The sequence below is a fragment of the Oncorhynchus gorbuscha genome, linkage group LG08, assembly GCF_021184085.1.
Source record: "Oncorhynchus gorbuscha isolate QuinsamMale2020 ecotype Even-year linkage group LG08, OgorEven_v1.0, whole genome shotgun sequence".
Classification (NCBI taxonomy): domain Eukaryota; kingdom Metazoa; phylum Chordata; class Actinopteri; order Salmoniformes; family Salmonidae; genus Oncorhynchus; species Oncorhynchus gorbuscha.
In genome coordinates, this window is record NC_060180.1 from 7452533 (window position 1) to 7574704 (window position 122172).

General features: G+C 42.4%; 4 protein-coding genes across 5 annotated transcripts; all 4 read left to right on the forward strand.

The window, feature by feature from the left end:
* The first annotated feature begins 11086 nt into the window (after window positions 1-11086).
* On the forward strand, window positions 11087-31097 carry LOC124040726 (monocarboxylate transporter 12-B-like). The gene is made up of 7 exons (XM_046357811.1): window positions 11087-11213; window positions 14754-15072; window positions 17659-17762; window positions 28654-28797; window positions 28950-29964; window positions 30169-30428; window positions 30614-31097. The coding sequence occupies exons 2-7, from the start codon at window positions 14954-14956 to the stop codon at window positions 30820-30822; spliced, it is 1851 nt and encodes a 616-aa protein (XP_046213767.1). The 5' UTR covers window positions 11087-11213; window positions 14754-14953; the 3' UTR covers window positions 30823-31097.
* An 11653-nt stretch (window positions 31098-42750) lies between these two features.
* nphp1 (nephronophthisis 1) lies at window positions 42751-77019 on the forward strand. The gene is made up of 20 exons (XM_046358370.1): window positions 42751-42945; window positions 43075-43139; window positions 43256-43319; window positions 43481-43611; window positions 43891-44095; window positions 44201-44302; window positions 44399-44472; window positions 44699-44735; window positions 44850-44934; window positions 48085-48179; window positions 63120-63248; window positions 63442-63516; window positions 63651-63761; window positions 63945-64027; window positions 64476-64552; window positions 64698-64800; window positions 64898-65010; window positions 75819-75892; window positions 76067-76111; window positions 76365-77019. Exons 1-20 carry the CDS (start codon window positions 42880-42882, stop codon window positions 76608-76610), a joined length of 1980 nt encoding a protein of 659 aa, XP_046214326.1. The 5' UTR covers window positions 42751-42879; the 3' UTR covers window positions 76611-77019.
* Window positions 77020-89578: 12559 nt separating this feature from the next.
* LOC124040727 (myelin and lymphocyte protein-like) lies at window positions 89579-93522 on the forward strand. Of its 2 annotated transcripts, none has more exons than XM_046357813.1 (4): window positions 89579-89774; window positions 92586-92750; window positions 92993-93124; window positions 93239-93522. In XM_046357813.1, exons 1-4 carry the CDS (start codon window positions 89670-89672, stop codon window positions 93314-93316), a joined length of 480 nt encoding a protein of 159 aa, XP_046213769.1. In that variant the 5' UTR covers window positions 89579-89669; the 3' UTR covers window positions 93317-93522. The 2 variants fall into 2 exon arrangements, with proteins under 2 accessions (XP_046213769.1, XP_046213770.1); XM_046357814.1 differs by lacking the exon at window positions 89579-89774 and adding an exon at window positions 91266-91527 and having other exon boundaries at window positions 93239-93520.
* An 11415-nt stretch (window positions 93523-104937) lies between these two features.
* Window positions 104938-107268, forward strand: LOC124040728 (myelin and lymphocyte protein-like). Its single transcript, XM_046357815.1, has 4 exons — window positions 104938-105131; window positions 106350-106514; window positions 106765-106896; window positions 107011-107268. Exons 1-4 carry the CDS (start codon window positions 105045-105047, stop codon window positions 107086-107088), a joined length of 462 nt encoding a protein of 153 aa, XP_046213771.1. The 5' UTR covers window positions 104938-105044; the 3' UTR covers window positions 107089-107268.
* Window positions 107269-122172: the final 14904 nt, after the last annotated feature.

Consider the following 122172-nt stretch of genomic DNA (forward strand, 5'->3'; position numbering starts at 1 on the left):
TACACTTACATTTCAAATATCAGGGCAATTGACTCCCATCACTCGTGGGAATGGCCTATATGGATAGGGCTAAATTGAGATATTTCTTACAGAAGAAATACGGAAAGCAAAGGCATAACCATGGTAGCAAGGGAGATTATGGGAGATTATGTGAAAATGATTAGACTAAAGGTGAGGACACAACTGAATCCAAACATTACACGGTTGATTTTATGTGCATTTTACATTTACTGTAACTTTTGCAGCATTTGTTGATAACGAAGTCAGAAACACTCTGGATGCATTCAGTAACATGATAAGAATATTGTTTGAAAATGTGAGGTAGGTGCAATATAAGACAACAAAATTATAGGGTTTTGAGTGAGAGGTCTAACTGGTGTTTCCATGTGGCCACACACCTGTCCAAAATGTGCAAAGTCATTTCAAATCAAATCAAACTTTATTTGGGGCCTCCCGGGTGTCGCAGTGGTCTTAGGTACTGCATCAGAGCCTGGGTTCGAGCCAGGAGGTCCATGGGGCAACGCACAATTTGTTTGGCCGGTAGGGATATCCTTGTCTCATCGCACACTAGCGACTCCTGTGGCGGGCCGGGTGCAGTGCACGCTAACCAGGTCGCCAGGTGTTTCCTCCGACACATTGGTGTGGCTTGCTTCCGGGTTGGATGCGCGCTGTGTTAAGAAGCAGTGCGGCTTGTGTTTTGGAGGACGCATGGCTTTCGCCTTTTGTCTCTCCCGAGCCCGTACAGGAGTTGTAGCGATGAGACAAGATAGTAACTACTAACATTTGGATACCTCGAATTTGGATACCTCGAAAGGGGGGTAAAATTCAACAACAACAAAAAACTTTATTTGCCACATGCGCCGAATACAACAAGTGTAGACTTTACTGTGAAATGCTGAATACAACAAGTGTAGACTTTACTGTGAAATGCTGAATACAACAAGTGTAGACTTTACTGTGAAATGCTGAATACAACAAGTGTAGACTTTACTGTGAAATGCTGAATACAACAAGTGTAGACTTTACTGTGAAATGCTGAATACAACAAGTGTAGACTTTACTGTGAAATGCTGAATACAACAAGTGTAGACTTTACCATGAAATGCTTACTTACAAACCCTTAACCAACAGTTTAGACTTCACCGTGAAATGCTGAATACAACAAGTGTAGACTTTACCATGAAATGCTGAATACAACAAATGTAGACTTTACCGTGAAATGCTGAATACAACAAATGTAGACTTTACCGTGAAATGCTGACTTACAAGCCCTTAACCAACAGTGTAGACTTTACCGTGAAATGCTTTACTTACAAGCCCTTAACCAACAGTGTAGACTTTACCGTGAAATGCTTTACTTACAAGCCCTTAACCAACAGTGTAGACTTTACCGTGAAATGCTTTACTTACAAGCCCTTAACCAAAAGTGTAGTCTTTACCGTGAAATGCTTTACTTACAAGCCCTTAACCAACAGTGTAGACTTTACCGTGAAATGATTTACTTACAAGCCCTTAACCAACAGTGTAGACTTTACCGTGAAATGCTTTACTTACAAGCCCTTAACCAACAGTGTAGACTTTACCGTGAAATGCTTTACTTACAAGCCCTTAACCAACAGTGTAGACTTTACTGTGAAATGCTTTACTTACAAGCCCTTAACCAACAGTGTAGACTTTACCGTGAAATGCTTTACTTACAAGCCCTTAACCAACAGTGTAGACTTTACCGTGAAATGCTTTACTTACAAGCCCTTAACCAACAGTGTAGACTTTACCGTGAAATGCTTTACTTACAAGCCCTTAACCAACAGTGTAGACTTTACCGTGAAATGCTTTACTTACAAGCCCTTAACCAACAGTGTAGACTTTACCGTGAAATGCTTTACTTACAAGCCCTTAACCAAAAGTGTAGACTTTACCGTGAAATGCTTTACTTACAAGCCCTTAACCAACAGTGTAGACTTTACCGTGAAATGATTTACTTACAAGCCCTTAACCAACAGTGTAGACTTTACCGTGAAATGCTTTACTTACAAGCCCTTAACCAACAGTGTAGACTTTACCGTGAAATGCTTTACTTACAAGCCCTTAACCAACAGTGTAGACTTTACCGTGAAATGCTTTACTTACAAGCCCTTAACCAACAGTGTAGACTTTACCGTGAAATGCTTTACTTACAAGCCCTTAACCAACAGTGTAGACTTTACCGTGAAATGCTTTACTTACAAGCCCTTAACCAACAGCGCAGTCAAGAAAAAAATATTTACCAGGTAGGCTAAAATAAAAAGTAATAATAAAAAGCAACACAATAAGAATAACAATAAAGAGGCTATATACAGGGGGCACCGGCACTGAGTCAGTGTGCCGGGGTACAGGCTAGTTGAGGTAATCTGTACAAGTAGGTGGGGGCGAAGTGACTATGCATAAGTAACAAACAAACAGTGAGTAGCAGCAGTGTACAAAAGGGGAGGGGGGGTGTCAATGTAAATTGTCCTGTGGCGATTTTTATGAATTGTTCAGCAGTCTAATGGCTTGGGGGTAGAAGCTGTTAGGAGCATTTGGTCCTAGACTTGGCGCTCTGGAATCGCTTACCGTGCGGTAGCAGAGAAACTAGTCTATAACTTGGGTGACTGGAGTCTCTGACAAAAGCCCATATTAGGTCCTGGATGGCAGGAAGCTTGGCCCCAGTGATGTACTTGGCCATTCGCACTACCCTCTGTAGCGCCTTACGGTCAGATGCCGAGCAGTTGCCATACCATACCATACCAGTGATGCAACCGGTCAGGATACTCTCAATGGTGCAGCTGTAGAACCTTTTGAGGATCTGTGGGCCCATGCCAAATCTTTTCAGTCTTCTGAGGGGGAAAAGGTTTTGTCGTGTTATCTTCACGACTGTCTTGGTATGTTTGGACCATGATAGTTTGTTGGTGATGTGGACACCAAGGAACTTGAAACTCTCAAACCACTCCACTACAGCTAGTCGATGTTAATGGGGGCATGTTCGGCCTACCTTTTCCTATAGTACATGATGAACACCTTTGCCTTGCTCACATTGAGGGAGAGGTTGTTGACCTGGCACCACGCTGCCAGTTCTCTGACCTCCTCCCTATAGGCCATCTCATCGTTGTCGGGGATCAGGCATACCACTGTTGTGTCGTCAGCAAACTTAATGATGGTGTTGGAGTCGTGTTTGGCCACGTAGTCGTGGGTGAACATGGAATACAGGAGGAGACTAAGTATACACCCCCGAGGGGCCCCAGTGTTAAGGATCAGCGTGGCAGACATGTTGTTGCCTACTCTTACCAACTGGGGGCGGCCCGTCAGGAAGTCCTGGATCCAGTTGCAGAGGGAGGTGTTTTGTCCAAGAGTCCTAAGCCTAGTGATGAGCTTCGTAGGCATTATGGTGTTGAATGCTGAGCTGTAGTCAATGAACAGCATTCTCACATAGGTGTTCCTTTTGTCCAGGTGAGAAAGGGCAGTGTGGAATGCGATTGAGATTGCGTCATCTGTGGATCTGTTGGGCCGGCATGCGAATTGGAGTGAGTCTAGGGTGTCCGGGAGGATGCGGTTGATGTGAGCCATGACCAGCCTTTCAAAGCACTTCATGGCTACCGATGTGAGTGCCATGGGGCATTAATCATTTAGGCAGGTTACCTTCGCTTCCTTGGGCACAGGGACTATGGTGGTCTGCTTGAAACATGTAGGTATTACAGACTCGGTCAGGGAGAGGTTGAAAATGTCAGTGAAGATACTTGACAGTTGGTCCGCACATGTTTTGAGTACACTGGTAATCCGTCTGGCCCAACGGCTTTGTGAATGTTGACCTGTTTAAAGGTTTTGTTTACATCGGCTACAGAGAGCGTTATCACACAGTCATCCAGAACTGCTGGGGCTCTCGTGCATGCTTCAGTGTTGCTTGCCTCGAAGCGAGCATAAAAGGCATTTAGCTCGTCTGGTAGGTTTGCGTCACTGGGCAGCTCACGTCTGGGTTTCCCTTTGTAGTCCGTAATAGTTTTAAAATCCTACCACATCCGAGCATCAGAGCCGGTGTAGTAGGATTCAATCTTAATCCTGTATTGACACTTTGCTTGTTTGATGGTTCGTCTGAGAGCATTGTGGGATTTCTTATAAGTGTTCGGATTAGTCTCCCACTCCTTGAAAGCAGCAGCTTTAGCTCGATGCGGATGTTGCCTGTAATCCATGGCTGCTGGTTAAGATATATACGTACAGTCACTGTGGGGATGACGTCATCAATGCACTTATTGATGAAGCCGATGACTGAGGTGGTGTATTCCTCAATGCCATTGGATGAATCCCGGAACCTATTCCAGTTTGTGCTAGCAAAACAGTCCTGTAGTGTAGCATCCGCGTCATCTGACCACTTCCGTATTGAGCGAGTCACTGGCACTTCCTGATTTAGTTTTTGCTTGTAAGCAGAAATCAGGAGGATATAATTGTGGTCAGATTTGCCAAATGGAGAGCGGGGGAGAGCTTTGTATATATATATATATATATATATTTTAAAGATTGTTTTTGCCCTGGTTGCACATGTGACATGCTGGTAAGAATTTGGTAAAACTAAGTTTGCCTGCATTAAAGTCCCCGGGCACTAGGAGCGCCGCTTCTGAATGAGCATTTTCTTCTTTGCTTATGGCCTTATAGAGTTGGTTGAGAGCTTCGCTTTGTGGTGGTAAATAGATGGCTACGAATAATACAGATGAGATGTCATGTTCTGACCTTAGTTCCTTTTTATTTTATTTTGTTTTAGTATGGTCAGGGCGTGAGTTGGGTGGGTTGTCTATGTTAGTTTTTCTATGATTTTCTATTTCTGTGTTTGGCCTGATATGGTTCTCAATCAGAGGCAGCTGTCAATCGTTGTCCCTGATTGAGAACCATATTTAGGTAGCCTGTTTTCCTTTGTGTTTTGTGGGTGGTTATTTTCAGTCTTTGTGTGTCTGCACCAGATAGAACTGTTTCGATTGTCACTTTGTTGTTTTGTATTTTTGAAGTGTTCAGTTTTCCATTAAAAAGATTAACACTAACCACGCTGCACTTTGGTCCTCTCCTTCTTCCACCTCTGAATGCCGTTACATTAGAACTCTCTTGGTAGATAGTGTTGTCGACAGCTTATCATAAGGTACTTTACCTCAGGCGACCAATACCTCGAGACTTCTTTAATATTAGACATTGCGCACCAGCTGTTATTGACAAAAAGACACACACCCCAACCCTGGTCTTACCAATTTCAATGCACTTTTATGACTCAAAGAAGACTTCAACGATAAGAGAGCACAGTAGTTTTCATTGGATCACAACCCTGCATCCCCGCCTTTACACAATTACTGTTATTGTTTATGCTATCAAAAAAGGGCCATTATAAATCACAACCGGGGTCAGGTGAGCATCATTTGAAAGGTTGTTCTATTGCCAACATGACTAGCTATGTTATAAAATCTTACAGTGTCAGGTTTTCACATTGCAATTCAGAGAAACAGATCGTAATTTTGGTGCGCATAGAAAGGAGTCATGAGTGCATTCAGATTTGTGGTCTGCTTCAAATTTTCTTCACAAATCAACCAACATAGGCTTATTCTGTTCAGGATAAGCCAGGGTATAACGCCATGTCATATTGTAACTGTACACCAAACATAGTGATCATAAATGTTGACACTGTCTATGACATGAGTTTTATGATATGGAATATGAAGTGCACATTTGGATTTATGGGTATTTGCCTTGCTTTCTATGACATCACAGCGGTATTTATTATAATCCTCAACATCTCATCTTTCAAAATACATTGAAAATACAAAATACATTGAGTCTGTCACGCCCTGACCTTAGAGATCCTTTTTATTCTCTATGTTTGGTTTGGTCAGGGTGTGACTCGGGTGGGAAAGTCTATGTTTTCAATTTCTTTATTTTTGGCTGTGTGTGGTTCCCAATCAGAGACAGTTGTCTATCGTTGTCTCTGATTGGGGATCACATATAAGTTGTCATTTTCCTTTTGGATTTTGTGGGATCTTGTTTTCTATTTAGTGTTTCTGCCTGACAGAACTGTGTGCGCTCTTTTTCACTTTTGTTTGAGTGTTTTTTGAATAAAAGAATCATGAACACTTTCCACGCTGCGCTTTGCTCCACTCTTCCTACCACCAACGAGAGCCGTTACAGAGTCCCTGTAATTTACAGCAATTCCCTAACTCAGGCAACAAAAACAGCAAAAGTTGCCAAATTAGCGGGAGGGATGGTGACAGCTTCCCAGTGTCCAAATCTGCCATTTTCAACCCGTATACAGGTTCGAGTGTAAAGGGCTACCAACAATAGTGAAGTACAAAACTATATAAATAGGCATATCATATATGGTAGCAGTACTAGGGGCATCCTTGTGTTTTTAGAGTGTGCTTAGGGGAGTACTAAGATTTCATTAGATATTACATAAGGGGTTTGTTTCCATATACCATGGAATCCAGACACTTGTCATCTCCCGTCTGGACTACTGCAACTCGCTGTTGACTGGGCTCCTCGCTGGTGGCATCAAACCCCCTTATCCAGAACGCCGCAGCCCGCCTGGTGTTCAACCTTCCCAAGTTCTCCCATGTCAACCCCCTTCTCCACACACTGCACTGGTTTCCAGTAAAAGTTTGCATCCACTACAAGACCATGGTACTTGCCTACGGAGCAGCAAGTGGGACTGCCCCTCCCTACCTTTAGGCTGTGCTCAAACCCTACACCCTAAACTTTGCCTGTACACTATGCCTGATCCAAGATGACGTAGCAGTCAGACGTCTTTGTCTTGTCTCGTCCCATATGTATATATCTTTTTCTTCGTGTTCTTTTTAATATTTTTCCTAAAAGTTAACTTCAAAATACTCTCCTGCAACCCACCTCACCCAATGTGGTGTGGATCTGTTTTTTGTTTTTTTCTGAAGAATTTCTATTTACCTCCGAACTGGAATACCTGAACTGAAGCTAGCTAGCTAACTAGCTACCAGCTATCAGTCAGCTAACCACTGCTAGCGGTCATCAGCTAACCTTTAGCTCGGAAAGCTCTCGCCAGTTCATACAACGCGTTTCAAACCAGAGCATACCGGCCCTATTTTTCTCTCCATATCCCCGAATTCCTACCACAAACCTTTTCATCTGGATCATCACAGCTAGCTAACCGCAACCCGGGTTGACTACTCCTGGCTAAAGTTTCTGTCCCAGAGCTTAGCACCAACTAGCCTGGGCCTAGCCCATGCTAGACCCATCTCCCGGCCTCTTCCTGGGCTACAATATCCGGACCCCTTCTACTGCCGGTACGGGCACAGAACCCCGCCGATCCCTTACGACTGGAATACCGACATAATCTGCCCGAGGATTCCAACAAGCCACTCAGGCGCGACGTCCGCTAAAGGCCTGTTCTGCTAACCTTCTAGGCCTGCTAGCTACCTAGAGCTACTTGGAACCCTACTAATTCCACGACTGGTCTATCAACGTCACCACACGAAGAGGAAAAAACAGACTTACCCCCATCGCAACGTCCCCCATAGGCTAACTTGCTAGCCCCGGTCTGCTAACTGCTAGCTTGCCTGCCCCGTTCTGCTAAGTGCTAGCTTGTCTGCTAACTGCTAGCCCATACAAACTGCTTGCTTGCTAATCCGGTCTGCTAACTGCTAGCTTGTTTAGCCCCGGCCTACTAACTGTTAACATGTTAGCATCGGCTTGCTAACTGTCTGAATCGCCGTGTCCCCAGTCAGCCCAACTACTCACTGGACCCATATGTTCACTTGGCTATGCATGCCTCTCTCTAATATCAATATGCCTCGACCATTACTGTCCTGGTTAATGATTACTGCCTTATTTCACTGTAGAGCCTCTAGCCCTGCTCAATATGCCTTAACCAACCATGTTGTTCCACCTCCTACATATGCGATGACATCACCTGGTTTAAACGTCTCTCGAGACTATATCTCTTTCATCATTAGTCAATGCCTAGGTTTACCACCAACGTACTCACATCCTATCTTACCTTTGTCTGTACACTATGCCTTGAATCTATGCTATTGGCCCAGAAACTTGCTCCTTTTACTCTCTGTTCCGAACATGCTAGACGGCCAGTTCGTATAGCATTTAGCCGTACCCTTATCCTACTTCTTCTCTGTTCCTCTGGTGATGTAGAGGCTAATCCAGGTCCTGCAGTGCCTAGCTCCACTCCCACTCCCCAGGTGCTCTCATTTGTTGACTTCTGTAACCGTAAAAGCCTTGGTTTCATGCATGTTAACATTAGAAGCCTACTCCCTAAGTTTGTTTTACTCACTGCTTTAGCACACTCTGCCAAGCCGTATGTCTTAGCCGTGTCTGAATCCTGGCTTAGGAAAACCACCAAAAACCCTGAAATCTCCATTGCTAACTATAACATTTTCTGCCAAGATAGAACTGCCAAAGGGGGCGGTGTTCTACTGCAAAGATAGCCTGCAATCAACTGCAAAGATAGCCTGCAGAGTTCTGTATTACTATCCAAGTCTGTACCCAAACCATTTGAGCTCCTACTTCTAAAAATGCTCCTTTCCAGAAAAAAGTATCTCACTGATGCCACTTGCTATAGACCTCCCTCTGCACCCAGCTGTTCCCTCGATACCAGATGTGAATTGATTGCCCCCCATCTATCTTCTGAGCTCGTGCTACTAGGTGACCTAAACTGGGACATGCTTAACACCCAGGCCAGGGTGTGACATGGGGTTATTGTATTGTCGTATTGGGGGTTTTGTAGGCATTGGGATTGTGGTTGATTAGGGGTGTGTCTAGTATAGGCTTGGCTGCCTGAGGCGGTTCTCAATCAGAGTCAAGTGACTCTTGTTGTCTCTGATGGGGAACCGTATTTAGGTAGCCTGGGTTTCACTTTGTATTTCGTGGGTGAATGTTCCTGTCTCTGTGTAGTTTCACCAGATAGGCTGTAATTAGGTTTCACGTTCCGTTTTGTTGTTTTGTATTTGTATCAGTTATTTCATGTACCGCGATTCATTCATTAAAGACATGAGTAACCACCACGCTGCATTTCGGTCCGACTCTCTTTCGACAAACGAAGAACGCTGTTACAGTATGCTTGTCATCGGCAAGGACTAGGGAGTTTTTCAGGATAAAAAATAAACATAAGAGCGTCTGCTAAAGAACTAAAATGTAAATGTAAATGTAATGTAACAAATTATTCAGGAGATTTGATTTTTTGTACAATTTTGGCAGTTGAGTTTGAATAGCCCTTCAAGGTTAAACAAATATGTAAAGTATACACCAACCAATGGACTACCAATTCCCAAGAAAGCCAAGTAGGGCAGTAGTGACATTGCAAGTACAGAGAATATTTGAATGCTGTCATTGACATTTTGCTCTTGTTGTTGGTTACAACTTTAGTCTTATTGTTGCTCTGTTACTTTGTGGAACTGAGTGTTCCAAGGCCATGCACAGATAACATTTAGGATCCGATGACTGGTATACAGTGGATTCAGAAAGTATTCAGACCCCTTGATTTTTTCCCACATTTTGTTACGTTACAGCCTTATTCTAAAATGTATGATTTTTCATAATGTCCTCATCAATCTACACACAATACCCCATAATAACAAAGCGAAAACTGGTTTTTTGAAATGTTTGCAAATGAATTGAAAATAAAAAACAGAAATAACTTATTTACATAAGTATTCAGACCCTTTTCTATGAGACTCGTAATTGAGCTCAGGTGCATCCTGTTTCCAATGATCATCCTTGAGATGTTTTTACAACTTGATTGGAGTCCGCCTATGACAAAGTCAATTGATTGGACATGATTTGGAAAGGCACACACCTGGCTATATATCATCCCACAGTTGATGAAAACCTGCTCCAGAGTGCTCAGGACCTCAAACTGGGGCAAAGATTCACCTTCCAACAGGACAACAACCCTGTGCACACAGCCAAGACAATGCAAGAGTGACTTCGGGACACGTCTCTGAATGTCCCTGAGTGGCCCAGTCAAAACCCGGACTCGAACCCAATCGAACATCTCTGGAGAGACCTGAACACAGCTGTGCAGCGTTGCTCCCCATCCAACCTGACAGAGCTTGAGAGGATCTGCAGAGAAGAATGGGAAGAGTTGGAACTCCCCAAACACAGGTGTGCCAAGCTTGTAGCATCATATAAAAAAAGAATAGAGACTGTAATCGCTGCCAAGGGTGCTTCAACAAAGTACTGAGTAAAGGGTTTGAATACTTATGTAAATGTGATATTAAAGTTTTTTATTTTGAATATATTTGCAAAATGTTCTAAAAAACGTTTTTTTCTTTGTCATTATGTGGTATTGTGTGTAGATTGATGAGGAAAAGAAAGCTATTTAATACATTTTAAATTAAGGCTGTAACATAAGAAAATGTGGAAAAAGTCAAGGGGTCTGAGTACTTTCCGAATGCATTGAACAAAAATATAAATTCAATATGCAACAATTTCAAAGATTTTTACTAAGTTACAGTTCACATAAGGAAATCAGTAAATTGAAATGAATTCATTAGGCCCTAATCTATGGATTTCACATGACTGGGCAGGGGTGCAGCCCACCCCACAAAATGGCCTTATTACAGACAGAAATACGCCTCATCTAGGCCACTTGTGCGTGGTACAACGATGATACATGTTCATCATTGGTTCAACAGGCTGAAAGTTGTAGACTATGGGGTTGTTTCACGTATACAGATCAATGGAGAATCTTCATTGAAAGTGAGACACCTATGCCTGTCCTTTTTGAGAGGAATGGTAATTTCGAGGATATAAAGCATGAAAATGAATTTATAAAATAACTCAGTGTTGTGGACACTAAAAATAAACACTAAAATATATATGGTGGGAGGGTGAGGGATAATTCCCCTTAGTCAACAAGTAGAAAAGAAGAGTTTCACATGCGACCATGTGTTTCTGGGAGCAGAAGTGGAGGGTGTACACAGTTTATGTGCATAATGGCTTAATTCCAGGGTGGGTGGGAAGCTTGTAGTTAGGAGAAGGGTTCGGTCACTCCCCCTTGATGCTGCGTATGCAAATCACTTGGTTTTCCGGAGTTCCTTGAACTCTAAGTCGCAGAATGATGGGGACCGCCGGGCACAAAAGGCACTATAAATACGTGGAAAATAATAGGATACCTCACTCGTGAGTATATTCAGCGTAATGCGCGGAAGAGGCTAGCGACGATACTGTTAATCGTGGGTGTTGATGTAAGTATTGTTAGGCTGTCTAATTTTGTTAGGTCATAGTTGTACAGTATACATTGTGACTTGCAGAACTACTTCGCATATACAACTCGTAACTGCATTTCTTTTGATGTGTTATAGCCTATTCCCCGTCATCCTTTTTTAATATGGAAAGGTCAATGGTTATTTTAATGCAACGCGGATGATTTTATGGACCCTGTTCAATAAATGTAAAACATTTTGGGATATGTAAACGTGCAAACCGAGTTGACGTTGTGTTTGTCTGAAGGGTTTCTTAGATGGCAATATGTTCTGAATTTAGGCTACTTTTGTTTTTTTGCTCAATTGTGTTCGGTAAGTAATAACATTTCCAATATAGCTTTTAGAACATGTATTCAATATTTAAATTGGCTGCTTTTCATAGGAAGAACATGCAGCCTCCTTTGTTGTAGTGGTTTATGACGCGTCTGTATGTCCCTTCCCTTGAAAGAGGCTGTGTGAATCACATAGCCCCAGGTGAGAAGCGATTCCAGAGGGATGGTGCTGAACTATTATCTGATGCAGCCCTCTGATGGAGCCCAAAGACTAAGAAAAACAATTATACTAAGAAACGCTATTTACAGTAGGTCTTGTGATTTGCTTGTCTCTGAGATAAGCAACATAACTTGCATCTACAGAATATTCATATTACTAATGAACAAATATGATTGAAATCCCCCAAAACGATGGTATATCTGTCCCACCTCCATGTTTCGGGCATGCCAGAATCCATGGGGGTGGGATTGTTATTAGTGCCAGTGGAGAGAAATGTTGTGCTACCAAAAAGAGTTCAACTGGTTTGATCTGGTCAGTCAGGAAGCCATCCCCCATAGGTTGAGTGGCTTGAAAAGTGGCAGTGTGGTGCCAGCAAACTGCATGGTGACTACTGAGTCACATGGAGAAACCACCAGCAAACAAAGGGGCTCCCTTGGATGGTAATAGTCCACTGTTTACTGGACTCTTCACACTCTCTCTCTTCTCTTTCTCTATCTACACTCACATTACATTTAGCAGACACTCTTACCCAGAGCGTCATACAGTTGCATTCATCTTAAGGTAGCTAAGCAAGACAACCACATATCAAAGTCACAGTAAGGGCATTTCTATGTAAAAAGCCCAATGCACTTACATGTGAAGTTCATCATTTCTCAAAAATATTGACACTCTTAAAGCATATCTAATTTTTTCAACCATTTTCTATAGTAGAACAATTTGAATAAGCAAAGGATTTGGTCTTGTTTGGTGGTGGAGCTCATTAGAATAATAGACAGTGTGTAGAATAATTATCCACTTCACTTACTGTAGTTCTATAACCAACATATCTTTTTTCTAACTCAAGGTGTCATATCATAGCTGACACCCCATTATTTCTGTAGACGTGTTTGAATCTTAAAATGTGGTCACATAAAGAACCAAGGTAGTTTTTACCGTCTTTCTGTCACCACACTTAACCTCTGCACTGTTCTTCTTCTTTCTGTTACCACACTTAACCTCTGCACTGTTCTTCTTCTTTCTGTTACCACACTTAACCTCTGCACTGTTCTTCTTCTTTCTGTTACCACACTTAACCTCTGCACTGTTCTTCTTCTTTCTGTTACCACACACTGTAACCTCTGCACTGTTCTTCTTCTTTCTGTTACCACACTTAACCTCTGCACTGTTCTTCTTCTTTCTGTTACCACACTTAACCTCTGCACTGTTCTTCTTCTTTCTGTTACCACACTTAACCTCTGCACTGTTCTTCTTCTTTCTGTTACCACACTTAACCTCTGCACTGTTCTTCTTCTTTCTGTTACCACACTTAACCTCTGCACTGTTCTTCGAGTTCATCTGTTTTTGTCAAATTTTCAGTGGAAATTGTTCGAAGTAGTAATGGTTTGTTTACATTTGAAATCAATGTTTTTTGTTTGGCATACATTATAAAGTGAATAAGTGGAGTCTCTGCGTCATTCTGTTACCGTGGAATTACCCAGAAGTAAAACCTACTCAATAAATTCACCAGTCAGCCGCTAGTAAGATAAGACACGTGTTTCAGTGTCAAAAATGTTTGACCATTAAAAATCCTATTTTCCCGCTATCAATAACTTTAACCCCCAAAACCCTAACCCCCAAAACCCCAAACCTAACCCCCAAAACCCTAACCTCCAAAACCCTAACCTCCCCCAAACCTAACCCCCAAAACCCTAACCTCCAAAACCCTAACCTCCCCCCAAACCCTAACCCCCAAAACCCCAAACCTAACCCCCAAAACCCTAACCTCCAAAACCCTAACCCCCCCCAAACCCTAACCCCCAAAACCCCAAACCTAACCCCCAAAACCCTAACCTCCAAAACCCTAACCCTTATGCTTCAAATAGCATTTGAACAAATTCAGGACGATTTGAACAAGTTATTGTTTTCCTACCTTTTCAGGAAAATCAGGTGAAGTGTTAGGACATATGGGGTCCTGATAATGTAGGAATACAAGTACACACACACACACAATGAATGGATCCCGCCCCCCTATCTCTCCACCTCTCTCTTTAAGAATGTAAATGCTGTGCAAATGTAGGAATTGGAATTTAAAGAGCACATGAGGATTAACAGATTGACCACTCAGGTGGTCATAATGAGACATTCAACATGTCCTCCCGCAGTTATCTAGCCAGCTATCTGACCACATCCCCGGGATGGTCTTGAACTTGACCTGATTAGTTTGGTCCCCATTTGTAGCTTATATGACTCCTACTTCTCATCATCCTTATCAATGTGAATGTAAACATGACTGTACAATTCTCACCACATATGGGTGTTGTTCGGGATGTTCCTAAGTGGCAGGGCCAGAGTGGCTAGTTTAGTGGGTCCCTGTTTGACCCACCCTCGTAGTCTGAACAGCGTGCTACAGCTAGGGAGGAGGGAAACGTGACATAGACATGTTTTTCCCCCTCCTTCAAATAACGGGGAGTTGTGTTGTTTTCAGCTACAATGTGTTGGAGCATATGATAGTCCCTCTCTCAGTGTCACACCAGAGCGCAGCACTGGAGAAAGGAGAATCCTGGCCTTTGTTTGGTTTTGTACGCTGCGTCTCCGTGCAAGGTTCCGCATCAACAACACGTCTTTTCTTCGCCCTACTGTGATCTCTAGTGGTCCATTGGGGTAGCCTTTTGTTTGGACAGTATTTGTTCATCTGTCCACTAAAGATACCGATGAAGCTGTTGCAAGAACATGAAGATGTTGATGGTCAATTGAATTAGAGACCGAGACCTTAAAGTGATTCATTCCAAATGCCTTGGCCTTGTTTTGAGGCTGTATGTGATATAGTTAATGTTCATGTTTGTGGTCGAAATGGGTCATATCATTCCTATACAAAATTGTTTATCAAACATGTATCCATTTTTTGTTATTGTGACCTTACATCTGGCAGCAAATTTTCACCATAGAAACACCAACTGTATTGTAATAGTAAGTAACTACTAGGATGTGATATCAGACAGTTTTTTAAAACATTGTAAATGTCCTCTTGTGTTCTACACTGCCTTACCATAGACAGCTGCTCCCACGCCTGGTGTGGCAGAGAATAAAATAAGGGGTCAACAGAGACAAGCCCTGGAGTTGTGTGGAGTGTGGCTGGGTTTGGTGATCTTCTTGGAGGACGCATATTACCGTAACACAGAACAGCACAGGAGCCCAGGACCAGAGGGGAAGGTAGCAAAAGAGACCATCAGCACGGCGGTGGCACAGAAGGAATGACACCAGAGGGAAAAATTCCCAGAGGGGCACCGGTAGCCCCTCCTGATGGAGGCTGGGGATGGATGGTTGTGGCCGGCTGCTTCCTAGTCACCATCTGCACCCGTGCCGTCACTAGGTGAGCCTTTGGAGCTGTGTGTGTGTGTGTGTGTGTGTGTCAGAGGGACTATAGTCCTCAAATCAAATGTTATTGGTCACATTCAGATATTTACAGATGTTATTGGTCACATACAGATATTTACAGATGTTATTGGTCACATACAGATATTTACAGATGTTATTGGTCACATACAGATATTTACAGATGTTATTGGTCACATACAGATATTTACAGATGTTATTGGTCACATACAGATATTTACAGATGTTATTGGTCACATTCAGATATTTACAGATGTTATTGGTCACATACAGATATTTAGCAGATGTTATTGCGGGTGTAGTGAAATGTTTGTTTTCCTAGCTCCAACAGTGCAGTATAATCTAACAATTCACAACAATACACACAAATCTACAAGTAAAATAAGAAATATATAATATTAGGACGAGCAATGTCAGAATGGCATTGACTACAATACAGTAGAATATAATATAAACAAATGAAAAGAGTAAAACAGTCTGCAAACATTATTAAAGTGACCAGTGATTCCACGTCTATGTACACAGGAGGGCAGCAGCCTCGAAGGTGCAGGGATGAGTAACCGGGTGGAATTTGGGGAATTGGGTGACACAAGGAGATTGAACTGAACCTTTCATAACTCCTCATTTGACATGTTTGTGACATCGTAGAGTCTCTGGATGTGTTTGCCCTTATTGTCTCTTTGCAGAGTATTTGCAAGGTATGTGTTTTGTTCTGACAGCTGCTAGGCTCCCATGGTGAGGATTATTTTGTGTGAAGATAGCTTTGGGATATTACAACGGGCGGTTGTCGTTGTATGCAATATAAAGTGAAATGGAATCAGACATCGTGTTAATGCTGTGTTATCCCTTTATCTGTTCCTGTCAGGTGGCATCATGTTTCTGTATGGTCAGTGTGATCTAACTCTCTGTTTTGGGAACCAGCAAGGTTGTGATGAGCCAGCGATTCCTTTAGCCTTTTGTCAGCTCGGGTTAAAAGCTTTGAAATCAGACACCGGGATACATAGTCAACGCAGGTTTGGTACCTATTGTGTGTTCCTGTTAGTTATTGTTGAGTCCCTAGTGAGAAAAAAATAGTTTATGCATACAAATGCCACTTTTCATGTAAGTGAAGAAGTTACAAGGACTTTATGTATGTATTTCGTGTCACACACTTTGTAAGAAATCAGCCTGGCTAGTAAGATGCTCTGGTTTAAGTTTGATTCCTCTGGTACTTGGTAGGTTGGTGAATGCTGCGCTCCTTCTCATCTAGTAAGATGCTCTGGTTTAAGTTTGGTTCCTCTGGTACTTGGTAGGTTGGTGAATGCTGCGCTACTTTGCATTGGACTGTTCCTCCTTCTCTGGGTAGCGAGAGAGAGAGAGAGAATTAAAATTCCACTCTCCACATGTGTTTTGGTCACATGCCATAAGCCTTTGCCATGTAAAAAAAACCTTACATAATTTTTAAACGCTCAGCATGAACAAACTACAGTCAGCTTAGGTTATTGGTTATTGGGTACCGTGCTGCTGAATGGAAACGACTGTAACTTAAATGTAAATGTAACTCAAACAATTCCTCAACTCTATTCCTCAACTCTTCCTCAACTCGATTCCTCAACTCTCAATTACTCAACTATATTAATAAAATCTATTCCTGAACTATATTAATCAAATCTATTCCTCAACTATATTAATCAAATCTATTCCTCAACTATATTAATCAAATCTATTCCTCAACTCATCCCATATTTAGTGTTTTGATTTAATCGAGTTTTTCTTTAGGGATTCATGTCAGTGCACTTAAATTCAGTCACTGGTCTTAATCTATAAATTGTATCGACAAAGCTCATTATTGTGGCATACACTGAGGATACAAAACATTAAGAACACCTGCTATTTCTATGACAGACTGACTTGGTGAATTAAGGTGAAAGCTATGATCCCTTATTGATGTCACTTGTTAAATCCACTTCAATCAGTGTAGATGAAGGGGAGGAGACAGGTTAAATAATAATTGTTAAGCGTTGAGACAATTCAAATCAAATTGTATTTGTCACATACACATGTTTAGGGTGAATGGGCAAGACTAAACATTTAAGTACCTTTGAACAGGCTATGGTAGTAGGTGCCAGGCGCACCGGTTTGAATCTGTCAAGAACTGCAACACTGCTGGGATTTTCCCGCTCAACCGTTTCCCATGTGTTTCAAGAATGGTCCACCAGCCAAAGGACACCCAACCAACGTGACACAACTGTGGGAAGCAATGGCGTCAACATGGGTCAACATCCCTGTGGAACGATTTTGACACCTTGTAGAGTCCATGCCCTGACAAATTGAGGCTGTTCTGAGGGCAAAAGGTTCTCAATATTAGGAAGGTGTTCCTAATGTTTTTTACACTCAGTGTACACACTATGTCCATATCAAATAAACCAGTCCAGTCCTATACCTTCCTAATATACCCTGAAGAACAGTTTGCCAGTGCAATGTTAGCAGACGCTCTAGATAAGAGCGTCTGCTAAATGACTTAAATGTAAATGTAAATGTAAATGTTGAAACTTACACTGTTCTTTCTCCTTTCTATTTTTAGATGTGTGTCAATCTTCTTTGTGGAGTTCCAGATGCACTTTGGTCGGGACTACTCTGGCACGGCCTGGATCCACTCGCTAGTCGACTGCACCACCTTCCTCTTTGGTGAGAGTCAGCCATGACTAGATGATTTCCTTACCAGCAATTTGAACACCTTGAATGTCCCTTTTTTATTCAATGAAACTGTATTTATGTATTTATTATCTGGGTGTGATTAATTCTCAAGCTATTTATAATTATCTCTGGGGCCTGAGGAAATTCTACCTCCACAGATTCTGCTATAAAAGGAGCAGAAACAGATTCACAAGCATACAATCACAGATTAAGTGTACTAACTTTATACTCACAATAAATTAAAAAGCAATATATGCCCCTAATAATTCTGATTGGGAGGTAGCGCATTATGATAAGAAACTTGTCTGGCCGAACTTATGCCTTTCCTAATCAGGAAAGGGCAAATCTTGATAAGTCTGTGTAACACAGAAACCCGGACCCAGTTCTCCTTGCATGAACATTATGCTGTGATTAGGACTGCACAAGGAGACTCCAAATAACTCATTTCTGAAGAAAAAAATGATCGTTTTCTTTCCGACGTACTTGACAATGTATTATAAAATGTGTGGTTTGCTTCACCGGAGTCTCTTATATGTCACATGAACATTTCAAGTGAGGACACTTCCCCCCAAATTAATATCATTCTTTGAAAATGTACTCAGGCGTCTCTGGACATATTATGAGCATTTTGCATGCATTGCATCTCAGACATGCACATTTTGACAAATACTAGACTTTGGGAGGAGCAGATTACCGTTTTTACAGGCTGGTGAAATCAGCAATTTTCATGTGTAATTACAAATATCGGCCACCAGGTAGTGCCAAAAGTGTTTATTAGGATCTCTTTCAGCCCAATTCTGATATTTTTTTCCCACTAATTAATCCTTTGACCAATTACATCAGATCTTTACACGTCAGATATTTTTCAGCTGATCTTATTGGCCCAAAAAACAATTTGTGAAAAATATCAGAATTGGCCTGAGTTCTTAAAAATAGTGGTTTCTTTTAATGTATTGTTCATATACAGACAATTTACCAGGTGTTTAAATACATTGTGACATAAGACATTGTGACATATATAAGACATCGGGCTTTATAAGGGTGAAAAGGAAAACAAACCGATTCACAAGCACTAAACCACACACTAATTCAGATTAGTAAACAGCAAACAGTGCATTCGGAAAGTATTTAGACCCCTTGACTATTTCTACATTTTGTTACGTTACAGCCTTATTCTAAAATTGATGAAATAGTTTCCCCCCTCATCAATCTACACAAAATACTCCACAATGACCAAGCAAAAACAGTTAAAAAAAAATCATTTTTGCAAATGTATTAAAAATAAAAATGTAAACATCACATTTACACAAGTATTCAGACACTTTACTCAGTACTTTCTTGAAGCACCGTTGGCAGCGATTACAGCCTCAAGTCTTCTTTTGACGCTACAAGCTTGCCACACCTGTATTTGGGGAGTTTCTCCCATTCATCTCTGCAGATCCTCTCAAGCTCTGTCAGGTTGGATGGGGAGCGTTGCTGCACAGCTATTTTCAGGTCTCTCCAGAGATGTTTGATCGGGTTCAAGTCTGGGCTCTGGCTGGGCCACTCAATGACATTCAGAGACTTGTCCCGAAGCCACTCCTGCATTGTCTTGGCTGTGTGCTTAGGGTCGTTGTCCTGTTGGAAGGTGAACCATTGCCCCAGTCTGAGTTCCTGAGTGCTCTGGAGCAGGTTTTCATCAAGGATCTCTCTGTACTTTGCCCCGTTTATCTTTCCCTCGATCCTGACTAGTCTCCCAGTCCCAGCAGCTGAAAAACATCCCCACAGCATGATGCTTCACCGTAGGGATGGTGCCAGGTTTCCTCCAGACGTGGCGCTTGGCATTAAGGCCAAAGAGTTGAATCTTGGTTTCATCAGACCAGAGACTCTTGTTTCTCATGGTCCGCGTCCTTTAGGTGCGCTTTGGCAAACTCCAAGCGGGCTGTCGTGCTTTTTACTGAGGAGTGGTTTCTGTCTGGCCACTCTGCCACAAAGGCCTGATTGGTGGAATGCGGCAGAGATGGTTGTCCTTCTGGAAGGTTCTCCCTTCTCCACAGAGGAACTCTGAAGCTCTGCCAGAGTGACCATCAGGTTCTTGGTTACCTCCTTGACCAAGACCCTTCTCACCCAACTGTTCATTTTGGCCGGGTGGCCAGCTTTAGGAAGAGTCTTCTTCCATTTTAAGAATGATGGAGGCCACTGTGTTCTTGGGGACCTTCAATGCTGCAGACATCATGTCCAATCAATGAAATTTACCACAGGCGGACTCCAATCAAGTTATAGAAACATCTCTAGGATGATCAATGGAAATAGGATGCACCTGAGCTCAATTTCGAGTCTCATAGCAAACGGTCTGAATACTTCTGTAAATGTGATATTTTGTTTTTTTAATTTGCAAAAATGTCTAAACTGTGTTTTCTTCATCATTATGGGATATGGGATATTGTGTGTAGATTGATGAGGAAAATGGTTTGTTTAATCCATTTTTAGAATAAGGCCGTAACATAACAAAATGTGGAAAAATGGAAGGGTTTGAATACACTGTATATGCCCAATAACCTCAAAAGAACATGTGCCCTTAATAAGTAAGATTAGAAGATGGAGCATTAGGATAAGAGAGTTGTCTACCCAAGCCTTTGCCTTTCCTAATCATGACATGGCAATCTTGATACACCTGCTGTAACTTTTCAAAAAGAAATGACATAATCTGGAACATTGACATGATGATCAGATGATTACATGAAACGATTTGACCAGCAGTCTTCACCTAATTTTAGTACCCCTAAGCTATTGTAAAAGTTGTGTGAGGACTGTCTGGGCACATGCAGTGCAGTCTGGGCAATCCCCAGGAGTGACTTTGGAATCATGGGGATACGTGGCAGTCGGTGCTGTGATACACTGACACATTCAACACCGGCTTGCACTCTCTTGCTAGTAGCTATCTGATCTAGGGTGTAATCAATTGTCCAACAGTTGCAAATCTGAGTTTCTGGGCAAATTCAGGTATGGTTATCCCCTTTTCGTTCCATTGGTTTCCATTTAAGAAACATTTTTCAACAGAATCAGCGGAATGAATACACCCCTGATCACACTCAAAGACTTCATTTTCATAGCAGCCACATAAAAACAGCATGATCACTTTGCTCGTTGTGTGTATATATAATTCCTTCTCACAACTATCTATGCACTCTCCTCTCACCTTTTCCCTTCGCCTGTGAACTTCAGTGCACAACACATCAGCTGTCAGTGACCAGGCAAAAAACATTCCCAAGTCTACCCATATCATGACTTCTAACCGCTGCACACAGCCTACATTGTCATAGTCAACATAGCTACTAGAACTAATGCGTTAGTAACTCCACTACACTTATCCCGTGTGGCTCAATTGGTAGAGCATGGTTCTTGCAACACCAGGGTTATGGGTTTGATTCCCACAGGGGACCAGTATGGAAAGAAACGTATGAAAATGTCACTGCTGTAAGTTGCTCTGAATAAGATTGTCTACTAAAATGTAAAACAATCATGCATTGCAGTTTAGTAGTTACACTGGCAGGCCCTGGTGGCAATAAATGAATAAATGCTTACCTTGACTTGGAAGAGTTCCAGTGTTGGATAGACAGCTAGCTAACATAGCATCCATCTCTGTTTGAGTAAGCTAAACTAGCTAGCTTAGTGAACATGTAAAAAAATACAATTAAATATCTGTCTTTTCATTTGTTCAACTATTGTCTTTCTCTCTCTTTGAGTCAACTTCTCACCACATTGTATGTGCTGCAGTGCTAGCTAGCTGTAGCTTATTCTTTCAGTACTAGATTCATACTCTGATCCTTTGATTGGGTGGACAACATGTCAGTTCATGCTGCAAGAGCTCTGATAAGTTGGAGGACGTCCTCCGGAAGTTGTCATAATTACTGTGTAAGTCTCATGAGCCTCCTAGGTTTTGTATGTACTGTATGTACCCAGAGGAGGACAGAAGCTAGCGCTCTTCCGGCTGCACCATAGTGTTACCCTACAGAGTGTGGTTGAGGCTACTGTAGACCATTGCAAACCAGTGTGTTTTAATCAATTATTTGGTGACATGAAAATATAAAGTTTTATCGAAAAAGGATACATTTTTTAAATGTTTCACTATTTGTATTTCTTTTTAATTCACTGAGGAGGATGGTCCTCCCCTTTCTCCTATGAGGAGCCTCCACTGATGGGGATTCCACAGCCCATTTGAAACAGCTGTTGTTGATAAGATACAGTGGGGCAAAAAAATATTTATTCAGCCACCAATTGTGCAAGTTCTCATACTCATACTTAAAAATATGAGAGAGGCCTGTAATTTTCATCATAGGTACACTTCAACTATGACAGACAAAATAAGAAGAAAAAAATCCAGAAAATCACGTTTTAGGATTTTTTAAATGAATTTATTTGAAAATTATGGTGGAAAATAAGTATTTGGTCACCTACAAACAAGCAAGATTTCTGGCTCTCGCAGACCTGTAACTTCTTCTTTAAGAGGCTCCTCTGTCCTCCACTCGGTACCTATATTAATGGCACCTGTTTGAACTTGTTATCAGTATAAAAGACACCTGTCCACAACCTCAAACAGTCACACTCCAAACTCCACTATGGCCAAGACCAAAGAGATGTCAAAGGACACCAGAAACAAAATTGTAGACCTGCACCAGGCTGGGAAGACTGAATCTGCAATAGGTAAGCAGCTTGGTTTGAAGAAATCAACTGTGGGAGCAATTATTAGGAAATGGAAGACATACAAGACCACTGATAATCTCCCTCGATCTGGGGCTCCACGCAAGATCTCACCCCGTGGGGTCAAAATGTTCACAAGAACGGTGAGCAAAATTCCCAGAACCACACGGTGGGACCTAGTGAATAACCTACAGAGAGCTAGGACCAAAGTAACAAAGCCTACCATCAGTAACACACTACGCCGCCAGGGACTCAAATCCTGCAGTGCCAGACGTATCCCCCTGCTTAAGCCAGTACATGTCCAGGCCCGTCTGAAGTTTGCTAGAAAGCATTTGGATGATCCAGAAGAAGATTGGGAGAATTGTCAGGACCCGGTTACGAACCCGGGTCTCCGGAGTGAGAAACAGTCACTTAACCAACTGAGCCACGAATAGTCGGCAGAACCCAGAAGATGAGGCAGACACAGCAGTACTTGAGACAGTGTATTTAATGAAGTAAAAAAGTGAAGTCCTTCAGGAAAACATGTAACTCCACAACCTCAAAAGGAATTCCACAAGAACAAAGGTAATCCTCCAAGACAAAAAGGTAAATCCACAAGGTGGTAGGTATAGCATAAAAAGCCTCAAAAGATACTCAAAAATAAATAAACAAGAACAAAAACAGAATTCCACAAGCGAGTCCACCGGGATCAACAAGAGTACACAGAATACTAGGGTTGGGTGCTAACATACAAACACAGAGCAAATAACTGAGGAAAACTAAGGGTTTAAATCAATCAGGGGAAATGAGGCACAGGTGCAAATAATAATGGGGATCAAGGGAAAACAAAAAGGTCAAAAAGCACAATGGGGGCATCTAGTGACCAAAAACCGGAACAACCCTGGCCAAATCCTGACAGAACCCCCCCCCCCCTAGGAACGGCTCCTGACGTTCCTACAAGCTCTCAGGGTGGAGGGCCCTGAACTGACGAATGAGGTCAGGGTCCTGTATGTCTTTGGCAGGAACCCAGGAGCGCTCCTCTGGACCGTAGCCTTCCCAGTCCACCAGATACTGCCAGGACCGCTGCACCCGGCGGGAATCCAGTATCCGATGGACGGTATAAGCCGGCTGGCCTCCAATGACACGAGGCGGAGGGGGAGGTCTGTCTGCCGGGACAAGGGGAGAAAAAACAACAGGTTTTAATAAGGAAATGTGAAACGTGGGATTAATCTTAAGGGATCTGGGTAAGTGTAGGCGATAAGAAACTGGGTTAACTCTCCTGGCAACCTTAAAGGGACCGATGTATTTTTGGGACAGCTTGCGAGACTCCACCTGTAGTGGTAAGTCTCTTGTGGAGAGCCAGACTCTCTGGCCGGGGTGAAGGGTAGGCCCGGGACGGCGACGTCTGTTGGCTTGTTGTTGGTACCTCTGTGAGGAACGCATAAGATTAAGACGGGTCTTCCTCCACATAAGCCGACAGCGTCTGACGAACTTCAAGGCTGAAGGCACTCTGACTTCTGCCTCCTGGTCCGGGAACAATGGAGGGGCATAGCCAAACTGACACTCGTGCGGGGACATACCAGTGGAGGAGGAGCGCAAGGTGTTGTGCGTGTATTCGGCCCAAAAAATGAACGACGACCACCTATGGTACCGTTTGTTACGATTCATACATCGGAGGGTGGTTTCCAGCTCTTGATTCATCCTCTCTGTTTGGCCGTTGGACTCCGGATGGTACCCTGAAGATAGACTGGCAGAAGCCCCCATGAGTTGGCAGAAGGCCTTCCAAAACCTTGAGGTGAACTGGGGACCTCTGTCAGAAACCATATCTTGAGGAATGCCGAAGACTCGGAACACATGATTAATTAACAACTCAGCCGTTTCCTTGGCAAAAGGTAACTTAGAGGGACGAACCTGGCTGCCTTTGAAAACCTGTCGATTATGACTAGGATAGTAGTATTGCCATGGGATGGAGGAAGGCCAGTAATAAAGTCCAACGAGATATGGGACCAGGGTCTGTGGGGAACAAGTAAAGGGTGAAGGAGTCCTTGAGGGCGGAGGTGAGAAGATTTGCCCTGGCAGCACACGGGGCAGGCATTGACGAAAGTGGCAACGTCTTCTCTTATGGTAGGCCAACAGAACTTACGCTGGATGAACTCCAAGGTGCGACCTACGCCCGGGTGACAGGTGAGGCGAGAGGAGTGCCCCCACAGAAGGACCTGAGTCCTCACTGCCTTGGGGACAAACAACCGATTGGCAGGACCTCCTTTCGGGTCCGGTTTGATAGCTTGAGCTCGTCTCACGGTATCCTCAACTTGCCACGAGATCGGAGCCACGATCTTAGCAGCAGGAAGGACAGGCATGTCCGTGTCATCTCGAATGGCAGGAGCGTAGACTCGGGACAGGGCATCCGGTTTGAGATTCTTCGACCCGGGCCGATAGGTGAGGATAAACTGGAATTGATTGAAGAAAAGAGACCATCTAGCTTGTCTAGAGTTCAACCGCTTCGTCTGCTGGATATACTCCAGATTTTTGTGGTCCGTAAGCACTTGAAACGGGTGAGAAGCCCCCTCGAGCCAGTGTCTCCATTCCTTCAATGCCATCTTAACCGCTAGGAGTTCACGGTCCCCCACATCGTAGTTCCTCTCAGCCGTGGTAAGCTGGTGTGAGAAGAAAGCGCACGGATGAAGCTTCTTGTCTTCACCCCTTTGAGACAGGACAGCTCCAACACCAACCTCTGAGGCGTCCACCTCCACCACAAACGGTTCATCCGTAGTCGGTAGTATCAGGATGGGAGCAGAGAGGACGCGCTGCTTGAGTCCTTGGAAGGCCGTCTCAGCTTCTCTTCCCCACAAAAACCTTGCATTGCCACCCTTGGTTAAAGCTGTGAGAGGGGCTGCCACCAAGCTGAAGTTCTTGATGAACTTGCGGTAAAAGTTTGTGAAGCCCAGGAAACGCTGAACTTCCTTAACGGATTTGGGGGTGGGCCAATCCACTACCGCCCTACCTTGCTGGGGTCCATTTGGACCGGGTTCCACTACAAATCCCAGGAATTGTACTCGGGATGAATGGAATTCACATTTTTCCGGCTTAACGTACAGATGGCTGTCTAGGAGGCGTTTGAGTACTTGTCTGACATGCTTAGTGTGTTCTTGAAGAGAGCTCGAAAAGATGAGGATGTCATCCAAGTAAACGAACACAAATATGTTAAGCATATCCCTAAGCACATCGTTTATGAGCGCTTGGAACACCGCTGGGGCGTTGGTCAGGCCGAAGGGCATCACCAAGTATTCATAGTGACCAGTAGGCGTGTTGAAAGCGGTCTTCCACTCGTCACCAGGTCTGATCCGCACAAGATGGTATGCGTTCCGCAGGTCAAGCTTAGTGAAAACAACTGCTTCCTGGAGCAGCTCGAAGGCTCTGACCATAAGGGGTAGCGGGTAACGGTTACGGACGGTTATGGCATTGAGTCCCCGGTAGTCGATGCAAGGACGTAATCCACCGTCTTTCTTGGCCACAAAGAAAAACCCTGCTCCCGCCGGGGAGGTGGATGGACGCATGAGGCCTGCTTCCAGAGCGTCCTTGATGTAGGTATCCATAGCAGCTCGTTCGGGTGGAGATAGGGAAAAGATCCGACCCCTGGGGGGGCAAGTGCCCGGAAACAGTTCGATGGGGCAATCATAAGGTCTATGGGGTGGTAGCATGGTGGCCCTCTGTTTGCTAAATACCAGTTTGAGGTCATGGTAACACTCGGGAACTCGGGTCAGGTCGATGGATTCTAAAGACTCGGGAGTAGAACTCGGGGAATTCGGGAAAATACAAGTAGCTTGGCACGTAGGACCCAACTGCTTGATAGTGCCCACAGACCAGTCGATGTGAGGGTTATGGCTGTGAAGCCAGGGGTATCCAAGGACGAGAGGGAACTCGGAACAGGAGATGAAATGAAAGTTCATCAATTCCTGGTGTTGTGAAACTGAAATTCGCAAGGAGGTAGTGACATGAGTGACAAGTCCAGATCCCAAAGGGCTTCCATCCAATGTAGTAACCCTCATGGGGTCACTTAGAGGTTCAGAGGGAACGCCATTCTCCTTCGCCCAGACACCATCCATGAAGTTACCTGCGGCTCCAGAGTCTACCAAGGCTTGAAGGTGAAGCTTGTGGTTGTCAGGAAAGGGTGACTGGAATGATCAGACGGGAGTTGGACAGATGGGAGGAGGTTATGTTTCCCGTTACAGTTCCCCCCGGTCTGTACGGGACAGAGCGTTTCCCTGGAGCCCGGGACACGTGGAACGGAAATGGCCCGGTTTGCCGCAATATAGACAGCGTCGCTCACTCATCCGGCGGTCTCTCTCAGCCTGGGAGATGCGTCCAATCTGCATGGGTTCTGGTGGAGCCAGCGAGGATAAAGGTGGGGACTCGGAGCTGGGACTGATAGGGGCTAGAGGTCTACGGTTGAGTTCTCTCTCTCTCAGACACTGGTCAATGCGTGAGGCCAACTTGATCAGGGACTCGAGATTGTCCGGTGGTTCCCGAGTGGCCAGTTCATCTTGGATAGTGTCGGAAAGGCCTTTCAGAAAGCACACCGTGAGCGACTCGCTGCTGCCACCGTGCGGAACTGGATGGCATAGTCCGTCACGCTGCGCCGACCTTGGTGGAGAGTCAGGAGCTGTTTGGCTGAGTCAGGACCACTGCTTGGGCCTTGAAACACTCGTTTGAATTCCTCAGCAAAGGCAGAGTAGCTGGCACAGCAGGAACTATGGGCATCCCACACAGCAGTAGCCCAGGCCAGGGCTTTTTCCGACAGCAGGGTGATGATATATGCGGTCTTAGACCGGTCGGTGGGGAACGACGAGGGTTGCAGCTCGAAGGAGAGAGAACATTGGGTGAGAAACCCTTTACAAGCACTTGGATCACCTGAGAACGAGGACGACTGATCCGTGTAAAGGAAAGAATGAATGTATCGTGAGATTTTGAGTGAAAACCTCCTTCCATCAGCAAGGGCATTGAAGATGAAACGTGGCTGGGTCTTTCAGCATGACAATGATCCCAAACACACCGCCCAGGCAACGAAGGAGTGGCTTCGTAAGAAGCATTTCAAGGTCCTGGAGTGGCCTAGCCAGTCTCCAGATCTCAACCCCATAGAAAATTTGGAGGGAGGGAGTTGAAAGTCCGTGTTGCCCAGCAACAGCCCCAAAACATCACTGCTCTAGAGGAGATCTGCATGGAGGAATGGGCCAAAATACCAGCAACAGTGTGTGAAAACCTTGTGAAGAGTTACAGAAAAGTTTGACCTCTGTCATTGCCAACAAAGGGTAAATAACAAAGTATTGAGATACACTTTTGTTATTGACCAAATACTTATTTTCCACCATAATTTGCAAATAAATTCATTAAAAATCCTACAATGTGATTTTCTGGATTTCTTTCCTCATTTTGTCTGTCATAGTTGAAGTGTACCTATGATGACAATTACAGGCCTCTCTCATCTTTTTAAGTGGGAGAACTTGCACAATTGGTGTCTGACTAAATACTTTTTTGCCCCACTGTATATAGGGAAAGATAATAAGTTTTAATAATAAGTTATAATAAATAGTTTTTATTCATATTGAGACTAAAGTCTCTTTTGAAAATTAGCTGTGCACAATACAAAAATGAACACATCAATAGGCAATTATAGAAAACATAAATATACACATTAAATACACATTAAGATACAAAACACAGTCAATTAAAACAAACACATTCTTCATTATAAAAATCCTCTCTCAGCTGTATGACTTGCCCTAGGGACATCAAAGTATCCAATCGAAAGCTAGTTTGTTTGTTTTGCCACTTCGGTTAGTTTGAACAGGGTGGTATCCATCCGGACGCACTTTTTTTAAAACTGATATTCAAGGGTTTACATCAAATAATTAAACTTTGCCCCGATTTATCATTATCCTGGACTTACATAACATCTGTGCCAGAGTTTGTTAGACTTTTACAAGCAGCTGTTTAATGAGCAATTCAGTTTCACTGTACTGGCTGTGTGTTCTTAGACCTGCATGGCTTAATCTTTGAGTCAAACATTTACTACTGACCTGCTCTGAACTTTCATGTCAATAACACACTCGATGTGTATTACAGTGGATTGAGTCTCAGCTACATCCAATCCAAGCGATAAGACTGTCACCTTTTCCTCTTGATGTGAGGATGATAACTTTGTCTATGTATTGTTTTTTTCCAGCTCCTCTTGGCAGCTTCATCGGGAACCGCCTGTCCACCCAAGCCACTGTGATCATGGGAGGCATCCTGTCCTCTGCCGGCCTGATCCTCAGCTCCTTTGCCACCAGTCTGGAGTACCTCTACCTCACCCTGGGTGTCCTCACAGGTACGCCCCTGTCTCTCAATGTGGATGTCATCACATTGTTTTTAGGACTTTGGCACAAGAGGGAACTGTTGCATTATGGATACTTGTGTTGACTCTAATGACAGAATGCAACTGTAGCTGTCATGACTCCATCCCCAACTCTCTCCTCGTAGGGTTGGGATTTGCCCTCAGCTACACTCCAGCGGTGGCCATGGTTGGATCCTATTTCAACGAGAGGAAAGCACTGGCCTATGGGATGGCAATGTCTGGGACTGGGATTGGGACCTTCATCCTGGCCCCTGCTGTGCATCTCCTGATTGAACATTACTCCTGGAGGGGGGCCTTGCTGATTCTGGGAGGGTTTGTGTCCAACCTGTGTGTCTGCGGGGCCCTTATGAGGCCCCTGGTGCCTAAAGGTAGAGGACAGAGGTGGCACAAGACAGCAGAGCTTGAGAATGGGTATGCCATCCCACCGGTGGATGCCAAGCTAGCAGAAGGGAAGGTAATGGACACAACACTTCCAGGCTTAAAGCCGTTGGACCCCAATACAGAGGTTGTGAATGTAACAGATGTTAAGCTTGAAACTGATAAACTTGCAGAAATTAAACTCACTGAAATGAAACTAGCAGAGGCACTCCTTGCGAATGTACAACTAGCTGACTCGAGGCTGGCAGACATGACAATAGTAGAGGGCATGGTTGTGAATGTGAATAGCGCGCTAACAGAGAAAATGCTTGAAGAGATCAAGCTAGCGGATCAAAATCTAGCTAACGGGAAGCTGAAGGACATTAAACTAATGGAGAACCTTGTCATCAGTAGCCAGCTCGCTGATGTTAAGCCTGTAGACACAAAGGTTGCTGATGCAAAACTAGCGGAGTTAGTAGATGCCAAGGTTCAGGCTGGCCTGGCTGCCCCTGGGCCAACTGGTCCTCTGGCAGGGCCTAAGCTGGGAGGGTGCCTCTGTCTTCAGTCAATGGAGGAGTTTAGCTTCCTGCTGATGCCTGACTTCATGCTGCTGTCCGTGTCCTTCCTGTTCCTGGCGTACGGCTGCAGTGTGCCCTTTGCCTACCTGGTGCCTTACGCCCTCAGTGTGGGCGTGGAGCACCAGCAGGCTGCCTTCCTCATGTCCATCCTGGGGGTCACCGGAATCGTAGGAAACATCACGTTCAGCTGGCTCACTGACAGGAAGTATGTCACATATACAGAATCGTTTGCACCCCCCCCCCCCACACACACACACATTTTCAATAGCATCACCCAAATAGACTATCATGATGCTTTCAAAACTATGGTATTGGGCCTGTCACACACTGCATGGCCACATTCTCTAGTGTTGTAACATACTTCCTGCTGTAACATTCTGCCAGCTAAGTCTGCGTTCCCCTCTTGTAGGTGTGTGAAGAAGTACCGGAAAGTGAGCTTCATGTTTGCTGTGGGTATGGAGGGTCTCTCCTGCCTCCTGATTCCTCTGCTACGTTCCTTCACCCTGCTGGTGCCTTTCTCCATGCTCTATGGCTATTTTGATGGTGCCTACTCTGCCCTCATACCAGTGGTGACGTCTGACATGGTGGGCTCATCGTACCTATCCTCAGCCCTGGGTGTGGTCAACTTCTTACATGCCATACCCTACCTGGTTAGCCCACCAATAGGAGGTGAGGATGAGGAGAGAACAACTCAATATTAACACACATAGTGCATGTACATACACCATTTTCAAATTGCACATCTTGATTCTGTATATCATGATTCCATCGTTCTCAGTATGTTATAGTCTGGACTCTGTTGGTATGAAACTTCCCGTTGAAATTCCCAGCCTAACTCTTTCTCTTGGTTTCAGGCTGGTTGGTGGACTGGACTGGTGACTATACTGCAGCATTCTTCCTCAGTGGATTCTCTCTTATCCTCAGCTCACTCTTTCTGGCTACTGTCATGCTGATCCAACGATGCTGGGGACCACAAACATTCTCCACCAGCGATGCCGATTCAACGTTCACCTCCTTGAAGAATGGCCAGTGTACAAGGCAGCACATGATGAACCAAAGCTAGCAGGGACCGTCCCTGCATGTTGAGACATTTTTGTAAGCATTTTTTATTGAGTGAGTGGATGATACTGTAATACCAAAGTGTGTTGTTCCTTAATGGAAGCAAAGCAATAATGTTCCAGGAACAACAAAATGCAGTTATTCCTCTCAACGTGAACTTGTGAAAATCCTATAACACCACAAATTCTGTGTTGATTACCAGTCAGGAAAAGTTACCCTATTTGGTTTTGTTTTTAAATAAAAGTTTATTAAGAATTGGTGGCTCTGTAGAATAACATATCACTTAGTACCAGTGTTTGTTTATTATTTTGAAGATGATGACTACATTAAACATGCAATATAACACCAAAGTTATGCAATAATAACATATACATTTGTGTATAACATTAAATAGATTGCGCTAAAATTCACTGAAGAGAAGCTATTTGCACTGGGCATTTCCATGTAAAAGGACCCGTGAGCACCACCACGAGGAAAGCATAGGAGCATGTCAAATGAAAGCTAAGCGTCTATAAAGTAAGGCATATTTACGTTTTCAACCATTTTCCATCCTAAAAATCAGCAACGGCTTTGATTTCTGGTCAGATGGAAAAAGTCTAAAATGGTCTTTGAAATACTGTGCATCAAAACCCAAAATTTGAACCAATCATAGACATCTATGTTTCACAAGTTTGGATAGCACAGCACAGTACAGTACAGTGAAGCACAGTAGAGTACAGTACAGTGAAGCACAGTAGAGTACAGTACAGAAAAGTATAGTTCAGTACCATAGAGTACACTATAGTATACTATAGAGTAGACTATAGTGTAATGTATTGAACTGTACTCTACTGTGCTGTTCTGTGATGTCCAAACTTGTGAAGCATAGATGTCAGTGATTGGTTCAGATTTGGTCTGGTCCAGACCAACCAAATGTTGTCTTGTTTGCGGGCGGAGCTCATTAGAATAATAGCCAGTGTTTAGAATAATACCCAAATATGGAAAATAAGGATATTGCATAATTATTCCTTTGTGTACCTATTCAGGATACATCACCATGAACAGAATGACACTCATATCCATACTTAAGCATTTCTGTGTTGTACAGATCAGGGACTCATGCTGTAATTCCATTACCATAATTCCGTTACCAGATGTAAATCCACTTCACTTCAATAACCAAAATATTTTTTCCCCAAGCTCAAGGTGTCATGTCAGAGATATTTAACAGTTTGGGGAAAACTGAGGGAGATTTTTAAACTTTAAAATCAGTGGATCTTCGGCATACATTCTAATGCAAAAACTCTGAGTCAAAGCGTAATTCCTTTATGGTGGAATTGCTCTACTGTGACTGGACACATCACTTTGTAGTGTTGTTCACAAAGTGCGTTATAAACCCACACTGTGAAATATGGACTTGTGTTTCACATATACTAATACTACGATGTCACTCAAGACCAAACAGAGCCACGGATGTTCAAAAGGTGGCTTCCCCCCCCAAAAAACAAGTGATCAATGATTCCTTCACCTGAGAAGAATGTGTTTTTTTTTTTTGCACATTAATGCCTACAGGGACAAAAACACCATGAATGCCTACATTTCCTATGTGTTTATCTTCACCTTTTCTAATGACATATATTTATCAATTGATAAACATGAATATGATGCCTTGTTGGGTTGCCGTCAAGCAGCACGGTCAATATTTGTACTATCGGAGAGAGTTATAATGACAGTCGGAGAGAGTTATAATGACAGTCGTAGAGTGTTATAATGACAGTCGTAGAGAGTTATAATGACAGTCGTAGAGAGTTATAATGACAGTCGTAGAGAGTTATAATGACAGTCGTAGAGAGTTATAATGACAGTCGTTATAACAGTTATAATGACAGTCGTAGAGAGTTATAATGACAGTCGTAGAGAGTTATAATGACAGTCTTAGAGAGTTATAATGACAGTCGTAGAGAGTTATAATGACAGTCGTAGAGAGTTATAATGACAGTCGTAGAGAGTTATAATGACAGTCTTAGAGAGTTATAATGACAGTCGTAGAGAGTTATAATGACAGTCTTAGAGAGTTATAATGACAGTCTTAGAGAGTTATAATGACAGTCGTAGAGAGTTATAATGACAGTCGTAGAGAGTTATAATGACAGTCGTAGAGAGTTATAATGACAGTCGTAGAGAGTTATAATGACAGTCGTAGAGAGTTATAATGACAGTCGTAGAGAGTTATAATGACAGTCGTAGAGAGTTATAATGACAGTCGTAGAGAGTTATAATGACAGTTATATAATGACAGTCGTTATAATGAGAGTTATAATGACAGTCTTAGAGAGAGTTATAATGACAGTCTTAGAGAGTTATAATGACAGTCTTTTATAATGACAGTCGAGAGAGTTATAATGACAGTCTTAGAGAGTTATAATGACAGTCTTAGAGAGTTATAATGACAGTCTTAGAGAGTTATAATGACAGTCGTAGAGAGTTATAATGACAGTCGTAGAGAGTTATAATGACAGTCGTAGAGAGTTATAATGACAGTCGTTTATAATGACAGTCGTTAGTTATAATGACAGTCTTAGAGAGTTATAATGACAGTCTTAGAGAGTTATAATGACAGTCTTAGAGAGTTATAATGACAGTCGTTATAATGAGAGAGTTATAATGACAGTCGTAGAGAGTTATAATGACAGTCGTTAGAGAGTTATAATGACAGTCTTAGAGAGTTATAATGACAGTCTTAGAGAGTTATAATGACAGTCTTAGAGAGTTATAATGACAGTTATAATGACAGTCTTAGAGAGTTATAATGACAGTCGTAGAGAGTTATAATGACAGTCTTAGAGAGTTATAATGACAGTCGTAGAGAGTTATAATGACAGTCGTTAGAGAGTTATAATGACAGTCTTAGAGAGTTATAATGACAGTCGTATTATAATGACAGTCTTAGAGAGTTATAATGACAGTCGTAGAGAGTTATAATGACAGTCGTTAGAGAGTTATAATGACAGTCGTAGAGAGTTATAATGACAGTCGTAGAGAGTTATAATGACAGTCGTAGAGAGTTATAATGACAGTCTTAGAGAGTTATAATGACAGTCGTAGAGTTATAATGACAGTCTTTATAATGACAGTCTTAGAGAGTTATAATGACAGTCTTTATAATGACAGTCGTAGTTATAATGACAGTCTTAGAGAGTTATAATGACAGTCGTAGAGAGTTATAATGACAGTCGTAGAGAGTTATAATGACAGTCGTAGAGAGTTATAATGACAGTCTTATAATGACAGTCGTTAGAGAGTTATAATGACAGTCGTAGAGAGTTATAATGACAGTCGTAGAGAGTTATAATGACAGTCGTAGAGAGTTATAATGACAGTCTTAGAGAGTTATAATGACAGTCTTAGAGAGTTATAATGACAGTCTTAGAGAGTTATAATGACAGTCGTAGAGAGTTATAATGACAGTCGTAGAGAGTTATAATGACAGTCGTTATAATGAGAGTTATAATGACAGTCGTTAGAGAGTTATAATGACAGTCGTAGAGAGTTATAATGACAGTCGTTAGAGAGTTATAATGACAGTCTTTGAGAGTTATAATGACAGTCAGTTATAATGACAGTAGAGAGTTATAATGACAGTCGTAGAGAGTTATAATGACAGTCGTGAGAGTTATAATGACAGTCTATTTGAGAGTTATAATGACAGTCTTAGAGAGTTATAATGACAGTCGTTAGAGAGTTATAATGACAGTCTTAGAGTTATAATGACAGTCGTATTATAATGACAGTCGTAGAGAGTTATAATGACAGTCTTAGAGAGTTATAATGACAGTCGTAGAGAGTTATAATGACAGTCGGAGAGTTATAATGATATTTAACATATTAAAGACTATTCTTAGATTATAGAGTTATAATGACAGTGTAGAGATGAATGACAGTCTTAGAGAGTTAAACTTGCTAACTAGTCTAGTCATGTATTATAATGACAGTCGTAGAGAGTTATAATGACAGTCGTTAGAGAGTTATAATGACAGTCTTAGAGAGTTATAATGACAGTCTTAGAGAGTTATAATGACAGTCTTAGAGAGTTATAATGACAGTCGTAGAGAGTTATAATGACAGTCGTAGAGAGTTATAATGACAGTCTTAGAGAGTTATAATGACAGTCGTAGAGAGTTATAATGACAGTCGTAGAGAGTTATAATGACAGTCTTGAGTCTTCCTCTGAAAGTTCAGAACTCTTTTCTACTTTTAAATTGTTTAAACATGTTATTTTGTTAAACGCACATCTATTAGTTCCTTTTCTGATGATGTGGTGTTGAGATAAAGCAAATTGATGTTCATTTGGGGAACTGTCTCATTTGTCATGTGTCCTATTTCTAATAATAACCCCACTCCAGCACAGACGTCTGTCCAGTATCCTTAATACTGACATCTGACTAATATTCAACTTTAAGACTATTTGTATTTTATATTTAACTAGGCAAGTCAGTTAAGAACATATTCTTATATACAATGACAGCCTACCCCAGACAACACTGGGAGCCACACTACGGGACTCCCAATCATAGCAAGATGTGATGCAGCCTGGATTCAAACCAGGGACTGTAGTGACACCTCTTGCATTGAGATACTGTTCCTTTGACCACTGCGCCACTCGGGAGCTCTGGAAAATACGGCCATAGATGACAGAGAGACAAAATAAACTTGCTATACTAGTCTAAGCATGTCATGTGTGACACCTTGCATAGATGTACTGTTTCTGCTAAATATAAAACGGTATTGTTTACTGCCCTGTCCACATTCCACATTACAAAAAGCAATATATCCATCTAGTGGTGTTCATCTAACATAACAGTCTATATGTTACGTCTCTCGTCAGAATGAGGAACGGACCAAAGTGCAGCGTGGTTAGTGTTCATGATTTTGATTTATCAAAACACATGAACAAAATAACAACGTGAAAGACGAACAGTTCTGGAAGGTAAATAAACTATGCAGAAAACAACTACCCACAAAACACAGGTGGGGAAAAAGGCTGCCTAAGTATGATTCCCAATCAGAGACATCGATAGACAGCTGCCTCTGATTGGGAACCACACCCGGCTAAGGACAAAGAAATAGAAAACATAGAAATAAATAAACTAGAATGCTCACCCTAGTCACACCGTGGCCTAACCAAAATAGAGAATAATAACCTCTCTGTGGCCAGGGCGTGACACTATATTAACCATTGTTGACAAATTGTAGATGATGAGTATTGATTTTCTGGGTACTTACAGGTACTTCGGTCACCAGTTGAACAGTGTTTCCTCTGACACATTGGTGCGGCTGGCTTCCGGCTTAAGTGGACGGGTGTTAAGGAGCACAGTTTGGCGTGTCATGTTTCAGAGGACACATGACTCGACATTCACCTCTCCCGAGCCCATTGGGGAGTTGCAGTGATGAGACAAGATCGTAATTGGATATAACGAAAGTGGGGAGAAATCAATAAATAAAAGTGACAATTGGGTACTTTTTCCAGCACTGCTTATTTGAGTTGTCTTGTTGTGTGTATGGATTGGCTTGGATTGGCTTGCTCGAGTTTATGTGTGTATTTATGTGGGTGCGAGAGCGTGTGTTTGTCAGGTCGGTGCGAGAGTGGCTGTTTGTCAGGTCGGTGTGAGAGAGGATGTTTGTCAGGTCGGTGTGAGAGAGGGTGTTTGTCAGGTTGGTGTGAGAAAGGGTGTTTGTCAGGTCGGTGTGAGAGAGGGTGTTTGTCAGGTCGGTGTGAGAGCGGGTGTTTGTCAGGTTTGTATGAGAGAGGGTGTTTGTCAGGTTGGTGTGAGAGCGGGTGTTTGTCAGGTCGGTGTGAGAGCGGTTGTTTGTCAGGTCGGTGTGAGAGAGGGTGTTTTTCAGGTCGGTGTGAGAGCGGGTGTTTGTCAGGTTGTTGTGAGAGCGAGTGTTTGTCAGGTTGGTGTGAGAGCGAGTGTTTGTCAGGTTGGTGTGAGAGCGAGTGTTTGTCAGGTTGGTGTGAGAGCGAGTGTTTGTCAGGTTGGTGTGAGAGCGAGTGTTTGTCAGGTCGGGTGTTTGTCAGGTCGGTGTGAGAGTCGGTGTTTGTCAGGTTGGTATGAGAGCAGGTGTTTGTCAGGTCGGTGTGAGAGAGGGTGTTTGTCAGGTCGGTGTGAGTATCAGTGTTTGTCAGGTCGGTGTGAGAGTCGGTGTTTGTCAGCTTGGTATGAGAGCAGGTGTTTGTCAGGTCGGGGGGAGAGCGGGTGTTTGTCAGGTCGGTGTGAGAGTCGGTGTTTGTCAGGTTGGTATGAGAGCAGGTGTTTGTCAGGTCGGTGTGAGAGAGGGTGTTTGTCAGGTCGGTGTGAGTATCAGTGTTTGTCAGGTCGGTGTGAGAGTCGGTGTTTGTCAGCTTGGTATGAGAGCAGGTGTTTGTCAGGTCGGGGGGAGAGCGGGTGTTTGTCAGGTCGGTGTGAGAGTGTGTGTTTGTCAGGTTTGTGTGAGAGTGTGTGTTTGTCAGGTTTGTGTGAGAGTGGGTGTTTGTCAGGTCGGTGTGAGAGTGGGTGTTTGTCAGGTTTGTGTGAGAGTGGGTGTTTGTCAGGTTTGTGTGAGAGTGGGTGTTTGTCAGGTCGGTGTGAGAGTGGGTGTTTGTCAGGTTTGTGTGAGAGTGGGTGTTTGTCAGGTCGGTGTGAGAGTCGGTGTTTGTCAGGTCAGTGTGAGAGTCGGTGTTTGTCAGGTCGGGTGTTTGTCAGATTGGTGTGAGAGCGAGTGTTTGTCAGGTCGGCGTGAGAGTGGGTGTTTGTCAGGTCGGTGTGAGAGAGGGTGTTTGTCAGGTCGGTGTGAGAGCGGGTGTTTGTCAGGTTGTTGTGAGAGCGAGTGTTTGTCAGGTTGGTGTGAGAGCGAGTGTTTGTCAGGTTGGTGTGAGAGCGAGTGTTTGTCAGGTTGGTGTGAGAGCGAGTGTTTGTCAGGTTGGTGTGAGAGCGAGTGTTTGTCAGGTCGGGTGTTTGTCAGGTTGGTGTGAGAGCGAGTGTTTGTCAGGTTGGTGTGCGAGCGAGTGTTTGTCAGGTCGGTTGTTTGTCAGGTCGGTGTGAGTATCAGTGTTTGTCAGGTCGGTGTGAGAGTCGGTGTTTGTCAGGTTGGTATGAGAGCAGGTGTTTGTCAGGTCGGTGTGAGAGAGGGTTTTTGTCAGGTCGGTGTGAGTATCGGTGTTTGTCAGGTCGGTGTGAGAGTCGGTGTTTGTCGGGTTGGTATGAGAGCAGGTGTTTGTCAGGTCGGTGTGAGAGCGGGTGTTTGTCAGGTCGGTGTGAGTATCGGTGTTTGTCAGGTCGGTGTGAGAGTCGGTGTTTGTCAGGTTGGTATGAGAGCAGGTGATTGTCAGGTCGGTGTGAGAGCGGGTGTTTGTCAGGTCGGTGTGAGTATCGGTGTTTGTCAGGTCGGTGTGAGAGTCGGTGTTTGTCAGGTTGGTATGAGAGCAGGTGTTTGTCAGGTCGGTGTGAGTATCGGTGTTTGTCAGGTCGGTGTAAGAGTCGGTGTTTGTCAGGTCGGTGTGAGAGCGGGTGTTTGTCAGGTCGGTGTGAGTATCGGTGTTTGTCAGGTCGGTGTGAGAGTCGGTGTTTGTCAGGTTGGTATGAGAGCAGGTGTTTGTCAGGTTGGTGTAGGTTTGGCAGTTGGGTTTGGCTCAGGGTATTGCCTTGAGTTGACTTGATGTGATGTGTGTGCGTCAGGTGGTGGATGTTTGAGTGTGTGTCATGGTGCTTGTCTGGGTTAGTGTGTTGCTGTGTTTGTGTTAGACTGTTGGCTTGGATGGCCTGCATTGTCCTGGTGCATTTCTGTGTGATTGGAGACTTTCTAGTCACCAGTTGAAGTTGTTGTAGCTGAGAGAGGTGACTAAGGATGAGCATTTTTAAGGCAAGAGGGAAGTCAATGTGAGTAAGAGGATAAAATATATTAGTTTTAGGATATCCTCCTTGGCAGCTTTTGTCCGTGGGGAACATCTTCTCCTCCTTGGCAGCTTTTGTCCGTGGGGAACATCTTCTCCTCCTTAGCAGCTTTTGTCCGTGGGGAACATCTTCTCCTCCTTAGCAGCTTTTGTCCGTGGGGAACATCTTCTCCTCCTTGGCAGCTTTTGTCCGTGGGGAACATCTTCTCCTCCTTGGCAGCTTTTGTCCGTGGGGAACATCTTCTCCTCCTTGGCAGCTTTTGTCCTTGGGGAACATCTTCTCCTCCTTGGCAGCTTTTGTCCGTCGGGAACATCGTCTCCTCCTTGGCAGCTTTTGTCCGTGGGGAACATCTTCTCCTCCTTGGCAGCTTTTGTCCGTGGGGAACATCTTCTCCTCCTTGGCAGCTTTTGTCCGTGGGGAACATCTTCTCCTCCTTGGCAGCTTTTGTCCGTGGGGAACATCTTCTCCTCCTTGGCAGCTTTTGTCCGTGGGGAACATCTTCTCCTCCTTGGCAGCATTCCTGTCTCTCCCGTTCTCTCTTCTTCTTCTTCTTCTTACTCGCTCCCTTCTTTGCCGCCCCAAATAGACGGTCGGGGGTGTGGGAGGGGGGGCCCTGCATTTCCTTCACAATGTTGAAGGGGTATCTGGGTATCTGATCACTGCCACTCTGCTTCTCCACTTTCTTGAATGGAGGGACCATGGACACGCCCACAAACCCTCTCTGACTCGGGTACTTCTCATAAGGAAGAATGATCCAGGAAGCAGAAACGCAAACTATCGAGATGACCTCACTGCAGTTCACAGACAACCTCACCGCAGTTCACAGACGAACTCACCGCAGTTCACAGACGACCTCACCGCAGTTCAGACGACCTCACCGCAGTTCATAGACGAAGCATACTACTTTTACTTTATTGTTATGTTATCCCACCGTAATACCAGTTACTACCAGAAAAGGTGCCACTATACCTGTTGATATAACATGGCATGCAGTATAATCAACGTGATAGAAGGCTGTTCAAGGCTCACTGATAACCCTAGCAGTGACAAAGAATGACATAATGAGCATAGACGTGTTGAATGTAGTTCATTTTGCAAACACTCTGAGGTCCTTGATATAGAAGGATACACACATCGCTGTAGCAGCTTGGCTATCAGCTGGGAGGGAGGGAGGTAGAGCCATGGTATATAACACCTTCACTGCCATCCACCTCTGGCTCTTTACAGCAGGGCTCTCCAACTACTGTCCTAGAGATACTGAGTGTTCCAATCCAGCATTAACACACCTGATTCAGGTAATTGTGATCCAGTTTGAAGACCATTATTTAGTGATTATTTGACCTGCAAACATTGTCTGTACACCTAGTAGCCCTTCAGGACCTGAGTTATGAGGTCCAACCCAAACAGATTGGATAACGTTCCTGCGGAAATACATCTCTGTGCATTAGGCCTATTTCTATAGGGTCACGTAATCAGGAAGCAGCGAATGATAACCGGTGAATTCCAATATGTGAAACAACACAGATTTGTATTTTTATGTTGTTCCCCTCTGGAATGAAATTCCAGAAAACGTTTAATGGTTGCCTGGTATTAATGAATGAACAGTGGCAGAGAAAAGCACAGAGAATGTAACCACTAATGCATCTGACTGTTGAAGATTCAATGTGTCAATATTTTCAATGTATCTGTCACAAAAAAATACATTATTATTAGTATTGTAGTTTCATTTCTCAGAACCAAGAGATACAGCCATGCAGTCATGAACATTCACTCTGCATTTCCTTCACTCCCTCTCCTGAAAGAAGGTAGAGTTAATATTCATGACTAGCTTTATCTCTTGATTCAGAGAAATTCAAACTAAAGCTATAGTACTCCATATATACAAAAGTATGTGGACACCCCTTTAAATTTGTGGTTTCGGCTATTTCAGCCACACCCGTTGCTAACAGGTGTATAAAATCGAGAACACAGCCATGCAATCTCCATAGACAAACATTTGCAGTAGAAGGGGCCATACTGAAGAGCTCAGTGACTTTCAACATGGCACCGTCATAGGATGCCACCTTTCCAACAAGTCAGTTTGTCAAATTTCTGCCCTGTTAGAGCTGCCTCAGTCAACTATAAGTGCTATTATTGTGAAGTGGAAACGTCTAGGAGCAACAACGGCTTAACCTTGAAGTGGTAGGCCACACAAGCTCACAGAACGTGGCGGCCGTGTGCTGAAGTGCATAGCACGTAAAAATCGTCTTTCCTTGGTTGCAACACTCACTACTGAGTTCCAAACTGTCTCTGGAAGCAACATCCACACAATACCTGTTCGTTGGGAGCTTCATGAAATGGGTTTCCATGACCGAGCAGCCGCACACAAGCCTAAGATCACCATGCGCAATGCCAAGCGTCGGCTGGATTGGTGTAAAGCTCACCACCATTGGACTCTGGAAACGCGTTCTCTGGAGTGATGAATCACTCTTCACCGTCTGGCAGTCCGACGGACTAATCTGGGTTTGGCGGATGCCAGGAGAACGCTACCTGCCCCGAATGCATAGTGTAAAGTTTGGTGGAGGAGGAATAATGCTGTGGGGCTGTTTTTCATGGTTCGGGCTAGGCCCCTTAGTTCCAGTGAAGGGAAATCTCTTGTTCCTGGTTCGAGCCCAGGTAGGGGCAAGGAGAGGGACGGAAGCTATACTGTTACACTTGCAATACTAAAGTGCCTATAAGAACATCCAATAGTCAAAGGTATATGAAATACAAATGGTATAGAGAGAAATAGTCCTATAATTCATATAATAACCTCAACCTAAAACTTCTTACCTGGGAATATTGAAGACTCATGTTAAAAGGAACCACCAGCTTTCATATGTTCTCATGTTCTGAGCAAGGAACTTAAACGTTAGCTTTTTTACATGGCACATATTGCACTTTTACTTCGTTCTCCAGCAGCATACCACCTTGCTGGCTTGCTTCTGTAGCGAAGCAGGCGTTGGCCTGGTCAGTCCCTGGATGGGAGACCAGATGCTGCTGGAAGTGGTGTTGGAGGGCCAGTAGGAGGCTCTGGTCTAAAAATATCCAAATGCCCCATGGCAGTGATAGGGGACACTGCCCTGTGTACGGTGCTGTCTTTCGGATGGGATTTTAAAATGGGTTTCATGACTCTCTGAGGTCATTAAAGATCCCATGACACTTATTGTAAGAGTAGGGGTGTTCATAACCTCAGTGTCCTGGCCAAATTCCCAAACTGGCCCTCTAACCATCATGGTCACCTAATAATCCCCAGTTTACAATTGGCTCATTCATCCCCCTCCTCTCCCCTGTAACTATTCCCCAGGTTGCTGTAAATGAGAATGTGTTCTCAGTCAACTTGCCTGGTAAAATATTGGATAATAAAAACCTTGTTTTTGCATTATTTAAACCAAATTGAACATGTTTCATTATTTATTTGAGGCTAAATTGATTTGATTGTTGTATTATATTAAGTTAAAATAAAAGTGTTCATTCAGTATTGCTGTATTGAGTTAAAAAACTCGTCCGATTAATCGGTATCGGCTTTTTTGGTCCTCCAATAATCAGTATCGGCGTTGAAAAATCATAGTCGGTCGACCTCTAGTTCCAACATCTAGTGGAAAGCATTCCAAGAAGAGCAGAGGCTGTTATAGAAGCAAAGGGGGGACCAACACCATATTAATGCCCATGATTTTGAAATGAGATGATCGACAAGCAGGTATCCACATACTTTTGGTCATGTAGTGTATTATTACTTACATTTTCACATCCTACCTTTTGAAATACTCCATAAAACTGAACAGTCTGGAACAGATTTGGAACATGATTTTATCATTCTTATTTTATTATTGGTCAAATATTTTAGGGAAACTTGGCTTCCCTTGGCGTCCATGAATACAAGCCACTGCTACACGCTACTCAACGTTGTTGTATTCCATAATTGTCTTTCAGTTTTAGTGCTTTTATTTTGAAATCAGTTACAGTGCCTATCGTACCTTTATTTAGAAATATGTGGTGGAACGGAAGTCGTTGCTTAGCGACATCTAAAAGCGTCTGATAAGTGTGAACTTGCAGTTGCTAGCGGCTTAATTTTGTTTTGTATAATATTGTAATTAGAATCAAAAATATATTATATATATATATAGCTAGCTATGCCACCAAAAAGACAAGGGCCTCTTCAAACAGTGCAAAGAGAGACGGATGATATCAAAAGACAGGTGAGCCAGCTAGCGTTAGCTAGCTAACTCGAGTGCAATGCATGGTAACTTACCTGCTTTGCTTGGTTGCAGTCATCCTAGGTTACGATCCATCATATATGTGGTACATGTGTTTTACTTTCCATATAGGTTGACAGTTTGATAAAAGATGCACGGCTGTCGGATGGGTCAGGGCGCACAGAGGCATATCAGAGGTAGCTAACGTCGTTACACCCTTCACGTATTCAAATCTGCTAAACATTAGTTATAGCTAGCTACTAACTCATGGATATTATAACTAGCTAACTTAAAACGTTGCCTGTTCTTCCAGCCGATGCACACATCTACAAAACTTAGTGGAGGAGACAACCAGGAAGCTCAAGAAGTTAACCAAGGTAACGTTATGTATATACAGCATTTATTAAGCTAGCTAGCTACACCCCCCCCCCCATTCATTTTCATCGTTGTTTGGCCTTTCAAATGCTGCTCCATACTTTTGTTGTTTTAGCTAGCAACTATACTTAGCTACACATTTTTCATCTGCTCCGCACTAAAGGCTGATGAGCCAGCACCAGTGGGGAATTACGAACAGAGAAAGATGGAGGAGGAAAGACGTCTGCGGGGGTTTGAGGAGAAGCTGCTGGTCCTAGTCCAGGAGCTCTCTCCGCCTCAGAAACGTGAGGGACGGTGAGGACCATAGCAATATTTCTTAATTAACACATTCAATACTATAGTCCTTGTGATTGTGTAATATTGTCTACATTCTGATCCATGACTTGTGATGATGGTTTCTGTCTCCCAGGCCTCATAGGGTGAGTTGTAGGCCCTTTGTTCAAAACATACTTGCCTGGCTTCTGCTAGTCTATTGAGGTTGTTATCTACCGAGTAGCTATGTGTTCAATTAAGACAAGTTCTTGAAACTGCCAGTGTCCAAAGAGAAAGACCATCTGTCCATTTTTTCCCCAGGTCATCCCAAGCTCAGGAAGATGAAGAGGAGGAAGACAGTGAGGAAGACAGCGAAGAAGACAGTGAGGAAGAGGAGAGTGTAGAAGATGAGGAAGAAGATGATGATGATGAGGAAGATGTAGTCACAAAGACCATGTCAGGCACTGCCACGTATATGGTCATCAGTGCCTTTAAAGGAGAGCAGGAAGGAGATCTTACCATTCAGGTCAAAATACTGCTCAGACAAATTCACTAGCATACAAAGATCATATCCTGACTGTTTGTCATAATCTAGTTAAACAGTGGTGATATTTTTTGCTTATCTTTTCAGATGGGTGAGGTCCTGGCGATTCTCAGTAAAAATGAGGATGGCTGGTGGCTTGCTCAGGACTCAAAGGGCAGTAAGGGACTAGTCCCCAAAACCTACTTGAAGGTACCATCAGTTGAACAATTCTTTGATGTTGATTGCTGTCATTCTAATTACATCAAAAACATATGGTTTTATGTATTTTGTGTTTGTATGTTTCAGAGATATTCAGACCAGGAGGAGGATGATGAGGAAGCGTCAGAGGATGAGGAGCTTGAGACCAAAAGGAAGCAGAGGTGAGGTTCTCTTCATAACCACTAGATGGCAATGTTCACAAATGCATCGCTCGAAGGCTACTTGGACTCCTTGGAACAGAATTATTATGAATCTTTCTGACTGCTAGACAATCAACTTTGTTGTTGTTGTTGTTCTGTAATTGATAACACATACATTTACAGTGATGATGATGATATTCTAGTGTTCCCAATGACTGTGACAGTGAATATCTTCTCACATTGACAGCTCAAACTGGGACTGTGTGAGGAGAGCCATCACTGAGGTAAGAGGAGCTAGTGACCAGTTCAACTAGATTCTAAAACATCATCTACTACTTGTGTGTGTGTATGCACATGTGCATTTGTGTGTGTCTATTCCTGTGTGAAATTCTTTTCAGATTGATGCTACTGATGTTCTGTCAGCCATGGGTGCCATCCCTGCTGGGTTCAGGTCATCCACCCTCTCTAAACTACTAGATGAGGGTAAGTCTCTGAGCTTAGATCAGTCTTGTCTCACAGAGGCATGACATTCTGCCGGGAACAGAAAGACTCACCTGATCAACAAAAAATGCGCGTAGATAGTTCTCCCGAATAATATTTAATCACGTATCATCAGCTTGTGTACTGTGGGCCAGATTGGATGTCATCGATAAAGAACACCTGCGTCATCTTTTACTACCCTGTGTTCTGCTGTACCATTATCTTCATCAAATACACACATTTACCCTAACCCTCTGTGCTACACACACACACACCGCTAATATGTCACAGCAGGCATGCATGCACACAAAGACATAGACATTTTCTGCCATGTCGGTCACCCCAGAGACTGTATGCTTTTCATGCTCTGCATAATTCTTCAATAGTTGGATGGTTTGTACAGTCAAACAAAGGAATAGCTAGTGGACAGGGTGACATCCAATGTTCCCTCCAAGCTGCGTGCATCAGCGGCCGTGCACTTCCTCCAGGACTGCCGTGTTGAAGAAATGCCAGGCAGCGCAGAGACGCAAGAGATTAAACTTCACTGAGTTCACCCTATTCATTTGCACTATATAGATTGTTTTTTTCTGCCCCTTTTCAATGCAACAAACCAAAACAACTTTGTAAGATTGAGTCTGATTTTGTGGTAGGCAGAGCCAGAGTGCAAAGGAGTAGAATTCTATTGGCGGTCTTTCAATCACCAGCGAGTGAATTTGCTTTTCAGACCAGAGCGCAGTGAACATTAGTGGATATTCTTTGCTAGTTAGCGAGTTATTAGCCCCGTTAGAAATAAGTATAGGTCAGCAATCAAATCAAATGTATTTATATAGCCCTTCGTACATCAGCTGATATCTCAAAGTGCTGTACAGAAACCCAGCCTAAAACCCCAAACAGCAAGCAATGCAGGTGTAGAAGCACGGTGGCTAGGAAAAACTCCCTAGAAAGGCCAAAACCTGGGAAGAAACCTAGAGAGGAACCAGGCTATGTGGGGTGGCCAGTCCTCTTCTGGCTGTGACGGGTGGAGATTATAACAGAACATGGCCAAGATGTTCAAATGTTCATAAATGACCAGCATGGTCGAATAATAATAAGGCAGAACAGTTGAAACTGGAGCAGCAGCACGGCCAGGTGGACTGGGGACAGCAAGGAGTCATCATGTCAGGTAGTCCTGGGGCATGGTCCTAGGGCTCAGGTCCTCCGAGAGAGAGAAAGAAAGAGAGAAGGAGAGAATTAGAGAACGCACACTTAGATTCACACAGGACACCGAATAGGACAGGAGAAGTACTCCAGATATAACAAACTGACCCTAGCCCCCCGACACATAAACTACTGCAGCATAAATACTGGAGGCTGGGACAGGAGGTGATCAGGAGACACTGTGGCCCCATCTGAGGACACCCCCAGACAGGGCCAAACAGGAAGTATATAACCCCACCCACTTTGCCAAAGCACAGCCCCCACACCACTAGAGGGATATCTTCAACCACCAACTTACCATCCTGAGACAAGGCTGAGTATAGCCCACAAAGATCTCCGCCATGGCACAACCCAAGGGGGGGCGCCAACCCAGACAGGATGACCACAACAGTGAATCAACCCACTCAGGTGACGCACCCCTTCCAGCGACGGCATGAGAGAGCCCCAGTAAGCCAGTGACTCAGCCCCTGTAATAGGGTTAGAGGCAGAGAATCCCAGTGGAAAGAGGGAAACTGGCCAGGCAGACACAGCAAGGGCGGTTCGTTGCTCCAGAGCCTTTCCGTTCACCTTCCCACTCCTGGGCCAGACTACACTCAATCATATGACCCACTGAAGAGATGAGTCTTCAGTAAAGACTTAAAGGGTGAGACTGAGTTTGCGTCTGACATGGGTAGGCAGACTGTTCCATAAAAATGGAGCTCTATAGGAGAAAGCCCTGCCTCCAGCTGTTTGCTTAGAAATTCTAGGGACAATTAGGAGGCCTGCGTCTTGTGACCATAGCGTAAGTGTAGGTATGTACGGCAGGACCAAATCAGAGAGATAGGTAGGAGCAAGCCCATGTAATGCTTTGGAGGTTAGTAGTAAAACCTTGAAATCAGCCCTTGCTTTGACAGGAAGCCAGTGTAGAGAGGCTAGCACTGGAGTAATATGATCAAATTTTTTGGTTCTAGTCAGGATTCTAGCAGCCGTATTTTGCACTAACTGAAGTTTATTTAGTGCTTTATCCGGGTAGCCGGAAAGTAGACCATTGCAGTAGTCTAACCTAGAAGTGACAAAAGCATGGATTAATTTTTCTGCATCATTTTTGGACAGAACGTTTCTGATTTTTGCAATGTTTCATAGATGGAAAAAAGCTGTCCTTGAAATGGTCTTGATATGTTCCTCAAAAGAGAGATCAGGGTCCAGAGTAACGCCGAGGTCCTTCAGTTTTATTTGAGACGACTGTACAACCATTAAGATTAATTGTCAGATTCAACAGAAGTTCTCTTTGTTTCTTGGGACCTAGAACATGCATCTCTGTTTTGTCCGAGCAATGGGGAGTTACGGCTTCCTACAAGAGAACACAACCTGTAGGCTACATTTCAAGCTGAATTTGAAAAGCCAGTCAGGTAAAAAGCTTATGTCTTAATTAAAGGGGCAGTGTTGTATTTTGAGACAGGATTGAATATGCAAATTAGCCAATAGGCAGAGGGGTAGCCTACATTGTCTAATTATCTGTATGGTAATAAGAATTATTTTTATTTTGTAAAGTGGTTACTTGAATCATACAATACAATGCAATTTACAGTCACCTATTTAGCCCATGGTGTTACAGAACAAGTAAATAATAATTAATTTAATGTCAACTTTTTAAAAGTCTCATGCAATGTAGGCCTGCATTGAACACCACATATAGGCTACTGTAGGCTATATCATAGAAATCAAAAGCTATTTCTACGTGAAAATGTTATGGGATTTTGTCAATTTTTTGTTGGCAGGCCTACAGTACATTATGATCAAATATCCAAAATAGCCTATTGGCTACTGTCTAAAACAGTAAGTATACAGCCTCAGTGTTCACTGTAAATGCACGCCGGAAGTTGCACAAAATTCTCACAACGTTGAAGTTTCCGCTCATAAGACCTATAATTTGCTTGTAATGTTTTCAAAAGGGCCTGTGGCCTGTGTGTTTTACAGGGATTACCTACAGAGCAAGTCACTACATCCAGCCAGAGTTGAGCCAATCCAAACTGTCCTTCAAAGACCTCTTCCGGGACCCAGACACTGGAAAAGTAAGGATTTATACTGAGATGACATTAAAGCATTTATGGCCAACTTGCAAAGGTCACATCACACAAATAGGTCCTCCTTTAGCTTGATGTATGTTGGGGGTGTGTCGTGGAAATTTCCTGTATTACCAAATCATGAGAGAGCAAACCACACACAAGTCAGAATATATTATAAAGTCCCATCTTTAATTATTTATGAGCTTCACCATAGTCCTGTGTCTCTCAGATCAATTCAGTGTCTATAAATGAATTATCTGAGAGTGCTTACAAAACAGTTCTTAGTATCATTTATAGCCAAGACACACCCATCTCAACTCACATGACGAATAACAGATCTTGGGAACATTACACAAAGGAAGATTTACTTGAAAGAGGAGTATCCCATAGCCAGACAGCATTAGCAATAAATTATCGTTCAGTTTGCCCTCTTAGACGAGGTTCAACTTCTCGTTCTTGGTACAACATACAGTGGGGCAAAAAAGTATTTAGTCAGCCACCAATTGTGCAAGTTCTCCCACTTAAAAAGATGAGAGAGGCCTGTAATTTTCATCATAGGTACACTTCAACTATGACAGACAAAATGGGGGGGGGGAATCCAGAAAATCACATTGTAGGATTTTTAATGAATTTATTTGCAAATTATGGTGTAAAATAAGTATTTGGTCAATAACAAAAGTTTATCTCAATGCTTTGTTATATACCCTTTGTTGGCAACGACAGAGGTCAAACATTTTCTGTAAGTCTTCACAAGGTTTTCACACACTGTTGCTGGTATTTTGGCCCATTCCTCCATGCAGATCTCCTCTAGAGCAGTGATGTTTTGGGGCTGTTGCTGGGCAACACGGACTTTCAACTCCCTCCAAAGATTTTCTATGGGGTTGAGATCTGGAGACTGGCTAGGCCACTGCAGGACCTTGAAATGCTTCTTACGAAGCCACTCCTTCGTAAGTGGCTGTGGTGTGTTTGGGATCATTGTCATGCTGAAAGACCCAGCCATGTTTCATCTTCAATGCCCTTGCTGATGGAAGGAGGTTTTCACTTAAAATCTCACGATACATTATTTCCTTTACACGGATCAGTCGTCCTGGTCCCTTTGCAGAAAAACAGCCCCAAAGCATGATGTTTCCACCCCCATGCTTCACAGTAGGTATGGTGTTTTTTTGATGCAACTCTTTGTCCTCCAAACACGACGAGTTGAGTTTTTACCAAAAAGTTACATTTTGGTTTTAATCTGACCATATGACATTATCCCAATCTTCTTCTGGATCATCCAAATGCTCTCTAGCAAACTTCAGATGGGCCTGGACATGTACTGGCTTAAGCAGGGGGACACGTCTGGCACTGCAGGATTTTGAGTCCCTGGCGGCGTAGTGTGTTACTGATGGTAGGCTTTGTTACTTTGGTCCCAGCTCTCTGCAGGTCATTCACTAGATCTTGTATGTCTTCCATTTCCTAATAATTGCTCCCACAGTTGATTTCTTCAAACCAAGCTGCTTACCTATTGCAGATTCAGTCTTCCCAGCCTAGTGCAGGTCTACAATTTTGTTTCCGGCGTCCTTTGACAGCTCTTTGGTCTTGGCCATAGTGGAGTTTGGAGTGTGACTGTTTGAGGTTGTGGACAGGTGTCTTTTATACTGATAACAAGTTCAAACAGGTGCCATTAATACAGGTAACGAGTGGAGGACAGAGGAGCCTCTTAAAGAAGAAGTTACAGGTCTGTGAGAGCCAGAAATCTTGCCTGTTTGTAGGTGACCAATACTTATTTTCCACCATAATTTGCAAATAAATTCATTTAAAAAAATCCTAGAATGTGATTTTCTGGATTTTTTTCTTCTCATTTTGCCTGTCATAGTTGAAGTGTACCTATGATGACAATTCTAGACCCCTCATCTTTTTAAGTGGGAGAACTTGCACAATTGGTGGCTGACTAAATACTTTTTCGCCCCACTGTAGTACCAACACATTACCTCATCCAATGGCATATATCAATTGTCAATTCTAGATACTCCCATCAAAAATACAACCCCTCCTGGACAAGATCTAGTCAGAGGAGTGACTGACACACAGCCATTGTGGAGCCAACTAACTGCTTCCCCTTTAATCACGCTATCCCTTCACATGCTTTAGGAATAGTTACTGACACATTCACAGATAAGACTAACCTGACCTCTCCCCTCTCTGGGCCCAAGTAACTTTACCACATAAGCATACTTATGAACATTGATAAAACATCTTATTTATCAATGTTACCTAAAGAATTCTGATTCTGCCACAACAGGTGTCATGACATTTTGTCAGCCGGTCATTGTCAAACAAATAACTGCCGGTCTCATGGTATTTGACCGTTAATTAACATAAACATGTTTAGCATCTCCTGGCTTCCACACAGCCTACAAGCCACTGATGCAGACATTTGGAACATCTACATTTTAAAAAGTCTAAGAAATCAATTTAATATAACCTACACATCACAGTAAATCCGTTATTTATTTTCGACTATTTTCTTCATATCATGTTTCTTTAGACTATTTCAGGAGAACAGAATAGCGTACTCTGAGTTGTCCTTATGTTAAGCCCTAATAAGACTGTCATATGACTGTGGGCTACACTAGTTCATTTAGCAAAGAAGATTTGCTCAGAATTCCGTGGCATTATTTTATATTATTTTATAGTATGAACAATACAATTGAACATAGCTGAATAAAATAGAAAGGATTTTTTCTGCAAACGATTTCCAAGGAATTACGCACATTCTGTGTGAAGCGGTTAACAGAGAAACAGGTCCTCCTATATGCTTAATTTAGAGTTATTTATGCAACTTTAGTTGTTCTACAAACGTTGGGATATGTGTTTTTTTATACATTCTAAGGCTGCATGATACGACTCTGATGATTTGAAAAAAGCTGATTTGTTTCCTGTGCAGGCTGCACACACTTCACCAGTCTCTCATTCACAGTTTGACAAGTACTTGATAATATTCTCACCATGTCTCGAGTTTCCTGGTGGCGTTCCCCTTGTGTGACTAATTCCTCCCCAAATATCCATGCCTCTTGCGGCTAAAGTGCCCTGGGGCTGAATATAATACTTATAATTCCCTTCTCCCAGCTGCCGTACTCCGAAGCTGTGCTCCGAAGCAACTCTCACTCACATGGCTGTCTCAGATATCTGTCACAGGCCGGCTCATAGCCTGTGGCAAAAATGAAGGGACACGAACAACAGGTATAGGCCAATCAAAAAGGTTCTTTATTGTAAACCAAAACTATTAACTTTAAACAAAGAAAAAGGAATGAGGTGTGAAAGTATCATTATGTAAAGTGCAGGGATGTGTGAATCTGTGTGTGTGAATGACTGAGTGAAAACTATGCAAAACTACAAAGGAACAAACAAAACAGGATCATACCTGGAGGAGCAGAGAGAGAGAGAGAGGTGATTAGTGAAGCAGCAGTTTAAATACCCTGAGCCCAGGTGACTCCAATCACTAACGACCCTCCTCTACCTGCAGGAGGATCCGCCCCTGCACTGCAGAGGAGGGGCCGTGACATATCTCAATTCTTATTAGCCAATGTCCGTCATGTGATCGGGTCCTTCTCACAGCTAAGAAGTAGGCTGGAAGTGAAGACCGACACAATTGCGTGCGTCCTTCTTATCGAATTCCGAGGCACATATTGAAGATGTTAGAAGAACTGCACACATTTGTCTACTATTCATCAGCCAATGAGATGTGTAGGCCTAACGATCAGCAAAATCACTAGCCTATGTCAATTTACTATCCCATAGTACACAAGTTGACCTATTCTATTGGTCAACTTGTCCTTCTGTGCAATAAATAAATATTCTAACATACTGTAATGAGGTCTGTGTGTAGCTGGTGTAGAGGAGTCAGGCGCAGGACAGCAGATATGAGTAAATAAACATACTTTACTCAAAATATACAAATGCAATACAAAAAGAGAGCCCACATTAACGGACCGTACTACATACAAACAATTACTCACAAACAGACATGGGGGAACAGAGGGTTAAATAATGAACAAGTAATTGGGGAATTGAAACCAGGTATGTAAGACAAAGACAAAACAAATGGAAAATGAAAAGTGGATCGGCGATGGCTAGTAGGCCGGTGACGTTGACCACCGAACGCCGCCTGAACAAGGAGAGGAACCGACTTCGGGCAGAAGTCGTGAAGCATACAGTACCTGTCAAAAGTTTGGACACACCTACTCATTCAAGGGTTTTTCTTTATTTTTACTATTTTCTACATTGTAGAATAATAGTGAAGACATCAAAACTTCATCAGTCTCTCATTCACAGTTTGACAAACACTTTCCCGGTGGCGCTCCCCTTGTATGGCTGTAATGCCCCTTAAAAAATCCATATGCTGACACTTGTTGGCTGCTTTTCCTTCACTCTGCGGTCTAACTCATCCCAAACCATCTAATTTGGGTTGAGGTCAGGTGATTGTGAAAGCCAGGTCATCTGATGTAACACTCCATCACTGCCCTTCTTGCTCAAATAGCCCTTACACAGCCTGGAGGTGTGTTGGGTCATTGTACTGTTGAAAAACAAATGATAGTCCCACTGTGCTGTAGGTGTCCTGGAGGGCAGGTAGTTTGACCCCGGTGATGCGTTGTGCAGACTGTACCACCTTCTGGAGAGCCTTGTGGTTGTGGGTGGTGCAGTTGCCATACCAGGCGGTGATACAGCCCGACAGTGCCTCAAGCTTAATGATGATCTTGGAGGGTACTATCGTGTTGAATGCTGAGCTATAGTCAATGAACAGCATTCTTACATAGGTATTCCTCTTGTCCAGATGGGATAGTGTAGTGTGATGGCGATTCTATCGTCTGTAGACCTACTGTGGCGGTAAGCAAATTTAAGTGGTTCTAGGGTGACATATAAGGTGGATGTGATATGATCCTTGACTAGCCTCTCAAAGCACTTCATGATGACAGAAGTGAGTGCTATGGGGCGATAGTCATTTAGTTCAGTTACCTTTGCCTTTTGGGGTACAGGAACAATGGTGGCCATCTTGAAGCATGTGGGGACAACAGACTGGGATAGGGAGAAATTGAATATGTCTGTAAACACACCAGCCAGCTGGTCTGCACATAGTCCGAGGACATGGCTAGGGCTGGCAGCCTTGCGAGAGACAACACGTTTAAATGTCTTATTCACGTCGGCCACAGACGAGAGCCCACAGTCCTTGGTAACGGGCCATTTGGTGGCACTGTATTATTCACAAAGCGGGCAAAGATGTTTAGTTTGTCTGGAAGCAAGATGTTGGTGTCTGTGACGTGGCTGGTTTTTCTTTTGTAGTACGTGATTGTCTGTAGACCCTGCCACATACGTCTTGTGTCTGAGCCGTTGAATTGCGTCTCCACTTTGTCTCTATTCTGACATTTTGCTTGTTTGATTGCCTTGCAGAGGGAATGACTACACAGTTTGTATTCTTCTTATTCCACTGGTCTAATGTCCATTGCTTGTGTTTCTTAGCCCAAGCAAGTCTCTTATTATTATTTGTGTCCATAGTAGTGGTTTCTTTGCAGCATTTCAACCATGAAGGTCTGATTCATGCTGTCTCCTGAACAGTTGATGTTGAGATGTGCTTGTTACCTGAACCCTGTGAGGCAATTATTTGGGCTTCAATTTCTGATGCTTGTAAGTGTAATGAACGTATCCCCTGGAGCTCTGGGTCTTCCTTTCCTGTAGCGGTCCTCATGAAAGCCAGTTTTATCATGGCGCTTGATGGTTTTTGCGACTGCACTTGAAGAAACGTCCAAAGTTCTGGATTGACTGACCTTCATGTCTTAATGTGATGATGGACTGTCGTTTCTCTTTTCCTATTTGAGCTGTTCTTGCTATAATATGGACTTTTTACCAACTAGGGCTATCTTCTGTATACCACCCCTACCTTGTTACAACACAACTGATTGTGTCAAATGCTTTTAAGAAGGAAAGAAATTCCACAAATTAACTTCTAACAAGGCACACATGTTAATTGAAATGCATTGCAGGTGACCACCTCATGAAGCTGGTTGAGAGAATACCAACAGTGTGCAAAGCTGTCATCGAGGCAAAGGGTGGCTACTTTGAAGAATCTCAAATATAAAATATATTTTGATTTGTTTTACACTCTTTTGGTTACTACATGATTCCATACTTGTTATTTCATAGTTTTGATGTCTTCCCTTATTCTACAATGTAGAAAATAGTCAAATTAAACAAAAAAACTGGAATGAGTAGATTAATTTTTTAAATATTTTTAAACTCTGTTTATTAAGTTTTACACACACACACATAGACAAGACAAAGCAATATAAATAATATACTCAACTAGAAAAATAAAATAAAATACAAATACAACTAAAAAAATAGCTTTAAAGATACCATACTTTAGACAAGTTAAACATACCAGGCAGAAGGCTACAGAAGGCTATAGTACAGGGACAGAGCAAGCACCTCACCATTGTTCCTGTAAACAATCAAGGGATAAGGGTGGAGAAATGCAACCACTCAGAGAGATTGGTTGCACAGAGAGTCATGGCCACAGACCGACCATCCACTGGACAGGTTTTTTTTTTACAATGCTTTAAAATAAAATGATTATTCATGTAGGCGTGAACAAAGTGTAAAAATAACTGGGAAAAACAAGCTCACACTTCAGTCTCTGCCCGATCAAGATGAACAAGGCATTTGCGGATCACAAACAATAAGCACATGGACCTTAATGCCCCCCCCCCCAGCAAAAACAAAGAGAGAGGCTCCTCCAACCCTTAAATCACAGACTTATTTTAGTATTAATTGGAATGCCATCAGAGGATGGACTGTTTAAAGTAAGACCGGAATGGAGCCCAAGCCTCATCAAACAGTTTGGGGTTCCCACGTGAATTGAATTGGATTTTTTCTAGTTTCAGAGAGCACAACACATCCCTCACCCAATATGTATAAGATGGGGGAGCTGCCATCTTCCAGTTCTGTAGTATTAGCCGTCTAGCTAAAAGAGTTGTATAAGCAACAGTGTCCGACAGGATTCTTGATAGGAGGGTACCCATGGGCAGTACTCCAAAAAGGGCTGTAAGGGGAGACGGATCTATAACAGTGTCATATATATCAGAGAAACATTGAAATATTAATTCCCAGAAACCTGACAGTTTATGACAGCCCCAAAACATATGCAACAGTGTGGCTGGTTCCACTTTACATCTGACACAGGTAGGATCAAAATCAGAGAATATTCTTCCAAGTTTGGCCCCCCAGTGGATACGGTGAACCACCTTGAATTGAATGAGGCTGTGTCTAGTGCTAAAAGAGGACGAGTGCACCCTGTGCAGCACAGATTCCCAGGCGTCTTCCCCAAGTTCATCCCCCAAATCCTTTTCCCATCGAGTCTTTAAAGGCACCAAAGAAGGGTTCTGTAAGTCATGAATGATTGCATATACATCTGAAATTGCACCCCTAGGAAGCTTGTTCAGCTCCAAGATGCTCTCTATAGCTGTATTCGCAGGCCTGTTGGGAAATCCAGGTGTGTTAGCCCTGACAAAGTTTCTAGTCTGGAGATAGCGGAAAAAGTGGGATTGGGGGAGATTGAACTTTTCCTGCAGCTGAGAAAGAGGCAAATGTATCATCAAAGAATAATTGGGCTAGCGAGGAGAGGCCTAGTGAGTGCCAAATGCCAAAAGCCCCATCATTCAAAGATGGAGGAAATAAAATGTTCTGATTGATTGGGCCTGATAGAGAAAAGCCTCTGAGGTTAAAGGCTAAACGGAACTGATTCCAATTTTTAAGAGACTGCTTTACAATTGGGTTGACACACCTTTTGCCTAGGGACACTGGGAGAGACGAGCACAGCACAGAGGAAAGTGCTGCAGGTTTACACGATTCAGACTCCATCTGGACCCAGAGTGGTCTAGGGCCAGTAGGATCAGTCTGCAGCCAGTACAGAACGGCTCTGAAATTTGCAGCCCAGTAGTATGTCTGAAAATTTGGTAGAGCTAAACCCCCCAATGACCTAGGCTTCTGTAAATGTTTTTTACCAATCCGTGGTACCTTGCCATCCCAAATAAAATGCATGAATGTTTGTTCCAGTGAAATAAAAAAAGATTTTGGAATAAAAATGGGTAAACATTGAAATAAAAATTTGGGGAACACATTCATTTTAATGACATTAATCCTTCTGAAAAGAGAAAGGGGTAGCGAATTCCAAAAAGTAAAAGATTGTTTCAATCTGTCTGCTAGAGCAACAAAGTTTTCCTGAAACAAATTTGAATATTTCCTTGTCACTTTTACTCCCAAATAAGTTAATTGATCCCGGACAATCCTAAACTGAGAACTTGTAAAAGAGCACTTTAAAGCAGCCTTGTTTACCGGAAAAAGCTCACTCTTGCCTAGATTCAGCTTGTACCCTGAGATTGATCCAAACTTTTTAAGAACAGATAGGGCACGTGGCAATGAGGTATCGGGGTTGGAGATAAACAAAAAGAGGTCATCAGCATATAGCGAGACTTTCTGCTCCCAGCCCGCCCTGATTATGCCTTGAATGGCATCATTAGAGCGTAGTGCAATGGCGAGAGGCTCGATTGCCAAAGCAACCAACAAGGGGGAGAGTGGGCAATCCTGTCTGGATCCGCGGTGCAAGGGAAAATAGTCAGAGGACAAGTTATTAGTCCGTACCGAAGCCATGGGGGAAAAATAAAGAATCTTTATCCACGCAATGAATTTGGGGCCAAAGCCAAATCTATAAAGGGCAGCTGTTAGGTAGTCCCACTCAACGTGGTCAAACGCTTTTTCGGCATCAAGTGAGACCACCACCTCCGGGTCCTCCGACGCTGGGGAGTACAGTATATTCATAAGGCACCTAATATTGAAAAATAAATGCCTTTCTCACAAAGCCAGTCTGGTCAGAGTGTATTACTTGGTGCAGCAAGCCTTCCATACGGATGGCTAAAAGCTTAGCTAGGATTTTGTAATCACAGTTTAAAAGCGAGATTGGGCGATAGGATCCACATTCCAGGGGGTCTTTGTTTTTCTTTAGTAGTAATGAAATTGAAGCCTGATAAAGACTAGGCGGTAGCTTTGAAGTATTGAGGCACTCTGCAAATAGTCGAGACAAGAATGGGCAAAGCAGACCGGAAAATGTCCTGTAAAATTCGGTTTGAAAACCGTTCGGACCCGGTGATTTACCACTTTTCATTGCGGACACTGCTGTTGCAATCTCCTCAAGCGTAAATTCTTCTTCTAGATAGTCATGGGAGTCTGTATCAATTGAAGGCATATTCAAGCCATTAAAGAAGGAGTCAATCAGCAAGGGGTCTTGAGGGGATTCAGAGGTGTATAGCGCAGAGTAAAATTGTTTAAATTGATCATTGATCTCTTTATGTATAACTGTGGTGGCACCAGACGGAGTCCTTATTTGTGGGATTAAACGTGAGGCCTCAGATTTACAGATCTGATGCGCAAGGAGTTTACTGGCCTTGTCGCCTTGTTCATAGACTTTGTATCGAGCTCGCAAGAGTAACTGTTCAGCTTGCCTGGTAGAAAGCTCATCAAATTCAGATTGGAGTAGTTGGCGCTCTTTATGCAGATCAGAGGAAGGATCCGTAGCATACTTCTCATCCAGTGTGGCTATGGACTCGCTCAGGTCCCGAAGTCGCTGGGAGCGAACTCTGTTTTGGTTGGCTGTATAAGAAATAATTTGGCCACGTAGGTATGCTTTGAGAGACTCCCATATGGTAGAGCAGGACATACCTGGTGTTGAATTCGTTTCTAGGAATAAGGTGATTTCAGAAGAGATGAAATTGACAAACTCCTTAACTGAGAGTAAAATGGGGTTGAGACGCCATTGATAACACATAGGAGGTCGCTGGGGAAACTCTAGTTCAAGCACTAATGGTGAATGGTCAGAAATAACAATACTCTCGTAAGTACACTGCCGAAGGTTAGGCAGAAGTTTTTTGTCCAAAAAGAAGTAATCAATCCGGGGTTATATTTGATGAACATGAGAATAAAAGGAATATAGTCTATCTGGAGGATGTAGGAAACGCCAGGCCTCAAACATAGCATATTTCTGAAGAAAGGATTGAATAAGTAGGGCACATTTAGATGGGCCTGTATTTGTTTTGAGGACTTGTCAAGAAGAAAACAGTTCACCGGTTACTATGACGTATCGTCCCTTAGGATCAGCAATAACCTCAGAAGCTACAAAGGGAGTAGCTTTATCAACCAGAATAGCAGCACCTCTTGATTTACTATGAAAGTTTGAGTGGAACACTTGACCAACCCAGTCCTTACGCATCCTAAAATGCTCACCAGTCCTCAAGTGAGTCTCTTGTAGAAATGCAATATTTGCATTCAAACCCTTTAAGTGTGTCAACACCCTCTTACGCTTCAACGGGTTGTTAACCCCTTTGGTATTCCAAGAAATGTACTTGATTGTATTATTTCGGCCCCTCTGGGCATTCCCGTTATTCAACCATGTCATTAGAGCATAGAATGGAAAAGCAATGAGCGCCCAAAACCCCCAGAATAACTTGTCTCAGAGTAATAATGTACGGTGGTAAATGTTTGAAAAAGTACCCCCTCCCCCCATCCCAGACAATACCTCCCCAAACGAGGTACAAGCCTAAATGGAACATGTTCTCTTCGCACAGTATGTCTGTGAGAGTGCGGTCTTAAACCTAAACCCACAGTCCCGCCCTTGTACAAACGGAATGACAAAAGCACCCCCTGTAGATGTATATAATTGTATTCCCGGTCTTATAACAGGCATTGAGAGGGAAAATAAATAAAATGTATAAAGGCTCTCAGCCAAAAATCTAATTTGAAGTAAGGAAATCATAGTAACACAATCAAAAATAATAGTAATTATAATAGTAGTCTAGTTGAAGCTGAGACAGCTTACAACCAATACCAAAAAACTACGTGTGCGCAACGTTGAATGTTTGCTGGGCATAAATGACACTCAAAACTTTTAAAATTAAAGTGAGGCCCCAAAAACCGTGTAGCCTCAGGAGACATTTACTGTTAACTGGGTCAATGCAAACAGATGCAGTAAACAAATAACCAAAAATATTTTGAGTCACCGAGACAATGTGTAAACAAACTAAGTAGGTGAGCGAGATAAGGCACGCACACTAGACGATCAAAACATTAGATCACATCAAATAAGCCTGAATAGTTTCACCAACTGTACAAGACTAGCCTGTTATGCCTAAGCATAATTGTACCACAAGTGGGTTACTTACTATCCACAGTACGCAAGCAACAGTTGCTGAACTGTGAGCATATTCAAGACTTCTTGATGTGATGTTGAATGTGAGCCATAGCCTCATCCGGAGATTCAAATGTGTAGTCTTTACCCTCGTGAGATATCCATAAACGGGTCTGGAATCGAAGTCCGTACTTCACACTTGGATGGTCCCGAAGTACTCGTTTGGCCTGTCCGAAAGCTGCGCGCTGCCTGGAAACAGTGGGGGAGTAGTCCTGGTAGATGGAAAAGCTCTGTCCTTGAAAGCTCAGAGTGGTATTGCGGGCTCGTCGGAGGATCTCCATCTTCTCATGAAAAAAGTGCACTCAAAGAATTATGTCACGGGGCCTCTCCCCATCCCGGGGCTTTGGGCGCAGCGACCAGTGGGCTCGATCAATCAGGGGCTTTTCATCTAAGGCAAGAACATCCTTCAGCAGCCCCGAAACGAAATCCGTGGCGCGATGCATTTCGGCGGACTCTGGGACCGATACAAGTCTCAGATTATTGCGGCGAGAGAATCCCTCTAGACTCACGCAGCTCTCCTTCACCTTTTTCAAATCCGCAGCTAGGCGTTTAACTTCAGCCTCCAGGGATGTAGTTAAATCGGAGACATTAGTAGCGGAGGCCTCCAGTGCCGCAATCGTTGTAGTGTGTGACGCAGTTGTTGTTTTGAGTATTGTGATTGCTGGCACAGTCTCGTTCCGCAGGATGGTTAAATCTGCTTTTAAAGTATCAGAAACCTCCTGTATTCTGGCCTCAATCGTAGCAACCACCTGTGTTTTCATTTCAACTATCTCCGAGCGTAGTAGTTTGATGGCCTCGAGAATGTTCATTTCGGCGCCGCCAGGCCAAGCCGCGCCCCCGGTTAAAGTGTGCGTCCCCGGGCCCTCAGACTCAGGAGAGGGCGGTGATGAGAGCGGGTCTTGTAGGCCGGGTTTTCTCAAAGTCATGCTTTTGGCCTTATGTTTGGTCGACATGCTGACATTCGGAAGCAAAGTAGTCTTGTTTTTTACGGAAAGGGATCACCAAATTAATATTTGAAAATAAATACGGTTCTGCTGCAGAATTCACATAAACTTTAAGAATACCACGGGAGCAAACGGAAAACACGTCAGTCGCACATGGCGTCCCATACCATCCCCCCAGATGTCCAAACTTTTGACTGGTACTGTCAGGGGATGACACTGGAGATGAGAAGCGAGTATGGGGAGTCAATCATTTCATAGGGAACGAGACAGGACAGCATCAGCACACGGGTAATACAAACAAATTACAATCAATGCAGCAGCGGGGAACAGAGCTGGGGAACTGACAAATATAGGGGAGGTGATAAACATATTTAACCTTTATTTAACCAGGTAAGCTAGTTGAGAACAAGTTCTCATTTACAACTGCGACCTGGCCAAGATGAAGCAAAGCAGTGCGACAGAAACAACAACACAGAGTTACATGGAATAAACAAGCGTACAATCAATAACACAATAGAAAAGAAGAAAAAAAGTCTATATACATTGTGTGCAAATTGCATGAGGAGGTATGACAATAAATAGGCCATAGTAGCAAAGTAATTACAATTTAGCAAATTAACACTGGAGTAGATGAGGAGATGATGATGAGCAGATGATGGTGTGTAAGTAGTGATACGGGTGTGCAAAAGAGCAGCAAAGTAAATAAAAACAATATGGGGATGAGGTAGGTAGATTGGGTGGGCTATTTACTGATGGACTATGTACAGCTGCAGCGATCGGTTAGCTGCTCAGGTAGCTGATGTTTAAAGTTAGTGAGGAAAATGTAAGTCTCCAGCTTCAGCGAGTTTTGCAATTCGTTCCAGTCACTGGCAGCAGAGAACTGGAAGGAAAAGCGGCCAAAGGAGGTGTTGGTTTTGGGGATGACCAGTGAGATATACCTGCTGGAGCGTGTGCTACGGGTGGGTGTTGTTATCGTGACCAGTGAGCTGAGATAAGGAGGAGCTTTACCTAGCATAGACATGTAGATGACCTGGAGCCAGTGGGTCTGGCGACGAATATATAGCGAGGACTAGCCGACTAGAGCATACAGGTCGCAGTGGTGGGTGGTATAAGGCGCTTTGGTAACAAAATGCATGGCACTGTGATAGACTGCATACAATTTGTTGAGTAGAGTATTGGAAGCTATTTTGTAGATGACATCACCGAAATCAAGGATCAGTAGGATAGTCAGTTTTACTAGGGTAAGTTTGGCAGTGTGAGTGAAAGAGGCTTTGTTGTGAAATAGAAAGCCAATTTTAGATTTGATTTTGGATTGGAGATGTTTGATAGTTTGGAAGGAGAGTTTACAGTCTAGCCAGACATCTAGGTATTTGTAGTTGTCCACGTATTCTAGTTCGGAACCGTCCAGAGTAGTAATGCTAGTCGGGCGGGCAGCGAACGGTTGAAAAGCATGCATTTGGTTTTGCTAGTGTTTAAGAGCAGTTGGAGGCCACGGAAGGAGTGTTGAATGGCATTGAAGCTTTTTTGGAGGTTAGTTAACACAGTGTCCAAAGAAGGGCCAGATGTATACAGAATGGTGTCGTCTGCATAGAGGTGGATCAGGGAATCACCTGCTGCAAGAGCGACATCGCTGATATATACAGAGAAAACAGTCGGCCCGAGAATTGATCCCTGCACCCCCATAGAGACTGTCAGAGGTCCGGACAACAGGCCCTCCTGATGAGTGAGTGCGCCAGGAGTGAAGAGTGGGAGCAGGCGTAACAGGTACTGTACTATGAGACAGTTGTGGGATGTGATGGATCCCAAATTAATACAACCACGTGCATCAATTTTAGAAGCAATGAGGCTGATGCAACTGATCAGAACATTGAGGTTAAAATGTTGATGAACTATTAGGCAATTTCTTCACATAAGCACAGCAATGCACACACGGCATTCGGCTATAAGCACAGCAATGCACACACGGCATTCGGCTATAAGCACAGGTTTTCCAAAATTCAATCAATTAGCGGGAAAACACTAATCTCAAAAGTGATCGTAACTTGAACCAAACTTGAAACGCGTTGCCTATGTATGTCAGTTAGGCTCTACACTGGTTGTGAAGCGGATTGTCCTTCATTTTAAGAAGTTATTTGACCACTTTAGTTGTGATACAAACCTTATCAAACCAAATCAAAATCCTTGTGGAATGTCCATGCTCCTCTCTTTGTTTAGCCAGATGTCAGAATCACACCCCGTCCATCTTCATCCTGGGTCTGACCCTGCTCTCTGATCCTAGGCAATTTCCTCTTATCTGATTAGGTCAACTTTTCATACATTTGCATACACACAGTTCCATGGCCTAAACTCCATTAATACTCACAGTAATCATTCACTAAACAGGATACAAACTAACTACAGTATAACTTGAAACATGTTACATTTGAATAGAATTCATCACTACTAACGACCATCAGCAGCATCAGAGCTTGAAGAAGCCTAGGTACGCAACTAAACGGTCACATGGAATTTGACTGCGATCATGATGCGTGACCGCCGGTGTGGCGGTAATGTGGTCACTGTAACAGCCCTCATGTCAGTTATTGTGTGTGTGTTGGTGACAATTGTTAGTAGTGTGTGCTGTTTCGTTTGACTCAACCATTGTGAGTCAAGGCTTTATCTTCATTAGGATGGTGTAGGCATGACTATTGTGCATGTATTAGAAGTAAGAAGGAACCCCTCTCGTCCTCATAGGTTCGTCAGAGGACAGCGAGGACGTCCCTCACTCTGACTCTGTGGAGCTGCAAGAGTATCCCCACCCCAGGGGTCGGAGTTCAAGTCCTCAGTCGGCACATCCGCCTCTGTGCTTTCGACGGTACTCAGGTGGGATACCTCTACCCTGTCGTGCTCACCCATGATGCCTTTTTGACTGGATTGTGTCTTTCTACACTCTTCTCTTGCCCAACATTTGTTCCTTCCAACATATCTAGCTCTTTTTATATAATGTCAGTGAGGCTGTTGTGAATGTTGTGAGTGAGGGTAAATCATTTCATTGTTGACTGTCTACTCTTTTTAGGTTCTTAGTAACATCCACACCATCCGAGCCACTTGCAATGCAAAAAACGTCAAGACCTGGTCCTTTTCTCCCCGGGTACTACATCATTTAGACATCACTGAACACTCAAGCAATTGAAATGGAGCAGAGCGTACCATGCTGTATAGTCTGAATGTATTTCTGTAAAGCTAAAAGTTTAGTTTAAATGCTTGTTTGGTTTGGTTTCGCAGATGACTGGGAATCTACCCAGTCTTTTGGACGGGGACTGTTTTCTGAGGTGCAACTCGGACGCTCCTGAGCTGGGAATATTATTTGAACTTGGAGTCACATACATCCGAAATGTAAGCGTTTCTTATACCATTCCTGAGAAAGACTACTCAAGTCTACGTTGTCTCTCAATACACTAGCCATGTCTGTAGACTAACCCCTCTAGCCATGCCCTAGGGTGTAGCTGTTATTTCTCCAACGGTGTACTTCAAATGATTCTTATTTGCATTTATTTATATTGAGCTCTTGCTCTCCAGTCTACAGGTGAGAGAGGAGACCTGAGCTGTGGCTGGGCCTTCCTGAAGCTCTTTGACACCAACGGAGCACCTGTCCCACACAGGTACTGTACTGCTCCTCTGCTGGCCCAGCGCCACAAAGACTCGCAGCTCGATGTCGCCATCAACACAGATGCCCTAAGAGATATCAAAATCTGATTTCATTGATCGGGTTACGTACTGTAATGTACATGAGGGTGTTGTAGAACACGAAGCTCATCTAGTCAGATTGGTGTTGCCCCTGTTTCACCTGTTCTGGTGATCAGATACAGAGGAGAACCAGACTGCTTTTCCCACAGTAGTACAGTACAGTATGTGTTGCAGTAGCTGTTTGTCACTGATGAGGAATTCTCTCGGGCTGATTCTCTCGGGCAGACCTGTTCTGAAGCCAAAAATGACTCGCAGCCCAGTGTCGTCATCAACACATACAGTATGTCAGAAGAGATTTCATAATCTGGGAGTGAATCTCATGCCTGTGTCTGTCTGTCTGTATTTGTCTGTATCTGTCTGTAGGACCTATGAATTGCTTGTGCATGGAGGCACACCGTATGAAAAGGACGTAGAGGTAGATCCAGCTTTAACAAGAGGAGGTATGAGCATGCAAAAAGTGCATGTTAATTACATGTTAATAAATACATTTCTATTGAATTGAAAGAGGTCATTATGACTAATGGTATGTTGAGAATTGGAGTTTCTGAGGTTCTCATCGTCCCTGTGATCTCTTTCTGGCCCCAGCCACAGGAACAGGCATGTTCCAGCAGATGATGTTGTCCAGGAAACTCCCTAAACTCTTCCTCAAACTGAAATCGCCAAACGTTCGTACAAGGTCACAGCTGAGGTGAGTGTGGATTTTGGAATCGAAGCTACAGCACCTCTTGTCACATAGTAGTTTTGATGTTCCTGTAGCTAGCCAACTCCTCTCCCTGCTTTGTCAGTGCTCTTCCAGACACTCTAGTGGGCAGTCTCTGCAGTATACACCTGCTGGTTCTGCACAGACAACTACTGGCAGATATTCTGCTTATGGACAGGGCAACCATGCAGAATGCAGGTAACGCACGCACGCACACACACTCCCACACACTCCCACATACCAATGGGTAGGGATAATGGGTGGACTGTATATGAAATGTTGGATACAGCATCACCACCATTGATCAGGTCAAATACTTTGTGTACCTGATTGTGTCTTCCACGTAGAACAGAGTCCGGTTTCCCAATAGCGATCGAACTTAGGCTTACGAGTGTTTTTTAACGATGTGTCGTTCCTATAATGGCCGGAGATGTCACATATTTTCCTAAACAGCACGCAGAGAGAATGTTGGAGCACGTGTTGATACTGATAGGATCGAAAGAAAGGCAGCACTTCTCTCAGATCAGCTTTCTCCATTCATACTGATGATGGATCAGCACCTAGACTATGTGTTCTCTCATAGCCCGAGAGCATCTGGTTGTTGTGGTGTTGGCACAGGGCTACTCATTTCTCCTAATTGGAGATTTTTGTCCCCTTCCTCACTCAACTGTCCTCATTTGAATTCCATGCTGTCACTGTCACTCGTCCACTCAAGCTTAACATTGTTGTCATCTATCACCCACCAGGTGCTCTTCAAGAGTTCCTCAATGAGCTTTACACCTTGATGAACTCATTTCCTGACAATGGTTCACCGCTCTTTGTGCTTGGTGACTTCAACCTCCTGACGTCTGCCTTCATTTAATTTCTTTACAACTTTCTTTCCCCTCCTTGCCTCATGACCTCACCCTTCCCAATCCCCTCCAACTCACAAGGCAGGCAACACACTTGACCTCGTCTTTACTAGAGGCTGCACGCCTACTAATCTCACTGCAACCCCCCTCCAGGTCTCTGATCACTACTTTGTTTCCTTTTCTGTCTCCCTCTCCTCCAACCCTAGCCACTCAGCCCCTACCCAGATGGTCATGTACCGTTGCAATCTTCACTCTCTCTCTCTCCCACTACTCCTCTTCTATCCTATAATCTCTCCCTTCTGTTAAATCCTTCTGTCTCCTGGTTCTCCCTCTTCAACCCTAGTCTCATCCTATGACTCGCACTGTCCCCTTTCCTCCCGGCCGGCTCGGTCCTGCCCGCTCATACCTCTCCATCAGGGTTGACAACTCAACAGTGTCCCCTCCCAGAGTGCAAAGAACCTTGTAGTTTTCTGCAAACATCAAAGCAGTGACTCGTTCATGCTCTACATCAAACCCCTCCAGCTTATCCAGAACACCACAGCACGCCTGGTGTTCAACCTTCCCAATTTCTCTCATGTCACCCCGCTCCTCTGCACACTCCACTGGCTTCCAGTCAAGGCTCACATCCAATACAAGACCATGGTACTTGCCTACAGAGCCCCTCCCTACCTTCAGGTTATGATCAAACCCTGCACCCCAACCCGAGCACTCCATTCAGGCACCTCTGGCCTCTTGGCCTTCCTACTCCTACGGGAGGGAAGCTTCCGCTTAGGCCCACCTTTTCTGTCCTGGCACCCCAATAGTGGAACCAGCTTCTCCCTGAAGCTAGGACAGCAGAGTCTACCCATCTCCCGAAATCATCTAAAACCCTACCTCTTCAAAGAGTAATCCCACCACACCCCGTTTTCACCCAACCTGAAATATTACCACCTATATGGCTGCAAATATTGAGACGGCTTATTCTAATGCTTACCCAATAATGATGCACTAAATCACAGATTGTACATCATTGCGCACATTTTTACACATTCTGAAATATATTGAGGAAAAGATAAGACTGTATGTGGCCTATTGGAAAAATAGAAGTCAATTGATTGAGTAAAATTGATTTTAATATGATTACTATATATACAGTGCCTGCAGAAAGTATTCATACCCCTTGACTTATTCCACATTTTGTTGTTGCAGCCTAAATTCAAATTTGTTTGTTTTTCTCACCCATCTACACACTGCCCCATAATGACAAAGTGAAAACATGCTTTTAGAACATTTAATTTATTGAACATTTAATATCCCATTTACATGAGTATTTATACCCCTGAGTCAATACTTTGTAGAAGCACCTTTGGAGGTGATTACAGCTGTGAGTCTGTAATACCTACATGTTTCCCTGACTCAGTCTATAATACCTACATGTTTCAAGCAAACCACCATAGTCCCTGTGCCCAAGACTACCGCCCCGTAGCACTCACATCTGTAGCTATTAAATGCTTTGAAAGGCTGGTCATGGCTCACATCAACATCAACACCATCATCCTAGACACCCTGGACCCACTCCAATTCTCATACTGCCCCAACAGATCCACAGATGGCGCAATCTCTAATGAAGTCCACACTGCCCTTTCCCACCTGGACAAATGGAACACCTATTTGAGAATGCTGTTCATTGACTACAGCTCTGCATTCAACACCATAGTGCCCTCCAAGCTCTTCACTTAGCTAAGGACCCTGGGACTGAACACTTCCTTCTGCAGCTGGATCTTGGACTTCCTGACGGGCAAACCCCAGGTGGTGAGTGTAGGCAACAACACCTCCGCCACGCTGACCCTCAACACGGGGCCCCTTCAGGGGTGCGTGCTCAGTCTCTGTGTGACTGTGTGGCCAAGCACGATTCCAACACCATCATTAAAGTTTGCCAACGACATGATGGTAGTAGGCCTGATCACCAACAATGATGAGACAGCCTATAGGGAGGAGGTCAGAGACCTGGTGGTAGGCCTGATCACCAACAATGATGAGACAGCCTATAGGGAGGAGGTCAGAGACCTGGTGGTAGGCCTGATCACCAACAATGATGAGACAGCCTATAGGGAGGAGGTCAGAGACCTGGTGGTAGGCCTGATCACCAACAATGATGAGACAGCCTATAGGGAGGAGGTCAGAGACCTGGTGGTAGGCCTGATCACCAACAATGATGAGACAGCCTATAGGGAGGAGGTCAGCGACCTGGTGGTAGGCCTGATCACCAACAATGATGAGACAGCCTATAGGGAGGAGGTCAGAGACCTGGTGGTAGGCCTGATCACCAACAATGATGAGACAGCCTATAGGGAGGAGGTCAGCGACCTGGTGGTAGGCCTGATCACCAACAATGATGAGACAGCCTATAGGGAGGAGGTCAGAGACCTGGCAGTGTGGTGCGAGGACAACAACCTCTCCCTCAACGTGAGCAAGACTAAGGGGCTTGTCGTGGACTATAGGAAACTGAGGGCTGAACACGCCCCCATTCACATCGACAGGGATGTAGTGAAGCGGGTTGGGAGATTCAAGTTCCTTGGTGTCCACATCACTAAGGCCCTATCATGGTCCAAAAACATAAATTGTGAAAAGTGCATGAAAACGCCTCTTCCCCCTTAATAGGCTGAAAAGGTTTGGCATGAACCCTCAGGGCCTCAAAAGGTTCTACAGTTGCACCATTGAGAGCATCTTGACTGGCTGCATCACCGCTTCGTATAGCAACTGCTCTGCATACAAACGCAAGACGCTACAAAGGGTAGTGCGTAAGGCCCAGTACATCGCTCCCTGCCGTCAAGAGAGAGAGTGAGAGAGAGCTAGCTATATTTCACGGTATATATTTTTTTTCACTTACTTAGCTAGCATCGAATGCTGCAAGCTAGTTTGGCCAACCCAAACACCTGGCTCAAACAGAGAGGGATGCTATATTAGATAGCTGGCTATCCAACACTGGAACTCTTCCAAGATTTTGTTTTATTAATTTATTGCCACCAGGACCCACCGGTATAACTGCGGTATAAGTGCTTGCTGCTGACTGTACAATACTGCAGTGGTTCCCAACCTTTTTGGTTATTGTACCATCAACCGAATTTTGCTCTGCCTGGAGTACTCCTGAAGTACCCCCTCATGTGCATTTTACCAATAAGCCTATGTTCTCATGCGTCTTCTCAAGTACCCCCTGTACTTGTGGATAGGCCAAATTACCAGAGGAGTCCTAGTACTGCTGTTTACTAGGACTCCTACGTTAGTTCTAGTAGCTATGTTGACTATGACCTGACACCGATGTAGGCTGTGTGTAGCGGTTATGATATGAAGGTTTGGCTTGGAAATGTTTTTTTGCCTGGTCACAGACAGCTGATGTGTTGTACACTGAAGTCCACAAGCGAATGGAAAAGGTGAGAGGAGGAGAACACGTAGATAGATGCAAGAAGGAATTATATATACAACAAGCTGTTTGTATGTGGCTGCTATGAAAGTTAACTGTGTTTGCATGTAATCAGGAGGGTATTCATTGCGCCAATTCTGTTGAAAACGTTTCTTAAGCGGAAGTGAACAAAACGGGGATAAACATACCTGAATTTGTCCAATATAAACTCTTGTTTGTAACTGTTGGACTAATGTGCACCTACTTTGTAAACTTTCATTCATTAGCTACTATGAACTGGTGTAAACTTTCATTCATTGGCTACCAAGTTCAATGAACTTTCATTCATTGGCAACCTCATGATGGGTGGAGGTAAAATGTAAGTATCATGTAGTAGCCTAAATCTATTCTATTGATGTTACATTGAGCTGGGTGAAAGGATTATGAATGACAGTCATCCAATATGCCATGTTCATAATTATAAAAAATTTAAAAATCATAACAATGTGGAATAAGTCAAGGGGTCTGAATGCTTACCGAATACACTGAATTCCCTCAATGACCTCAACTACCTCGTACCCCTGCACATTGACTCTGTACCGGTACTCCTTGTATATAGCCTTATTGTTTTTATTGTCTTACTATGTTTTTTTATTCAGCAAATATTTGTCTTACTTTTTAACTCTAAATTATTGCCGAATAGAACCGGTGTAAAGTCTACACCGGTTCTATTCAGCACATGAGTCTTTGTGGGTAATTCTCTAAGAGCTTTCCACACCTGGATTGTACAATATTTGGCAATTATTATAAAAATATATATTTTTAAGCTCTGTCATGTTAATTGTTGATCCTTGCTAGACAGCCATTTTCAAGTCTTGCCATAGATTTTCAAGTCAAAACTAACTAGGTCACTCAGGAACATTCAATATGGTCTTAGTAAGCAACTCCAGTGTATATTTGGCCTTGTGTTTTAGGTTATTGTCCTGCTGAAAGGTGAATTTGTCTCTAAGTGTCTGTTGGAAATCAGAATGAATCAGGTTTTCTGTTCAGACTTTGCCTGTGCTTATAGCTTTATTCTGTTTCTTTTTATAAAAAACTCCCTAGTTCCTGCCGATGACAAGAATGCCCATAACATAATACAGCCAACTCCATTGTAGTGGTCTCAGTGTCGTGTTGGATTTGCACCAAGCACAACGCTTTGTATTTCGGACAAAAATGTACATTCTTTGCCACATTGTTTTTGCAGTATTACTTAAGTAATACATATTTTCGAGTATTTTAATTCTGTTACAGGCTTCCTTCTTTTCACTCTGTCATTTAGGTTAGTTTTGTGGAGTAACTACAATGTTGATCCATCCTCAGTTTTGTCATATCACAACCATTCAACTCGTATCTCTTATAAAATCACCATGGGCCTCATGGTGAAATCCCTAAGCAATTTCCTTTCTCTCCGGCAACTGAGTTAGGAAAGACGCCTGTATCTTTGTAGCGACTGGGTGTATTGATACATCATCCAAAGGCCTTATTGATAACTTCACCATGCTCAAAGGGATTTTCACTGTCTGCTTTTTAAAAATTTACATCTACCAATTGGTGCCCTTCTTTGCAAGGCATTGAAAAACACCCTGTTCTTTGTGGTTGAATCTCTGCTTGAAATTCACTACTTGATTGAGGGACGTTACAGATCATTTTATGTATAGGGTAAAGAGTAGTTCTTAATTCTATTTGCTACCATGCAACTTATTTTGCGATTTCTTAAGCACATTTTTCCTCCTGAAATAATTTAGGATACTTTCGGTAGGCACTGTAGCCTATTTATCTTTTTATGCAAGTCATCTATTGGTTTTCATTTGAAAATGCTTCAAGCTAGATTTTAGCAATTGTAAAGGTCACAGACAGACAGACAGTCTCTCACTGTTGCCACCTGTTGTAGACCACCCTCAGCTCCCAGCTGTGCCCTGGACACCATATGTGAATTGATTGCACCCCATCTATCTTCAGAGTTCGTTCTGTTAGGTGACTTAAACTGGAATATGCTTAACACCCCGGCAGTCCTACAATCTAAGCTAAATGCTCTCAAATCTCACACAAATTATCAAGGAACCCACCAGGTACAACCCTAAATCCGTAAACATGGGCACCCTCATAGATATTATCCTGACTAACTTGCCCTCCAAATACACCTCTGCTGTTTTCAATCAGGATCTCAGCGATCACTGCCTAATTGCCTGGATCTGCTATGGGTCCGCGGTCAAACGACCACCCCTCATCACTGTCAAACGCTCCCTAAAACACTTCTGCGAGCAGGCCTTTCTAATCGACCTGGCCTGGGTATCCTGGAAGGATATTGACCTCATCGAGGATGCCTGGTCGTTCTTTAAAAGTAATTTCCTCACCATATTAAATAAGCATGCCCCTTTCAAAAAATGTTGAACTAAGAACAGATATAGCCCTTGGTTCACACCAGACCTGACTGCCCTCGACCAGCACAAAAACATCCTGTGGCAGACTGCAATAGCATCGAATAGTCCCCGCTATATGCACCTTTTCAGAGAAGTCAGGAACCAAAACACGCAGTTAGTCAGGAAAGCAAAGGCTAGCTTTTTCAAACAGAAATGTGCATCCAGTATCTCTAACTCCAAAAAGTTTTGGGACACTGTAAAGTCCATGGAGAATAAGAGCTCTGTCACAGTACTGACTTTTGCCCGTCGCCTGCAGCAAACGCCTCTATCCCGTCCTCTGGCTAGACAGAGTACTTTAGGGTTTTAGTCACTTCGGTGTAACAAGGGCCTAGCCGTGCGGCCCTACCAACCCCTCTTATTTATTCGTAATGGCCCTTCGTGTGAGTTGGGTTTGTTCCTTCGTTCACGTTGTCACTCCCTTTAGGAGTCTATTCTGGGCTCTTAGAGTATTATATTCCTTCTAACTACTCAAGTTTATACTAAGATCTCCTTTAACCACCTGTCCTTTTGAATTATTTATACATCAATACCACATAATCTCTTATTGATTATTATGCTCGTCAGCTAATAGTCACTTGGAAGCTAGTATTGTTATATGTGGGATGTAACTTCTAATCCCTGATATACTTTTTATTGTCCACACAATCAAGTATTCTTTAGTGCTATAGCCTTAACCTATAACCAGTGTCATTTTCTGTTCAGTGAGAGTGTCAAAGGTGTTTGCTCTTCAGATTGTTAAACTGGCCTAGTTGTCAAAGTTTCTAGCTTTTATTAAATCACTCAGTTTTTTGTCTTATACACGTTATCACACTTCAATGGTCATACAGTTTTCCTTAATACAACAATAGTGCTCAATCAATCCTTAATACACTTTATACCAATGCCAGCTAATTATTGCAAATATTTAATGCATTAACACTTCTAACAATATTGACTATATAGCGAAAATAGTTCAATTACCTTAAATGCTCAGTCAGTCCCTTGGTCCTTCCAGAAACTGGTCTTTATAAGAGTAGTAATATTTTGGCAGCCTCCGCTGTTTATAATACTATTATTTCTTATTTAGTCTGAATTTCCTATGGTTACAATTTTTACTGCCTGCTGTTTAGATATTGATTTCCTTTTTCCGATCCTTGGCTACTACGAGGCTTACTTATTTCTGGGCTTTTTCAATCGTGTCAAACTGCTATTGTCTCTGGTACCCAAAAGATGGAACTTGTTGATCTCAAGAGTTCTATACACCTCGCTCAGTTGAGGTGTAAAATTCTCTCCTACTGAACGTCGTTCGCTTCTTGTTTGAGTTTCCAGAGTACAATACAATTATTAAGATATAAAGGTCAATAGTTTCCTCGTGCCTTAATGTCGAAGTAGTCAATACAAACAGAGTATAGTATAAAGTCATTTACCTGGTCTGATGATTCTCTATGACGTCCAAATCATATATGTTGAGGATCATGCCTTGGCACTGATCTCTCCTCCTTTTACACCTCTTTTAGACACTCAGTTTGGGGGACGATGTTCGGAAGTGCAACTCACTTTGCCCGTGAGTGCAAACGATTTTGCCCGTGAGTGCAACCAATTTTGCCTGGGAGTGCAACTGACTTCCTGTAAGTGCACAGTACTGTCTTTTATCGATGGCGGTTACGATATCGTTTAGTACCTTGAGTGTTGCTGAGGTGTTGCTGACTGCCTCGCCTGGTTCACCAACTACTTCTCAGACAGAGTTCAGTGTGTCAAATCAGAGGGCCTGTTGTCCGGACCTCTGACAGTCTCTATGGGGGTGCCACAGGGATCAATTCTCCGGCTGACTGTTTTCTCTGTATATATCAGCATTGTCGCTCTTGCTGATTCCCCAATCCACCTCTATGCAGACGACACCATTCTGTATACATCTGGACACTGTGTTAACAAACCTCCAAACGAGCTTCAATGCCATACAACACTCCTTCCGTGGCCTCCAACTGCTCTTAAACGCTATTAAAACTAAATGCATGCTTTTCAACCGTTTGCTGCCCGCACCCGCCCGCCTGATTAGCATCACTACTCTGGACGGTTCCAACTTAGAATATGTGGACAACTACAAATACCTAGGTTGCCTGGCTAGAATGTAAACTTTCCTTCCAGGCTCACATTAAGCATCTCCAATCCAAAATTAAATCTAGAATCGGCTTCCTATTTCACAACCAAGCCTCCTTCACTCACGCCGCCAAACATACCCTCATAAAACTGACTATCCTACCGATCCTCACCTTCAGCAATGTCATCTACAACATAGCCTCCAACACTCTACTCTGCATATTGGATGCAGTCTATCACAGTGCCATCCGTTTTGTCACCAAAGCCCCATACACCACCCACCACTGCGACTTGTATGCTCTCGTCGGCTAGTCCTCGTTACATATTCGTTGCCAAACCCACTGGCTCCAGGCCAAGTCTTTGCTAGGTTAAGGTCCGCCTTATCTCAGCTCACTGGTCACTATAACAACACCCACCCGTAGCACGCGTTCCAGCAGGTATATTTCACTGGTCATCCCCAAAGCCAACACCTACTTTGGCCGCCTTTCCTTCCAGTTCTCTGCTGCCGATGACTGGAACGAGTTGCAAAAATCGCTGAAGCTGGAGACTTATATTTCCCTCACTAACTTTAAACATCAGCTATCTGAGCAGCTAACCGATCGCTGCAGCTGTACATAGCCCATCCAATCTACCTACCTCATCCCCATATTGTTTTTATTTACTTTTCTGCTCTTTTGCACACCAGTATTTCTACTTGCACATCATCATCTGCACATCTATCACTCCAGTGTTAATTTTCTAAATTGTAATTACTTCACTATTTATTTAAATAGGTTAGGCCTATTTATTGTCATACCTCCTCATGCCATTTGCACACACTGTATATAGACTTTATTTTTTTCTATTGTGTTATTGACTGTACACTTGTTTACTCCATGTGTAACTCTGTGTTGTTTGTTTCACACTGCTATGCTTTATCTTGGCCAGGTCGCAGCTGTAAATGAGAACTTGTTCTCAACTAGCCTACCTGGTTAAATAAAGGTGTTCTCAACTAGCCTACCTGGTTAAATAAAGGGGTTCTCAACTAGCCTACCTGGTTAAATAAAGGTGTTCTCAACTAGCCTACTTGGTTAAATAAAGGTGTTCTCAACTAGCCTACCTGGTTAAATAAAGGTGAAATAAAACATTTAAAAATAAACATCTTGATTCTACGTTGTGTACAAAACATTAAGAACTCTTTCCATGACAGACTGACCAGGTGAATCCAGGTGAAAGATAATATCCCTTATTGATGTCACCTGTTAAACACACTATTTTATTTAACCTTGATTTAACCTTTATTTAACTAGGCAAGTCAGTTAAGAACAAATTCTTATTTACACTGACGACCAAATCCGGACGAAGCTGGGCCAATTGTGCATTGACTAGAGTACAGTACATACATATGAAAAGAGTAAAACAGTATGGAAACATTATTAAAGTGACCAGTGATTCCACGTCTATGTACACAGGAGGGCAGCAGCCTCGAAGGTGCAGGGATGAGTAACCGGGTGGTAGCCGGCTAGTGACAGTGACTGGGTTCAAGGAAGGGTACTGGGTGGAGCCAATCAGTGTAGATGAATGGGAGGAGACTGGTTAAAGAAGGATTTCTAAGCCTTGAGACAATTGAGACATGGATTGTGTATGTGTGTAATTCAGAGGGTGAATGGGCAAGACAAAAGATTGATGTGCCTTTGAACGGGGTATGGAAGGCGAACCGGTTTGAGTGTGTCAAGAACTGTAACGTGGCTGGGTTTTCACATTCAACGGTTTCCCGTGTGTTTCAAGAATGGTCACCTCCCAAAGGGTATCCAGCTAACTTGACACAACTGTGGGAAGCATTGAAGTCAACATAGGCCAGCTTCCCCATTGAATGATTTCGACACCTTGTAGAGTACATGCCCAAAGACTTGAGGCTGTTCTGTGGGCTAAAGGGGGTGCAACTCAATATTAGGAAAGTGTTCCTAATGTTTCATACATTCAGTGTATGTTTAACTCAGATATTTTGTGTATTTTGAATTACATTTGAATTAACCTTTATTTAACTAGGCAAGTCAATGAATTTAGCCTTAAGATGCTTTTGGGTAACCGGGCCCAGGAAGGTAATCTTGTCAGATTGGTGTTGCCCCTGTTTCACCTGTGCTGATGATCAGATACAGAGAAGACCAGACTGCTTTTCCCACAGTAGTACAGTATGTGTTGCAGTAGCCGTTTGTCACTAATGAGGAATTCTCTCGGGCCGATGTCACTCCCCAACAGATCTGATCTGTAGTCCTCTGCTGGCCACCTTCCCAGAGATCATGGACCAATCGGACCTGCTGGATGCCCTGAGGGTAAATTCTGTTGCCGGATCGAGGCTAGCTCATCTCAGCACCCCCTGATAACCCAATGCAATTCAGACCCTATTTTCAGGAATCAGTGGGCTCTTTTATAGACTTATTGGCTAGCTACAGTGTATTTACTATAATGTTGCATCACCCCCCTGATTGAATTGTTTTTCTGTTCAGAAGTCTTGGTTGGAGGCTGAGAGCAATATGAAGAGATCTGAAAAGGTAAGCAAAGCCTTAGAGCAGAACTTTCTGAACATTCAGACACAGATGAAGCCTAATCCTGGACGGAAGTATTTTTGATTGAGATTCTCCATTTTAAAGTGCTTTTTAGTGTGCACGAAACCGGCCCTTATGTATTTTTCTGGTGGTTGAGGAATTGTGAAGCTATTTTTTGTGGCACTGCTGAACTGGCTTGTTCTGTGGGTGTGTGTTTTGTGTGATGGTGGATTTACGTGTGTGTGTGTGGGTTTTTCAGAGGGACCTACCTCTGCTGAAGAGGAAGTTTGTGAGGGTATACATGGACAACATCTATCCTCTCCTCTACTCGGCTGACCTGCCCCCTCCTCGCTGGGCTGATGAGATGGTGGAGAACCAGCGGGCACGAGTCATCTTCAACAGTTCTCTAGAAACATTCCACACACACACCCCGGACAGCCCCCCTCGCCACCAAGCCTTTGACATCTCACAGCTCACCTATGACCTCCTCTGCATGGCCCAATAGCAACTGCATTAATCCGTCTGTTTCCAGAGTTATTTATTCAAAATTATAAACTGGGTGGTTCGAGCCCTGAATGCTGATTGGCTGACAGCAGTGGTATATCAGCGGTTACCATGGGTATGACAGAACTGTTGGTAACCAGTTTATAATAGCAATAAGGCACTTCGGGGGGTTGTGGTGTATGGCCAATATACCACGGCTAAGGGCTTTATACAGGCTCTCCACGTTGCTCCTTGCTTAAGAACATCATATTTGCCATATACCACATCCCCTCTGGCATTATTGCTTAGTTATATGTCACTATTTAGTTTTGTATTTTTCTATATTTATAATAAACTGTAATAGATGACATTGGTCGTCATCCTTTATTTTTTACTCCGATGTTTAAAATACAGTCCCAGAAAGTACCAGGGCTTTGTGTAGAGTGCATTATTGCAAACATCCACTAATAAGTAATGGCGTTTACACACACACACACACACACACACACACACACACACACACACACACACACACACACACACACACACACACACACACACACACACACACACACACACACACACACACACACACACACACACACACACACACACACACACCACACCTTCACTCTTATGAAACTATAATGTACTGTATGGACCTGGTGTCAGAGCCTGGTAATAGAAGTAATATGAGATTATGCACGACAGGCTGTGATATTCACTCACATTGATATGGTTAGGCAAATAGTTGGCTCCAAGAAAAGTTCAAACATTTCCCATTGTGCAGTTGCTCTGGAATGTGTGGTGATACATGATGCAAGACATTTCACATAAGGCATTATGAACAGATTTTTTATGTGTGGGTGTGATTATAAGGTGTGGGTTTTTTTTTCCTTGGGAAATTTAGGCCCACAGTCTAACCCTTTGCTTTGCCTAGCTGAGTAAGAGGTAATTACGACAACAAGCGAGATGCAAACCTCTCCCTCTTAGTCACAATGGTGTACAACGCTAAAGGAAAAACACTGCCTTTCTCCCCAATGTCCTCTTGGATGTAGGACATGTGAAAGTAACTTGCAAAACAGGTGAAGGACGTACGGCGCCTTCGGAAAGTATTCAGACCGCTTGACTTTTTCCACGTTTTGTTACATTACAGCCTTATTCTAAAATTGATGAAATTGTTTTTGTCCCTCAATCTACACACAATACTCCATAATGACAAAGCAAAAATAGGTTTTTTGAAATAAATGAAAAATCACATTTACGTAAGTATTCAGATCCTTTACTCAGTACTTTGTTGAAGCACCTTTGGCAGCGATTACAGCCTCAAGTCCTCTTGGGTTTGACGCTACAAGCTTAGCACACCTGTATTTGGGGAGTTTCTCCCATTCTTTGCAGCTCCTCTCAAGCTCTGTCAAGTTGGATGGGGAGCGTCGCTGCACAGCTATTTTCACATCTCTCCAGAGATGTTAGATCGGGTTCATGACTGGGCTCTGGCTGGGCCACTCCAGGACATTCAGAGACTTGTCCCGAAGCCACTCATGCGTTGTCTTGGCTGTGTGCTTAGGATTGTCCTGTTGGAAGACGAACCTTCACCCCAGTCGGAGGTCCTGAGTGCTCTGGAGCAGGTTTTCATCAAGGATCTCTCTGTACATTGTTCCATTCATCTCTCCCTCAATCTTGACTTGTCTCCCATCCCCTGCCGCTGAAAAGCATCTCCACAGCATGATGCTGCCACCACCATGCTTCACAGTAGGGATGCTGCCATGTTTACTCCAGACGTGACTCTTGGCATTCAGGCCAAAGAGTTCAATCTTGGTTTTATCAGACCAGAGAATCTTGTTTCTCATGGTCTGAGAGTTTTTAGGTGCATTTTGGCAAACTCCAAGTGGGCAATCGCGCCTTAGGAGTGGCTTCCGTCTGGCAAACTCTACCATAAAGGCCTGATTGGTGGAGTGCTGCAGAGATGTTTGTCCTTCTGGAAGGTTCTCCCATCTCCACAGAGGAGCTCTAGAGCTCTGTCACAGTGACCATCGGGTTCTTCGTCACTTCCCTGACCAAAGCCTTTCTCCCCCGATTGCTGAGTTTGGCCGGGCGGCCAGCTCTAGGAAGAGTCTTGGTGGTTCCAAACAATTTCCATTTAAGAATGATGAAGGTCACTGTGTTCTTGTTGATCTTCAATGCTGCAGAAATGTTTTGGTACCCTTCCGCAGATCTGTTCCTCGGCACAATCCTGTCTCGGAGCTTTACGCACAATTCCTTTGACCTCATGACTTGGTTTTTGCTCTGACATGTCACGCCTTGGTCTTAGTATTTTGTGTTTTCTTTAATTATTTGATCAGGCCAGGATGTGACATGGGTTTATGTTATATTGTATTGTTCGTATTGGGGTTTGTAGTATTTGGGATCGCGGCTGATTAGGGGTGTTGTATAGGCTTGGCTGCCTGAGGCGGTTCTCAATCAGTCAGGTGATTCTCGTTGTCTCTGATTGGGAACCGTATTTAGGTAGCCTGGTTTCGCTTTGTATTTCGTGGGTGATTGTTCCTGCCTCTGTGTAGTTTCACCAGATAGGCTGTAATAGGTTTCACGTTCCGTTTGTTGTTTTCGTATTTGTATAGTTATTTCATGTATGGCTTTTTTCCTTTCATTAAAGACATGAGTAACCACTACGCTGCATTTCGGTCCGACTCTCATTCTACAAACGAAGAACGCCGTTACATGACATGCATATAGACAGGCGTGTGCCTTTCCAAATCATGTCCAATCAATTGACTTGTCACACAGGTGGACTCCAATCAAGTTGTAGAAACATCTCAAGGATGATCAGTGGAAAAAGGATGCACCTGAGCTTAATTTTGCATCTCTTTGTAAAGTGTCTGAATACTTATGTGAATATGTTTTTTCTGTTTTTAATTGGTAAGAAATGTGCAAACATTTCAACAACAGGTTCTAAACACCTGTTTTTGCATTGTCATTATGGGGTATTGTGTGTAGATTGATTAGGAAAATGTTTTATTGAATCCATTTTAGAATAAGGCTCTAAGGGGTCTCTATGGTTTGTAATTGTATTTATTATGGACCACCATTAGTTACTGAATCACTCTTCCTGGGGTCCACCAGAATTAAGGCAGTTATACAATTTTAAAAACAAAGCAATACATTCACAACAGATTAATTGTGTGCCCTCAGGCCACTACTCTACTACCACATACAGTGCCTACGAAAGTATTCGGCCCCCTTGAACTTTGCGACCTTTTGCCACATTTCAAACATAAAGATATAAAACTGTATTTTTTTGTGAAGAATCAACAACAAGTGGGACACAATCATGAAGTGGAATGACATTTATTGGATATTTTTTTTTAACAAATCAAAAACTGAAAAATTGGGTGTGCAAAATTATTCAGCCCCTTTACTTTCAGTGCAGCAAACTCTCCAGAAGTTCAGTGAGGATCTCTGAATGATCCAATGTTGACCTAAATGACTAATGATGATAAATACAATCCACCTGTGTGTAATCAAGTCTCCGTATAAATGCACCTGCACTGTGATAGTCTCAGAGGTCCGTTAAAAGCGCAGAGAGCATCATGAAGAACAAGGAACATACCAGGCAGGTCCGTGATACTGTTGTGAAGAAGTTTAAAGCCGGATTTGGATACAAAAAGATTGACAGAATGACAGAGTTTTTATCTTGTCAGCTCGGGGATTCAACCTTTCGGTTACTGGTCCAACGCCCTAACCACTAGGTTACCCATGTAAGTGCTGTGCTTGTAGAATGTCCTTCTCTATAAGCGTGCTGAAAGTCTGTTGTGAATTGGTTCACTGTAAAATAGCACTGAATATGGTCAAACACAAGGGTTTAATAAGGGTTGGTTAGTCTGATTGGTCGGCTATTTGAGCCAGTAAAAGTTTTTTTAAACTATTCTTAGGTAGTGGAATGACTTTTGCTTCCCTCCAGGCCTGAGGGAACACACTTTCTAGTAGGCTTAAATTGAAGATATGGCAAATAGGAGTGGCAATATAATCCGATATTATCCTCAAATTTTCCATCCAAGTTGTCAGACCCCGGTGGTTTGTCATTGTTAATAGACAATTTTTCACCTCTTCCACACACACTTTATGGAACTCAAAATGACAATGCTTGTCTTTCATAATTTGGTCAGATATACTTGGATGTGTAGTGTCAGCGTTTTGTTGCTGGCATGTCATGCCTAAGTTTGCTAATCGTTTTAAAAAATCATTAAACTAGTTGGCAAAATCAGTGGGTTTTGTGACGAATGAGCCATCTGAGTCAATGAATGATGGAGCTGAGTTTGCCTTTTTGCCCAATATTGCATTTAAGGTTCTCCAAAGCTTTTTACTATAATTCTTTATATCATTTATATTTGTTTCATAGTATAGTTTCCTCTTTTTATTCTGTTTAGTCACATGATTTTTCAATTTGCAGTACGTTTGCTAATCAGTTGTGCTGCCAGACTTATTTACCATACCGTTTGCCTCGTTACTCTCACCATACATTCAATAAAATAATAAAAAATAGGTTGACTGATAACCTGAACCAGGTTGCAGGTGCTGGTTAGAGTTTGACGTTTTTTCTTGAGTGGGAAGCTTGATGAAAGCCAGTCAATATTATACATATACCTCTCTGTTGATATCACATACAGTACCAGTCAAAAGTTTGGACACACCTACTCCTTCAAGGGTTTTTCTTTATTTTTACTATTTCCTACATTGTAGAATAATAGTTAAGACATCAAAACTATGAAATGACACATATGGAATCATGTAGTAACCTTAAAAGTTCAGAAGTAGCCACCCTTTGCCTCTGACAGCTTTGCACACTCTTGGCATTCTCTCAACCAGCTTCATGAGGAAGTGGCCTGGAATGCATTTTTATTAACAGGTGTGCCTTGTTAAAAGTTCATTTGATGAATTTCTTTCCTTAATGCGTTTGAGCCAATCAGTTGTGTTGTGACAAGGTAGGGGTGTTTACAAAAGATCGCCCTATTTGGTAAAAGACCAAGTCCATATTATGGCAAGAACAGCTCAAGTAGGCAAAGATAAATGACAGTCCATCATTACATTAAGACATGAAGGTCAGTCAGTCCAGAACATTTCAAGAACTTTGAACATTTCTTCAAGTGCATTCGTAGAAACCATCATGCGCTATGAAGAAACTGGCTTTCATGATGACCGCCACAGGAAAGGTAGACCCAGAGTTACCTCTGATGCAGAGAGTTACCAGCCTCAGAAATTGCAGCCCAAATAAATGTTTCACATGGTTCAAGTAAGACACATCTCAACATCAACTGTTCAGAGGAGACTATGAATCAAGCCTTCATGGTCGAATAGATGAAAATAAACCCTTGCTAAAGGACACCAATAAGAAGAAGAGACTTGCTTGGGTCAAGAAACATGAGCAATGGACATTAGACTGGTGGAAATCTGTCTTTTGGACTGATGAGTCCAAATGTGAGATTTTTGGTTCCAACCGCCGTATCTTTGTGAGTTGCAAAGTAGGTTGAAAAGATTATCTCGGCATGTGTTGTTCCTACCGTGAAGCATGGAGGAGGAGGTGTGATGGTGTGGGGTATTTTTGTTGGTGACACTTTCAGTGATTTAAAAAAAAATTCAAGGCACACTTAAACATCATGGCTACCACAGCATTCTGCAGCGATACGCCATCCCATCTGGTTTGCGCTTAGTGGGACTATCATTTGTTTTTCAAAAGGAAAATGACCCAACACATCCAGGCTGTGTAAGGGCTATTTGACCAATAAGGAGAGTGATGGAGTGCCTCATCAGATGACCTGGGCTACACAATCACTCAACCTCAACGCAATTGAGATGGTTTGGGATGAGTTGGAACGCAGAGTGAAGGAAAGCAGCCAACAAGTGCTCAGAATATAGAAACTTTTTAAAGACTGTTGGAAAAGCATTCCAGGTGAAGCTGGTTGAGAGAATGCCAAGAGTGTGCAAAGCTGTCATCAAGGCAAAGGGTAGCTACTTTGAAGAATCTGAAATATAAAAAATAGTTTGATTTAACACTTTTTTGGTTGCTACATGATTCCATATATGTTATTTCGTAGTTTTGATGCCTTCACTATTATTTTACAATGTATAGAATGATACTGACTGTTAGCACTTGGTGGTATATAGCAGCTTCCCACAATAATGGGCTTAAGGTGAGGCAGATGATCCTCTCAACTTTACAGGAATGTGGTTCTTAATATAGACCGCAACACCACCCCCATTTCTGTCTTTTCTGTAAATGGTATTACATTTACATTTAAGTCATTTAGCAGACGCTCTTATCCAGAGCGACTTACAAATTGGTGCATTCACCTTATGACATCCAGTGGAACAGTCACTTTACAATAGTGCATCTAAATCTTAAAGGGGGGGGGGGTGAGAGGGATTACTTATCCTATCCTAGGTATTCCTTAAAGAGGTGGGGTTTCAGGTGTCTCCGGAAGGTGGTGATTGACTCCGCTGTCCTGGCGTCGTGAGGGAGTTTGTTCCACCATTGGGGGGCCAGAGCAGCGAACAGTTTTGACTGGGCTGAGCTGGAAATGACACCTGCATCTCTAGCTGTGTAAAGTATAGCCACCAAAAAACAATATTAGGGGAAAAAGTCAGTCACTCACCCACTCCAATGACATGAATAACATCCTCCTAGCAGCTAGCTAGCTATCGTTAGGGTCCATGTTTTTAACTTGCTACATAAATAGATGTGCTAGCCTATTAGCTACGCTATGACTGACTTGTGATCTTTGCCCTTGTATTCACATTTCCAGTCTTAGTTGAATTTGTCCATTTTGTCCAAAATATTGAGCCATTGACACTGAAACAGTGCACCCTGAATGGAGGCAGCAACAATGTACCAGGCCAGCTGTGATTTACAACCTCATAGCAATGCTTTTTGGACTATCAAGAAATGTATTGGTGAATTATATCAGTCATGCATTGAACCGCATCCATCTACTCTGGCAACAATGCCTTTGTGTACACCATGGAATGTTGAGTCAAATAGAACATATATTTTTAAAACCTCTTATAATGTTGGTTTTGTTGCATCAATTTGGAATTTGATGTTTTACTGATATTATGACTATCTGTTTCTTTCATAACTGCAAAGTAATTAAAACTGTCAGTTCCACGTTAAAAAGACAAAGAATGAGCTATAGGATGAAAAATACCAGCATTTTGACACAGCTACAGCCAAACTAGCGCTAGCTAACGCTACCTAGCGAGAAAAATATATATTATATATATATATATATGTTATTATAATTTTTTGACTAATCGATATAATATTGTCTGTAACTGTATCGATTTCCCACCATCCCTAGTTGAAAGGGTGCATATGGGTAATGAGGGCGTGTGTGGTGTGATTGTGTGTGTGCATACCTGGTGTGCGTGAGGTCATTTCCCCTCGCCATGGCTGTGAATCACAGGCACAAACAGGGGGAAACAGGAGACAGGGCAGGCATCTTAAATGTGTATTATTACATATTTCTGATCATTTCTGAGTGGTCCCTATGTAACGGATGTGAAACGGCTAGCTTAGTTAGCGGTGTGCGCTAAATAGCGTTTCAATCGGTTACGTCACTTGCTCTGAGACCTTGAAGTAGTAGTTCCCCTTGCTCTGCAAGGGCCGTGGCTTTTGTGGAGCGATGGGTACCGATGTTTCGTGGGTGACTGTTGTTGATGTGTGCAGAAGGTCCCTGGTTCGCGCCCGGGTATGGGCGAGGGACGGTTTAAAATTATACTGTTACACCTACAGCGTACCATCGCAAATATGTGATTGAAACAATAGTAACAGAACATTTGATGTAACAAACGTGTCTAAACAGCATTGTTGTCTGAAAAGCGCCTAAACAATTGTTTGTACGGTCTATACCACTTTATTTCTCAATTTCACCTTTTATTGTTCAGAAAAGAGACGCGTGTCAGCTAAGCTAACAACAGCTACATTCTTTATGATGGCAGCCATGTTTGTTTATGTTTGACAAGCGATAACTCCCTAATCCCACAATTCCATTCACTATAAAACACAAATAAATAAAGTAAAAGATGGCTGTGCCCATTTCCCGAAAAATATGAACTTAGTTTGGCCACTTTTCAGAATTTTACAAATCTTCTATGTACTTGTTACAGTATATACAATAACCGGATCGCTTAACTTAACTAGTAATTGACAGTTTTTGACTAATCACAAAGCAAATAAAATGCTATCACCTCGCAGATCATCACACCAAATACAAGCCTACTGCCTAGCCTAACCGTTAGCGCGAAAGCTAAACAGGGTTGCCAGATTTGGATTAAACTATTTTAGGTGGGCTTGGAAAGGGGGGGGGGTTATTTCATTTGTGGGGGATTTCAAGTCCATGGGGGGTAGGAAGGTATCGTGGGGTGTTATGATGCAGGAAATATTACTGTGATGGGGGGCAAACACAGCGGAAGTTTATAAGCTAAATAAAACCCCTGATACTCGGGCAACACCGAGTAATGATAGTTACAATCTAAATCAGTCGATTGAACCATCCCTTCACTTTGTTTGTTATAACATCTTTGGTCTGACAGACGTTTACGTGACAACCAGAATGCATTGTATGATGTCAACAAACATGGCGCCACACATAGCTGGCATTTAGCTTAACTTTAGCTCATCATAATTAGTATAACCTTACAAAATATATTTTACACACATCATTACAATCGAAAACATGCTAATAAAACAGTAAATACATTATGCTCCATACAGTATGACCATGTATTGCTACCACTGTGTCAAAGGTATTATCTAAGTGAGTTTCAGAGGTAGTCAGAACATGAATGTCATCTGTTACTAGCAAGTTATTTACTTCATGAACTTTGTTTCTTAGGCTACATATGTTAACGTGGGCTATTTTTGCACTTTCCTGGGATACTTAATTGTTTTCATTGCTTTACTGGGAAGCTTAGCAGAAGTAGTCATGCTCATGCTATTTGTGTTAGTGCAGGGTGAGCTTCACATAGTGGACTTCCTGCTAGGGCACACCGCCTCAGTGCTAACATTAGAACTGGTTCATAGGCACATGATTTCTGCATAGAGTTGATGTGGGATCAGCAGAGGCTTTCAGGGCAGTTAGAGGGACATACATTAAATTACATTGTGTCTTTCAACGCCCCTGGGATGTAATGTACATTTGCTGAAGCATTATGACAACTCAGCAACATAATGGTAGGGGTTAACTGAGCTGGGCTTGGGTCATTGGTAAGTCATTGTCTCAATGCAGCCTTATAATGCTGTGAAAGGATCCAGGAACCCAAATGATTTGGGTGGATCCCATCCTCCTTATGATACAAGCTTTGTTTTCAGAAGGTATCAAAATGGTCAATAAATGTTACACCCACAGAGCTGCAGTAGAGTCTCGTAGCCAGTTATGGAGGGATAAAAGTCTGGCATGTTCAATGCCACGGTTTAGGGAGGGGAGTGGGCCAGATATTGTAGGGGGGTTATTGGTGTCAAGCAGAGAACCAATCAGTTCTTTTAAATCCCTCTTTAGCTGTTCTGAGCTGCCCTTCCTAATGAACTATGATAGACTACATTTCCTGGTGCTGGTTTAAAATGTTTGGGAGCAGCTTATTGATGTCCTGTACTTGTGCCCCTGTATAGCACCATGTTTAATTGTGCAATACATTTTATAGATAAAACAATAAGTAGCATATTCCCACTGGGCACAGATGTAAATTCAACATCTATTCCAAATTGGTTCAATGTAAATTAATTGAAATGACATAGAAACAACCTTGATTCAACCAGTGTGTGCCCAGTGGGTTGTTTTTATGTGTGCATTGTATTCTCCTCTGACAATAGAGCTCGCCAGCTTGTAGTCTTAAAAAATGGAAATGAGTTACCTCTGGTTCATTCAGGCCGTGTAACATGGAGTTATGGCCGTGTAACAAACCGTGTAACATGGAGTTATGGCCGTGTAACAAACCGTGTAACATGGAGTTATGGCCGTGTAACAAACCGTGTAACATGGAGTTATGGCCGTGTAACAAACCGTGTAACATGGAGTTATGGCCGTGTAACATGGAGTTATGGCCGTGTAACATGGAGTTATGGCCGTGTAACATGGAGTTATGGCCGTGTAACATGGAGTTATGGCCGTGTAACAAACCGTGTAACATGGAGTTATGGCTGTGTAACAAACCGTGTAACATAGTTATGAGTTATGGCCGTGTGGGAACTCTAACCCTATAAAGGTGTGTATCAATTTAACTTATTTTGGTCTGGGGGGCAGTATTGAGTAGCTTGGATGAATGAGGTTCCCAGATGTGACGACCCTCCCACTCTGTCTGCCGTATTCTGTCTTTGTTCTTGTTTCATGGAGTTAGGATGCCGGTGTAACAAACAGCTAACATGGAGTTATGGTGTCTCCCAGGATAAATAAACTCTTCAACATTCATGGAGTTATGGCTCTGTAACAGACACCTGTAACATGGAGTTGTGGTGTGGTTCTTGGTGGCCTTTTGTTTGTGTGCTTATGGCACCTTTAACAAACCTGCATTATCAGTTATGGCATGTAAAACACTGGAGTTATGGACTACTGATTACACAACCATTGGATATTTTCCTTAACATGGCTTTGGTTAATAAATATATCTTTTGTTACAAACCGTGTAACCTCCACGTTTCTGGCTTTGTTACAAACTTTGAACATAGTTATGAGTTATGGCTCATCCGGGATCTTTGAACTATTGGTTTGGGAGACCGTGGAGGTGTGTTTAATTTGAATATATGTTTGGTGTGATCGGCAGTATTGGTTGCCTTTGATGTTTAAGTTTGTTCCTGCGTTGGAGAGAGTATAATAAACTGCCTGCTACTCAGGCCCAGTTGCCCAGTTGCTAATGTATGCATTTTATTAGTAGATTTGGATAGAAAACACTCGGAAGTTTCTAAAACTGTTTGAATGAAAAATCCAACCAGGAAGTGGGAAATCTGAGGTTTGTAGTTTTTCAACTCATTCCCTATCGAAAACACAGTGTCTCTGTGGTCATAATGCACTTCCTTAGGCTTCCACTAGATGTCAACAGTCTTTAGAACCTTGTTTGATGCTTCTACTGTGAAGTGGGGGCTCATAAGGGCTGTTTGAGCCAGGTATCTGGCACCTGGCTCATTCAGGCGCATTCACTTGAGCTTAGCTTGCGTTCCATTGCATTTCTACAGACAAAGGAATTCTCCGGTTGGAACATTTTTATAATAAATCTTTAATAAAGATTGATTCTATACTTCATTTGACTTGTTTCTACGAACTGTAATATAACTTTTCATCTGAACTCTTGCATGGACTTGCCTGCGCGTCATGATTTTGGATTGTGTACTAAATGCGTGAACAAAAAGGATGTATTTGGACATAAATGAGGAACTTTATCGAAAAAATCAAACATTTATTGCGGAACTGGGATTCCTGGGAGTGCATTCTGATGAAGATCATCACAGGTAAGTGAATATTTATAATGCTATTTTTTTACTTCTGCACAACATGGCGGATATCTGTTTTGTTTTGTTGTCTGAGCGCCATACTCAGATTATTGCATGGTGCGCTTTTTCGGTAAAGCTTTTTTGAAATCTGACACAGTGGTTGAATTAAGGAGAAGATTATCTAAAGTTCCATGTATAACACTTTTATTTTCATCAACTTTTATGATGTGTATTTCTGTAAATTGATGTGGCTCTCTGCAAAATCACCGGATGTTTTGGAACTACTGAACATAACGCGCAATTTTTTTGATATAAATATGAAGTTTATCAAACAAAACATACATGTATTGTGTAACATGAAGTCCTATGAGTGTCATCTGATGAAGATCATCAAAGGTTAGTGATCTCTATTTCTGCTTTTTGTGACTCCTCTCTTTGGCTGGAAAAATGGCTGTGTTTTTCTGTGACTAGGTGCTTACCTAACATAATCATTTGGTGTGCTTTCACCATAAAGCCTTTTTGAAATCGGACACTGTGGCTGGATTAACAAGAAGTTTATCTTTAAAATGGTGTAAAATACTTGTATGCTTGAGGAATTTTAATTATGAGATTTCTGTTGTTTTGAATTTGGCGCCCTGTACTTTCACTGGCTGTTGTTGAGGTGGGACACTACCGTCCCGAATATCCCAGAGAGGTTTTATCCTATTGTTTTTTAAATGTATTATTTCTCGCTGATATGAAATATATTGTCCTTATGCTCCTAAAACCGTACCACAAGCGACACGTGTTAATGTTCAGATTGAGCGTTGCGGCTCTTAACAAAACTTCACTGTTCAGAAGATGCCTTAGTCCAATGGCTCGTATGTGTAATGTAATGGAACAGGATCAAGGGCAGTTCTCCATCTTCTTTTTAAATAGTGAGCCAACACATTTTCAGCACTTTTATTTTCATGACTGATTAAGACTTGTTTTCTCATGTTCTATTTGTGCCTCTGTGAGCAGTGTGTTTGGAACATCAAAATGCTATAAAATGGCATTATGGAATCGCAATACATATATAATTCCTGCGAACGCAGGAATTGCAATCACGCTTTAGCAATGAATTTCCGCAATACGGAATGAATCGAGACCCTAAGTTATTTTTGCATCTCGTAGCTTTCACCTTTTACCTATTTACAAGCTGAATGGAAATAGCAGACTGAAAGAAAAAAATAAGAAGCATCTATCCAAGTTAATCATTGTTTCTCTGCCTGGGAGACTGGTGGAATGTCTTATCAGTGAGAATCCATCGTCCCAGTTCAAAGGCTGTGGTACTCCAGTGGGTTTATGGGAAAGCTCTTTGATGTCTAGTCCTCCTCCCCACCCAGTCTTTAGATCTGTATGACTTAGGTCTGTATGAAAAGGCCTTTAAACATGCTTGGATGAACATTGCTCTAGGTATAGGGTCAAAGGTTTGTACTGGGCGTTCGCAGAGGAGACATGTTGTCCTGCCGCCATAACAAAGGCCTCGCTGAGCCGGGTTCAGGGAGTAGCTTACTCTCTGCTCAAACACACCAGAGGAGTGATCTCTGGGCCAAGAACAGGCCCTCTCTTTTGTGTAAGGAAAAGATGGTAAACATAACAAGAAAACATACTCAAATAGATAGCATGAAGGGGACTGCTCGTGGGCCATTTATTTGGGGCGAAAGACAAAACTGTCTCAGCAGAGTCATGGTAAGGGAAAAATAAATAAATATGTGATGGATAGAGAGAGAAAGACATACTGTAAATAGATAGATAGATATAAGGGGGTGGGATTGTCCAGCTCATTAAAGTGTCAAATTTGTTTCTCTCCAATGTACTCAAAACAAGAGTGACAAGCCTAAACAGTAGGTTTTCTATGCTGTGCCCTCTCTTAAGCCTCTGCCTAGCAACCATCACCTAATGGAGACAGATCCCTACAGAGTAGCCATTGTCATGCAGAATAGCCTCACTTGACTAGTGGTCAGGACAGAACATTTATATGAACAATAGAAAAAAAAGGTGCTATCAAGAACCTAAAATGGTTCTTCGGCTGTCCCCTTAGGAGAACCCTTTGAAGAACCTTTTTTGGTTCCATGTAAAACACTTCCCACAGAGGGTTCTACATGGAACCCAAAATAGTTCTACCTGGAACCAAAAAGTGTTCTACCTGGTACCAAAAAAGTGTTATCCTATATTAAAGTGTTATCCCATATTTAGGTAGCCTGTTTTGTGTTGGGTTTTGTGGGTGGTTATTTCCGTGTCTGTGTTTGTTTCAACACACAGGACTGTTTCAGTTTTCACATGTTTTGTATATTTGTAGTGTTTTCTCGGTGTTCGTCTTGATTAAAGATGTTTAACCCTAACCACGCTGCGTTTTAGTCCACCTCTCCTTCCCAGGAAGAAAGCCGTTACAACAGCCGAATAACCATTTTGGATCCCTTTTTTCTAGTAGTGTAGACATGACATGTAACTATATGACTTAGGATATTGCAACCAAAAAAAAAATGACAATGGGGCAGATGAAACAAGTCCTCCCTGTGTTTATCAAATAATACTTATTCTCATGCCCATGCACGTGTGTGTAGGCTTGGGTTGTCCCAGCAATAGCACTTATGCTGCAGCTTCTGGGATTGCCCCCCCCCCCCTCTACAACAGGAATAGTGTTTTTTGTGGTATGTCCTCTACCAACTGTCAAGTTGACAGATGACACACTCATTTGGAAATGTGGAGGCAACACTCTCGGGAACACTTGTCTGGTAGGCAGGAATGGGCCTCCTGTCTACATACACAAGATTACCAAATCCACTGAAGTCAATAGCACACCTTATCCATTTTCATCCAGATTTTGGCAAGTGATTGATGACAACGGTTACTTTTCAGATGTGATGTGAGCCACACTGGACCTCCCGCCTACATAAAGATGAAGGATCTTAATTTGATCCAGTTTGCTACGGAATAATCCTGCAGCAACAGGAAATGTGAATTATTATGTGGATTATAATTAACAGACATTTTTGTTGATACATTTTTTTGTTAGTGCAAATGAAGTCGGAAATTACAAACTTTAGAATACTTTTTTTTAATGCTGAAATACACTACACGTTTGCATTTCCTGCTTTTCTTAAAAACAAAATAGTGATCAAATTCAGATCCTACATCTGTACACAAGCTGACACAACCAACTGGTATTTCAATGTACTGAAGAAATAAAACGACAAGAGAAAGACTGGAGGAGGAACAGGTGTGGGTTAAGGAAGCAGGGCTTTAAAAGCAGAAGTGTTTAGGTCACAGGTCTCACTTTAGGGAGAACTGTGTTTGGCACACAACCACATCAACAAAAAGCCAACACACAGGTAGACCTTGACACTTTGGGAATATGGCTTCCAGCACCTCCAGTAACCCTCTGTCCAGTGGCACCAGTGTGTTCACCACTGTTCCAGACCTCTTCTTCATCCCTGAGTTTGTGAGTGCAGACAAATTAAATAAGTGTTCTGCTCTGAGTTGTGACTGGACTACTGGCATTGCTCTTTAATCTAGAAATATTCTTTACTCTAATGCCCTTCACATTTATCAGAGGGAGATAAGACATTTCATTGTTCAAGGTAATATTTGGGTATGTATGCATGATGTAATTCAGAGTGCACTGAAAGGATTATTACTTTAGTGGTAGACACTGTGTGTAGACTCATACCAAGCACTTCTTTGATTGCTGCAGGTATCCCTTGTGGAAGAGACTATGTGTGACAATGGACTTTTCCTGGCTAAATAAATGTTGGTTTATTTCCGCTGTTAATTATTGACATAGTATTTGAAAATATGTTGATTTCTGGTTTGTGAATATCAGCTAAATCCTTATCTGAAACCAAACTATGGTTATGGCATGATCCGCACTGTATCCAAACACCATTCATCTTCTCTTCACTGGCATGTTTGTTGAAGGAGGGGGTCGAATGCGTGTGTGAGTTTAGAAATGACTATGTGCGACGGAGTGCCAGATTCTCTATGGAGAAATTGTGGAAGTGGTGTCTCGTAACTAATCAAAAGGTGTATGATTATGGATGTTTTTGACGGATAACATAACTCATAACTGTTAGCCTACTGACTGTTGCATGCACTAGCTGTCACAGCCATTACCTGGTGAAATGTTCTATGCAAATGGTTGAACCCCTGACGAAATTAGCTTTAGTAAGTTAAAGCTATCAGACCTTGCCTAGAGGTGCATGTTTACTTACCCTGTTACTGTGGCCTGCTCTCTGTGGTCTTACCACAACACATGGACTGACACTTGGGGTGACATTAAGAAGTGGATGGCTGATTCAACCATCAAATCCCATGACTAACAACTTGTCAACTAAATGCATTGATGTTTACATTATGACCGTACGTGTCCTGTGTTCTCTCTCTCTCTCTCTCTCTCTCTCTCTCTCTCTCTCTCTCTCTCTCTGTGTGTGTGTGTGTGTGTGTGTGTGTGTGTGTGTGTGTGTGTGTGTGTGTGTGTGTGTGTGTGTGTGTGTGTGGCAGATATTCGGAGGTCTGGTGTGGACTCTGGTGGCCTCCACAAAAGTGCTGATTGCGAACCCTCAGGGCTGGGTGATGTTTGTCTCTGTGTTCTGCTTCATCTTCACTACCCTGTGGTTCTTCATCTTCATCAGTGGAGCCAATAAGAGCAGCATCTGGCCTACACTGGTGAGCCTGAGAGACATTCATACAGCCATCTTTGATAAAAGTGATTTACTCAAAAAGGATGAAAATGGAACAGATTTTCTTCCCATCCTAAATGTCTAATCAAAAAGAATGATGACGATGGTGATGATGATGATGAGAGTATAATGAACATTCTGTCTATTGAATGACTGTAGTGTTATAACAGGTAGTATAACAGGATGATGACTAACTATCATGTTGCTTCTCCCTCTCTCTCTCTTCAGGATGTTGTCTATCATTCCCTTGCAGCCTTCTTCTACCTCAGTGCAGCAGTGGTACAGGCCTACATCACCATTAGTCTGAAATCAGTTACCAGTACTTTCTTCAAAGAATACCAATTGGATATTGCTGCAGTGGTAGGTTTCTTCACTCCTGTGATTCAAACAAAGTGTTCTTCAACTGAAGCTTACTGCATGTTCTAGTGGTCCATCCCATTTCTCACCTTTCTGTATCTTGTATTTTTCCTGTAGGTGATGTGTTATGTGGTGACTCTGCTCTACGCCCTCCATGCCATCTTCTCTACGATGAGATGGAAGAGTTCCTCATGAAGACCAGCATCCACAAGACAACAGACAATGGGGCAACAGACATTAGAGAAGGCTTTGATATGACATAAATTGTAATCTATACATATTCAAATATTTTTCTATATTATTTTCTTCCTGCAAAAACCATAAACCAATTTGGAGTGAAATGGATGTACAATATAAATAAAAAGATAAATAAATATATTTTATATTTAACCAAGTGCCTGTTTCAGATGCTGAGATAGATTAAATTGATTATATAATAGTTTTTCCAGGTGTAGCAAAAACTATTACAACAATGTTCAATAAAAATGCTGATGTGAAGCAATGCATTTTGTTATGGTAGGGTAGACCTATTACATGAACATAGGAACTGAAGAGGTCTCGGTGGCTGCTCTCGTGAAAATTGTATACGCTATCACCAGAACATAGTGTAGAGGCAAACAAAGGACTGAATTCCTCAGCAATGCATTTTTCACACACAGTTTCTTTTGTCATTTTCTTGAACAAAAAGGTCAACATGTAGTCTTATTTGTGTAGGGTGTGTCCAGTTGGCAAAAGGTGGACTGCCTACCACAATGCCTGCAGCAGGTTTTGCAAGTCGCTCCGTTAGTTCACTGTAGTAGTTGATAGCGAATAGTAGGCATAGCGCATTGATTGCAGAGTATGCAGCCTAGCCTATGGCATTCATTTGTTATGCTACAGAAATTACAAGGAATTTAGAATAGTATGGAAGGCTTTAGGCCAGGGGCGGACAGGGAACAGAAACACAACGGCCCATTTTCTTCCCTTGAGGCCCCCATTATTATCCAGATACTGATCATTTTAAGCAACACGTCCAGGTTAGACAGGCCCGCAAGGCAAAATTGGACCAGCCCTTCTGTTATTAGCTAGAAATGCCAGATGGCCAGTCTGCCCCAGCCTTCAGGGCTCCCGAGTGACGCAGTGGTCTAAGGCACTGCATCTCAGTGCAAGAGGTGTCACTACAGTCCCTGGTTCAAATCCAGATTGAATCACATACGGCCGTGATCTGGAATCCCATAGGGCACATATGTCAGAGTCAAGGCCCGCGGGCCACATCCGGCCCGCGAGAAGGTTTTTTACGGCCCCTGGGATGATCTTGATTTGTTATTAGAACCGGCCCGCAGATCGCAGCAAGCCGGCAGCCCGCAGATCTTTTACACGCACCAATACTACATTTCCCACAATGCAACGGTGACGCACCGAGCAGTAGGCTGCTTCATTTCAATATTTATTGGCACAGCAGTTGTCAGCATCACAGTAAAATTAACTTTCAGATACCCATCAAAAATGGCAAAACGGAAGGTGGACACTGAGAACCGGGGGTTTCAAACAAGGTGGGAGTCGGAGTATTTGTTCACGGAGGTAGCTGGAAAACCTGTGTGTCTTCTGTGTGGAGAAAGTGTGGCGGTACTGAAAGAGTATAATCTGAGACGACATTATGAAACGAAACACGCGGACAAAAACAAGAATATGGACATGGAACAAAGGCTACAAAAGGCAGAGGAATTAAAACGAGGCCTCAAATCTCGACAGGCTCTGTTCAAAAAAGCCAAATCACAAGGCCAGGCTGCTGTCAAGGCCAGTTTTATTTTGGCAGAAGAGATCGCTAAATCAGCCCGGCCATTTACGGAGGGGATTTCATCAAAAACTGCATGATTAAAGTTTGTGACGAAGTTTGCCCAGAAAAAGGCAACTCTTTTTAAATGTGAGTCTGAGCAGAAACACCATTGCCGAGAGAGTAGACCAGTTGTCCATCAATCTAAAAGAGCAGCTTGTGAAAAAGGGAAAAGATTTCATTGCATATTCCTTGGCTGTGGATGAGAGCACCGACATTTCTGACATTGCCCAGTTGTCAATTTTCATCCGCGGAGTGGACTCCAGCCTAAGCGTGACAGAGGAGTTTTTGGCTTTACGTCCTATGCATGGCACAACTACGGGGCATGATTTGTATGAAGAGGTGTCAAGATGTGTAAATGAGATGGAGCTGCCTTGGGAAAAACTCGTGGGTTTGACAACCGACGGAGCACCTGCGATGTGTGGACACAGGAGCGGACTGGTGGTCAAGATACGGGAAAAGATGCAAGAGGAAAACGCGACAGGTGAGCTGACAGCTTATCATTGTATCATACACCAGGAAGCGTTGTGCGGTAAAGCCTTGAAAATGGAGCATGTAATGAGCATCATCACGCGCACAGTTAACTTTATCAGAGCCAAAGGTTTGAATCACCGCCAGTTCAAGGCATTTCTGACGGAGTTAGAAACGGAGCATGGTGATTTGCCTTATCACACAGAGGTGCGATGGCTAAGCCAGGGAAAGGTGCTTCAAAGATGTTTCGAGCTTCGTGAGGAGATTTGTCTGTTCTTGGACAGCAAAGGGAAAGACACAACACAACTCAGAGACGAAATGTTTCTGTGTGAAATGGCTTTTCTGTGTGACATTACGAGTCATCTGAATGCAATGAACTTGCAGCTGCAGGGTCGGGATCGTGTCATCTCTGATATGTACAGTACAGTGAAGGCATTTAAAACCAAGTTGAGTGGATGATAGAAAATTGCTATTATTGTTTTTTTCTTTGAAGTAAATTTAGCCCACTTTTGCTAAAATAGAAAATATAGGCTACTGATGGTGCCTTGAATACCGGTTTCTTTCATTTAATGTTCATGTTATGGGGATTTTTATATAAAGGAAATTTGTCTTTTGTGTCTGTTGAAAATTAAAGATTACTGACAGAGCCATAAGAAAATATTGCTTTATTTATCTGATCATATTGGAATATATTTGTTAGGTTTTCAGTAGGTTCAATTAGGTTCACTAGACTATATGCGTCATTTAAAAAATTTTCAATGAACATTCGAACAGTCCGGCCCTCGGCTTGTAGCTAAATTTTTTATTTGGCCCTCCGTCCATTTGACTTTGACACCCCTGCCATAGGGCATTGCACAATTGGCCCAGCGTCATCCGCATATGGCCGAGATAGGCCGTCATTGTAAATAAGAATTTGTTCTTAATTGACTTGCCTAGTAAAATAAAGGTTTAAAATGAAGGCTGCTGAACATGGTAAAACACTCATTACATAGTAATAACCTATGCCTTACTTGTTTCTTTGGAAAAGCACCACACCAACAGTTTGTCAATGAAGCGTCGGCTGATAATATGTTGTGGTGGATGTCCTCACAATGAAACTTTATTCCATTATTTATTTATTCCACATGTAGGCATGATCTCTTTCATTTTTTTTACTGTTGTTACAAATATGATGCATGATCATTCGTGCCTGATCATGATGCCTCACAGACATCATTCCATAAGAGGCACTTATCTAAGTGTTACATCACAGAAGGAATGCAATCATTGTTTGGTGACAACAAAATACATAATTTCTGTCTCTTTTTTTGTACTATGTGTTTTTTAAATACTTTAAATATAAATATATAAAACTAATTAATTATTGTTATAACTTGGTCTTTTGGTGCTTCATTCAAAATCTGCATTTGCCACCTGCAAGAAACCCAGTAAACATCACGTCACATCTCTCTCTTCATCTCAAAGTTGTCTCCCATAGAATGCTTCAACACCCTAGAGTATGTGTGAAACTCATTGCACGGAGGGCCGAGTGCCTGCGGGTTTTCGCTTGATTGATGAATGAAGGTCAGTGATAGTTAAAAACTCCCCTCAAATGGGTTGTCTAGTTCCTAATTGGACACAAACCTAAAGGAGGAACCAAAGACAAGCAGACACTCTGCTTGATGAGTTTGATGAGTTCGACACCCCTTTTCCAGAGTCTAAGCCAGGAAGAAGGAATTGTAACGCCAGAATCATTTTCTTCATCTCAAGGCAGTCTCTCAAAGAAATATAAATTGTCCTTATTTTAGAACTATACTGAACAAAAATATAATAGCTGCATGCATGCAACAATTTCAAGGATTTTACTGAATTACAGTTAATTTATTGAAATCAGTCAGTTGAAATGAATTCCTTGGGCCCTAACCTATGGATTTCACAAGACTGGGAATACAGACATGCATGTGTTGGTCAAGCTACCTTATAAAAAAAATGTAGGGGCGTGGATCAGAAAAAAAATCAGTCAGTATCTGGTGTGACCTGATCCCAAACATGCTCAATGGGTGATATGTCTGATGAGTATGCAGGCCATGGAAGACCAGTAACATTTTCAGCTTCCAAGAATTGTGTACAGATCCTTGCAACATGGGGCCGTGCATTATCATATTGAAACATGAGGTGATTGCAGCAGATGAATGGTACAACAATGGGCCTGGGGATCTTGTCACTGTATCTCTGTGCATTCAAATTGACATCAATAAAATGTAATTGTGTTTGTTGTCTGTAGCTTATGCCTGGCCATACCAAATCCACACCACCACCATGGGGCACTCTGTTTACAACGTTGACATCAGCAAACAGCTCACTCACACGACGCCATACATGTAGTCTGCGGTTGTGAGACCTGTTGGACATACTGCCGAACATTCAATTCTCTGTAAACGTTCTGGTGGACATTCCTGCAGTCAGCATTCCAATTGCACGATCCCTCAAAATGTGAGACATCTATGGCATTGTGTTGTGTGACAAAACTGCACAGTTTAGTGTCCTGTTATTATCCCCCTGCACAAGGTGCAGCTGTGTAATGATAATGCTATTTAATCAGATTATTGATATGTCACATCTGTCAGGTGGATGGATTATTTTTGCAAAGGAGAAATGCTCACTAACAGGGATTAAACAAATTTGTGCACAAAATTTGTGCAAAATACACTTTGTGTGCGTATTGAAAATCTCTGGGATCTGTCATTTTAGGTCATGAAACATGGGACCAACATTTCACATGTTGCATTTACATTTTTGTTCAGGGTACTAATATATGAATAGACTGAAGAGGGACAAAGTAAGTTCACTATTGCTTTCACCTCTCCAGACATAACAAAGCAGTCGTCCCCTAGCAGAGTAACTGAGGACCATTGGGACACAACTTGATGCCAATCCAAGTCAATGAAGGCTTCAGCAGACCTTTGTAGTAGGTATGGACTGGATTGTTGTGCTTAGATGTTATTGAGCAGGCTGGTGTGGTTGTGTGTGCGTGCGTGTGTGTCTCTGTGTGTGTGTGTACTTGCGTGAGAGTGTTTAAGTGGCTAAATTAATAGCAGAGTGTGTGTTTTATAAGTTTGTCAGTATGCGTGTCTATTAATGTGATTTTGTGTGAGATAGTGTGTGCCTAATGGTCTCTTTGTATCTCTCCAGGACTTTGCGTACCATTGACTGGCAGCCTTCCCCTACCTCAGTGTATCAAAAGCCCTAGCGAAGGTCACCACTCATTTTAAAGAAGATACAGCCATCTTGAAAAACTACCAGATAGACATTGCTGCTGTTGTAAGTCCTTCTTCTTAACAAAAAGAACCCCGCCCCGGCCGGAGAAGAAGAAGGCACTGCTACACAGATACCAGTGCTTAGAAAGAGCTGAATTAATATTCCTTTGAAGAAATATCAGACAAATTCGATTTACTGATACTTTGTTGAGAGCATTATTAACATTATAACGGCAATGACTGAGATACATAGCTACAGTATCTGTGCATTGTTGGGAAGGTAAGTAAGCATTTGACTGTTAGTCTACACCTGTTGTTTACAAAGCATGTGATGAATACAATTTGATTTGATTTGTGTGTTTCTGTATAGTTTGTGAGGCTCAGAAAATGTGTCTTGGACTTCTCTCAGGTGTTTTCCTACATGGCCACATTGTTATCTTTCCTCCATTTCCTCCTGTCATCCATTCGGTGGAATGCCTTTTGATGACGAGTTATCTCCATTGATGACACTGAATGTGTTAGCAATGTGTCATCAATCAAGAGGCGTAAGTTACAATCAACCTCTTTGTTCTCCTACCCCAAAATCATAGATTTGAACCAGAGGCACAAAACCAGACATTTTTAATAAATGGTTTGCATAGATATGTTAAGGAATGTCTCATTAAGTTGTATTATTGATATGCCATCTTGTCACATACTGTAATCAATGGGTGATCTCTGTATGCCTGTAATTATTTGAGTAAAATGACACTATGATTGATCATGACTTACCTAACACCTACTATCTGGGCACCCCATCTTCTCCCATCACTTTTTATACGATTTGTATACCATCTATATATATATATATACTGGTCAAAAGTTGTAGAATACTGTCGTGGAAATTTCCTTAATTACCAAATGATGAGAGAGCAAATCCCACACCAGTCATAGTTATGCTTAATCTTCACCTTTAACTTCTTGCGACTCCAAACCCGTATCCGGGAGCGTAATCATAGCCTCAAGCTCATTACCATAACGCAATGTTTCCCATTCATGAAAATCGCAAATGAAATGAAATAAATATATTGAAACACAAGCTTAGCCTTTTGTTAACAACACTGTCATCTCAGATTTTCAAAATATGCTTCTCAACCAAAGCTACACAAGCATTTGTGTAAGAGTATTGATAACCTAGCATAGCATTAAGCATAGCATTCAGCAGGCAACATTTTTACAAAAACAAGAAAAGCATTCAAATAAAATAATTTACCTTTGAAGAACTTCATTTTTTCCCAAAATATGATTTGTGTAGGAGAAATAGCTCCGTTTTGTTCATCACGTTTGGCTAAGAAAAACCCCCAAAAATGCAGTCACTACAACGCAGAACTTGTTTCCAAATTAGCTCCATAATATCGACAGAAACATGGCAAACGTTGTTTAGAATCAATCCTCAAGGTGTTTTTCACATATCTATTCGATGATAAATCATTCGTGGCAGTTGGTTTCTCATCAGAACAAACAGAAAAATATTGCAGCTGGAGATTACGCAATAATTGCGACGGAGGACACCAGGCGACCACCTGGTAGATGTAGTCTCTTATGGGCAATCCTCCAATGATATGCCTACAAATACGTCACAATGCTGCAGACACCTTGGGGAAAACGTGGAAAACGTAAGCTGACTCCTAGCTCCTCCACAGCCATATAAGGAGTCATTGCCATGAGGCGGTTTCAAAAAATGTGGCACTTCCTGATTGGATTTTTATCTGTTTTTTTTTCCTGTAACATCAAATCAAATCAAATCAAATTTATTTATATAGCCCTTCGTACATCAGCTGATATCTCAAAGTGCTGTACAGAAACCCAGCCTAAAACCCCAAACAGCAAGCAATGCAGGTGTAGAAGCACGGTGGCCAGGAAAAACTCCCTAAAAAGGCCAAAACCTAGGAAGAAAACTAGAGAGGAACCAGGCTATGTGGGGTGGCCAGTCCTCTTCTGGCTGTGCTGGGTGGAGATTATAACAGAACATGGCAAAGATGTTCAAATGTTCATAAATGACCAGCATGGTCGAATAATAGTAAGGCAGAACAGTTGAAACTGGAGCAGCAGCATGGCCAGGTGGACTGGGGACAGCAAGGAGTCATCATGTCAGGTAGTCCTGGGGCATGGTCCTAGGGCTCAGGTCAGTTGAAACTGGAGCAGCAGCATGGCCAGGTGGACTGGGGACAGCAAGGAGTCATCATGTCAGGTAGTCCTGGGGCATGGTCCTAGGGCTCAGGTCCTCCGAGAGAGAGAAAGAAAGAAGGAGAGAATTAGAGAACGCACCAGATATAACAAACTGACCCTAGCCCCCCCGACACAAACTACTGCAGCATAAATACTGGAGGCTGAGACAGGAGGGGACAGGAGACACTGTGGCCCCATCCGAGGACACCCCCGGACAGGGCCAAACATCAGTTCTGTGGTACTCACAGACAATATCTTTGCAGTTTTGGAAACGTCAGAGTGTTTTCTTTCCAAAGCTGTCAATTATATGCATAGTCGAGCATCTTTTTGTGACAAAATATCTTGTTTAAAATGGGAACTTTTTTCATCCCAAAATTAAAATAGCGCCCCCGAAATCCAAGAAGTTAATAATATATCATTTATTTTCAGCAAGACAATGACCTAACACACCTCCAGGCTGTGTAAGGGCTATTTGACCAAGAAGGAGAGTGATGGAGTGGTGCATCAGAATACCTGGACTCCACAATCACCCGACCTCAACCCAATTCAGATGGTTTGGAATGAGTTGGACCACAGACTGAAGGGAAAGCAGCCAACAAGAGCTCTGTCACGTTCGTTATAAGGATCGGACCAAGGCGCAGCATGTTATGCGTACATTCTTATTTATTAAAAGAATGAACACTGAACAAACTAACAAATTAACAAAATGAACCATGAAGCTATACAAACGAGTGCTGACAGGCCACTACACATAGACAAGATCCCACAAACACCAAAGGGAAATGTCTACCTAAATATGATCCCCAATCAGAGACAACGATAAACAGCTGCCTCTGATTGGGAACCATATCAGGCCACCCTAGACATACAAAAAACCCCTAGACAATACAAAAACTAGTGTACCCACCCTAGTCACACCCTGACCTAACCAAAATATAAAGAAAACAGCGATATCCACCCCCCCGGTCCATGGATCATTGTCGGAGGCTCTGGACTGCGGATCATCACCGAATGCCTCGGACTGGGGACGGTCGCTGGAGACCCCGGACTGGGGGGAGATATCTCAGGTCAGGGCGTGACAAGCTCAGCATACACTTTTCTGTTTACTACATGATTCCATATGTTTTATTTCATAGTTTTGATGTCTTCACTATTTTTCTACAGTGTTGAAAATAGTAAAAAAAAAAAAAAAAAAAATCCTTGAGTGAGTAGGTGTGTCCAAACTTTTGATATATACTGGTACTGTATATATATATATAGTCGGAAGTTTACATACACTTAGGTTGGTGTCATTAAAACTCGTTTTTCAACCACTCCACACATTTCTTGTTAACAAACTAGAGTTTTGAAAAGTCAGTTAGGACATATACTTTGTGCATGACACAAGTCATTTTTCTAACAATTGTTTACAGACAGATTATTTCACTTTTAATTCACTGTATCACAATTCCAGTGGGTCAGAAGTTTACATACATTAAGTTGACTGTGCCTTTGAACAGCTTGGAGAATTCCCCAAAATGATGTCATGATTTTAGAAACTTCTGATAGGCTAATTGACATCATTTGAGTCAATTGGAGGTGTACCTGTGGATGTATTTCAAGGCATACCTTCAAAATCAGTGCCTCTTTGCTTGACATCATGGGAAAATCAAAATAAATCAGCCAAGACCTCAGAAAACAAATTGTAGATCTCCAATCATCTGGTTCATCCTTGGGAGCAATTTCCAAACACCTGAAGATACCATGTTTATCTGTACAAACAATAGAATGCAAGTATTAACACCATGTGACCACGCAGCCATCATACCACTCAGGATTGAGACGTGTTCTGTCTCCTAGAGATGTACTTTGGTGTGAAAAGTGTAAATCAATCCCAGAAAAACAAGGAACCAAAGGACCTTGTGAAGATATTGGAGGAAATAGGTACAAAAGTAGCTATATCCACAGTAAAACAAGTCCTATATCGACTTAACTTGAATGGCCGCTCAGCAAGGAAGAAGCCACTGCTCCAAAACCGCCATAAAAAAGGCAGAGTACAGTTTGCAACTGCACATGAGGACAAAGATCGTACTTTTTGGAGAAATGTCCTCTGGTCTGATGAAACCAAAATAGAACTGTTTGGCCATAATGACCATCGTTATGTTTGGAGGAAAAAGGGGAAGGCTTAAATGCCGAAGAACACCATCAGATTTTAATCTGTGTTCTAGTTTCTGTTGACTTGTGTTTTGAAAACCAGATATTATCTCCATCTAATGTTGGGGACAGTCATTATATGGAATGTGTGTGTGTGTGTCTGTCACAGGCACCTTAGTTGGGAAGGACGGGCTCATTATAATGTCTGGAAATTAAATAAATGGAATGGTATCGACACAAAAAACAGTGTTTCCTTGTGCTTGATACTGTTCCATATACTTAATTCCAGTCATTATTATGAGCTGTCCTCCCCTCACCAGCCTCCTGTGTGTGTGTGACTGACTGTGTGTGTGTGTGTGTGTGTGTGTGTGTGTGTGTGTGTGTGTGTGTGTGTGTGTGTGTGTGTGTGTGTGTGTGTGTGTGTGTGTGTGTGTGTGTGTGTGTGTGTGTGTGTGTGTGTGTGTGTGTGTGTGTGTGTGTGTGTGTAGGCAGGTAGGGGAAGGGGTATCAGGAAGGGAAAAGAGTTCCTATGTATCAGGAACCAAAGAAGCGGAGGACCATAATCAATGCAGTAATCAATAACAATGTAATACTAAAATAAAGGTAATCGACAAGATCCAATACATACATGACCCAATGCGCTGTTTATAATAATATAAATAATAACATCCACAGTTTTTTTGGGGGGGATGTGCGAAAAGTCATCAATGTGTGCCCAGTGTGATAGGACCTCAATCCTAAATAGGAGTATATCTGATCACTTGTTAATCTCTACAGTTGAGTTTACGTGCGCTAATGTGATTAGCATGAGGTTGAAATGTCAAAAACAAGGAACTTGAGCTATGAGATGTGATAACATATACAATATATGTACAATATATATATATTTTTTACACATCACTCATGACTGATAAAAATCCATAATATCCATAATAAAGACAAACAATAAGCCTGAATATCAGGTGCTAATAGCACCCCAAAGTGGTGGAGATGTCACATAACACATTACACCCGTCCACAACAACCAAACTATTCAGCTGAAAGTCTTTAAAGAACTACTTAGTTTGAATCCTACCATTAGTTCAACCATCAAGTTCAAGACCATATTAAGAGAACACTATTGAAATAAATGCCTGTCTGGCCTGTCTGTCTTAAGAAAGACAGCACTATTGGAAGGATCCCTTTTTGGAGAGCTGTTCATGTCTGAATTAATGCTTCTTCAGACTACAAACTAGAGACTCCCTGCCAAGGGGTTGCCAAGTTGAGGTAAACAGGATACATCATTGTTAATAACTCATAAGTTGACTAAAATGACCATTAGAGTCTGAAAATAGAGTCAAGGAGAGATAACATGGAAAGTCAGAGTACGGAAAAGTACAGCAGAAATGTATACTTTGACTTTACAACGTCATTCACTGTTTAAAGCTCTTGAGTTCTTTGATGCTATTTTCTTGCTGCATTGTTTTGTTTTCTTGCTGTAAAGTTTTGTTTTCATGATGCTTGTGGAAGGTGGTGACTGTTAGTAGTTGCATACTGGAATGTAGGCGGAAATGAACTGAAAAGCTAAAGCAGCAAGAGCCTCCGGAGCGAGCAGTGGAAATGATCACTATCACTATAACTGTCATCAAAGCATTACATGTCCTGACAGCTCCTTCAAAAGCTATAGAACACAACACAAGCCATTTTGGAGAGTTTTTGTTGGTGTTGATCCATTTTTTGTTAGGGCAAATCATGTCAGAAATGTAACACTTTAGAAGCCTTTTTTAAACTCAAATACACAACAAGTTTGCATTTCCTGCTTTTCTTAAAAACAAAATAGTGATCAAATTCAGATCCTACATCTGTACACAAGCTGACACAACCAACTGGTATTTCAATGTAATGAAGAAATAAAACGACAAGAGAAAGACTGGAGGAGGAGGAACAGGTGTGGGTTAAGGAGGCATTGCTTTAAAAGCAGAAGTGTTTAGGTCACAGGTCTCACTTTAGGGAGAACTGTGTTTGGCACACACCCACATCAACAAAACGCCAACACACAGGTAGACCTTGACACTTTGGGAATATGGCTTCCAGCACCTCCAGTAACCCTCTGTCCAGTGGCACCAGTGTGTTCACCACTGTTCCAGACCTCTTCTTCATCCCTGAGTTTGTGAGTACAGACAAATCAAATAAGTGTTCTGCTCTGAGTTGTGACTGGACTACTGGCATTGCTCTTTACTCTAGAAATATTCTTTACTCTAATGCCCTTCACATTTATCAGAGGGAGATAAGACATTTGATTGTTCAAGGTAATATTTGGGTATGTATGCATGATGTAATTCAGAGTGCACTGAAAGGATTATTACTTTAGTGGTAGACACTGTGTGTAGACTCATACCAAGCACTTCTTTGATTGCTGCAGGTAATCCCTTGTCAGGTATCCCTTGTGGAAGAGACTATGTGTGACAATGGACTTTTCCTGGCTAAATAAATGTTGGTTTATTTCCGCTGGTAATTATTGCCATAGTATTTGAAAATATGTTGATTTCTGGTTTGTGAATATCAGCTAAATCCTTATCTGAAACCAAACTATGGTTATGGCATGATCCGCACTGTATCCAAACACCATTCATCCTCTCTTTACTGGCATGTTTGTTGAAGGAGGGGGTCGAATGTGTGTGTGAGTTTGGAAATGACTATGTACGACGGAGTGCCAGATTCTCTATAGTGAAATTGTGGCAGTGGTATCTAGTAACTAATCAAAAGGCGTATGATTATGGATGTTTTTAACGGATAACATAGAACTCATAACTGTTAGCCTACTGACTGTTGCATGCACTAGCTGTCACAGCCATTACCTGGTGAAATGTTCTATGCAAATGGTTGAACCCCTGACGAAATTAGCTTTAGTAAGTTAAAGCTATCAGACCTTGCCTAGAGGTGCATGTTTACTTACCCTGTTACTGTGGCCTTCTCTCTGTGGTCTTACCACAATACATGGACTGACACTTGGGGTGACATTAAGAAGTGGATGGCTGATTCAACCATCAAATCCCATGACTAACAACTTGTCAACTAAATGCATTGATGTTTACATTATGACCATACGTGTTCTGTGTTCTCTCTCTCTCTCTCTCTCTCTCTCTCTCTCTCTCTCTCTCTCTCTCTCTCTCTCTCTCTCTCTCTCTCTCTCTCTCTCTCTCTCTCTCTCTCTCTCTCTCTCTCTCTCTCTCTCTCTCTCTCTCTCTCTCTCTCTCTCTCTCTCTCTCTCTCTCTCTCTCTCTCTCTCTCTCTCTCTCTCTCTCTCTCTCTCTCTCTCTCTCACTCTCTCTCACTCTCTCTCCTGTGTGTGTGTGTGTGCATGTGCGCGTGCGTGTGTGTGTGGCAGATATTCGGAGGTCTGGTGTGGACTCTGGTGGCCTCCACAAAGGTGCTGATTGCAAACCCTCAGGGCTGGGTGATGTTTGTCTCTGTGTTCTGCTTCATCTTCACTACCCTGTGGTTCCTCATCTTCATCAGTGGAGCCAATAAGAGCAGCATCTGGCCTACACTGGTGAGTCTGAGAGACATTCATACAGCCATCTTTGATAAAAGAGATTTACTCAAAAATGATGAAAATGACAATGGAACAGATTGTCTTCCCATTATAAATGTCTAATCAAAAATAATGATGATGATGGTGATGATGATGATGAGAGTATAATGAACATTCTGTCTATTGAATGACTGTAGTGTTATAACAGGTAGTATAACAGGATGATGACTAACTATCATGTTGCTTCTCCCTCTCTCTCTCTCTTCAGGATGTTGTCTATCATTCCCTTGCAGCATTCTTCTACCTCAGTGCAGCAGTGGTACAGGCCTACATCACCATTAGTCTGAAATCAGTTACCAGTACTTTCTTCAAAGAATACCAATTGGATATTGCTGCAGTGGTAGGTTTCTTCACTCCTGTGATTCAAACAAAGTGTTCTTCAACTGAAGCTTACTGCATGTTCTAGTGGTCCATCCCATTTCTCACCTTTCTGTATCTTGTATTTTTCCTGTAGGTGATGTGTTATGTGGTGACTCTGCTCTACGCCCTCCATGCCATCTTCTCTACGATGAGATGGAAGAGTTCCTCATGAAGACCAGCATCCACAAGACAACAGACAATGGGGCCACAGACATTAGAGAAGGCTATGACATCAATTGTAATCTATCTTTATTTCTACATTATTTTCTTCCTGCAAATACCGTAAACCAATTTGGAGTGAAATGCATATACAGTATAAATAAAAAGATAAATAAATATATTTTATATTTAACCAAGTGCCTGTTTCAGTTGCTGAGATCGAATTCGATAGAAAAAGTGGATATCAAATCATGTATTGGTCATATACATATGGTTTGCAGATTTTAATGTGAGTGTAGCAAAATGCTTGTGCTTCTAGTTCTGACAGTGCAGTAATATCTGACAAGTAATCTAACAATTCCCCAACAACTACCTAATACACACAAATCTAAGTAAAGGGATGGAATAACAATATGTACATATAAATATAGGGATGAGCGATGGCCGAGCGGCTTAGGCACGATATAATACATGGTGTAAGATACAGTATATACAATTGTAAACAATGAATATTTTTAAAAGTGGCATTGTTTAAAGTGAATAGTGAGTCTCTATGTAGGCAGCAGCATCTCTGAGTTATTGATTGCTGTTAAGCAGTCTGATGGCCTTGAGATTGAAGCTGTTATTCAGTCTCTCGTTCCCAGATTCGATGCACCTGTACTGGATGGTATGGGAGAAATTATGTACATAAATATTGTAACACAAGAGAAAGATACACTTATAGGGTACATTTGCCATTCTGGTAAAATACATTATCAATTGTATAGGACAGGAAGCCAGAGTAAGGCATGAGAATATGGGACAGCTGGAAACACTAAAAATGCAGACACATAGACGCCTAGAATAGCTGGACATACAAAGCTCAGAGGGATATACAAAGTAGGGGGTCAGCCAAATGACCAACTAATGGATTATAGACATCAATCATATATGACAGGGGAGACACATACGTCTGTTGATCTTACACAACCATATGAAGAGAAGGCGACACATGGACAGCTGGACACACTAAAACTAGAGGAGACACACAGTCCGCTGATCCGAGATAAAAGACACACATACAAAGGGACACATGGAGTTAATTACAGGATCAAAACAAAGGCCATAGGATAGAGGGACGTATATTATATTTAGGTCAAAGCAAGGGTCTTGTCATCATTATAATCTGACGGAAAGCAGATGTGGGCGTTATTGGGCTGAACAAGCAGGATGCACGGATTGGGATGCAACTGCATTTGCATGGGGGATGGACTGATGATGTATGTACGGATATAAAATGAGAGCGAGAGCTCTGGAAAGGTGTGTGTTCCGCGGACCACGCCGGCTTGTGATACTGTTGTATTAAAAGTCTATTTTGATTTTCACAAAGTTCTTGATTACGTCATATTTGAACCGATTTTCCACCACAATGGTAGCGGGGTGAACAGGCAGTGGCTCGGGTGGTTGTTGTCCTTGATGATCTATTTGACCTTCCTTTGACATCGGGTGCTGTAGGTCTCCTGGAGGGCAGGTAGTTTGAAGGCGGTGCAGTTGTCGTACCAGGCGGTGATACAATCTGACAGGATGCTCTCAATTGTGCATCTGTAGAAGTTTGTCATGGTTTTAGGTGACAAGCCAAATTTCTTCAGCCTCCAGAGGTTGAAGAGGCGCTGCTGCGCCTTCTTCACCACGCTGTCTGTGTGGGTGGACCATTTCAGTTTGTCCGTGATGTGTACGCCGAGGAACTTAAAACTTTCCACCTTCTCCACTGCTGTCCCTTCGATGTGGATAGGGGGGTGTATAATATTATGTCCAGGTGTAGCAAAAACTATTACAACAATGTTCAATAAAAATGCTGATGTGAAGCAATGCATTTTGTTATGGTAGGGTAGACCTATTAGATGAACATAGGAACTGAAGAGGTCTCGGTGGCTGCTCTCGTGAAAATTGTATACGCTATCACCAGAACATAGTGTAGAGGCAAACAAAGGACTGAATTCCTCAGCAATACATTTTGCACACACAGTTTTCTTTAGTAATTTTCTTGAACAAAAAGGTCAACATGTAGTCTTATTTGTGTAGGGTGTGTCCAGTTGGCAAAAGGTGGACTGCCTACCACAATGCCGCAGCAGGTTTTGCATCCTTCTTATAAGGGAACACCTGTTGCTCCGTTAGTTCACTGTAATAGTTGAAAGCAAATAGTAGGCATATCGCAGTGATTGCAGAGTATGCAGCCTAGCCTATGGCATTCATTTGTTATGCTACAGAAATTACAAGGAATTTAGAATAGTATGGAAGGCTTTAGGCCAGGGGCGGACAGGGAACAGAAACACAACGGCCCATTTTCTTCCCTTGAGGCCCCCATTATTATCCAGATACTGATCATTTTAAGCAACACATCCAGGTTAGACAGGCCCGCAAGGCAAAATTGGACCAGCCCGTCTGGCATGAGCTAGAAATGCCAGATGGCCAGTCTACCCCAGCCTTGAGGGCTCCCGAGTGGAGCAGCGGTCTAAAGCACTGCATCTCAGTGCAAGAGGTGTCACTACAGTCCCTGGTTCAAATCCAGATTGAATCACATACGGCCGTGATCTGGAATCCCATAGGGCATTGCACAATTGGCCCAGCGTCATCCGCATATGGCCGAGATAGGCTGTCATTGTAAATAAGAATTTGTTCTTAATTGACTTGCCTAGTTAAATAAAGGTTTAAAATGAAGGCTGCTGAACAACATGGTAAAACACTCATTACATAGTAATAACCTATGCCTTACTTGTTTCTTTGGAAAAGCACCACACCAACAGTTTGTCAATGAAGCGTCGGCTGATAATATGTTGTGGTGGATGTCCTCACAATGAAACTTTATTCCATTCTTTATTTATTCCACATGTAGGCATGATCTCTTTCATTTTTTTTTACTGTTGTTACAAATATGATGCATGATCATTCGTGCCTGATCATGATGCCTCACAGACATCATTCCATAAGAGGCACTTATCTAAGTGTTACATCACAGAAGAAATGCAATCATTGTTTGGTGACAACAAAATACATAATTTCTGTCTCTTTTTTGTACTATGTGTTTTTTGTAATATGCTCTGCAGTACAAGTTGCTTTTGTACAGTAGACTTTAAATACTTTAAATATAAATATATAAAACCAATGAATTATTATAATAACTTGGTCTTTTGGTGCTTCATTCAAAATCTGGATTTGCCACCTGCAAGAAACCCAGTAAACATGTAACGTCACATCTCTCTCTTCATCTCAAAGTTCTCTCCTAGAGAATGCTTCAACACCCTAGAGTATGTGTGAAACTCATTCCACGGAGGGCCGAGTGCCTGCGGGTTTTCTCGCTCCACCCTTGTACTTGATTGATGAATGAAAGTCAGTGATTAGTTAGAAACTCCCTTCACCTGGTTGTCTAGTTCCTAATTGGACACAAATTGAAAGGAGGAACCAAAGACAAGCAGACACTTGGCCCTCCATGGAATAAGTTCGACACCCCTTCTCCAGAGTCTAAGCCAGGAGGGGAATTGTTGTAAGATGGTCATACCAAGGATCATTTAGCAATTCAATATTTAATTGTAGGATCCCTTTAGGTAATTCAATTAAAATAAAAAAATGTATGTATGTAAAATGTAAAATATGTAATGTAAAAAATATTTGATGAAACATTGAATTTGGCCATACTGCCATTAACCCATCGAAACTTAGAAGCTTTATTCATTGAAGATCTAGATTTGAGACCTGCAAGAAACTCACTAAACAGGTAACGGCAGAATCATTTTCTTCATCTCAAGGCAGTTTCTCAAAGAATGCTTGAATTGGAATCCTCTATTGTCCTTTCTGTTAGAACTATACTGAACAAAAATGTAAACCCAACATGCAACAATTTCAAAGATTTTACTGAATTACAGTTCATTTACGTAAATCAGTCCATTGAAATGAATTAAATAGGCCCTAATCTATGGATTTCACAAGACTGGGAATACAGATATGCATCTGTTGGTCACAGATACCTTTAAAAAATGTAGTGGCGTGGATCAGAAAACCAGTCAGTATCTGGTGTGACCACCATTTGCCTCATGCAGTGTGACACATTTCCTTCGCATGGAGTTGATCAGGTTATTGATTGTGGCCTGTGGATCAATGGATGTGCAAAGTTGCTAGATATTGACGGGAACTGGAACGCACATTCGTATACGTCAATCCAGAGCATCCCAAAACAAGCTTAAAGGGTGACATGTCTGGTGAGTATGCAGGCCATGGAAGACTTGTAACATTTTCATCTTGCAAGAATCACTTGGCTACACATTATCATATTGAAACATGATGTCACGACTTCTGCCGAAGTCGTTGCCTCTCCTTGTTCGGGCGGTGCTCGGCGTTCGACGTCACCGGTCTTCTAGCCATCATTGATACTTTTTTCATTTTCCATTGGTTTTGTCTTGTCTTCCCACACACCTGTTTTCAATCCCATTCATTACCTGTTGTGTATTTAACCCTCTGTTTCCCCTCATGTCTTTGTCAGAGATTGATTTGTTGTCAGTGTAGTGTAATTGTTTGTATAGGTCGGGTCTTCGTACCCATGTTTTGTTTGTACATTTATTGTGATGGAACTTTATTAAAAGACTCCATATTTAAACTCCAGTTGACTCTCCTGCCCCTGACTTCCCTGCCACCTATTACACCTATGCCTGACACATGAGATGATTGCAGCAGGTGAATGGTACAACAATGGGCCTTGGGATCTTGTCACTGTATCTCTGTGCATTCAAACTGCCATCAATAAACTGCCATCAATAAAATGTAATTGTGTTTGTTGTCCGTAGCTTATGCCTGGCCATACCAAATCCACACCACCACCATGGGGCACTCTGTTTACAACGTTGACATCAGCAAACAGATCACTCACACGACGCCATACATGTGGTCTGCGGTTGTGAGGCCTGTTGGACGTACTGCCAAATTATCTAAAATGACATTGGAGGCGGCTTAGGGTAGAGAACTTTACATTAAATTCTCTGGCAAACGCTCTGGTGGATATTCCTGCAGTCAGCATGCCAATTTCACGCTCCCTAAAAATGTGAGACATCTGTGTCATTGTGTTGTCTAACAAAACTGACCTCTTCCGTCGCGACGTCCCTCTAAGGCCCTTTCTGCTAGCTTTCTAGCCCCGGCCCGCTAGCTGCCTGAATCGCCGTGTCTCCGGTCCGCCTGAGCCACTCACTGGACCCCTATGATCACTTGGCTACGCATGCCTCTCCCTAATGTCAATATGCCTTGTCCATTGCTGTTTCGGTTAGTAATTATTGCATTACTTCACTGTAGAGCCTCTAGCCCTGCTCAATACGACTTAGTTCCACCTCCCACACATGCGGTGACCTGACCTTGTTTAAATGATCTTTCGAGAGACAATATCTCTCTCATCGTCACAAAATTATTTGTTCAGGCCAGGGTGTGACATGGGTTTATTGTATTGTCGTATTGGGTTTTTTGTAGGCATTGGGATTGTGGTTGATTAGGGGTGTGTCTAGTATAGGCTTGGCTGCCTGAGGCGGTTCTCAATCAGAGTCAGGTGATTCTTGTTGTCTCTGATGGGGAACCCTATTTAGGTAGCCTGGGTTTCACTGTGTATTTCGTGGGTGATTGTTCCTGTCTCTGTGTAGATTCACCAGATAGGCTGTAATTAGGTTTCACGTTCCGTTTGTTGTTTTGTATTTTGTATAGTTATTTCATGTGTCACTTTTTCTATTAAAGTCATGAGTAACCACCACGCTGCATTTCGGTCCGACTCTCTCTCTACAAACAAAGAACGCCGTTACAATTTCACCCCTTACCATAACTAGATCATATTCTCAGGCTAAATTGGCCATAATTAGTGCTTGTAAAGTTACTGCCATCAGAGGTATTATGAAGGTCAAAACTAGAGCTTTCAAATGTCTGATATTTAGAATTCAAGAAATAGGTTCTAGCAATATTTTTTAAATTCCCTTGCCTGTTTGCCTGTGAGCCAATGCCACAGATGTTAGAACATTGAGACAAATTGTGTGTGTAACAAATCTGAGTAGGCTGATGTGTATGATATTGGATATGATACTGTGTAATGAGAGTGTGTACGATGTCTGTATTTAGACTATAATGTGTGATGTCCAAATAAATAATAACTCTGCCAATTTGCATGTTTGAGTGTCTATGTGTGTAACATGTAGTGCGTATAGGCTTAATATTCATAATTGTAATCCATATCGTATCACCATCATAGTTGCACCATAATTACCTTTAACTTTTAACATAATTGAAAAACACATCTCAGCATTTCCATAGCAAACGACGTTTCACATGATCATGAAAGAGACCTTGCATTACTACAGAGACGGCTTCACTACAGTACAAATGTATTCCGTACAAAATGTTATTATTCCCCAATGCCCCTATTTTGATATCTTCCCCTTGCTTGTTGTAGACATATATAAACTTGTAGACAAATACATAAAAAAAGATAGACAAACAATAAACACATAAAATTATAAAATAGTTCTCGACAATAGAAAGAGAGGGAGAGAAGAGAAGAGAAAAGAGAGAAAGAGAGTGAGAGAAGAGAGCGGGATCAGGTGTGTGTATGTATGTGTATGTATAAGTCCGTATGTGTAAGCAAGCATGTAGTTGAGTACGTGTGTGTTCATTTCCACTTCATAATGTTCAGATATTTTAAACAGTTCCCATACCTTCTTTTTTTTCGTAACCTGAAGTCCCTATAAAGAGTTTGTCCACATGATAAAGGCACGCCTACCATCCATCCTTTCTTGTCTTTGTACCGGATACAGTCTCTTACGACATTCGTTTATCTCCCTTGGAAATTGCTCATTGAGACCGAATTTGGTCCCTTTTAGCTCCCTTCCTCTGCTTTTGTTCAGCTCCTTTTGTTGGTAGTGTTCAAATTTTGCGATGATTGATCGGGGACCCTTGGTCTTGTCGCTCTGAGCTCCAAGTCTGTGTACTCAGTGGAAAGCCACCTTGTTTACAGTCTCTATAGTTAGTTTCAATGCGGATTTCATGAATTCTCTGATCGCGTCCTCTGGATTATTGGATGCGTCCCTTGTTGGTGTGCGATGTGGAGTTTAGCTTTGACTCCCAGAAGCCTCCACAGTTCGGTCATTAGCAGCTAACCCGATCGCTGCAGCTGTACATAGTCCATCTGTAAATAGCCCACCCAATCTACCTACCTCATCCCCATATTGTTTTTATTTACTCTGCTGCTCTTTGCACACCAGTATCACTACTTACACACCATCATCATCTGCTCATCTATCACTCAAGTATTAATCTGCTAAATTGTAATTTCTTTGCTATGGCCTATTTATTGCCATACCTCCTCAGGCAATTTGCACACACTGTATATAGACTTTTTAAAATTGTTATTGTGTTATAGACTTGTTTATTCCATGTGTAACTCTGTGTTGTTGTTTCTGTCGCACTGCTTTGCTTTATCTTGGCCAGGTCACAGTTGTAAATGAGAACGTGTTCTCAACTAGTCTACCTGGTTAAATAAAGGAAAATTTAAAAATGTATGTAAAAAGGAGAACCCACAGTCCACGGTAGCTGGCCGCGTAGGTGGCACTGTGTTTGCCTCAAAGAGGCCTGCCACATACAACTCGTCTCTGAGCCGTTTAATTGCAACTCCACTTTCTCCTTTTGCTTGTAATGCAGAGGGAACGACTACAGAATACTGTTTAGATGCTGCCATATTCCCAGTCACCTTGCCATGGTTAAATGGGGTGCTTCGTGCTTTCAGTTTTGTGCGAATGCTGCCATCTATCCACGGTTTCTGGTTAGAGTAGGTTTTAATAGTCACAGTGGGTACAACATCTCCTCTACACTTTTTTTGAATTTTTACCCCGTTTTCTCCCCAATTTCATGGTATCCAAATGTTTAGTAGCTACTATCTTGTCTCATCGCTACAACTCCCGTACGGGCTCGGGAGAAACGAAGGTTGAAAGTCATGCGTCCTCCGATACACAACCCAACCAAGCCGCACTGCTTCTTAACACAGCGTTCATCCAACCCGGAAGCCAGCCGCACCAATGTGTCAGAGGAAACACCATGCACCTGGCAAACTTGGTTAGCGCCCACTGCGCCCGGACCGCCACAGGAGTCGCTGGTGCGCGATGAGACAAGGATATCCCTACCAGCCAACCTCTCCCTAACCCGGACGACGCTCGTTCAATTGTGCGTAGCCCCACGGACCGGTTACGACAGAGCCTGGGCGCGAACCCAGAGTCTCTGGTGGCACAGCTGGCGCTGCAGTACAGCGCCCTTAACCACTGCGCCACCCGGGTGGCTCCTCTACACTTCTTGATAAACTCAGTAACTGTCTCAGTGTACACGTCAATATTAGGTACCTGGAACATATCCCAGTCCGCATGATCAAAACAATCTCGAAGCGTGGATTACGATTGGTCAGACCAGCGTGGAATAGTCCTTAGCACGGGAACTTACTGTTTGAGTTTGTGCATATAGGAAGGGGGAACAACATGGAATCGTGATCAGATTTGCCTAAGGAGGGCTTTGTATGCATCCCGGGAGTTGGAGTAACAATGGTCAAGTGTTTTTTCACCGCGAGTACTACAGTCTATATGCTGATAGAATTTAGGTAGCCTTTTCCTCAAATTTTCTTTTTTTAAATCCCCATCTACAATAAATGCAGCTTCGGGATATCTGGTTTCCAGTTTGCATAAAGTCCAGTGAAGTTCCTAAATTGCTGTCGTGGTATCGGCTTGAGGGGGGATATACACGGCTGTGACAATAACCAAAGAGAATTGTCTTGGGAGATAATACAGTCGGCATTTGATTGTGAGTTATTCTATGTCAAGTGAACAAAAGAACTTGAGTTCCTGTATGTTTGTTATTGCAATTACACAATGAGTCATTAATCATGAAACATACACCCCCCGCCCTTCTTCTTCCCGGAGAGATTCCGGTCGGCAAGATGAACTCAGAATCCAAATGGCTTCGGCAGTATATCCCGAGAGAGCCAGAGTGAAACAGAGTATGTTATAATCCCTGATAACTCTCTGGAAAGAAACCCTTGCCCTGATCTCGTCAACTTTGTTATCCAGGGACTGAAAATTAGCGAGTAATATACTCGGAAGTGGTGGGTGGTGTGGGCGTCTCCTATTCTAACTAGATGACCGCTCCGAATTCCTCTTCTCCGCCGGTGTTGTTTTGGGTCAGCCTCTGGAATCAGTTCAATTGCCCTGGTTGGTGCGACAAAGGATCAGCTTCGGGAAATTGTATTCCTGGTCGTAATGCTGGAAGTGCTGGTGAGTTACCTCCGCTCTGATAGGCAATAGGTCTTCCCGGCTGTATGTAATACAACATTTTCTGGGCTAACAATATAAGCAGCACAAACTATACAGAAATACACAAATCAAATCAAATTGTATTCATCACATGCTTTTTAAACAACAGGTGTAGACTAACAGTCAAATGCTTACTTACCTTCCCAACAATGCACAGATACTGTAGCTATGTAACTAAGTCATTGCCGTTATAATGTTAATAATGCTCTCAACAAAGTATCAGTAAATTGAATTTGTCTGATATTTCTTCAAATGGATATTAATTCAGCTCTTTCTAAGCACTGGTATCTGTGTAGCACTTACCACAGCCGCAATGTCTATCTGGTAGTTTTTCAAGATGGCTGTATCTTCTTTAAAATGAGTGGTGACCTTCGGTAGGGCTTTTGATACACTGAGGTAGGGGAAGGCTGCCAGTCAATGGTACGCAATGTCCTGGAGAGATACAAAGAGACCATTAGGCACACACTATCTCACACAAATCACATTAATAGACACGCATACTGACAAACTTATAAAACACACACTCGGCCATTAATTTAGCCACTTAAACACTCTCACGCAAGCACACACACACACACAGAGACACACAAACGCACGCACACACAACCACACCAGCCTGCTCAATAACATCTAAGCACAACAATCCAGTCCATACCTACTACAAAGGTCTGCTGAAGCCTTCATTGACTTGGAATGGCATCAAGTTGTGTCCCAATGGTCCTAAGTTACTCTGCTAGGGGACGACTGCTTTGTTATGTCTGGAGAGGTGAAAGCAATAATGAACTTACTTTGTCCCTCTTCAGTCTATTCACATATTAGTACCCTGAACAAAAAAATAACGCAACATGTGAAGTGTTGGTCCCATGTTTCATGACCTGAAATGAAAGATCCCAGAGATTTTCAATATGCACATGAAGCGTATTTTGCTCACATTTTGTGCACAAATGTGTATAATCCCTGTAAGTGAGCATTTCTCCTTTGTGAAGATAATCCATCCACTTGACAGGTGTGGCATATCAATAAGATAATTAAACCTCATGATCATTACACAAAAGCACCTTGTGCTGGGGGACAATAAAGGGCCACTCTCATTTTTTAAATGATTTTCTTTTTAATTTCACCTTTAATTAACCAGGTAGGCCAGTTGAGAACAAGTTCTCATTTACAACTGCGACCTGGCCAAGATAAAGCAAAGCAGTGCGACACAAACAACAACACAGAGTTACACATGGAATAAACAAACATACAGTCAATAATACAATATAAAACTCTATATACAATGTGTGCAAATGAGGTAGGATAAGGGAGGTAATATTGACTTTGATTCTAGACCCATCTTATGAACACATTTTCCTTCATGAAGAAGTCTTATAAATTGAAAAAATATTTTTTACAGTTTATTAACATACACCTAATATGTTCCCCCTGTTGATGATGCTCATTATATATTAAGGTTTAACCAAAACATTACATGCAAAAAAATGAAAAGAAATACGAAATTATTACGTGAAATTGAATGAAACAATAATGTATGTTGATGCTAATATGATGTACAATATTCCATTATGTTTCTATATGATAAAAATAGCATAATATATTTAATTTTAATTTTATATTTAATTCAAAACAGTTTCTCTAATGAATTTTAATTAACTTAATCATTATGACACACCCCTCACTACTGTCATTGGTTACACTAATTGCACTGTGTGTCTACATAACCTGGTTTAAGTATCCATGACATTACCCTGAGGAAGGCACAGTGATGCCGAAGCGTTGGTAAAATATCCATTAAATTGCTGGGAGATTATACATGGAGTGTGCGTGTCACGTTCTGATCTTTATTTCCTTTGTTTTGTCTTTATTTAGTATGGTCAGGGTGTGAGTTGGGGTAGGCAGTCTATGTTTGTTTTTTATGTTGGTTTTTGTCTTCAGCCTAGTATGGTTCTCAATCAGAGGCAGGTGTCGTTAGTTGTCTCTGATTGAGAATCACATTTAGGTAGCCTGGGTTTCACTGTTGGATTGTGGGTGTTTGTTTCCGTGTGAGTGTTTGTCGCCACACGGTACTGTTTCACTGTTGGTTTGTGTGTGTTTGTTTCCGTGTGATCGTTTGTTGCCACACGGTACTGTTTTGGTTTTTGTTTCATCACATCGTTTATTGTTTTGTATTTCAGTGTTCAGTTAGTTTTTAATAAATTGTCATGAACACTTACCACGCTGCATCTTGGTCCGATCCTTACTCCTCTTCAGACGAAGAGGAAATCTGCCGTTACAGTGCGACTTTCTTTATTTTGATAGTTTATAGTTTTTTCACCGTTAGTCAGCACCTCCACACAAACTATTATTCTGGGTGTGCGCCAGCTCATGTTTATCTAAGATTGTTCAAAGTAGCCACCCTTTGCCTTGATGACAGCTTTGGTCTGATGAGTCCAAATTTGAGATTTTTGGTTACAATCGCTGTGTCTTTGTGAGACGCAGAGTAGGTGAACAGATGATCTCCACATGTGTGGTTCCCACAGTGAAGCATGGAGGAGGAGGTGAGATGTTGTTGGGGTGCTTTGCTGGTGACTCTATCTGTGATTTTATTTAGAATTCAAGGCACACTTAACCAGCATGGCTACCATGGCATTCTGCAGCGATACGCCATCACATCTGGTTTGCACTTAGTCAGACTATCATTTGTTTTTCAACAGGACAATGACCCAACACACATCCAGGCTGTGTAAAGGCTATTTGACCAATAAGGAGAGTGATGGAGAGCTGCATCAGAAGACCTGGCCTCCCCAATCACCTGACCTCAACCCAATTCAGATGGTTTGCGATGCGTTTGACTGCAGAGTGAAGGAAAAGCAGCCAACAAGAGCTCACCATAATTTGCAAATAAATTCATAAAAAATCCTACAATGTGATTTTTCTGGATTTTTTTTTCTCATTTTGTCTGTCATAGTTGAAGTGGACCTATGATGAATTACAGGCCTCTCATCTTTTTAAGTGGGAGAACTTGCACAATTGGTGGCTGACTAAATACTTTTTTGCCCCACTGTATATATACATATAAATATTATTTTATTATTATCACATTTTTTAGGCAGCGGCTTGGAGGCTTTTGAAGATGGCATCACTAAAGTTTTTCCACAATGGTTTATTTCATGGTGGACTATTCCTATTGACTGTAGTGAGCTTTATACGCCCCAATCTTGGTGGCTACGCGGCTTCACCCAGGTGGGTGCTACATGTTTTTCGGAGGTGTTTACCAAATAGTTTACGACTGTGGATGGCAAGAGGTGTCCTGGCTTCTGACTTGTTCCCCTCCTGGATCTAAACATAATTTCCCCCCTTCATCTGGGTCTCAGTCGGAAAAGACGTGGACAGCACGGGTCAGGAAGCTGCGCATTGAGAGTGGATCGGACACAGGATGCCACCTGTTGGACTTGCACCTGCCTCTGTGGATGACTGTGGAAGATATTCCACCCAAAACTGTCACTAGGCTAACTGAAATGTTTTTGTTGTTTTAAGAGTGTCTTTGAGAATCTTGCTGTAATGAAAAGCGCAATACAAATTCAATCTATTTTTATTATTATTATGAATTATTGCACAATTAATTTTGTCACTGCTGTTGTATTTTTTATGATATTGTATAAAATCGTTTAGTTAAATATGGTTAATGATCTTGATTGCATGTTACTTATCAGTAAACTACTAAGTATCCAGGTTTGTTTTGGGCAAGTTGTGTGTTTCCTCAACAGAGGTAGTGGATGTTCTATCTGTTAGCTCAACGCTAACCCCAGCCTCATCTGTAACCCTGAGTTTAACCCCATGTCCATCATTCTCCTCCAGATAGCTGGCATGCTTGGCTGTATGCAGGCACCAGGGCCAAGTAAAGATGCAGGTAAATATGTCAACATGATAAGTGGGTTATCTGTAGGCCCTCACCCTACACAAAGGACCCATGGGTGGAGTAGACATACTGGTATTTCTAGTGAACCATGGATCCATTACACAGTCTGCGGTATCTGCTCAGCTAGCACTACAGAAACAATAAGTAGCATAGGACTTTAGTCCCCACTATTAACAACCGGTGTGACATATCTGTTTTTAGCCACATGTGCTCCCTATAGAAAGCAACCGAGTCACTCTGATGCTACAGTAACTTTACAGGTGAATTAATCATCAAACTGTATCATTGCAGGACAAATGGACTCATTCTCTGTTGTTTAGTTTGACCAAAAACCCAGATGAAGACCGAAAGCCGAAACTTTGGTTCTACTTTTATTAATGAAGATGCTTTTTCTATTGAATTCCATTCCAAGGTTTGCTGCAGTGATGCTGAATTTCTTCTCTCCTTTAGTTCCTAATGTTGCTTAGTAGGTACATATTTGTTCACAGGCCAGAGATTTTAATCTTGAAAATAGTTTTTCATGCACAAATGTATGTTGACTTGTGTTTTGAAAAGCAGATATTGTCTCCATCTCATGTAGGTGACAGTCATTACATGGAATGTGCGTGTTTGTCTGTCACAGGCGGTTGGTGACACCATAGTTGGGGAGGACAGGCTCATAGTAATGTCTGGAATGGAATGAATGGTATTTTTGTGTGTGTGTGTGTGTGTGTGTGTGTGTGTGTGTGTGTGTGTGTGTGTGTGTGTGTGTAGGCAGGTAGGGGAAGGGGTATCAGGAAGGGGAAAGAGTTCTTAGATGTTGACAGTCTATAACAGGCTATAGGGGCACCCACTGGGTGGTCATTAATTAAGCCTGATAGGAGGCATCCACTGAAATGTAATATGATGATGCTGAATCTATGTTGGAAACTGATTGGATATGCAAAGACATCAATGGAAGGGAATGTTTTTCCCACCCAACTTTTCATCTAATCCAATGACATGGTGACATTTTTTCAAATTTTCACATTGAAATCACGTTATCTGACAACTCAAACAAATGTAAATCAAACCTTGACTTTGGAATTACACCTGTGACCAGTGGAACAGGATTCCTTGTTAGATTCGTTGGAATACAATAATTTGAATGATACTTCATGAACGGTGAAAAACAAGGAACTTAACTACGAGATGTCATAACATATATATATATAGTATATAGTATATGTACAATATTATAGTCTCATGACTGACATAAAAATCCACATTTTATCCATAATAAGGGTTAACAGGATAAGAGCGTCTGCTAAATGACTTAAATGTAAATGTAAATGTAACAATATAAGAAGCCTGAATATCAGGTGCTAATAGCACCCCCAAGTGGTGGAGAGTTCACATCACACATTACACCTGTACTGCACAAACCATTCAGCTGAAAGTCTTCAAAGAACTACTTAGTGTGAATCCTACCATTAGTTCAACCATCAAGATCAAGACCATATTAAGAGAACACTATTGAAATAAATGCCTGTCTGGCCTGTCTGGCTTAAGACAGACAGCACTATTGGAAGGATCCCTTTTTGGAGAGCTGTTCATGTCTGAATTAATGCTTCTTCAGACTACAAACTAGAGACTCCCTGCCAAGGGGTTGCCAAGTTGAGGTAAACAGGATACATCATTGTTAATAACTCATAAGTTGACTAAAAGGACCATCAGAGTCTGAAAATAGAGTCAAGGAGAGATAACATGGAAAGTCAGAGTACGGAGAAGTACAGCAGAAATGTATACTTTGACTTTACAACGTCATTCACTGTTTAAAGCTCTTGAGTTCTTTGATGCTATTTTCTTGCTGCATTGTTTTGTTTTCTTGCTGTAA

Bases quoted from the DNA above. Each gene is read 5' to 3' on its own strand.
- LOC124040726 (XM_046357811.1), top strand. From the start codon at position 14,954: ATGACACCAGAGGGAAAAATTCCCAGAGGGGCACCGGTAGCCCCTCCT. The intron at 15,073-17,658 runs GTGAGCCTTTGG...TTCTATTTTTAG, and splicing joins TGCACCCGTGCCGTCACTAG to ATGTGTGTCAATCTTCTTTG. The intron at 28,798-28,949 runs GTACGCCCCTGT...CTCTCCTCGTAG, and splicing joins CACCCTGGGTGTCCTCACAG to GGTTGGGATTTGCCCTCAGC.
- nphp1 (XM_046358370.1), top strand. From the start codon at position 42,880: ATGCCACCAAAAAGACAAGGGCCTCTTCAAACAGTGCAAAGAGAGACG. The intron at 43,140-43,255 runs GTAGCTAACGTC...CTGTTCTTCCAG, and splicing joins CGCACAGAGGCATATCAGAG to CCGATGCACACATCTACAAA. The intron at 44,473-44,698 runs GTGAGGTTCTCT...TCACATTGACAG, and splicing joins GAGACCAAAAGGAAGCAGAG to CTCAAACTGGGACTGTGTGA.
- LOC124040727 (XM_046357813.1), top strand. From the start codon at position 89,670: ATGGTAAACATAACAAGAAAACATACTCAAATAGATAGCATGAAGGGG. The intron at 92,751-92,992 runs GTGAGCCTGAGA...CTCTCTCTTCAG, and splicing joins GCAGCATCTGGCCTACACTG to GATGTTGTCTATCATTCCCT. The intron at 93,125-93,238 runs GTAGGTTTCTTC...TTTTTCCTGTAG, and splicing joins AATTGGATATTGCTGCAGTG to GTGATGTGTTATGTGGTGAC.
- LOC124040728 (XM_046357815.1), top strand. From the start codon at position 105,045: ATGGCTTCCAGCACCTCCAGTAACCCTCTGTCCAGTGGCACCAGTGTG. The intron at 105,132-106,349 runs GTGAGTACAGAC...TGTGTGTGGCAG, and splicing joins TCTTCTTCATCCCTGAGTTT to ATATTCGGAGGTCTGGTGTG. The intron at 106,515-106,764 runs GTGAGTCTGAGA...CTCTCTCTTCAG, and splicing joins GCAGCATCTGGCCTACACTG to GATGTTGTCTATCATTCCCT.